We start from the raw sequence: 121,026 nt of genomic DNA, 5'->3' as shown, positions 1-121,026 counted from the left end.
TCAAAAACGTAAAAACAATATAAAACGCTATCCTAGACTCAAAGAATGCAAAACTAAAGTTTAAAACACTAAGACAAACCAAAAGACTCAAAATGCTTTAAAAACACAAACTAAATTGATTTCTAACTAAATTGAACATTAAAGCAAAAGGGGGATTGAGGTTTGACAAAAATTGAAATAACGAAACAAGTTAATAAACTAGACAGAATGTAAATATGAAATTGATGAAATGGAATGAATGGATGCTAGCCAAGGGGTTCATCTCCACACATGTTACACTTGCATAATAAAAAGATTTCCAATTGCATTTCAATAAATTATGAAACTCATCACCCCGGGTCAATTAGGTCCGCTTAAATTAACCGTCAAGTTTTCCTTAAGTTAATGAATTGGATGGGTTTGCGCAACGCAATTCACTACATTCTCCAAAAGTCCTTTACATGAACAACACAATAAAGATACAATCAAAGATCATTAAGCATTATGAAAACTATAAGTGTTGACGAGGCATTCGTTACTATGATGAGCATGAAACTCGTGCCAAGAATTCATTTAACGCGATTGTTTATAAGCAACCTCCACTACTTGTGAATATAAGTTCATAACGATTAGGTGAAACTCACTTATATTCTAGCGTCATATTCATGCATGAAAATTAAGCGTGCACTCTCAATAAACATACATAAATAAGTTATCAATCAAACGGTTAAACAAATTGAATCCACAACTTATGAAACGCAATTAGAAGTAATCAAATCAAAATGCAAGCATAAACATTTATTTCGAATCCCCCCCTAGCCAAGGGGGGTTTAGTTCCTCATGGTACAAAACAAAGAGAATTGAAATTAAACATTGTAATCGAGGAAAAGAAACACCTAAACATTCCAACAACTCAAACTTGAATTGTATGAACGTTTAGGCACTCTTCTCCTCCTCTTCGTTGTAGCATAAGGTCTAAGGGATGTTGTTGGTGTGTTGAATGGATTGGGGAATTATGGAAATGGATGAGGAGTGGTGTTTGGATTATAAGGGAATAGGAGCTCACGGCAAGGAAGAATGGATGTGTTTGTGGTGTGTTGTGTATGAAAATGAGATGTGGTATGGAGTGGGGATGCAAGGGTTTTTATAAGAGGAATGAAGGTGTATATGGCTGTTTGTTTAAGCATGCATGTGGCTGGAATGTGGTGGAAAAACAGCTAGGAAAGCTGGTGGAAAGCTGGAAAGCATGTGAAGGTCACGGCAAGGCTTCTTTGGTGCTGAAATGGGTGCTGTTTTGCATGCCAAGGGATGTGTGATGAATGATGAAGTTTTGCATGTGCTTAATGATTAAAGGGTGAGGGGATGCAGCTGCAATATGTAAAAGAATGACTAAATAATGTATGTAGGGTGCAGCTAGGTTGCTTGGTGATGAATGCATGTGAGTTAAGGAGTGAAATGTGGCTGCAATGATGAAAAGGGAATGCTGGAAATGCATGTGAAGGTGCTGGAAATGGGAATGAAGGCCACGGCAAAGGTGTTTTCTTGCTGGAAATGCATGTGAATGCATGGCATTTGAAGTGATTGTTGTTTGGAAATGAATGTGAAGGCATGTGAAAGCTGGAAATGCATGTGAAGATGCTGGAAATGGGAATGAAGACCACGGCAAAGGGGGAAGTTTTTGATTATTTAAAATGTGGATGCATGATGAAGAGTTAATAAATAATGCATGTAGGGTTAGGAAATAAAATCATAACTTAAAGGGGGATGATTAAAGGGTGTGGCTAGGTTGGAAAGGTGTGGAAGATGGATGGAATTAGGGGGAATGCACGGGTTAGGCTTTGTTTTCTGGTGGAAATGAATGTGAAAGCCACGGGTTGGATTGTGTGATGGTGTGTGAATGATAATGACAGCTAGGGGGAGGAATATATGCATGATGATGGCTGAATTATATAATGAAAAGTGAATGATTAATGCTCTAGTGCTTAGGACAACGGTGCGGCTAGGATATAGGAAAGGTCTAAATGTCCTAAAACTAAAGGGAACAAGGTTCCAACACTTTGGTCTTCAATTAGGTCTTCAATTTCGTCCAACACTTTGGCTCCAAGCATAAGCTATCCATCCTTAGCCCAAAAGTGCTCCAAAAGGCTCCAAAATGCACTTCTTTGCTCCTTTAGCCCCATGAACCTAGAAACACACGAAAATGGCATAAAGAACTAAAATAACTAAAGAAACACAACGTAAATGCACGAGAACAAGCCAATTAAGTCGCATAAATATGCTCCTATCAGTAGGTTTTTATGTTGATCTAACTACACTATGTAGCAGTGGTACATGGATGGTCCTGCTTGGTATATCCACAATAAGGGACCATCATATTTCAAGGGTGATCATGCTTGGTATATCTGCGATGGGTGATCGCCGCCTGCACAATTAGACTATGCTTATGGTTTTTCTTGGTTTTATCCTCAATGGGGATTATACACATTCTAAGGGTGATCATGCTTGGTATATCCGTGATGGGTAATCACTACCTAGAGCTATAAGATACAGTCCTGCTTGGTATATCCACGATAGGGGATTGTTAGGGTGATCATGCTTGGTATATTCGCGATGGGTGATCATTGCCTACGTTATTAGACTATGCATATGGTTCTGCTTGGTTTATCTGCAATGAGGGACCATACACATTCTAAGAGTAATCATACTTGGTATATCCACGAGGGGTGATCACTACCTAGAGTTAGGATGTGGTCCTGCTTGGTATATCTGCGATGGGTGATCACTGCTTGCACGATTAGATTATGCCTATGGTTTTGGTTGGTATATCCGCAATGGGGGACCATATGCACTTTAGGGGTGATGAGGATTAGTTGTACTTGGTACATATCGATAGGTGACCATATTTTAGTTAAATTTTATTGAGCGGTTCAAAATCCCTATTCTTGCTCACAGTAGACGTTGTGTTTATAAATTAGATTTATCATGTTATTACTTGGAATGCAGCTAGGGAATTATGTGGAATTCCTTTATTAAATTGATATGTGATCTTATTGATTGATTAACGTAGTTAAATGTTAATATTGTGCATCTTTGATTCTAGGGATTGATTAATTGGAGTGATTGTGGAATGATGTTGGATATGATTGTTATTATTATGATTAGATTAGTTGATCAATGTGGCTTGAAAATAATATTGTGCTTCGTTAACCGTTCTTTGAGATGTTGCATGTTGTGGATTGAGGTATCATGTTGAAAGCATAGTGATTTATATGATGGATGGAATGGAAATCTTGAATGTCTTGTGGGTTTGTTATGTAGCTCTAAACCTAGTAATTTCATGCTTGTCAAGTTCTAATAATTGATTGAGGAATGCTATGCTTTTTTGCTTGAATGTACTGTGATAAACGTCGAAGTGTAGTGAAAGCTAAACTACGAATGACTTGATCCATTTTTAGGGTATGTAGGCAGTCTAACGTAAGGTTAGATGTAGCCATGAAATAAAAGAAAATGACTACATGGTTAAATCATTGGTTGTGTTTTGGTCATGTCTCGGAGGTGAGACATGATAGATAAACAGGAATGTGGTGACGTCATGTGTCGATCTTGGACGTATGTCAGGATCAGGGCGTGGCAATCGTTATTTGGAATGATTCAAATAATGTGGTATTATTGTTTTCTTTGGAGTAAACTTGATATAATAAGTTCAATTTTGTAAGTCATTATTAGAAAAATTCCACTTTATCTGCTGTCATGGAAATAGGTCACCTCATTTTTATTGTTATATCAAATTTACCCCATTTTCACCTTTTTTTTTTCTTCCAAACATTAAAGAATAAAAATCTCCTAAATCATAGGATTAATTGTCTGCATCCTATCCTCTCTGTTATTAATTAAGTAATTAATTTGGTAATTAGTTCCAACAAAAACAAAAACAAAATTTGGCAACTTAATTACTTTTCGTTTCTTTGACCAAAAGAACCAACTTTTACTATTTACCTTTTTTAGAATAATTTTAGGAACATTAAATTTGAAGATAAATTTTGTAAATTAAATAATATGAATGAAAGTTTGTAATTTGGACTGGTTGGAGTCGGAGGTATTTAGCAATTCTTGTGGTTTGAAGATCCCCCTCATTTTCTTAGGGGTGTTTTACTTGATGAAAGTTTGTAATTTGGACTGGTTTTTCAGTATTGGCATGTGAGGATAGCTTTCTTGTCGTGCGAGACGTTCTTTTCCTTAGACCAGGTTAAAAGCTTCGACAAAGTTTTTATCGAGACTTTTTAATGCACACTATCCTTATTATGTATGTGAGCTTTGTTTCGTAATAAAGATCGTACTCTTTCAGAAGAAAAAAAATAATAATAATAAACCAATCATTAATTTATGTTCTTTAAATTTTTTTAATTTTGTCTACAAATATAATTTTTCTAACATTATTATTTTTTTATTAGGATTTAATCTCCGTATAGGCTTTTAATTTTCAAGACTTTTAAAATGATTTTACCGCCATCGTTGCCTGCGCTTTTTTATGAATGCACACAGTTGTTCGGGCCGGCGAAAGCTTCCCAAATACTTTCTGGAATTCAATAACCACCTCAAACTCCATAAATTCCAAATTCCACCCCTCATTTTAAGATCCATAATTTCCTTATTCGCCCAACTCTTTTTCACTTTTACCTTTTAGATCCCCGTCTCCCTTACCTGTGGCCGCCATCCGAGTCCTGCTCGTTTCTTCCTTTGACCTCTCTCCGTAAAACTCCTCAAATTGCATTCGACCGGATCGTCGTCTCTGCTATTCGATCTGAACCTCGCCCTAAAAACCTTAGCTTTCTCTCTCTTCATCGACGAAGTCAATCGGGTCCAGAGAGATTAGGGCTTTTTATGGAGAGGGTTGTGGCAGAGAAATACAAATTAGGTCGCAAAATTGGGAGCGGCTCGTTCGGCGAATTGTATCTTGGTTTGTGAATCATTCATTTAGCTATCTTGACCCCCCCTTTTCTCTTTAATTTTGATTATTTTCAATAGTCCTGATTAATTTTTGTAATTTTTTTTATTTGTTTTTTGGTTTGTCAGCAACGCATATAGAGACTGGCGAGAATTTGGCGGCCAAGATTGTACGTTTCGATTCGATCCTTTTCATTTTTGTAATTTGATCGAATGGTTTGAGTGTTTGTTTCGGGGGGAATACTTTCCGGGAAAAAAATTGAGCCTGCATTTTTTGTGAATTAATATCCTGCGTTTGAGCTGATCAAGTTATGGTTCTTTGGATTGAAAGTGGAATCTTGTGTCAGAATTAGGTTCTGTGTGTTAAGGATCTGTGTTATAGATCTCGAAAGTTTGAAGAATTTCATTTTCTGGTTTGAGTGCATTTTCGAGTCAGAAGTTCTATTGTGGCAATGAAAATTGGGATTAGAATGGATGTGGGTTTCAATTGGGGAACCATATTGTTCTGGTATTCCCTGTTCTCATTTCAGGTAGACGAATAGTATGATGTTCGAGTAATCGGTTGTAATTTTTGTGGCAGGAAAATAACAAGACAAAACATCCACAACTTTTGTACGAGGCAAAGCTTTATAAAATTCTGCAGGGAGGAAGTACGGATTCAATAATAGTGTTGCTCTTGAACAACGTGTTCTCCAAAACTATGACCTTGAATCTTTTTTTTTCACCATATATAATGACTTGAGTTTATGAACCTTCAGGTGGTATTGCAAGCATAAGATGGGCGGGATTTGATAAGGACGATAATGTTCTTGTCATCGACTTGCTGGGACCGAGTCTTGAAGACCTCTTTGTGTACTGTGGGAGGAGGTTTTCACTGAAGACAGTCTTAATGTTGGCAGATCAGATGGTAATCTTGAATATTTTCTTTGATTGCTTGTAATTTGTTAAGCTTATAGTTAGTTGTTGCTATTAAGGGATTTTGTTTTTGTCTTATGGATCGCTTACAGAAATTCTTGTCATATTATTTGGTCAGTTGCAATCAAAAGGGACTCACTTTTTAAGACCACACTTACTTTATGGTTTTTTACTGGATTATCAGATTACTAAGTGCTAAATTGTTTGCGTAGTGGTAAATATGATTCCTTTGTTCATTCAATTGCAGATTACCAGAATAGAATATGTACATTCTAAAGGGTTTCTTCATAGAGACATCAAACCAGACAACTTCCTCATGGGTCTTGGCAGGAAAGCAAATCAAGTAATGTTAATGCATTCCTCTTCAACAACTAAGTTGCAGGAACAATAAAGCCTTTATGATCTCTGTGTTGTTTATCAATTATTAACCATTGTTAAATACACATGAATTAGGTTTACGTTATTGATTTTGGACTTGCAAAAAGATTTCGGGACCAAAATACACACCGGCATATTCCGTACAGGTAAAGTGTCATAATTTTGTCCATGCTTAAATCTAGTAGGACATTTGTGTCTTGAATGAGCTCTTCCTGTTCAACAGTATTTTCGCATTTCAGTATGTGTTTATCTTTTCATTGTCAAACTCATACAGAGAGAACAGAAGCTTAACAGGAACTGCACGCTATGCTAGTTGCAATACCCATTTGGGAATAGGTAAGGACAGTTACTGTTTATTTAATTCTTTTCTAAATGCTTTGGCTATCTTTTTCCTCATTTGTTGGGTACATTGTTCTAGATCAGAGTCGCCGGGATGATTTGGAGTCACTTGGATATGTTCTTCTGTACTTCTTAAGAGGAAGGTGTGCCATAAAGTTGAACCACTTTTCTAAATGAGAATTTTATATCTTGAATTATTTACCACTCCAGTTAGGATTCTTATGCTGATATACTTTCATTGGTGAAACACATCGCAACTGTCACTTTGATGACAAGCACTCTTTGCACAATGTTTTGACCAGTTAACTGGGTACTCAACTATTTTTTGGCCTGGCAGACTAATTGATTTCTGCATTTAGCCTTCCTTGGCAGGGTCTAAAAGCTGCAACAAAGAAGCAAAAATATGATAAGATTTGTGAGAAGAAGTTATCAACTCCCATTGAGGTATGTGCCACTGTCCATTAGATGATACGTTTGCATCTTGTGAATAGGAGGATCATACTTAAAACTCAATCCAACATGGCTGACTTGTTGAATGCTGTTTCTGTAAGATCATGTCTCCTAAACTTTTGTATCAGGCATTTGTATTTGTTCTTCCCATTTTTTGTTACATGTAGAGTTTACTGAAATTGCCCCATATATCTAAATGAGTTCAGGTTTTAAGAATTCTCATCTAGAAGTATGCAATTATAAAAACAGCTTGCAATTTTTATTTTGTTTTCTTTTGGGAGGTGGGTTTCCTATTTTCTTTTGAAACCTTTTCAGAGATCCATTACAATTGAGCAAGAATTTATGATCCATCCTTTTTTTGTCTCTCTGGAAATTTCTGTTCTCTGTGTAAAAATGAACTGATGTCACATTTGTTTTCCAGGCCCTATGTAAGTCACATCCTGTGGAGTTTGCCTCGTACTTCCATTATTGCCACTCTTTAACATTTGATCAACGCCCGGATTATGCATTCTTGAAGCGCTTGTTTCGCGACTTGTTTAGCCGTGAAGGTATGATATTACACCATATTCTTTATCCTACAACATATAAATAGTTGTAAAAAATGCAGCCTGCATTATATGGAATGCCGATGCTTTGTACATATGAGCTTTTGCTTCATGGAAAACTGATTTTTCGGTTCCTCCCTGTTTAGAATTATTAAATGTGTTGCTCTAGGTTTATTTTTGAACTGGTGGTCTTTGTTTATTGATGTTTATAAATTGTTCCCATATCTCACAGGATACGAGTTTGACTATATATTTGACTGGACAATTCTAAAATATCAGCAGGCACAGCAGACAAGGACTCAGGGTCAATCATCTGTTAGTATTTTCATGAAACTTTTTTATTTTTTTATTTTATTTATTTATTTTTAACTTTCTTCTATTAACTGCTGCTAGAATTGTATGCACAGGACCATGTTCTGTTCCGTGTGTGTATCTAATTTTCCTTCAAGTATTGATGTATTCATTCTTACGTGTTTAACCTTGTTTCTTCTAAATTCATCTCAGAAACCGCAGCCACCTGTAGTAGTCCACGGTCGAGAAGTTCCTAGTGGTCAAGCAGTACCAATGAGGCTTAAAGGTAAAATTCCAGTACCCCAGTTTTCACTTGAGGGAAAGCTTTGGGTATACTAGAGCCTTGTTACTTACATTACTCGAGGAGTCTATTTATACACAAATTGTTGGTTTATCAAGTATTTCTCATGTCTAAGGTTTTATTTATGGGTTTCAGGCGATGTTTCTAGATCAGCTGAGCTCACAGAACGCGAGCGGCCAAGCAATCATGCGCATCCAGATGTTCATATGCAATATAGATCCTCAACAACCCAGAATTCGGGTGCTAATAATCCTGTTGAGAAACACGTATGTAACTTGTAATTAAACCATTAATGTTTGTTTTTGCATGTTTCTGCTCTGCTCCTTCAGTCGCATCACATATCTATTCCTGTTTGCATGGAAGATGTTCTCATGTATTTCATTTTATGCTGTACTGGGTTGTAATTGTTGCAGAATGTGAGTAATGCACCTATGCCACCTACTGCATTTACTCTCAGAAGACATTTTCAAAAACCAGAGGGGCCAGCTGAAAATGCAAACTTAGGCCGTAGAGTTGGGAATCAAAATGGTGCTTCAAGCAGTTGGATGCCGTCAGTAAACCAAATTTCTTCAGCAAAGTAATAGGTATGGAGTTTTCATCGTGCAAGATTATCTTTTGTTTGATTTGCATTTGTTCAGTGTATCAAATGGAGGATAATCGCTCCAAAACTGCATAAATAGTATTCAAGCTCTTCACCCTTGTTTTCTTTCTTCGGCTACAGACCTGAATGAGATTGCCCAGAGCATGCATCTTTATGTAGCAAATGCCGGGAAGTTTGGGTTGCTTGTTTTCTCCCATGTCAAATTTCATTACGCATGTGAAAACTTTGCCTGGCAAAATCTGGACACACAGGATGTGCTTGGACTTCTGACCTCTGAAGCTTGGAGTTTCCGCGTTTATAGGTGGAAAAAATGACTAAGCCCATATCGTGTTGTGTGGATATGTGTAAAGTGTATTTTCCATCATACAATCCTTTCCGGCATTATAAGGTTGTTTTGACTGTATTTCATTCGATTCAGGATTGAGTTGCTTTCTGTTCTTAATCTTTTTCGGATCAAAGCCCTGGATATGTTCTCCAGGTCCTTCGGAATCTGGAAAAAGAGTACACTATTCAGGTATCGACTACACTGACCTTTTCTCAACGGAAATGTCCCTTTTCGAGTTGCTATGTTTCATTTGCTACATAAAGTGCTCATTAATGATATTTTTCTTTGCTTCAGATCTTGAATGGGAGAACTTCATTGGGCGTCTTGATCTCAATTGAAGAGGGTATTAGAGATCCCTCTTTCTATCGCTTGTTAAATTCTTCGAGCTTTATATGTAGAAGCTTTAAGCAGTGCATAATTTGAAGCAGGCTGGACTTGATCAATGATTTGTTTTTGTTTCTATGTTATTGAAGGATTTATTTTTCCAGCCATTGTAGAATACTCCTTTCGGCGTCTTGAGTTCTTCTAGTATAAAACTTGTGATTTTGAGCTCCTTTGGTATCTTTGTAGGTTGGAAAGCTGAAAGGTTTTTTTTTTGGAGAAATTTTTCAATGTGACGGGAACATAAGTGGTACATCACGTGTTTTTATGTAAGTGGTGAGAAATTTTATTTTTTAAGTTGTTAACATTTTAACACACATATCCTATCATTTATATAGTGATACATGATGTATCACTTTGTGTGCCGATTATATTGAAAAATCTCTCTTTTTTTGGGATCTCCAAAGAAAATGTCAAATTACAAGACACAAATCACAATTGATGAATGATGTGGCAATCTGAAGTCTTATGTTAAATTTTGTACTTCTCTAATTGAATTGTTAAATATTATTTTATTATTGAAATAGAGCCTTAAATAGTTGTAATTATTAAAAAAATGTTAAAACAAAATTTTTATTGGTTTAAATGTTAATGGAATAAGGGACTAATCATTAAAACGAATTAAAAATAAATTTGACATTGATGTCAAATTTGACTTCAAAACACAAAGCCTTCAAATCCAATCAGTAAATAACACTTCAGTTAGTTTTGATGTCAAATATGCATAGTGGCATGCCACCTAGAATTTTGACATCTTCTTCGGAGTCTTGGAGATGCTCTAAGATTTTTGGATTATGATAATTAATCATGAATTTTAAGATATGATTAGGCTCCAAGCAACTCTGAAAGTTGTATCATAAATTGGAGAAATTTTTCCTTGTGCCCGTGACACAAGTAGTACGTCACATGTTATTATATAAATGGTGGGAAATTTTATTTTTTATGTTATTAAATTTTTAACACAAGAACCTCACAACTTGTATAGAGACACATCATGTACCACCATGTTTTGGATACATTGAAAAATAGGAAAACTAATGAAAATGGCTTGAAAACTTTGAGTTTTAACGATAAGGACAAAATAAAGGCTAAAGTGAATAGTACTAGGATTGACTTTTTAGTGTAAAAATATGGTTTTTCGTTAAAGTGAACAGTACCAGGAGCTTTTCGTTAAAGTTCTCTTGAAAAATCTCCGTAAACTGCTGATACCATTCCTCTTGGTGCGTGGGTCTTGAAACTATTAAGTTTTGCCATCACTACTACCATGCTGAAGTTATAGGGTTGTTGGAGTGGGAGAAAAAGAAAACACGGTGTGATTGTAACATTGTGACGTTACTAATTCATGCCTTATGATGCGGGTAAACATGTTTGTGTTTTGAAGTATCAAACTAGTAAATAGAATACATTATAACATGAGTAAATTGTAGCATTACCAAAGAATTTCTAGTAGAAAGAACCCATTACGCTACTTAGGCACGGTAAAACACTTTTTAGTGAATTAGCGATTGTTATATTTCATGCTTTATATAATTTTGGTCAAATATTCCATAGATTTCATGCTTTAATAAAACTAGGGAAATCAATTGACTTAGGTGACAAAAGAAGCCCTAGCAATCATGAACAAGGCCGATGAAAATATGGATCTTTACCTATTTATGCGTAATTAAGCACTGAGTAAGGAAAAAGGAAAAGGAACAATCAAAATGGAGACAAAAGATGAATATCGTTCAACTTTATTTGTGTCCCTTCGCTTTGTACATTGAATTTGTAGGGTAACGATTCTACACTATTATTTATTTTTGTCCCTCCTGTTACAAGTGTCATTTGAAGTGCTTGAGAATGTTAAAACCGCTACTAAATTAGTAACCTTTTTCGTAACAAATAAGAACATGATTTGGCTTCTTTCAAATGAAGAATCATCCACCCCTAACTACAAGTAAGAAGTTGACACATATATTAAAGCATTTTAGTAACACAAAAGGAAAAAAGTGTCAAACTGCTATTTGTCTGTACAGAATAAATGTCTATTCTCTTTACATGTAAGAAGTCATTTACCGTAACTGCAAATCTAACACAGAAAGAAAATTTTATATACTTATCAAATTCTAATTTGTCTGTTCGTACAAAAGAAATGCTTCTTCCTTATACGTGAGGAGTAAGAAAACAATAATATTCTTCCTCATCATCTCATTCAGTCACTCTTGCAACATACTTTTATAACCCATGTTAAATAGGTACTGCATATTACACCCTCCTCATCATCTCATTCAGTCACTCTTGGTTTCTTAGCTCAACCGAGATGCTCTCAATACCAGAGCTTTGCCAATGAGCCCTCCACTGAATGAAAGTATTTGGCTTCAAAAGTAAGAAAACAATTTTTATTTATTTATTTATTATTAATTTGAGGAAAAATTAGTATCTGGTCTCTAGTTACTAATGTTCATTAACTGAAATCTTATTAATTTTCAGATTTTGATCAAAGTCCCTAACATTAATGCAATAATAAATTTACATGTCAGTTACATAATTTTTAAAATAAAAATTAATAATTGATTTAGGATTTTAATCTCACATCTTTATTGAACTCCGAACTAATTTTCAATTCAAAACATTTCCAAAAGACTTTTTAGCCAAAATGGTTCCTGAAATTTGTATAACTCCTCACTTTGGTTCCTGAGATTTGAAATCGATAGAGTTGGTCCCTGAGTTTGTCTATAATCAATTATTTTGGTCATTCCGTGGAAAATCTCCGTAAAATAAGGATAAAATGAAAAAATTACCCTTATTTTTGTCAAATGATGTTGCCTTTTGTTTATTTAATTGAGGGTAATTTTGTCATGTTGATCCTTATTTAACAAAATTTTTCACCGAATGACCAAAATGATTGATGGTGGACAATCTCAGGGACCATTTCTATTGATTTCAAATTTTAGGGACCAAAATAAGGAGTTAAACATATTTCAGGGACTATTTTGACTAAAAAACCTTTCCAAAAAAAGAAAAATGAAAATTAGAATAAATTTGTATCCCTTAATTTTTATAAAAAGGTTTCCAATTTTTTAATCTTATACGTACCCATTCATGTAATTTTTTAATTTTTTTTAATTTTAAAATGAACCAATTCTTAAATATACCAATTTGTTGTATGTAAAATGTACCTTTTTTTTATTTTATTTTATTTTTTATATAAAATCTATTCAATTTTTTCCAATGCATTTTTAAACTTATATGGGTACATTATTTTTCTTGATTTGAGAATGTATCCATCTCAAGTTTAATTAATCAAGGAAATTTACTAATGTTATTAAGCCTAATATCTATTATTTTTTGTGTGGTTTTGAAGAATGTACCCATATTTTGGTACAATAAATTTTTTGTTAATTTTGATGAATGTACTCATGTTTATATAATTATATATAGACAAACACACACACACACACACACACAACATATTGGAGAGTATAATTTATATTTTAATAATTTTAATCCACAATTTATGGGTTTTTTATTTATTTAAAATCTCATTAATACAAACAACTATAAATTTCAATTTTTAATTTAAAAATATAGTAACCTACATAGAAATACATATCACATTAATTTCAGAGATTTTGATAAAAAAAATTAAAAACCAATATGGTTTCAGTCAAAGAATATTGATAGTTAAGGATCACATTCAAGTGTCCCTTAATTTTATCTAAATAATTATCAAAAGATGGGCCTTGTGCCTAATAATTAAATTAATTAAAAATAATTATTTTCGGATTTAAGTAATTATTTTTAATTAATTTCGAATTTAATTATTAATTATTAATATATAATTAATTATCAAAAGATGGACCTTGAGCCTAATAATTAAATTAATTAATTATTTTCGGATTTAAGTAATTATTTTTAATTAATTTCGAATTTAATTATTATTTATTTTTTTACCAACAAACTCATCATTTTAGATGAAGTCTGAAGTGTGAAAAAACATAGAAAGAAAACACCCCTCTGAGAAGATGTCTCTCAACAGATGCATCCCTTCCTCATACCTGTTGCGAACAAGTATAATAATATTATATATATACATCTATTTGCACGGCATTTAGAATACAACAAAAACAAATCTTCTTCTATAATCCAAAACATTCTTACTGAGAGAACCACATAGAAATTCGCTAGAAGTCAATTTTTCTAGTGCTGGAATTTTGACTTGATCGTTGAATCCTGGTGAAGCAGACGTCCGTAGAACTACAAGCACTGAGTTGGGACGGAATATCTGTTTCAAGGACATTGCGATATGCAATCCTCGATCTTCAATATTTATGTTCAATATTATTTCATCGTTCATACTATGTTAATTTTCTATTTGTATTTATTATTTATTAGCATACATAGATTGTTGACATATATCCAATAGAATCTGCATACCGAAAGAATACTTAGCTACCTCTGCAAACCACGCATTATGGAAGCAATATTTCTTTTACTAAATAGACACGTACTTTACAGTCTTGTCAAAGTCCCCAACACGATATACAACATGAAGCATTCTTCTTAAGTTATTTTTTACCCACTCCAATGCATTTCCTTGGCAATAGCGGTGCCTGCTTGTGCCAAATTCGCAACTAGGGCAGCCTCTAAAGGGTTTCCCTCTCCTCTTAGCAGCTCAGATGCTTTTGCACCTAACAGTTTTGGCTGAGGTAGAGCTGGAGAACCACCCCAATTCACAAGGGAAAGGCATGTTATAACGAATTGATATATTTTGTTATCAAAATCTTAAATTAGCTACACTGAGTGCTCAGAAACTTTGTTAAAATTTTCGTAAGGGTGAAGCATTATATATAGCTGTTTATGCTGAATTATGTAAAGTTTTATTTTTTATTAGTTTTTTTCTTTCTTCCATATAGGAACTCAAGTAACTAAAGCTTTCGTATAATTTAAATTTCTTAATCTTCACGAAAACCGCATTACGGAGTTTGATACAACTACATTGAGTTTGCTTAACAGACTCAGAGTAGTCCATAAAGATGATTTTTATTTTTTTTATTTTTTATCTTTGTGAAGATAAAGAGGATATTTTTGGTTATCTTTCTTCTGCACCACCTGCCCACTCTGAGTAGTTATGCACGTTGGAAAAGATTGTAACTGGGCCTTGCAGTGTTTTTCTATGACATGAATACTCATGATCTTTTCTTTTTGCTGTATAAATTGTCTACTGATGTTGTTCTAGCTTCTAATAGAAATGTTTCCTTCCAAGTTTTACCATGCAATTATTTGAGTCACATCTAGATTTCCGAACTTTTAGAATTTGCTTATAGTATTATGCTTCACTATTCATTTCCTGTTAAATCTTCCTTGTATTTGGATACTCCAATCATGCTGACAACTGAACATCTAACATATTTTAAGTGGCCACCTTTGAATAAACTTAATTCACCTCCCCTGAGGTTAAGAGTTGGGACCGCATACCTTTGCACTTCAACTCCAGGGAATTCATTATTTACCATTAATTCGTGTATCATTCAATAATGAATTTGACCAGTTCCCGTGAGGGAATTGGTTTCCCTTGTGATGTCGTGTGAGGCCATTTGTGAGGGGGTGTATTGGAGAATATGATGCCGCATCGAGTAAATAACAAAATAATATACAATTAATATATGAGATTTTCCACTCTTAATAAGACCGAGTCTTTTGTGATAAAACCCAACACGTGACAATATATGGTTAAGTTGGAACAATATCGATAATGTTAATGATGGACCATGTCATACTTAAAAAAGTTTATCATTTGACACATTGAAGAATATAGTGTGCATATATAGTTTGTTCTTTTTTTTCATAATACAAGATCACTATTGAGTTAATTTGTGGAAAATTAAGAAACATATTTAGTTTATGACTCGGATTTGCTGCAGCTAATTGGAGACAATTATGAATTCTGAAGATGTAAATACCTTTATAACATGGACGTCGTACTCTCACCAAAATCTAAATCTGACTCTAAAACTTTCATATATAATAGGATTGTATTATCCAAACACCTATTTTTATTTCTCACACCTTTTTTAATTTTTGGCTACCGAATCAAATATATTGAAGAAGTTCAATGACAAAAGATTAATAAGGGGGGTGTGAGAGGTAAAAATGAGTGTGTAAATAACATTATCTATATAATATAGCACATTTTAGTTCGTTCTCTATGAAGTTCCTTTTACCATATAATATAAGTAATGCTAGAGAGACTAAATGTGTAGACACAATTTTGTAAGCTAAATAAAATGGAAACTAATGATTAGATTATTACTTAAGTGTTAATTAATGTACTTATTTATGTCCGTTATTTCATGGTTCTAAAAATAATTAAAAACAAAAGTCAATATAACACTTGTATTTTGGTAGGCAAAACAAAAGGAACAATAATTCAAATCCAATTCTCAACCGCATTGGAAGCCGGCCGCATGCATTGCATGGCATGGACACATTGTTTCACATGATTGGCATATTCTTGTTGACTCTCGTTTTTTCATCAAGTTTTATGTATAAAGTATGTATAGTTGATCATCCCGCCACTGTAAATACATTATACAAAAGTTGGCATCGAAGTGACCTGAATAATTTAATGCATTATACAAAGGTTGGACATGCACATAAAGTTTGGTAAACGCTTTGCGTGTTTTTGGAACCTCAAACCTGTTAAAAATTGAAAATTTAGAAATCATTGATAATTTAAAATAATAATAATGTGATTAAATAATTACAAAATGAACGCTTGAAAAAATGCAAAATAAATACTTATTTAGGCCTGGTTTGTATTGCTTTTTTCTCTCAAATGTTTCACTTTAAAGTTAAACCATACAAATTGTTTGATAAAATTAAAATATCTTGTTTATTTAAAAAGCATTGGCCTCTAGACAACAGTTTTTAAAAGCAGCATTTGTGTTGCTTTTAAAAGTAGTTTTAATAAAAAAATAGAGTTGAGTTTTTGATAAATATTTTAAATTCCTATATAAAACCCTATTGGGGCTCAAAAATGTCACACACCAATCCAACCAAGTCTCAAGGTCCAATTGTCATGCAAAGCCTTCGTTCGAGCCCAAACACATGCCAAGGTGCGGGGTTGATAAGGAATATATTTACAAACATGCCACGTCATGATTATTAAGCCAGATATTTACACAAATCATGCCATGTTCATGCCTATTCATCACACCAAGCTTCCTCATGCTCATCACTGTTCATACTAAGCCCAAGTCACATATTCGAGCTTGTCAAGTAGATTGTGGTGTGGATGGTTACATAAGGTTATTGGGCTTACGCGGATCGAGGTTATGGAAGATTTTGGGTTGCTTAGGGGCCCAAGGATCCAAGCCCATACCCTTTGCATTTCACGCAGGCAACATTGAGAGAGAATTAGCCTAGTTTACCTCTTTCCCTAGCAAGTAAACCCTTTTAGTTAGGACTAAACTAGATTCTAGCATTAAATGTATGCTAAACCTAGCAAGTCAGGCATTTAATGCTGACTTTCCCTTCCTAGCTTGCACAGACAACCAACGCTCGAAAGCCATGAGGCACGTTACTAGAAGTAGCGCTTGCAGACGGCTGGCCTAGGAAAGCCACGCCTTGGGAAGAAGCAGAATGTAGGTCTCAACATTGCAACTACATTACACCAAAAAGGAAATAGTAGGAAAGCTAGGGAGAAAGGAAAGGGAAGACCAAGCCACAAAGGGAGATTCCTTTGAAGCCTAGAGGAGAACCCTTCACTTACAAAATGAGGGGGAAAAACCATTAGAGAGGGTAGAACACAGGGGAGAGAACCACCCTGGAAATAAGCCCAGAGAGTTCGATCTAGCCCAGAAACATACTCTAAGTTTCAAGAATCATCATCCATGCAATCTTAGTAATTTCCGTAGCCTTGCACTAAAGATCTTAGCCATTAGAAGCCTTGTTACCACCTTAGGAAAGCCCAAATCATCCAGCCAAGAATCTCATGCAACCATGCAAATCCCTTCTCTCATGTTAAACCAATAATCTTCTAGCTTTCACACCATGCTTCACTTGAGTTAGTCATTATCTTGATCAATCATGTTATCTTCGAGTCGTTGATGTTATCAGGGTATTTCCTAAGACAAACTAACTCTTTCGAGATATTCCGTGGCTTGGTACGAATCCGAACCAAGGAAGACAAGAGGATATTCTCATAGCCCAAGTCCACCTCAACCTAAGAGTCCCCAACATATCCTAATTAATTTTTAAACACGACATTATTTATCATTCTACACGCATTTTATCCCTTGAACTGCCACCACTGCCACCATAATCACAACCACCACTACCACTATCTCCGCCCTTACCACGATTGTTATTTATGCACCCTAATCACTACATTCCACTATTGACACCACTATGATTGTCGCTGCCATCATTACCCCTATCTCTATCGGCATCGACACCGCCGTCTTCACCACCACCACCTACAAGTGCAACCACTAGCCTTACACCACCACTATCGTTTCTATCGCCACCGCAAACGATGCCGCCATAATAAACACTACTGTTTTTGCCAGCATTGCTACCTCTATACATCAGCTACCACACCCTACTATTGACATCACCACCATAACCCTGCCATTGCGTTCTGCCATCACCACCACCACCACCACTGTTGCCGTCATCGTTGTCGTTGCCACAACCACTACCATGTCTAGTTTTGTCATTATATTAAAGGGGAAACTTGATATAAGTCGAATTTTTTGAGCCAATAGTAAGAATAGTCGAGTTTATTAAAATAAGTCCAATTTTTTATATTTAATTTTTTAGGGTAAAGTACAAAAAACTACCTCAAATATTGGGGTCACGACAGTTTCATACCTCATCTTTTAAAATTGACAATGTCATACCGTATCTTAAGAATTTGTGACAATGTCATACCTTCGTCAAATTTTCTATTAGTTTTTCTGTTAAATGCTGACGTGGCAAGAGATGGGGACCACTTTCTATTAAAAAATTAATAAAATATTATTAAAAACTAAAAAAAATATTTAATATTTTTTAAATATTAAAATAATAAAAAAAGAGTAAAATTAAAAAAAAAAGGGTAAAGTACAAAAAACTACCTCAACTATTGGGGTCACAACAGTTTCATACCTCATCTTTAAAATTGACAATGTCATACCGCATCTTACGAATTTGTGACAATGTCATACCTCCGTCAATTTTTCTGTTAAATGCTAACGTGGCTTGATTCGGGACCTACTTTCTATTAAAAAATTATTAAAAACTCATAAAATAATTATTTAATATTTTTTAAATATTAAAATAATAATAAAAAGCTGAAAAAAAAAATAAAACCCTCATTTCGTCCCTCCCCTCCCCCCTCCTCCCTCCTCCCTCCTCCCTCCTCTCCCCATCTTCATCTTCTTCCCCCACTTGCAAATCCCAACAAAAAAAAAAAAAATATTAAAAAATCCAATTTGTCTTCCCCCCACACCCACTCAATTTCCCCACACCCACACCCACACCCACACGCACACTCTTCTCCCTCCTGCAACCCAAGAAAAAAAAAAAAAAAAAAACCCAGATCCCGTGGTGAATTTGGGGTTTGATGGGTTTTCAAAATTATTTTTTTTTCCTTCTTTTTTTCCTCTTCTTCTTCTTCTTCTTCTTCTTCTTCTTCCACAAGGGAGTTGATGGTTTAAAAAAAAAAAAAAAAAAAATTTTCCTTCCTCCTTTTTTTCCTCTTCTCCTTCTCCTTCTCCTTCTCCTTCTTCCGCAGGGGGGTGCTGATGGGTTTTCAATTTTTTTTTATTTTTTCTTCCTCCTCCTTTTCTTCATCTTCTTCTTTTTTTTTTCTCTGCTTTTTTTATTATTTTAATATTTAAAAAATATTAAATAATTGTTTTATGAGTTTTTAATAATTTTTAATAGAAAGTAGGTCCCGAATCAAACCACGTTAGCATTTAACAGAAAAATTGACGGAGGTATGACATTGTCACAAATTCGTAAGATGCGGTATGACATTGTCAATTTTAAAAGATGATGTATGAAACTGTCGTGACCCCAATAGTTGAGGTAGTTTTTTGTACTTTACCCTTTTTTTTTTTTAATTTTACTCTTTTTTTATTATTTTAATATTTAAAAAATATTAAATTTTTTTTTAGTTTTTAATAATATTTTATTAATTTTTTAATAGAAAGTGGCCTTCATCTCTTGCCACGCCAGCATTTAACAGAAATCTCATAAAACAATTATTTAATATTTTTTAAATATTAAAATAATAATAAAAAGCAGAGGAAAAAAAAAAAAAAACCATCAGTTCATCCCTCCCCTCCCCCTCCCCCCTCATCTCTATTATCCCCATCTTCATTTTCTTCCCCCCACCTGCAAACCCAAAAAAATAAAAATAAAAAAAAAAAATTTTGAAAACCCAATAACCCCCTGCAGAAGAACAAGAAGGAGAAGGAGGAGGAGAAGGAGGAAGAAGAACAAGAAGAAGAGGAAAAAAAGGAGGAAGGAAAAAAAAAAAAAAAAAAAAAATTCCCCCCTGTCGACGCGAAAGAAGAAGAAGGGAGAAGGAGAAGGAAGAAGAAGAAGAAGAGGAAGAAAAGGAGGAGGAAGAAAAAATAAAAAAAAAAAAATTGAAAACCCATCAGCACCCCCCTGCGGAAGAAGAAGAAGGAGAAGGAGAAAGAGAAGGAGGAAGAAGAAGAAGGAGAGGAAAAAAAAGAGGAAGGAAATTTTTTTTTTTGTTTTTTTTTAAACCATCAACTCCCCTGTAGAAGAAAAAGAAGAAGAAGAAGAAGAAGAAGAAGAAGAAGAAGAAGAAGAAGAAGAAGAAGAAGAAGAAGAAGAAGAAGAAGAAGAAGAAGAAGAAGAAGAAGAAGAAGGAAAAAAAAAAAAATTTTTGAAAACCCATCAAACCCCAAATCCACCACTTTCATCCATTCTCCACATCCTCTTCCGCACCCATCCTCCACGTTCTCTGCTCACCCATCTTCCCGCCGACGGGATCTGGGTTTTTTTTTTTTCCTGGGTTGCAGGAGGGAGAAAAGTGTGCGTGTGCGTGTGGGTGTGGGGAAATTGAGTGTGGGTATGGGGGGAAGACAAATTGGATTTTTTTTTTTTTTTTTGGGATTTGCAAGTGGGGGAAGAAGATGAAGATGGGGAGAGGAGAGAGGAGGGAGGAGGGGGGGAGGGGAGGGACGAAATGAGGGTTTTTTTTTTTTTTTTTTTTTGCTTTTTATTATTATTTTAATATTTAAAAAATATTAAATAATTGTTTTATGAGTTTTTAATAATTTTTTAATAGAAAGTAGGTCCCGAATCAAGCCACGTTAGCATTTAACAGAAAAATTGACGGAGGTATGACATTGTCACAAATTCGTAAGATGCGGTATGACATTGTCAATTTTAAAGATGAGGTATGAAACTGTTGTCACCCCAATAGTTGAGGTAGTTTTTTGTACTTTACCTTTTTTTTTTTAATTTTACTTTTATTTATTATTTTAATAATTAAAAAATATTAAATATTTTTTTTAGTTTTTAATAATATTTTATTACTTTTTTAATAGAAAGTGGTCCCCATCTTTTGCCACGTCTGCATTTAACAGAAAAACTAACAGAAAATTTGACAGAGGTATGACATTGTCACAAATTCGTAAGATGTGGTATGACATTATCAATTTTAAAAGATGAGGTATGAAACTGTCGTGATCCCAATAGTTGAGGTAGTTTTTTGTACTTTACCCTTTTTATCTATTTTCTGTCTAACTAAGAGTCGAGAGCTAAGCGGGTGATTGCGGGGTCCAGGCTAGCTAGTGGGTGCCTAGGCAGGTCAGGGGTCATTTCTTAATTTTCAATTGCCTAGGAATTAATCGGGATGGTAGTCAGCTGAGTAGCACCTAGACGGAGATTTTTAGAATATTGAATGTGCCTAATATATGTAATAATACATCCAAACTAATTTACCTGCAAAATAGAAGAATGTTGTTTTACTGCACACACCATATAATAATAACAAAACGTGCCTAATATATGTAATAATATGTGCAAAATAATTTACTTAAAATATAGGTAAATTATTTACACACACATATACATAATAATATCAACACGTGCCTAATATATATAATAATGCATGTAAAATATTTTACCTACATAATAAAAGAATGTTGTTTGATTGTACACCATATAATAATAACAAAACATGCCTATTCTAAACGTGCCTAATGTAATAATGCATGTGAAATAATTTAATTACCTATAAAGTAGGTAATTAATATTAACTCCAAAAATTTCATTTTACATTCCTTACAAGTGTAGTTTTCTTACTAATTATAGAAATATTAGAGTACAAAATAAGATTTTTAAAATGCCAATAACAATTCTCATAAAATAAAGAATGCATTTTTGCTGGCCCACTTACCATACACCTCCTTTGCCATGTGTCTCATCTTCTAACTGTGGTTAACAACTTTATTTAATGTTCTTTTTATTTTTTAACAGTGATTTAAAACACAAATTAAACAAAAATAATTTAACTCCAGCGCTTCAAATTCCCCACCCAACGAACCCGATTAACACCTACCCATGTCGCCGCCGGTGAACAGATCTCCGTCCTTCCGCCGGAAAAACCATATGTTCACTCTCTCCCTCTCTCTTCTTCACCCTTCTCCCGTCTCTGTCATCTCTATTCTTCACCTGTTCTGCAAGTGAGCAACTCGTTTTCTCTAACCTGTGTGGTCCGGTGAGTTCGAGAACGAGTTATCCGAGTCGTACCCATCACTGAACACTGATGCAGTAATCTATGTTTTGAAGAAATTGGATAAAGAACCATGAAAGGCTTTGGATTTTTTCAATTGGGCATGTGAGAAGAAATGGATTTAGTTGAGCTCTTCGGTGGGTCTTTATCCATTGATGTGCAGTACTTATGTTTTGAAGAAATTGGATAAGCACCCATGAAAGGCTTTGGATCGATCTGAGGAAAATGACTGAGAAGGGCTTTTCCATTGATGTGCAAACTTCTACAGTAATTATAGAATAGTTGAAAAAGGGCTTTTCCATTTCAGGCATTTTTATGATAGGATGATCAAAGATAATGGGACGGATGATGTTGTGAAGAGCGTGGTAGATGTTGTTTCGGGGTAAGAGTGGAGTGATAGGTTGACAAGGAATTGGGTTGAAATTGGTCGCCGCCGGCAGTGGCAGCGCGGCTGCGTGTTTGTTTGGGTTGGCATGGCAGGGCAGAGAACTGTTTTGTTTGTATTTATTTTTGTTTTTATTTAGTCAATAAAAAGAACATTAAATTGAGATGTTGACCATAGTTTGGCAATAAACACGTGGCAAACATTGAGAGGTATGGTGAGCATACACCAAAATTAATGTGGATGGACAAAAAGGCATCCTAAAATAAAATAATGTTGTTTGATTGCAGACACTATATATGAATAACAAGGCACCTCTAATAACAAAACATACCTAAAATATATATAAATACGTGCAAAATAATTTATCTGTAAAATAAAAGAATATTTTTAGTTAATTAATTATGGGAACTGTTATTGGTACTTCATAAATTTCATTCTACATTTCTCACAAGCGTATTTTTCTTTTTAATTATAGAAAATTTTGAGTGCCAAATAAGATTTTTGAAGTCCAAATAACAATTATCTTGATTAAAAACTAATTAATTCCCTGCATTTTGCATAAAAATGATAATAAGAAATTGTGCCTAATACATATATACATGCAAACTAATTTACCTACAATGGTTGTCAACAAATCAAAGAAATGAAATAGTTGATGCTAAGAAATACTTTGTTTAAATTTTAGATTCTATTTGGATGTTTAAAACTACATGGGTTTTTGTGAAGAAAATAAGTGTTGCAAGGGCTTCTCTAAAAAACCCAAATGTTTATCAGATACACACACACATATGCATTTGAACTATTGAATGAGATCAAGTACACCAGTCACCATGAAAGCTGAGGAGAGGGTGCTCTTCAAGGGATAAAGATTTTCAGAGGCAGACGGCTTCGTCTTAAGTGAAGAGCAGTTCAGTTGAAATGGAATACATGAAGCCTTATCTCTATTTCTGCGTCCTTATCTCTAAGAGCCACGGTTTACCACTACATATACATACATACATATATAATATAGCGAATAGATTCCATAATGTCTTTGGTTTCGTCCTATTAGCAAGTACATACAAAGCAAACAAAGTACATACATAGCAAACAACCTTGAAATCTTAAATTCACATGATACACGACGTATGAGCCTCAAGATAATATACTACGATCTCAATATAATTTTACTGAACGTGATGTAACTGGACATGGTGTAACTGAAGAAGGTGTAACTGGAGGAATAAGAAATTAATAATCGTAAGGATAAGTATGAAGAAAGTATCTTATTGGACATTAATCTCTGTCATAGCATTGGATTAATTAATTGTTTAAGTAAAAAAACATGAAGATTCGTTTGAGCTTAAAAGCATCTTTCCATGTCTAATGCTTCTCGATTAGTGGTTGAAGGCTTTGGAATATGCTGTAGAATTAAATAAGCCCACTGGCCAACAAGGGTGGGCTTTCTTCACACAAAAATTTTGAGGGACCTTTAACGGTTTTCCACATTTTTTTCTTAACAATAAACAACCGAATAGCTTATTTAATGAAGATGACTATAAAATTAGTAAACAGAAAAAGAAAGTTTAATATGATAAGAAAAAAAACTGCAAGTGGCCCTTTACTACAATGATAGAAATGTGTTGAGTTCTTGCATGACAGCGTGAATTCGAATTCCGTCGGTGGCTAATTTAGACCTGGCATTTGTGTCATACCCAATATCTTAACGGGTCGTGTCGTGTAAAATGAACAAGTAATATGAGTTGACCTGAACTCGACCCATTAATATTTACGGGTAATATGAATCGACCCGTTACCCATTAAAAAATATATATATTTTAAACCAATAAATAATCAAATGAAAAACATAATACTAAATTATTATGTACATACTACTTTGTCATATAAATATTACTTCAAAAACACATATGTCTTTCAAGTATTAGGCCATCTCCAATCGAAAGGGGTCTAAGGGCCATGTTTAACCCTATTGCCTTGCAAGAAATTACTTTTTTCATGAACAGTATATACCATAATTTATACCATCTCCAATTGAGAGAGACATAGGCCAAAATATAGTCCATTTGACAAAAAACCCATATCCAACTGAAAGGGGCTATTTTTTAGCTCCCTCAATAATTTATTATTTTAATTGAATTAATATGGTTAATTGAATTAAACTATCATATTAAAATAAGGTTTTCGGACATATTTTGAGTGCCACTTGTCGCTAAATGAATAAACTTCCGGATTTCTTATATTTATATAATGAAAAGGATGTGAAAAATTGGTGACTAATTAAATAAAATGAGAAAGATAGTATGGAATGGTGAAAAGGATGTGAGAAATGGCTTAGGTATTTATAAAAAAAAAAATTAGAACTTTTTTTTTTTTTTTAATTCGTCTAAAAAAAAATTCAAATTCAACAGTAACCTGACGTCAGCTAGCATGGGTTTAGGTTAGTGCAAACGGGCTGGCTCCTTTTGGCCAATCCACTGGCCTGGTGGGGCCCATAAGCCCTTTGGCCTAACCCTCGGTTAGACACGGTTTTCGTGTCAAAACGGATTATATTTTGGCCTATGGTCCTTTGGCCAGGTCGGTTGGAGATGGTCTTACCTACCCCAAAATAAGAGCCTAATGAAAATAAAGGGAGTTATGTTTCAAGGTTGTGGAACCTTGCACGCTTTTTGTCAATAAAACCCTTCAATTTTCATCAATTACCAGAGAAAATGGTATTGAAATTTTTGCTTAATATATTATCTTTAAGAGTTATATCATGTTTTCGATAACGCTTTTCATAGTAGCACTCTCTTCCACATAAACTAAGAGGATAAAAAATTTACTTTTAATGTGTTTTGAATATCATTTTTAAGAGGACAAAACATTTATGAGTAGTAATGTATGAGAAAGAGTAAAAAAACTTTGTTAGGTCATTGACTCTAAAATTAAAAGTCTGTCTTTTTGTCTTATGTAGTATAGAACTTTACTAACGCGTAATGGAAATGAATTTAATTCATGGGACATCCACTAATCGTTTTCGCGAGAATTGTGAATCCCGAGCTTTGAAAAACAAATCAGTAGCCCGGTTTTTTCAGTTAACTTATTTAGCCTCCAAGGGAGGTCATAATCCCATCTACTTAGTGCCACAGAGAAAGAGAGTGATGTAGAACGAGTAACCAGAAACTGCAAGGATTGATGTTCTTAAAATCGTACATGTCAAACGTCGTGTTCCTAACGAATATGTCGTTTCATACGAACGAAGAACGATATTGGCAGCTAACCAGTCTAGTGTCACCTCCTTGAAGCAAGGCAGATCCTTTGGTTCGAAGGACAAGCTTCCCCAAAAAAGAAGAGCAACGGCACATGAAGAGACATCCCGAGTGTTGGTCTTTCTGTCGCTACCTCATCCGTTCCGCAACTTAGACATTGTTTTAGATAACGGAAGTGTCTTGGACGCAAGATCTAAGAATCCCGATTCCGAGAACTTGAGATCTATGTCAACTACACTTGTTTGGAAGACATGTGGAAACATAATGAGATCATTGTTGATGATGTATTTGCTTATGCAGTGGCCACCGAAATGGTAAAGAGCGATGACATTGGACCACGATCTGTTGAAGCACAACGCTAATCTGACAAGCCAAAATGGGAAGAGGCAATCCATGTTCAACTTGATTCCTTAGCGAAATGTTGCATGTTTAGACCAATCGTTCCAACGCTCTCAGACATAAAACCCGTAGGCTTCAAATGGGTATCCGTTAGGAATTGCAATGAGAATAATGAGGTTGTAAGGTATAAGGCCCGCCTCGTGGCAGAAGGTTTCTCACAATGCCCAAGGATTAATTATAAGAAGACGTATTTTCCCGTAATAGATGTTATTACGCGCCGTTACTTAATCAGTTTAGTAGTTTATGAAAGATCGAGTATGCAACTTATAGGCGTGGTCTCTATGTATCTTTATAGGGATCTAGATACCGAGATTTATATGAAAGTCCCAGTAGGACTAGTAATACCAGAATCAATGCATGCTCGACCATGGAACACATTTTCAATTAGGTTGAAGCGTTCGCTATATGGTTTGAAACAATATGGACGGATTTGGTACAAATGCCTAAGTGAGTACTTGATCGGAATAAGATATGTAAACAATGAAATTGTGCCCATGCGTGTTCATTAAGACCACCAATTCTTATTTTACACTAATTGCAATATATGTCGATGACAGGAACCTTATTGGAACTCCATAAGAGATCCAAATGATTGTTACACACCTGAAGATGAAATTTGAGATGAAGAATGTAGGTAGGACCTATTGTATCGACCTGCATATTGAGCACATAAACAACAAGATCTTAGTCGACCAATCAAACTACACTCATAAAGTGTTACGTAAATTTAACTTCCTAGAAGCAAAGTCATCTAGTAATTTGACGGTCATTCAATCTTTGAATCCTAAGAAAGACCATTTTTGTCCTAAGGAAGATGATGAAGAGATCTTGGGATCAAAAATCCCTATCTTAGTGTGATTGGAGCTTTCTTATGTTGGAGTTATGCCCTAAAAGCCAATTTATGTAATATTAGATATTATGTAATAAGAACTCCAAATTAAATAATTACTATTGGTAATTTTATTCATTCATGAGTTTGTCTTTATATTGTAGTGATAATATGTTGTGAATGAGTCCATGGGATTTAATCGAAATACACTAAAAGGGATCCCAAGCGATTTTTCAAAAAATTCAACTTCGGTAAACTAACGGTCAACAATTAATTTTAACGAAATATTCCATCAGTGATGGAATATTCTATTAATTTTGACTGAAAGTTAATGGAATATATCTTAAAATATTCCTTCCAAATTCTGAAGTGGATTTGGGTCGAATCCAAATGGATTCAGGTCGGGTCGATTTGGCTCTAGGTCGAGTCGATCTGGTTCGAGGTCACTAGTTTCTATGGATTTTGCCAGATTTTTGGGGAAAAATTCAAACGCTCTATTTTTTCAAATTCAAATTCAATTGTTTCCAAATTCCATCTTTGAGCAAACTAGGAGGAACTGAGGTTTATTACATTAATTATAATTAGCTTAATGGTTAGTGTAGTAATTTCCCATATAGGAGAGGATCACCCAGAATAATACTGTGGGCAGAATAGGTTGGGTAGCTACGGCCCTGCGACATATATATATATTTATGGTTTTCTCGTTAACTGCTTTTACATACCCTAATGAGATAGCCATGTTTAGTTTACAGTTAGATTTTCACATTTTACATTTATTATATTTATTGTGAGCATAAACCTGTGGCCTGACATCTTTATATCATATATGATCATTATTACATGATTGCACTAGTGCCATTTATTGTACTAGTCCGAGTGCAGGTCGAGCTCACGTGTAGTTCACATTCATTTTGGATACATAGTAGGTGTACACTAGCTTGTTCCCCCTTTGAAAGTGGTACAAATCCCTTAGGGTGTTGACATACATGTATGTGAGGGGACTAGCACAACTTCACGTGGTGTAGTACTAGAATGTGAAAACTTTACACTCAACTTGTTCACGTAGTTACTTTCTACATGACTTGTGTGCTTTCATTAGGTAATGAGCATGAATTTTTCTATGACAGTGATTTGAGATATTTCGTAGTAGCACCCTATATCCTTTAACTCATTTGTGTTGCAAGTTCCCTTCCATCTATTACTATACTATATACTTGTTTTACATCGAGGGGTTACATGTTTTGATAAGGTTTTCAGAAAACTTTATTTTATAGGCCACTTAGTCTTGTTTTTCTCCATTTCAAAACATACAAATTGAGCTCGTGGGAGTACGAGGATTCAGTGGAAGTAGCTCACAGTACTACGGTCAAAGTGGATTATCTCCATAAGAATAATCATCCTTTATGGTACCTTTATTTTCTGCACTATGCTCTAAACTTCATATTTTGTAATAAGGGTTTCCAACCAATCACGTTGTGCACCCTGTTTTATTTAATTAAAGTTTAAATTTATTCACACTTTTACACGTCAAGCATAATTAATGACTTCGTCACTCTCCAGGTGTTCACTATCATATCATGATTTGGATGGACATGTGTACATACCAGGTCAAGATGTGTCAGTTTGGTATGGAAGCAATGTTCTAAACGAATTTAGGGCAGGGAGACTTGTATTCCATAGTCAATTAGTTCTTAAATAAAGTTCCTAGTTGTTTGGAAAATCAATTGGACATTAACTATTTGGAAAGTCGGTGTATTCCACACTAAGGTTAGCATAGTCTTGTGCTACGTGTGTTGGACACGTGATGGATATACAGATGCTTGTCTGTTGGACAAGTTCATTCATCACTAACTGTCCAAGAAGGTTAAACGTATGGAAGCTTACCACATGTTAAATGTTACAAAGCTTATGGTTGTAGTATGCAAATGGTTCTTAGACTTGAGGCATCACAAGTATCTTATATTTGAAGATAAGAACTTAAATTTCACCTTAAGATCCTCCGTGAGATTGCGGAGCCCGATAGTGTGATACTTGGGTTCATATGTATGTGTGAAGGCCATTCATTCCTCAATTAACTGTTGTAACTGTTCGACAATTCATTCTTTAGTTGACTCTCCTTATTAAATTAGGAGTATTTGTGTAATTTGTCAAGATAGCCACAATATGCATCACAATATTGTGACATACCAAGAATTTCTCTAATAGAATTCTGTCATTCTCTATCAAATTATTTTCCTCTACAACAATAATATAATATTCACCATCATATGTATTTCAATCACTTCACACAACCACAACACTTTTATAAAAAAAAATAACTGAAACTCACACTGGTTTTTTTTTTTTTTTTTTTTTGTTACAAGCATTTTACAACTAGAGTTTACCAATCAAACAACTGCTTTATTTTACAACAGTTTATCATGAAAACACAATAAAAACACATTTTTAAAAAGCATAACAATACCAAACTAATCTAAGTGGGTGATGAGATTGGCATGAAGGCTCCATGAAATCCGTATGGAACTCTACAGGGCAATGTAATTTTGACAACAGGCTCATTGGAAAACTTCTTTGTCTCGATCACATAAACCTAAAAGGAAAATATATTAAATTATACTAACTAGTTAGCACTTCAACGCATATAAGTGTGAATCAATCTAAACAAAATAACAAATTTTCTCAAAACAAGAATTCAAATATTATTATAGACTGATCGACTTACTTGAGATATGTTGGTATCTTCATTGTGAACAAAAGTGATAAGCCATCCATCATCTTCTTCAAAACCCCCATGTTTTGGGACAAAAGAAGCTCCAGTGCAAAAGCTGTTCTCCTCAAACATGTGAGTTTCCACCTTTATTGCCTCTTCTAATTGGCCTTCACTTCTCTAGTAATCCATGAAATAAAATAATAAAGAATGTTAGTTACATATTCATGCATAAATTGCAGGAGAAAAATTATAATGAAAACATGTCAAGGCCTAATTGATTATACCAAGGAAACATCAGCTGGTTCTTCAAAGTGTAGCTTGGCTAGACCATTATATTTGAGCATGCCTGAGAGACATACCGCCATAGATAACCATTAATGGTCTGAGAAAGAGCAATTTAATTAAAGAGTGGAGTTAAGTTATTGTTTGGGAAAGATTAACCCTAATTACCTGAGGCAGAGCTTACGATGGAGTCAACCAGTTGGGCGTAGCCGTATCTATTTTTAACGCCGGAGAAAGCTACATTGATCATGGGAAAATCCATACAAAACCTTTTTCCAGTGAGATATCTCTCACTGACTTCCCCACTTTGCATGTTTAATCTCCATTCATAAGCATGAGAAAATAAGTTTCCATCGTCGACTGATGAGATAGTACCATGATCATTTTCTTTACTTGGACTTGTAGGCTTAAATTTTCTTGGCAACCATCCAAATTGAGTCGATGCCATGTCAGGTCCTGGTATAATTGAGGCCAGAGCTTTACAACCCCACACTACAACCTGCTCATCCAACAAACAAAAATTAGATACCAAATGCGGTTCGGCTTACAAGTTAATTAGAAGTCTACTGATTATTACGAGCAAAGCTTTAGATTCACAAAAATGACACATTTGCTGATATACACTCTAATATAAGTGGTCTCACATACAATGGAACGACCCACCTCTATTAAACAGCATGTCAAAAAATGCATATCAGTGTTATGTATACAAATAGTAATTACTGAATTATCATTCCTCCAAAATAGTAAAATTTCAAATAAAATTGCCAATTTGTTTAAGTTACCTCATCACCATCTTCAAAACAATTGATTATGTGAAATGTGCAATTGGGTTCAACTTTAAACCAGCGGATTGAATCTGCATCGCCGTAGCGCGGCATCACACCGATTCGTGCATATTCTTCATGATTGTAATCTAATAATCTGCATATCAAAACCAGCACATCAAGCAATATATATAAAACATTGCATGCATGTTTTCATGGGGATAAAATCAGAAGGTGTAGAGTGGAACTATGAAGGATGCATCACTTACGGGCCTCCGTTAACGAGTCTGTTCATGTCAAAAGTTAGAGGAAAATCCATGAGTACATTATACCTGCAAGCAAAGTATGCATGAATTTGAGTTAATTAAGTGGCAAAAGTTTGCTTAGAGATTAACCAAAAATTATTACTGCTTGCTTGAACACCTCTCTGTGATCCCTAATTCATGGAAAAAGCTGCTTCTGCTGAGTTTGAGATCTACTTTGTGAATTAGCTCCTTTCCATCAGCTGAGCAAGGGGAAAATATGTGACCCATCAAATTTTCTAATGTCTACTTTGTTATTTTGAAGTCCTAGATTATTTCTAAATGATATTTATGAAATGTGCAATGCTAACTGTACACACGTATTCACAATTTTAAATATGAGTGAGTCTTACATACAATGATAGATCTATGCCTGTTAGAGAGTGTTAAGCAAGACAATACCTGAAATTATTCCAATTTCCATATATGGTTTTACTGCGTCAAATCCGTGAATGACCAGCTCCTCTGAGCCTGGAGCTCTCTGGAACATTGAAAAGAAAACAAAAGAGAACCAAGCATGTGATGATACGTACCAATAATTAGTATATAATTTAAAGTGAAAATTAAGGGCTATATAGAGCACTAAATGTATATGTTTCTTCATTTTAATCCTTAACAAAAATTGAAATTCTATTAAGATCTTGTGTTGGATTATATATCGTTATAGTCCTTTGATTATATTTCTACAACTTCATAAATATTGAACTTCATATTTGTTTGTTTATAAATTCTTAATTGGTGCAAGTGGCCCTCTACCATAGTAGTGGAGAGGAGCGTTACCATTGCATCACAGTATGGGTTCGAACTATGTTTGCTTCCTAATCTAACATCTAATCTAACAAATCTATTTAAAAAAAAAAAAAATCTTAATTGGTTTATTCTGCTGCACAATTTTTGGCATTGATTATTGGTTGACTTTCTCAAACAATAAACATACCTTCCAAAAAAAATAGCAGTAATACATCAAAAAATAAAAAAATGTATAAATTCAAAATATTCAATATCATCATCCAAAACATGGAGAAAATAAAAATACCAAAATTAAATATTGTACATACTTAAATGCACTTAAATCATAGTACCTAGCCTAATGCACCTAAATTATAGTGCCTAAGAACTCGAGGGCCCATTTTCAGTGGCTCACCTTGAGCCCTTAAAATCTCAGAGTCGGCCCTGGCAAGAATGATTTTATGCGGAATGTATGACTCATGCTCCTTTAGGTTCTTTAAATTTCGTGGGTGGCGTAGCTACCGAGATCAGTGCAGTAAAAATTTTGCATAAATCGATTCATACCTTAGTTAGAGGTTTCAAAACTCCAAAACCACCTTTTATCGATAAAATAAAATATGTGTGATGGTAGGGGTTAATTATTGAGTGTGATTTTATTAACAAATTTTAGTTTTATTGTTACTTCCTTCTTGTGTTGGATATATGTCAACAATCTGTTATATAATTATATATGCTAATAAATAATAAATGCGAATAGAAAAATTAACAGAGTATGAACAAAACAAAAATATAAAACAGACAACTTGAAGATCAAGGCTTGCGTACCGCAATGTCCTTGAAACAGAAATTTTGTCCCTACTCAGTGCTTATAGTTCTATAGACGTCTCCTTCACCAGGATTCCACAATCAAGTTAGAATTCCAGGACCGGAAAACTTAACTTCTGGTGAATTTCTGTGTGGTTCTCTCAGTAAGAAGGTTTATGAATGTAGAAGAAGAATTTGATATTTTTTGTGTTCTAAATGCTATGCAGATGAATGTATATATAGTGGGATTATGCCCATTCGCAACAGGTATGAGAATGAGATGTGACTGTTGAAAGGCATCTCTTCAGAGGGGTGCTGTGCTCTCTGCGTTTTTTTTATTTCAGATTTCATCTAAAAAGATGAGTCTGTTCAAATAAAAATAATTTAATTAAATTCGAAATTAATTAAAAAATAATTAATTAAAGAATTTAATTTTCAAGGCCCATCTTTTGATAATTAATTATAGGGAATTGTTATTAGCACTCCAAAAATCTCATTTGGCATTCCAAACTTTCTATAATTAGAAAGAAAAATACACTTGGGAGAAATATAGAATGAGATTTTTGGAGTGCTAATAACAATTCCCTTAATTATATATATAAATTATTAATTAATTAGTACACCCCAACCCCAAGGGTGAGCCCAATTTTATTCCCCAAAGCCTATCACTAAAATCACTTTCTATAAGAGACAAAGCCTTATAAAGTGACGAAACCTTTTGAGAATGGCCAATGTGGGACAATGAAATTTTTACTCAAAATTTTCAACATCTTGTACTTGATGGTATATGCAATAGAAAAAAAGACAATTCATGCTTAAAGTTTAAATTAGATGTAGAAAGAGGTTATTATAGGTTCAATAAAATTGCACATAAGCTATAATGATGATGTCTATGATTGTTAACAGAAAAAAAAATAAAAAAATAAAAAATTCCGTTTTCAATACAAACATCCATAAAAGGGTATATAATTGGAAGAATAAAATAGAAACCAACAAATATATAAATATATATAATATTATATTTATATATATATATATGTGTGTGTGTGTGTGTGTGTGTGTGTGTGTGTGTGTATGTAGATATACCTTAGAGTGGCTGGTAAAAGGTCTGTTCCAAGCTCCAGAGAAATCCCAGTTGCCTAAAGTTTCTAATGTAATGATGTCAATCTCTTGAGGTATGTGATTTTCTGCTACGGAGTAGAACTTCCCCGAATGCTCGAAAACATTGGTGTTGCTATAATACTTGTTCACTTTGCCAAACCTCAACTGGAACAAGCATCACGAACTAATAAGAGGAAACTTATAATTATCGGGGTTATATATATGTACTTTAAATTTTTAGATGTGAAAAACCCTAATAATTTATATGAAAGAGATACATGAAGGTACTGGTTCCGAAATAAACTACATTAATAAGTTAACGTGCCTACCAAATTGAGGAGGTAAGCGGCCAAAATAGCCGGCGAGTCCCCGCCTATGGCGGGAAGAAAAGACGGCTTGTTTCGCTGTTTTTCAAGCTTGAACGTTTCCGTTTCAACGTGTCTGTTGTTGTACCGGACGGTCCAGCCTCCATCACTGACGTCGCCGTCCCTACTGAAATATAAAGCATGTAGCATACCTTCTCCTTCAACCCATATGTGACTTGACCTTCCAAACACAGATCTTGTCGATTTAAATCCTCCAAATAGAGGGTTTGGCCCTACATAATATGTATAACTTGAAAAATTGACCCAAAAACAAATATAAATTGAAAATATAACGCCATACATCCACATGCACAAAATAATTCAAACAATTGAGTGGTCACCAATTAGTTCCGAATCCCCAGTTGTTTTTAGTGCTGAAGTTGTAGGGAGCATCTATAGTAATATAATTCCTTTCTGATTTGTAAATCATATTGTTAGCAAAGTTTTTCTTCTAGCGAAAATACAATTTTGACAAGTATTGTGTTGAACTGATAATTAACACAATAAAGTATGGGAATTGTTATTGGCACTCCAAAAATCTCATTCTACACTCCAAACTTTCTATATTTGGAAAGAAAAATACACTTATAAGGAGTGTAGAATGAGATTTTTGGAGTATCAATAACACTTCCCTAAAGTATAAGTCCAAATAAAGAAACGTTACAAAAGAAACTCCTATTTGAAAACTTAGTTTTTATTTCTCCAAATGAAAACTTAGTTGGATTGGTATAAATATAATTCCATAAATATAATACCAAACTTAACTAGTCAGCCGAGTTCATTCGTTAGACTTTGTTTGAGAAGTTCATGAGTTCAAATCTCATAAACACCGTGATAAAAAATCTTCCAAACTTAGCTTTATGTGCATGTATATTAACCTTAGTCCTACTCTTCTAAGGTCCTTATTTTGAGGATAAGTGAGGACTAAATGCATATTAGCCAAAAGATTATATTAGTTTATATCCAATGGCTTCAAATATTTAACAACTTAATTAATAAAGCAAAATAAAAAAATGGGTTTTTAATGAATCATGGATCTTAAGTTGGTTTTTCTTTATTAAGTTGTGAAATATTTTAAGCATTTGAACCTAAGCTAATATAATCTTGTGGTCAATATACATTTAGTCCTCACAGGTTCTCAAAATAAGAACCTTAAGAGAGCAGGACAGGTATTAACCTTCGCTACATTGTGTACACATAATTAAATGTATAAAACCAGAAAAAAATCTAAGCAAGCGTTAAATATTAAGTTGACGTACGGCAGAATTTTGTTATAGGTTAATGTTTTCCTTGAGAACAGGATGGGTACTGACCATTTCTTATGTAGATACCCTCTGGAAAATCATCTGGGATTTTCCCTCTGATGCTGCTGGTGACAGCAACTACTCCTCCCAACTCATCAACCGGCCTGAAGTTGCTCTACATTAATCAACAAAGAAAGTTACAAACTAATTAAATTGAAATTTTGGACAGCATTAATTTGTGAGAAACTAGTTATTGTAGTGCCTGAAAGTGAGTAAGCTACCTGAGATGGAAGATACTCTTGATCGACGAATTCGAACATTGAATCTACCAAGAAGTCCAATACTTTGTCAGAAGTATTCTTGAAAGTTTTGGAGACATCTATTTGCATGGGAATGACTTGTTCCATTTTTCCCATCATAAATGGCTGAATCTTGTTCTACATATAGTTGATCAAGTCGGGTATAAGAACCGTTTACTGAAAATTATACCCTTGAAATTTAATTTTCTTTCACTAGCTAAACCCCCATGATAAATTGTTCTAACAAAAACTCAAGGACTAAGCTATAACTAAAGTAATATTCATAATTAAGCTTGACTTAACAAAAACTCAATTACTAGGCTACAACTAAAGCAATATCCATAATTAAGTTTGACTTTGCAGTCTTTTTTTATATGAAATCTTAATCATATGTTTTTCACAAATTTAATTCAGTTCCAATAACACACATATGAAACAAAATTCTCATTTGTTAAATATTACTGAGTTTACAATATGAAATATGAAAAAAAAAAAAAATTGGATGTCTAAAAGACCCCTAATATCAAAATGTTTCTGAGGTTCTAATATGCGCTAGATGCCTAGGCGTCTTGGCTGGGAGGCAGGTAGGGTCATGCGCCTATGCGTCTAGGCATGGGCTTATGCAGTTTTTTCTTTAATTTTAATTAAATTTATTATATAACATATAAATAAATGTCTACTTATGCTTAAAAATTACATAATTATATTGGAGTTTATAAATTGCAATATGACATATACATTATAAAGCATTAGAACATGAAAACATGGGAAACAAGCATATTATGAGTGCTTTCCCAAGTATTCAACAAGTCTTTATAGTTTATTGAAAAAATAATATGGAAAATGAAAATTATCTATTTTCTGTCTAACTAAGAGTCGATAGCTAAGCGGGGGATTGCGGGGTCCAGGCTGGCTAGTGGGTGCCTAGGCAATCCAAGGGTCATTTCTTAATTTTCAATTGCCAAGGAATTAATCGAGATGGTGGCCAATTGACTAGCACCTAGGCAGGACCTAGGTGGCATTAGGCGGAGATTTTTAGAAGTGAATGTGCCTAATATATGTAATAATACATGCAAACTAATTTACCTACAAAATAGAAGAATGTTGTTTGACTGCACACACCATATAATAATAACAAAACGTACCTAATATATGTAATAATACATGCGAAATAATGAGTGCTTTTAAACCTTACGTAGCAGTCAACACTACTATTTTTGTAACAGCCACGATTGAGTGGATTTGATCGTACGACTGGCGAAATAAGAAGGGGAGGGGGGAAAGAGAAAACGGGGTGACCTGCCACTAACAAGTAATCACCTCCCATCATCCTCAGTGACACCGATATGCAAAAGTGAATATTGGTAAGGCTTGAATTTGAGGCAGGTGTGAGGGGTTTGCGTGTCAATTGGGGCTGGATTCGACAAGATGCACTCAAGCTTAAGAAAGACAGCATCAAAGCACCAGCTCATGATTTTCCCTAAAATGCTTCCATCTTTCCAACACCAAGAAGCTCACAACCTCATTGAAAGTACTTGGTGGGTTGTTTTGAATCCAATGTTTCAGAGAACCAACAACCTGCATAGAAATGGCAAACCACCAACTAGACCACAATAGCCGGACCCTGACCCACCACCCAAATCCAAAGTTTCATTGTAAGTCATGTGTTGGTGTGGCTAGAGTATAATGAAGGTGCGGCGTGTGAATAAGGATGGAGATCAAGGTTTTTTTTTTGTTTAAATATATTAAAGGTTATTTTAGGAATAATAGTGGGTGGGAAAATAAGATAATGGGTGGGTCTAGTAGCATTCAAAATAATTTACTTAAAATATAGGTACACTAATCTTTTCATAAAAAAAAAAAAAAAAAAAGGAGGTACATTGATATTCGAAAAATAAAACAAAGCATACTAGATACATATTTTAAAGAATACAAAAACATGGTTTTTTTATTAAATCAATAGGGTACATTAATCTGAAATTTTATTGTTGAATAAAAAACGTTTTGAATTTCCATTCCTACATCAATTAAAATTTCAAAGCAATTACACACGTTACAAGCAAATAAACAAGTTTTCCATTTTAATTTTGATATCAACATAAAATGCTATAATGACTTAACTTAGAGTAATTCGGGGAATTTGAAAAATATTAAATATTATACACAATCTCGAATAGGTAATTCGCTTAGGTGGAGCCTAATAGTCGGGTTTTTGTAATAAAAATTTATTATTGTGGGTTTTATGTAAAAAAAAAATAAAAAAAAATTGAATTTAAAGGGGTAAAATCATATTTTCAATATAAATACCAAGACACCTCTAATAACAAAACATGCCTAATTTAAGTAAATACGTGCAAAATAATTTATCTGCAAAATAAAAAATGTTTTTAGTTAATTAATTATGGGAACTGTTATTAGCATTCCAAAAATCTCATTCTACATTCCTCACAAGTGTATTTTTCTTTCTAATTATAGAAAGTGTGACATCCCACATCACCCAGGGAAGTGATCCTTAAATGTATATTCTCATCCCTACCTAGCACGAGGCCTTTTGGGCTCGTGCTAGGTAGGGATGAGAATATATATTTAAGGATCACTCCCCTGGGTGATGTGGGATGTCACAGAAAGTTTATTGCCAAATGAGATTTTTGGAGTCTAAATAACAATTTTCTTGATTAAAAACTAATTAATTACCTACATTTTGCATAAAAATAATAATAAGAAAATGTGCCTAATACATATACACAAGCAAAATAATTTACCTACAATGGTTGTCAACAAATAAAAGAAATGTAATAGCTGATCCTAAAAAATACTTTGTTTAAATTTTGGGTTCTATTTGGATATTTAAAATGACATGAGTTTTTGTGAAGGAAATAAGTGTTGTAAGGGTTTCTCTAAAGAACCCAAATGTTTATAAGACACACACACATATGCATTTGAACAATTGAACGAGATCAAGTACACTAGTCACCATGAAAGCTGAGGAGAGGGTGCTCTTCAAGTGATAAAGATTTTCAGAGGCAGAAGGCTTCTTCTTAAGTGAACAGCAGTTCAGTTGAAATGGAATACATGAAGCCATATCTCTCTTTCTGCGTCCTTATCTCTAAGAGCCACCGCTTACAACTATATACACACATACATATATAATATATCGAATAGATTCCATGGTGTCTTTGGTTTGGTCCTATTAGCAAATACATACAAAGCAAACAAGTACATACATAGCAAACAACCTTGAAATCTTAAATTCACATGATACACAACGTCTTAGCCTCAAGACAAAATAAATTAATTATCGTAAGGATAAGTATGAAGAAAGTATCTTATTGGACATTAATCTCTGTCATAGCATTGGATTAATTAATTGTTTAAGTAAAAAAAAAACATGAAGATTCGTTTGAGCTTAAAAGTATTTTTCCGTGTCTAATGCTTCTCGGTTAGTGGTTGAAAGCTTTGGAGTGTGCTGTAGAATTAAGGGCTGGTTTGGTATTGTTGTGCTTTGAAAAAAAGCTGCTTCTGCTGTGTTGTGAGAATAAGCAGCTGTGAAATAAAGCAGCAGAATGTTTGGTAAACTTTTTTGTAAAAGTGCTTTTGAAAAAAAAAAAACAGTATTATAGTGTTTGATAAACTTTTATGTAAAACAGATGTGAAAAAAAGCCAGTTTTTTCAAAGCTGGGTTTTGCAGCTTCTTGTTTTTGGCTTTTTTTCACCCAAAACTATGAAGCTGGATGTTTACCAAACACAAAAACAGCTCCTAGCTTTTTTTGATACCAGCTTTTTTCATAATCACCTCAATACCAAACCAAGTTTGGCTTTCTTCACACACAAATTATGAGGGACCTTTAACGGTTTTCCAAATTTTTTCTTAACAATAAACAACGTAATAGCTTATATAATGAAGATGCCCATAACATTAATAAACAGAATAAAAAGTTTAATATGATAAGAAAAAAAATCTGCAAGTGGCCTTTACTACAATGGTGGAACGGTGTTGAGCCTTTGCATGATAGCGTGAGTTCGAATCCCGTCGGTAGCTAATCTAATATCTAATCTAACAAAATCTATTATTTGTCAAAGACATAAAAAATTAAACAAGAAAAAAAACTAAAAAACTCTGATGCGAGGACCCACTAGACCTGGCATTTGTGTCATACCCGATATCTTAATAAGTCGTGTTGTGTAACACCTTTTAAAATGAATAGGTAATATCAACCGATCCGTTACCTATTAAAAAAAAAATATTTAAAATCAACAAATAATAAAATGAAAAACATAATACTAAATTATTATTTACATACTCTATTATCACATAAATATTACTTCAAAAACACATTTGTCTTTCAAGTATTAGGTCATCTCCAACAGAAAGGGGCCAAAGGGCCATGTTTATCGCTATAGCCTTGCAAAAAATTATTTTTTCATAAACAATGCCAGGCCATATTTTATACCATCTCCAACCGAGAGGGCCAAAGGGCTATCAGTTAAAACATAGCCCGTTTGACAAAAAACTCATCTCCAACCGAATGGGGCTATTTTTTAGCCCTCTCAATAATTTATTATTTTAATTGAATTAATATGGTTAATTGAATTAAACTGCCATATTAAAATAAGGTTTTCGAACATATTTTGAGTGCCACTTGTCGCTAAATGAATAAACTTTCAGATTTCTTATCTTTATATAATAAAAAGGATGTGAAACATTGGTGAAGAATTGATATAAAATGAGAAATATAGTATGGAATGGTGAAAATGAGGTGAGAAATGGTGTACAAATGACTTAGGTATTTATTTTTTTAAATTTCATCTAAAAAAAAAATTCAAATCCAACAATAACCTGACGTTAGCTAGCATGGGTTTGGGCTGGTGCAAACAGGCTGGCTGGTTGGCCTGGTGGATGAATTATGGCCCGATGGGGCCCACAACCCTTTGGCCTAGCCTTCGATTGGAGACGGCTTTCATGTTAGAATGGGTTATATTTTGTCCTATGGCCTTTTGCCCGTGTCAGTTGGAGATGACCTTACTTACCCCAAAATAAGAGCCTAATGAAAAATAAAGGGAGTTATGTTTCAAGGTTGTAGAACCTTGCACGTTTTTTAACAATAAAACCCTTCAATTTTCATCAACTACCAAAGAAAATGGCATTGGAATTTGGCTTGATATATTGTCTTCAAGAGTCAGATCATGTTTTCGGTAACGCTTTTCACATTAACACTCTCTTCCACATAAACTAAGAGGATAAAACATTTATTTTTCATGTGTTTTTAATCTCACTTTTAAGATGATAGAACATTTATGAGTGAATGTATGAGAAAGAATGAAAAACTTTGTCAGGTCATTGACTCTAAAATTAAAGGTCTGTCTTTTTATCTTGTGCAGTATAGAACTTTACTAACACGTAAAGGAAATGAATTTAATCCACGGAACATCCACTAATCGTTTTCGCGAGAATTGTGCATCTTGAGCTTTGAAAAAGAAATCAGTAGCCCCTTTTTTTCTTTTAACTTATTTAGCCTCCAAGGGGGGGGTCATAATCCCATCTATTTAGTACCACGGAGAAAGAGAGTGATGTAGAACGAGTAACCAGAAATTAGGATTTTGAGCTAGATGACATAAAAGAGATAGGCCTAAGAGAATTTAGATGAATCAGACAGAGAAGAAAAGAAGATACGTAGGGAGAAAATCCTGCATCATGAAGGCACACACACAGAGAAAGTATAAACTTGCAAAACAAAAGTTCAACAAATGTCAAAATGGAACTCCAACATACCTATTAAAACTGTTAAAATTCTAATGTAACATAAATGTAAACCCTTTAAGGATGCAGCACTATTATCATTGACAACTTGCCGTAGAAACTGACTTAGTTACCAGGGACATAAGGTCAATTTACATACGTGAAGATATACAAGAAAAGGGAGCCTACATTACTCAGTTGACACAATTTCAAACAAAATCAGCATTTAGTATAGGTATTCAACACTATATGTACTTGATCGTGCCTACCAGGGTAACGTACATTCAATTACTTATTTTTCCTTCCTTAAAATTAGCATAACTATTCATCTTATCGGTTGGAGAAACTACATATATAAATGGTCTACATAACTTAGAAATCGGCAGATGCTTTTCCAAGCACAGGCTTAAAAAGCGAAAGCAGAGGTGCACTACTTATACTCTTTGTTGCACACTTATTCCTGTAGCAAATGTCTGCAAGGATTGATGTTCTTAAAATCGTCCATGTCGAACATCATTTTCCTAACGAATATGTCATTTCAGACGAACGAAGAACGATATTGGCAGCTAACCAGTCTCGTGTCACCTCCTTGAAGCAAGGCAGATCCTTTGGTTCGAAGGATAAGCTTCCTAAAAAAAAAAGAAGAGCAACGGCACATGAAGAGACATCAGGAGTGTTGGTCTTTCTGTCGCTGCCTCATCCGTTCCACAACTTGACATTGTCTTAGATCACGGAAGTGTCTTGGACGCAAGACCTAAGAATACCGATTCCGAGAACTTTAAGATCTATGTCAACTACACTTGTTTGGAAGACATGTGGAAACATAACGAGATCATCGTTGATGATGTATTTGCTTATGCGGTGGCCACCGAAATAGTAAAAAGCGATGACATTGGACCACGATCTGTTGAAGCATAACTCTAATCCGACTAGCCAAAATGGGAAGAGGCAATCCATGTTCAACTTGATTCATTAGCAAAACGTTGCATGTTCAGACCAGTCGTTCCAACACACTTAGACGTAAAACCCATAGCCTTCAAATTGGTATCCGTTAGGAATCGTAATGAGAATAATGAGGTTGTAAGGTATAAGGCCTACCTCGTGGCGTAAGGTTTCTCACAACGCCCTAGGATTGATTATGAGAAGACGTATTTTCTCGTAATACATGTTATTAAATGCCGTTACTTAATCAGTTTAGTAGTTTCCGAAAGACCAAGTATATAACCTATGGACGTGGTCTCTATATATCTATATAGGGATCTAGATACCGAGATTTATATGAAAGTCCCAGTAGGACTAGTAATACCAGAATCAGTGCATATGCTCGACCATGGAACACATTTTCAATTAGGTTGAAGTGTTCGCTATATGGTTTGAAACAATATGACAAATTTGGTACAAACGCCTAAGTGAGTACTTGATCGGAATAAGATATGTAAACAACGAAACTGTGCCCATGCGTGTTCATTAAGACCACCAATTCTGATTTTGCGATAATTGCAATATATGTCGATGACATGAACCTTATTGGAACTCTAGAAGAGATACCAATGATTGTTACGCACTTGAAGATGGAATTTGAGATGAAGAATGTAGGTTGGACCTATTGTACCAATCTGCATATTGAGCACCGTGACAACAAGATCTTAGTCCTCCAATCAAACTACACTCATAAAGTGTTACGTCAATTTAACTTCCTAGAAGCAAAGTCATCTAGTAATATGATGGTCGTTCAATCTTTGAATCCTAAGAAAGACCATTTTTGTCCTAAGGAAGATGACAAAGAGATTTTGGGATTAAAAAAATCCTTATCTTAGTGTGACTGGAGTGTTCTTATGTTGGAGTTATGCCCTAAAAATTATTGGATATTATGTAAGTACTCCAAATTAAATAATTACTATTGGTAATTTTATTCATTCATATGTTTGTCTTTATATTGTAGTGATAATATGTTATGAATGAGTCCATGAGATTTAATTGAAATACACTAAGTAGGATCTCGAGCGATTTTTTGAAAAATTCAACTTCGATAAACTAACAGTGACTATTCTGTTAAATTTAATTGAAAGTTAAGGGAATATACCTTAAAATAGTCCTTCCAAATTCTGAAGTGGATTCGGGTCGGATCCAAATGGATTCAGGTCGGGTCGATTTGGTTCAAGGTTGTTGGTTTGAATAGATTTCGCCAGATTTTTGGAGAAAATTTCAAACGCTCCGCTTTTTTCAAATTCAATTTCAATTGTTTCTAAATTCCATATTTGAGCAAATTAGGAGGAACTGAGGTTTATTACATAATTATAATTAGCTTAATATATATATATATATATAAATAAATAAACATATATATATATATATATTTATGGTTTTCTTGCTAACTACTTTTACATACCATGATGAGATAGCCATGTTTAGCTTACAGTTAGATTTTCATACACTTTACATTTATTATATTTATTGTGAGCATAAACCCGTGGCCTAACATCTTTATATTATATATGCTCATTATTACATGATTGCACTGGTGCCTTTTATTGTACTAGTCCGAGTGCAGGACGAGCTCACGTGTAGTTCACATTCATTTTGGATACAGAGTAGGTGCCAACTTGTTCCCCCTTAGGAAGTGGTACAAATCCCCTTAGGGTGTTGACATACATGTATGTGAGGGGACTAGCACAACTTCACGTGGTGTAGTACTAGAATGTGAAACCTTTACACCCAGCCTATTCACATTATTACTTTCTACATGACTTGTGTGCCTTCATTAAGTAATGAGCATGGATTTTTCTATGACAGTGATTTGAGATATTTCGTAGTAGCACCCTATATCCTTTAACTCATTTGTGTTGTAAGGTTCCCTATTATATATTATTATATTATTACTTTAAGAAACTATATACTTGTTTTACATCGAGGGTTACATGTTTTCGATAAGGTTTTTAGAAAACTTTATTTTATAGGCCCACTCAGTCTTTTTTTTTTTTGGTCCCTTTTAGGACATAGAAATTGAGCTCGTGGGACTATGAGGATTCAGTGGAAGTAGCTGACAGTACTATGGTCAAAGTGGATTATCTCTGTAAGAATAATCATCCTTTATGGTACCTTTATTTTCTATGCTATGCTTTGAACTTCATATTTTGTAATAAGGGTTTCCACCCAATCACATTGTACACTCTACTTTATTTAATCAAAGTTTAAATTTATTCACACTTTTGCACGTCAAGCAGAATTAATGGCTTCGTTACTCTCCAGGTGTCAGCTAGCACATCATGATTCGGATGGACACGTGGACATACTGGGTTGAGATGTGTCAGTTTGGTATGGAAGCAATGTTGTAAATGAATTTAGAGCAGGGAGACTTGTATTCCATAGTCACTTAGTTCTTAAAGTTCCTAGCCGTTTGGAAATCTACTGGACATTAATTATCCGAAAAGTCGGTGTATTCCGCATCAAGGTTAGCATAGTCTTGTGCTATACGTGTTGGAAGAGCTAGTTCGGTATGGGATACCGAACCGAAACTAGTATCCCAAATCCCAAATCAAAATTTTTCTGGATGGAAATTTGAAGACCAATCCCAAACCAAAATTTCAGGAATCCCAAAATATTTTCAATATTTCGGGATAAATCAGGATTAAATTTTTATTTTGGGCTTTTGGGCTATTGGTTTGAAACTTAACATATTGGCCTTTTGTGCTAAATTTAGCCTTTTAGATTGAAATTGTCAACCCAATTTCATAAATACTAATTTGTCATACATACAAATATGTCATATGTGTGTTTGTGCAAACTATTTTGAGCCACCAATGCAATCTATTTTGAGCATTTTACTTCATACATACCAATCTGTGTAGTCATAGAGCCCTAATTGAAATATGAAATTATGAATTGTTCTTCAAATATATTCTACCATCAAACTATTTAAATTCAACATTCCACATGCATGCAACAAAAATAAATTAAGTAACAAACCCAAAAGCAAAAAAAATTAGTTACAAGCCAAAGTTTCAAAATAAATTAAGTTACAAACCAAAAGCAAAAAGAAAAGCTTAAAGTTCATGAAGATTGTTGGCGCTTTCGGCCCCTTGATCTTGTTGATGGTTGTAGTCGCTCCCTTACCATGCTTATTGTTGTTGATTGCTGACCCCTTCCCCTTCTTGTTGGTGCTCTTCATAAAAAGAAAACAATTAAAGAGAATTCATATCTATTCATAAAGATAATTCATATTTATTCATATCTAACTAATGTCCATACGACATAAACAACACAAGCATGTAACTGTAAAATGAAACACGTGCTATATCCTTGCAAGAAGCACAAATTTCTCAACAATGAAGATAGAGTACTAACCTTAAAAAGCCTCAATTCAACCCGAGGACCTATCTCGTTAAGCTCAATTCAAGGCCAACTTCACTTTATACAAAGACCTCCTAGTGTCAATTGGAGCAAACCGAATACACTAGTCAATTACAGCGGGTAACGGAATGGTACAATTGGTGCTATAAATCTCAGGATTGAAGAAAACCTATTAAAATATTCAAGACAAATAAGCAGAGAAAAATTGAAGAAAACCTATTAAAGCATTAAAGACAACTTAGAAAGTTGAAAAGTATATATGAATAAGCAAAAAATTGTGGAGAAAACATGACTTAAAATCTACACCTTTATAATTCCTATTGTTGCTACTGCATTCCATTGTGTGATGAAGTTTCTGAGTTTTGGAAAAGAAGAGTAACCTACAAATGGAGAAAACAATGATACATACGTGATTAAATCTCTCAAATCTGTGTAAATTAAAGCACATAATTCAACCACGGTGCTCCTAAAGAGAGGACCACACAAACTTTAAAATCATACTGATAATATACAACTTAATTGTGACTTCTCCGTGGAATGGAAGTAAACAAAAATGGAGAAACACAACACATTCTCTCTTTCTTCCTCTCTATCTCTTCTCATCTTCTTCTTCGTTTCTGGTATCCTTCGTTGTTTACAGCTTCTCTGTGTTAATATGGTATCATCGCCGGTTTAGGCTCGTCGCCACTTTCGGTTCTGGTGAAGACTTCCGCTGGTTTGGGTGCTATCTTGAAGATTGGGTGCTCGAAGATTAGGTGTTTGGTGGTTATCTGGAACGGCGTTCTTAGGAGATTTGGTCAGCGAATCAGGTGTATTTGTTTCTTTCTTGGGGCTGTGATTCAATTTGTTGGAATTCGATTAAAGCGAAGATTTGGGGTTTTTTGGTAGAATCTTGATGTGTTGATTTATGTTCTTGTTATTCTATGTGTTTGTTCCTTGGAGTATCATTCTCTAGGACTTGTCGTTTTAAAGAAGAAAGTGTCATTCTTTCTATGAATCTTGGAGTTTCAATCTCCTGAGCTGTGTTTGTTCCTTGGAGTATCATTCTCTGGGACTTGTCGATTAAAACAAGAAAGTGCCATTCTTTCTATGAATCTTGGAGTTTCAATCTCCTGTGCTGTGTTATATTGGAGTATCAATCTCTTGGTTTGGTGTCTTTAGTCGCAGTGTGCAATTTGGGTTGTGATTTGGAGTGTCATTCTCCTTACTTGGGTATTGTTTTGTGAATTTTTCGAAGTCAGTTGTGTGTTCCTTGTTTGGTAATTTTTTGGTTTGCTCAGAGTTGTGGTTGATTGAATTCTTTTCAATGGCGTCTTCTTCATTCAAGATTGAGAATTTGTTGGGTATGCTGACTATAAAACTTCGAGATGATAATTTTGCCAAATGGGCCTTTCAGTTTCAGTCGGTTCTTAAAGGGTACAAATTGTTTGGTCATTTTGATGGTACGATTGGTTGTCCATCAAAGTATGCCGTGAGTCCAGAGGCTGGTGTTACAAGGGAGATTACCACAGCGTTTCTTGATTGGGAGTCTACTGATATGGCTCTTATTAGTCTGCTACTTGCTACACTAACAGATGAGGCAATGGAGTATGTCTTGGGGTGCAGGACTGCTTTTGAAGCATGGTCAAATCTTGTTGAAAGATATGCTTCTGTTTCGAAGTCTCGGGTTAACCATTTGAAAACAGAGTTGCATACGATTCAGAAGGGGGCAGATAACATTGATAAATACTTGTTGCGTTTGAAGAATATCAGAGATCAGTTAATGGCTGCAGGGGAGACAGTTTCTGACAATGATATTATCATTGCTGGGCTGGCAGGTTTACCTAAGGAATATGGTGTTATTCGCACAGTTATCTTGGCACGGGAATCTTCCATTACCTTAAGGGAATTTCGTGCTCAACTACTTGGAACTGAAAAGGAGATTAAAGGGGAAATGAATCTGCTGCCTCAGAATATGGCTGCTCTTTTTGTTCAGGGTTCTCAGTCTGGGCAGAATACTAGTTTGGGTTCTGTCATGTATGGAGGTGGATCTTCGAGTGGTGCATCTTCGTCAAATTCTCAACACCATGCTCATATACCTGCTACTACAGCAGGCACTATTGTTCAGCAATCACAGGGTTCATTTAATAATGCTCCTCAACATGGTGTGGAGTCCCAGATGTTTGGTTCAAATACTTTTCCTCCAGGGCATCATGATCAATCTTGTGGATATGGTTTTGTAGCTCACTCTCATTCTGGTCAGCAGCATGGGTTCAAATCTCAGACTTACAATGGGGGTTACAGGGCTGGAAATGGTGGTCAATTCAGGAATAATAGCAGCAACTATAGAACTGGTAATAATTTCAGAGGACGAGGGTTTTATGGTGGAAATAGTCCTTACTCTTCAGGGACAAGACAAGTTCAGAATGTTACTGGGTCGTGGTCTGGTACAGAAGCTAGAACAAATGTTGTAGTTGAGTGTCAAATCTGCAATAAAAGAGGTCATACTGCAGTGAACTGTTTTCACAGAAATACAGGGAATACACCAGCTGGTTTCATTATGGAGTGTCAGATATGTGGGAAAAGAGGACATTCTGCGCTTGACTGTTTTCATCGGGCCAACTACACATATCAAGGTCAGCCACCTCCAGCCTCACTATCTGCCATGAATGCACAACAAACATCTCAGGCTCCTCCTCAGGATTTGTGGATTGTGGATTCAGGTGCTTCACACCATATGACTGCAGATATAAATGCATTAAATCAAGTGGCTCCTTATCAAGGGTCTGATAATATAACCATTGGTAATGGTTCAAGTCTACCAATTAAGCATATCGGTTCCTCTGCAATTCATACTCTTGATCATTCTCTTGTTCTCAGTAAAGTTCTTCATGTTCCGAATATTGCCAGAAATCTTCTTTCAGTTAAACAATTGTGTGCAGATAATAATAGTTGGTTTATATGTGATGAGTGTGAGTTTTTTGTGCAGGACAAGAAGACAAGGGAGGTGGTGTATCACGGAAAGAGTAAACCAGAAGAGTTGTTTCAGATTCCAGTGGTTAAAGCTTCTAGAGGGCACAAGTTTGTTACCAGAGATCCAGTGGCTTACTTGGGGAAACTGGTGAAATCAGATATTTGGCATCAAAGGTTGGGACACCCTGCACATGATATTGTGGCTGCAATGTTAAGGCAATCTAAGGTTTTACACAAGTTAGATGAGACTTATACTACTTGTATTTCTTGTATTAGGGGTAAAATGTCTAGGATACCTTTTCCTGTTAGAAATGACAGTTGTAGGGTTCCTTTTGAGAAAGTTCATACCGATGTTTGGGGTCCAACACCTGTAAAATCTGTGGAAGGTTTTCGATACTATGTACTTTTTGTAGATGAATATACCAGATTTACTTGGATATTTCCCATGTGCAACAAATCTGATGTGTTTGCAATTTTTCTCAAGTTCTATGCTTTCATTCATACTCAGTTTGGGTTAACAATTAGAGGTTTGCAAACAGATGGTGGAGGTGAATACACTAGCAAGCGGTTTACGTCCTTTTTGGCTGCCAAAGGCATTCTGCAGTTTATTTCTTGTCCTTACACACCTCAACAGAATGGGATTTCTGAGAGGAAACACAGACATGTGGTGGACACTGCTCTCACTTTGTTAAATGCTTCTGGTTTAAGTAGTGAGTTTTGGTACTTTGCTTGTGCTCATGCAGTTTTTCTGATTAATAAAATGCTGTGTAAAACCGTGTCTTTTAGTTCTCCCTATCAGCTACTATACAACAAAGTGCCTGAGGTACAGTCCTTAAGAATTTTTGGAACTGCTGTGTTTCCATGGATCAAGCCGTATAACAATCATAAATTGCAGTTTAAGTCTAAAATGTGTATCTTCTTAGGCTATGCAATGGGGTATAAGGGAGTAATATGTTATGATCAACAGTCTAAGAAATGCATTATATCACGGCATGTTATTTTTGAAGAGTCAATATTTCCAGCAAGGTTGGGGCCTTCTCACAGTGGTATGGCATCTGCTGAGACAGTCAATCAAACTAACTCTGTGGTTATACCATTTCCTATTCCCATGAGGTCTACAAGGGGTCAATTTGAGCACGGTCAGCTGTCACAGAATCACATTTGTGAAGACTCTTTAGCATCAACATCTCATGGTTCCTACTCTACAACAAGTGATACACCAACTCCACCTCATTTGCTTCCTGTCCTCGATCCTACTCAACTTCAGGTATTATTACCTTTGTCTGAGCATTCATCTAGCACTGATTCACATGTCTTACCTGTACATCAACCACTTCATCCTCGGATTCAAACTCGGTTACAAACAGGTGCTATTTCAAGAAAGAATTATGCAGCTCATTTGGCCACTTTCCCTGAGTTAAATTCATTACAAATACTAGAGTCTTGCTCTGATATGTCCTGCTCTGGTTCGATTACTAGTGCATGTCCTGGAGTGTTTTCATTCCTAGTTGATATCACAGAACCTGAAGAACCTAAAACGTTTAGGGCAGCATCGTGTAAGTCTGAATGGCAACATGCTATGCAAGAAGAATATGATGCATTAAAGGCTCAAGGTACATGGGTTCTAGTTCCACCTCCATCTCACAGAACAATTGTAGGTAGCAAATGGGTGTATAAAATAAAGAAACATCCAGATGGAACAATATCAAGGTATAAGGCTCGGTTAGTTGCTCAGGGGTACACTCAAGAACACGGGCTGGATTACTCAGAGACCTTCAGTCCTGTGGTCAGACACACTACTGTTCAATTAATTCTTGTTTTAGCTGCACAGCTTGGTTGGAATCTGCGACAACTAGACATTAAAAATGCTTTTTTGCATGGTGATCTCGAGGAAGAGGTCTACATGCAGCAACCTCAAGGATTTGTGGATCCTTCCTGTCCAAGTTATGTGTGTAAACTCATTAAATCTCTATATGGCTTGAAACAAGCCCCGAGAGCCTGGAACTCGAAGTTCACGAATTATCTTCCATCCCTTGGTTTCACAACTTCCTTATCTGATACAAGCTTATTTGTTAAAGTAGATAAAGGGGATATTGTTATCTTATTGCTCTATGTAGACGATATTATACTCACTGGTTCCAACCCTACAACAGTTCAAGCAGTGATCAGTGACCTTGCAGAAGTCTTTGATCTCAAAGACATGGGCAGATTGTCTTATTTCTTGGGGTTGCAGATTCAGTATAAAGAAGATGGTTCATTGTTTATCAGTCAATCGAAATATGCTCAAGATCTCCTCAAGAAGGCAGCAATGGAGACATGTAAACCTACATCCACACCGTCTAAACCACATGCCCAATTACTTGAACAAGAAGGTGCTCTTCTCTCTGACCCACGTCATTATCGAAGTTTGGTCGGGGCTCTCCAATATTTGACATTTACTCGGCCAGATCTTGCTCAGGCTGTTAACATGGTCTGTCAGTTTATGACTTCTCCGACTGATCTTCATATGACTCTTGTCAAACGCATTTTACGGTACCTGAAAGGAACACTTGAGTATGGTTTGCATTACAAAAAGAGCTTGGATTTCAATTTGCTGGCCTATTCTGATTCGGACTGGGCAGCCGACATAAATACCCGACGTTCAATAACTGGTTTTGTGATTTACTTGGGCGATAATCCCATTTCATGGCAGTCTAAGAAGCAATCCACAGTATCTCGCAGCTCTACTGAGGCTGAATACAAAGCTTTAGCACATTCTGCAGCTGATTTGTTTTGGATTCGATCTCTTCTCAAAGACATGCATCAGCAAATTTTGGTGCCTCCAGTACTTTACTGTGACAATCTGAGTGCTTTAGCTCTAAGCTCCAATCCTGTCTTTCATTCGAAGATCAAACATCTTGATACCGACTATCATTTTGTTCGTGAAAAGGTCCAACGGGGTGATTTACTTGTCCAATATATACCTACTGAAGAACAGGTTGCAGATGTATTCACCAAAGGCCTGCATGGTCCTGTGTTTGTAAAGCACTGCCGACACCTTGCTCTTGCTGTTTCAGGTCCAGTTTTAGATCCCGTTTTAGGTGTTTAGCTATTTCAAACTTCACCTGGCAGATCCATGTTCAGTTTGAGGGGGGAGTAATAACCAATATAACAGAATTGCCACATGGCATTATCTAGAAGATGGGTTAGTTAATACAGGTAGAAGGGTACTGTTGTAATTAGTCCTTATGGGTATATAAGGAGTAATAGGGTTCTCATTTGAGGTAAGAAAGCATTGTAAGAATTTCTGAAAGTATTAATACATTCTCTCTTTCTTCCTCTCTATCTCTTCTCATCTTCTTCTTCGTTTCTGGTATCCTTCGTTGTTTATAGCTTCTCTGTGTTAATAGGTTTGTCTGCACAACATATATAACTATCGGGAACCTACGGGCAAGAAAATTCTTCACATCTCTGCATTTACTTCAGTTTAACATCAAAAAATTCCAGAACAACCAGAAATTATAGTTGCCAATTGAAAATTTTAAAAGTCTTTAACCTGTGTGGTGAAAGAAGGCTCCACAGTCGGAGATGATAGTAATAGTATGGTGTGGTGGTGGGCCCGTGACTGACCGGAGTTGAGCTTCAAATTTGAGATAGAGAGGAGAGGGCTTGGTGGCTGAGGGAGGGAGGTTGGCTTTAATTGAATTGAAAGTTATGAACGAACAATGGAGAGAGAACACTGGAGAACCCTAACAATGAATGGATGGCACAGATCAATTTGAATCAATCCAATGGTTAAAATTAACTCTAACTATAATTAAAAAAAAAAAACATATATATATATATATATATATATATATACAGTATATATGTATATAAAAAAAAATATATGTATATATATAAATAATATATATTTTCGGTTGGTATGGTATTCCCGAAATATTGAGGAGACAATCCCAAATCCCATACCAAAATTTCGGGATCGGTTCGGGATAGCATCCCGAAAATTTTGAGAATTTCGGTTTGGGACATTTTTTATTTTGGATCGGGATTTTTTTTCCACCCTACGTGCTGGACACATGATGGATATACAGGTGCTTGTCTGTTGGACAAGTTCACTGAACACTGACTGTCCAAGAAGGTTAAACGTATGGAAGCTTACCACATGTTAAGTGTCACAAAGCTTATGGTTGTAGTATGCAAATAGTTCTTAGACGTGAGGCATCACAGATATCTTATATATGCAGATAAGGACTTAAATTTCACCTTAAGACCCTCAGTGAGATTGCTGAGCCCACAATGTGACAGTCGGGTTCATATGTATAAGTGTGAAGGCCATTCATTCCTCAATTATCTATTGTAACCGTTAGACAATTCATTCTTCATTGACTCTCCATATTAAATTAGGAGTATTTGTGTAATTTGCCAAGATAGTCACAATATGCATCACATTGTAACATACCAAGAATTTCTCTAATAGAATTATGTCATTCTCTATCAAATTATTTTCCTCAGCAACAATAATCCAAAATTCACGATCATATTTATTTCAATCACTTCACACAACCACAACACTTTTATAAAAGATTTACCAAACCTCACACTGGTTTTCTTTTTTCAATTTTTTTTTATTTTTATTTTTTGTTGTTGTTGTTGTTACAAGCACTTTACAACTAGAGTTTACTAATCAAACAACTGCTTTATTTTGCAACAGTTTATTATGACAACACAATAAGAGCATATTTTTAAAAAGCATAATAATACCAAACTAATCCTAAGTAGGTGATGAGATTGGCATGAAGGCTCCATGAAATTCGTATGGACTACAGGGCAATGTAATTTTGGCAACAGGCTCATTGGAAAACATCTTTGTCTCGATCACATAAACGTAAAAGGAAAATATATTACGTTATACTAACTAGTTAGCACTTCAACGGATACAAATGTGAATCGATCTAAACAAAATAACAAAATTTCTCAAAACAAGACTTCAAATATTATTATAGACTGATCGACTTACTTGAGATATGTTGGTATCTTCATTGTGAACAAAAGTGATCAGCCATCCATCATCTTCTTCAAAACCCCCTTGTTTTGGGACAAAAGAAGCTCCAGTGCAAAAGCTGTTCTCCTCAAACATATATGTGAGTTTCCACCTTTATTGCCTCTTCTAATTGGCCTTCACTTCTCTAGTAATCCATGAAATAAAATAATAAAGAATGTTAGTCACATATTCATGCATAAAATTGCAGGAGAAAAATTATAATGAAAACATGTCCAGGCCTAATTGATTATACCAAAGAAACATCAGCTGGTTCTTCAAAGTGTAGCTTGGCTAGACCATTATATTTGAGCATGCCTGAGAGACATACCGCCATAGATAACCATTAATGGTCTGAGAAAGAGCAATTTAATTAGAGAGTGCAGTTAAGTTATTGTTTGGGAAAGATTAACCCTAATTACCTGAGGCAGAGCTTGCGACGGAATCAGCCACTTGGGCATAGCCATATCTATTTTTAACGCCGGAGAAAGCTCCATTGATCATGGAAAAATCCATACAAAACCATTTTCCAGTGAGATATCTCTCACTGACTTCCCCACTTTGCATGTTTAATCTCCATGCATAAGCACGAGAAAATAAGTTTCCATCGTCAACTGATGAGATAGTATCATGATCCTTTTCTTTACTTGGACTTGTAGGCTTAAATTTTCTTGGCAACAATCCAAATTGAGTCGATGCCATGTCAGGTCCTGGTATAATTGAGTCCAGAGCTTTACAACCCCACACTACAGCCTGCTCATCCAACAAACAAAAATTAGATACCAAATGCGGTTTGGCTTACAAGTTAATTAGAAGTCTACTGCTTATTACGAGCAAAGCTTTAGACTCACAAAAATGACTCATTTGCTGATATACACTCTAATATTAGTGGTCTCACATACAACGGAACGACCCACCTCTATTAAACAGCATGTCAAAAAATGCATCTCAGTTTTATGTATACAAATAGTAATTACTGGATTATTATTCCTCCAAAATAGTGGAAATTCAAATAAAATTGCCAATTTATTTAGGTTACCTCATCACCATCTTCAAAACTACTGATTATGTGAAATGTGCAATTGGGTTCAACTTTAAACCAGTGTATTGAATCTGCATTGCCGTAGCGTGGCATCGCACCGATTCGTGCATATCCTTCATGATTGTACTCTAATAATCTGCATATCAAAACCATCACATCAAGCAATATATTTAAGAACATTGCATGCATGTTTTCATGGGGATATAATCAGAAGTTGTAGAGTGGAACTATGAAGGATGCATCACTTACAGGCCTCCGTTAACGAGTCTGTTTATGTCAAAAGTTAGAGGAAAATCCATGAGTACATTATACCTGCAAGCAAAGTATGCATGATTTTGAGTTCATTAAGTGGCAAAAGCTGCTCCTGCTGAGTTTGAGATCTACTTTGTGAATTAGCTCCTTTCCATCAGCTGAGCAAGGGGAAAATATGTGACACATCAAATTTTCTAGTGTCTATTTTGTTATTTTGATGTCCTAGATTATTTCTAAATGATATTTATGAAATGTGCAATGCTAACTGTACACACTGTATTCACAATTTCTAATACAGGTGAGTCTTACATACAGTGATAGATCTATGCCTGTTAGAGAGTGTAAGCAACACAATACCTAAAAATATTCCAATTTCCATATATGGTTTACTGCGTCAAATCCGTGAATGGCCAGCTCCTCTGAGCCGGGAGCTCTCTGGAACATTGAAAAGAAAACAAAAGAGAACTAAGTATGTGACGATACGTGCCAATAATTAGTATACAATTTAAAGTGAAAATTAAGGGCTATATAGAGCACTAAATATATATATATGTTTCTTCATTTTAATCCTTAACAAAGATTGAAATTCTATTAAAATCATGTGTTGGATTATATATCAATTATAATCCTTTGATTATATTTCTACGTCATCATAAATATTGAACTTCATATTTGTTTGTTTTTAAATTCTTAATTGGTGCAAGTGGCCCTCTACCACAATGGTGGAGATGAGTGTTACCCTTGCACCATGGTGTGGGTTCGAACTAGGTTGGCTTTCTAATCTAACAAATCTATTGTAAAAAATAATAATTCTTAATTGGTTTATATACCAAGTCAAATGCATCTAAACCATGATATATACCTACTAGAATGCACTTAATTCACAGTATCTAGTCAAATGCACCTAAATATGTAATCATATCTAGCCGAATGTAACTAAATATGTGATTATAGTATCTATTTGAAAGCAGCTAAATCTTAGTACCTACTTGAATGCACCTAAATTATATACCTATTTGAATAAACCTAAATCATAACATATGCATCTAAATATTCATATCTAATTAATGCAATTTTTTAGTTTATAAAAAGTTCTCATGATCGAAAAAAGTGATCGCATGAAAATTTTATACATGACCCTCTTAACTTTAGAAAATGAATTACAAATTGCTAGTGAGAATATGGAATAAAATCAGTTTGAAATTTGAATGAGAATAAAAAAACTACAATAGAATATCATATACAACCTAAAAATAAGCTATAGCAAATTTTATATGATGGATAACCTTTTTTCTGCATAACTTACTATGTACACTTATATTATTTTTTATTAAAAAAATTAATATCCCTTTAAACCTGAATTTACTACCTACACTATCAACACAAATCCAATTGAAAATGTAAAAAAAATTCAGAGATAGAAGGCTTCTTCTTAAAAGCAGAGCATTTCAGTTGAAATCTCATACATGAAGATGCCATATCTCTTCTGCGTCCTTCTCTCTCGGAGCCACGGCTTACCACTATATATATGCATACATACATATAATATAGAGTTTTTTAGATATAGACCCTTGCAACTCTTATTTCCTGCATAAAAATTCACCTAAATCTAAACATCAAAATAAAATCCAAATTTGCAAAAGACTGCCAAATAGAAAAGTAATTGACCTATTATTACAAAATATTTACAACTTGTGCCACAATATTCAAATCAAATCAATAATTCTTATTACTTACCTTAATTATAATGAACAAATAATTATTGCACATACTATTACCCCTAACATATATAAATATATATATATACACACGCACACACACATAAATACATTCAAAAGTATATCATACTACTAAAAGTTCAATATACATATAATTTACCTATATGTATATAGTACTACTATACGTTCAAATATATATATACACACACACACACACACACATATATGTGCAATACTAACATATATGTTAAAAAATTACTATATGTAATTAGTTTACCTATTTGTAAATTTATGATTAGTATTGTAGGTAAATTAATAATATTTTGTAGGTAAATTAGTATTAAATAAAATAGTATTGCTTTATTACGTAGGTAAATTATTTTGCATGTATTTTGCATATATTGGGTTTGTTTATTATGTAGGTAAATTATTTTTCATGTATTTTACATAGTTAGGGTAAATTATTTTGAGCAATCTAACATTTTAAAATTTTAATAGTAGGTGCCCTATTTGAATCAAATAACATTTTTTTTAGGTAAATTATTTTGCATGAAGTTTTACATATATTAGTCATTTTTTTATATATGCGTGTGAAATAATTTACCTACATTAATATGTAAAATATAATTTTAGTGACTTAAATAAGCATGTCAATATATTAGACATTTTTATTGTTATTATATATTAGGCACTGAATTTATAACAAATGTTTTTTATTTTTATTTTTTGTAAAATTATTAATTCTCCCTTATAATTCTCATGGCATTAATTGTGTACATCAAACATTCAAATAGGGGTATTTTAGGCATTCAGAAAATTTTAAATGTGTTAAGTCAAACATAATTAGATGTGGAATCTAGTAAATGGGTTTTATTCGAGTAAAAAACTTATGTCGGGTTTTATGTGGAGAAAATTAAGTTTTAGGGGTTAAAGTTATATTTTTAGTATAAGGGTATCTAATATATTCCCTAATGTTATTCGTTTGGTCTTATTAGCAAGTACATACAAAGCAAACAACCTTGAAACCCTAAATTCACATGATACACGGCGTCAGAGCCTCAAGACAAATGCCACATGATCCATACGATTTTACCAGATAGGAAAAATAGAGGGAAGATCAAGGCAGAAGCTAAAAACAACACTAGTACTCTTAATCGACAGCACACCAATCTTAATTAATAATGTTAAGGATTAAGTATAAAGAAAATATCTAGCGATTACTTAATGGACATTAATCTCTGTCATAGCATTAAGGGCGATCTCAAGCAAATAAGGCTCCTCATTTTGCGAGGGTCGGAAGGAGGGAATGTGTATCGTATGCAGTCTTATCCTTACTTTGCAAAAAGACTATTTCTACAACTCGAACCGTAATATTTAGGTTATAAATGAGCCACATTTTCATTGTACCAAATAAAAAAGATGAAGATTCGTTTGAGCTTAAAAGAATCTTTCCTTGTCTAATGCTTTTCGTTTAGTGTTGCTTATTGGACATTTATCTCTATCATAGTTGGATTAATTAATTGATTTAGGGTAAGGATCCTTGTCAGATTATCTATCCGGATCCGGGGGTTAACCGATCCTACCCTTTCATAATAAATTGTGCGATGAGGATTATCATTTTGTTTTTTGTTTTTTTTTCCACGCGAAACGAAGCTCAGCCCCTTCTGTTCAGGCGAAGATTTCTCTGGAGATGGCTCATCGGCTCTCAGCACAGCTCCCCAAGGGATTGGCACATTGGGTGTGTAGTCGGGTTCTTACTTGCTGATGTGCTGGAAGAAGAGGACAAAGTTAGTTTTGAAAGGTGCTTTTGTGGGGCCTTAGGTGTAGGCCTTGAGGCTCGCAATCAAAACTAACAAAGTGTTAGGTGTGCCACTACTATTTCAGTATAGCAAATGTAGAACAAGATTGTGTTTAGTTGATTACTTGCACCCTAAGTTACTCGGACTTCTTGTTATTAAAGGATTGTCGTGGATGGGTTAAGTCAACATTAAGTTCTTTTTCTTGCCTTGTGACCAAGGACTTTTAGTTCATAGTCTTGTATATTTGAATGAGGGAGTCCAGATTCCTGAAGTCATTTGTTTGGTTCTTGATTGGTTTTAAATGAAAGCATATCCATTAAATTGACCAAATCTAGATACAAATAAAATTTTTAAAGTAGGAAAACAGGTAGATATGACTTGAATACATACTGAAGAATGCATTAAGTAATAGATTTACAAATTCAGAAAGCAAACAAAGAGTTTCGGGCAAGATTTCACCTTGTCTGGTAAGGTTGAACCTCTTGCAATCACTTCTCTTTGAGTTTACAGAGGTTTCTGTGCTACAAAGGGAGGGATGGTAAACCAGTTTACATAAGGGAATTGATACTACGCCACTAGGGTGATAGCAGAGCTTCTAAACAAGACAAAAGATAGCTTTTGTGAGGGAGATATCCTGAAAATGATTGAGATCTGAGTTGATTACAGCTTTTAGATGCAAATTTGGCTTGAGAGTAGAGCTTGTATGTTTGTTTGTTTGATTGGTTGAGTATCCTTGTCTCTGGGGCCTCTTCATCATTTTATAGGCAAATTAGCCCAACTGCAGTGACTTTGCTCTTGCCTGAAAGCACTTGAAGGGTAGCGAGTCATCAGCTTTTACTTGTATTGCCACTGAAAAGTGTTTTTTGGCTGATTGTGAGTTAGTCCCCATCACTTGACATTTAAATCATAGGCACATGGCCTATGCATTAATGGGAAGGTGCCAATTTGTCTCTGGGCTTGATGCTTGGGCGTCGGGCAAATCTCTCTTTAGTTGGTATCTTTGGACTTCCACACACTTACAGCCCAATATTCAAATATTAACTCAAACACCTTCTTTTTGGACTTCACCTGATCATCTTCTTTCTCTCTTTTCTTAATCTTTGTATATTCCACCTGCTTCTTTTCTCCATCATTCTCTCTTTCACAATTTTTCTCGTTTCATTGATGATTAATTTGAAATGAAAAGGTTAAAAAAAAAAAGTTGGAAATGAATTGATATAATATTTTTTAATGAATCCAGATTCGTAGGAACTGATGCAGCTTCCGGCCAATCCATATTTTCATGGTTTCCATGGCCGACTGGTAAACCCCATCTCCGCCATCTGATCTGGTTCTCTTCCTTGTTGTCTTTGTTGGGTACCTTTTAGTAGGGGATTGGAGGAACGAGCTAGGTTTCAGTGTTTTAGAATCGGCTGATTCCAAGGAGCTGTGGAACGGAAGGAGACGGGAAGAGAAAGACAAATGGAACTGTGGAACGGGAGAGAGAATACTCTAGTGCAAAGTTGAAGAAAAAATTGAAACTTGATTCTGGCCTCATGATCTATTACAAATGGCCAGACATCCTAATCCCTTGATTAGTGGTTAGAAAGCTTTGGAATATGCTGTAGACATAAGCCAACTGGCTGACAACGGTGGGAAGTCAAAGATGATGTGCCAGTTATACGAAAATTACAAAGATGATGAAGCTCTTAATTATGTAATCTTCAGTAAGTCAAACACGGACACTTTGAAAAGTAGACATGTTAAAACTTTGGGCTTCTACCATATTTTTAATAAAAAATTATTTTTTCAAAAAATACTTGTGTTTCTAATTATCTTAAAATACTTTCAAACAACTTTTTCTTATTTTTTAGACTTCTGAAAATTAAACCACTTGAGCAGAACTCGAGTATACTCGAGAGTGTGCAGTCCTTGAGAGGGCCACCAGTAGATAAAAATTATAATTTTAAATCTTGAAAAAGAGAAGGTTATTCTCAACAGTTATTTTTTATGATCACAAAATTTATTCGGGGGGCTATATTGAAAGTTACTGTATTACATTGATCTTGAGGTGTTCTAAAATCTAGTGGAGGGATCACTTTTTCAAGATATTACAAGAACCCTTCCACACAAAGGTTTCATTATTATCAAGTATAGCTGTGAAATCTAGCTACAGAGACTTTACGTTGTTTACTGTCAGTAGATGTGAAATCACCCAGCTTTAGATTAATCAATCGGAGGTTGTGGTTGCGAGCTTCATGTGGAGAGTTGCAGCGGCAGCACGCTCTTGTTCTAAACAGTGAAGATAGCCGTCCACTAGAAAAATATAGACAAGTCCTCGATTAGATCAAGTATCAGAAATGTTACGAGCACAACTAACGTATGAAATGAATGCCGAGTATCAGTAACAAGCCTGACGAAGCTGTAGAGACTTCTAAATGAAAGACTGTTTAAAGAGCCGTATATTGAGCAGGAGTAGACATATCAAGTTACAGAAGTGGGAAACTAGCTCCACTTGAACATGGAGTTACATATACAACAGTCCAGAACTAGTTAAATGATTATAGGTTCTGAAGGAGGCAAGGGAATATATGCATTCACATGCAGTTTTGAATATGACTGATAATGAAAGGGAAACGTAGGGCGAAAAGTGGAAGAAACTATTAATGGATCTTAAAGCCAAAGTGAAACCTGCTATCATTTAGAGTATGGACCTCGTTTGGTAGATGATTGAATTGGGATGGATAAACCACTAATTTAAGGGTACGTTGAACAAAGAACTAAAAAAATGTGTGCAATTTAGAGTTAGAAGTCACTCGTGAAGAAACTCCCACCCCCTCCCTCCAACCCACTAAAGGGAGTTATTGTTCACTTTGGGGATTGAATTTCTTATAGCATAGGGGGCTTTTTAGAGGTGGAATTGCTCTCAACAGGGCAGCACATGCTGCATTGATGGCTCATGGAAGAAGTTATACAAGTAGTTGTCAAGATACTTCTACTTAGATCATGTAATTGTAAACCTGGATGGATCGATGTTAAAATGCAATATGCAGGATTGATATGTGATTCAATCCTGGTTCTTCACAACAAAAATCAAAACACAACAAACTAAGAAAAATAAACGAAGACAGAGTATTTGTACAAAATCTCGCATGAGGGAAAAACCCTCCAAACAGGAGGAAAAAACCTCAAGGCACACAACCAATTTCACTAAAACTTAAGGACTTATACAAGACTCACTTGATACTGTCTTACACCACAAAAGAGCTTGATCAAATATTCTTGTCTTGTAGAACGCACCCTCTTCACCTTCTCTTGGATGAATACCGATTCACGCAGGTTGATGATCTTTCTCATAGGCAAAGCTTACACAATGTTCCATGATGAATGAATGAAGTGTTATGCTCTCATACTATCACCTAGATAAATCTAAGAACCTAACAGTCTTTTGGCTTTCCCCCTTGACCTTATAAAACAATCTCACGATTTTGATTAGAGTGCAAAAGGTGTCGTGTAAAACTCCCAGCACAACCCTTTATATACTAGGTTAACTTTTTTACCTAATAAACAAATAGATTTTCCTTATTTAAACCTCTTCCTTATTTAAGACTCTACGCAGATTTGTATAGACTTCTAGAATCCCACACCAAATCAATCTTTAATAGGGAAAACAAATCATTTATGAATGCAAATGATTCTTACCATAAAAGAGCTTTGCCGTGTAACATTAGTCAATCATGCTCCTCATTTAACGCAAGCTCCAACCTTTGCATGTTACAATTAATCCTAAAACTAGGAATAACCAACTTACAGACTCTTTACATTTGCTAGGAAATAGCCAACTTAATTACACTTTCATATCAACACGCAAAGAAGATAAGAGAAGAAAGCGAGAAGCTAACCTATTCATTTGGATATGTGCAACGTCAAACAATATACTTATATGCCTCGAGGTTATTCACCACAAACAATTACTTGTCCCTTGTGCAGTATGGAACTTTATTAACACATAAAGGAAATGAATTTAATCCATGAGACACAACTTAGTTGAAATTGGCACGACTATTCTAAGCACAGGCTTAAAAGGCAAAACCAGAGCTACACTTCTTAGAAACTCTTACCTGTCTTTGTAACACTTGCAAACTACACATTCATAACATATTTACCACCACTAGCCCATTGAAAATCATCAGCTTCAAAAATAACATCAACATATTCTTAATGTGATCCTCTACATGATTCTGCGAAGTTATATGCGTCGAAAGACAAAACAAATGTTTGTACATTGTAAGGTTTGATTCCAATTAAACAAATACGTCTCTAACGCAAAAGGCATCCAGATTACATGTATTGCATTACAATTATCTCAAGCGGCCTACACCATTTCAAACATAATTTTTTTTTCATATAAATAAAACATCCCATCTGAACAATAATCGAGATTGTGATATTTGGATCAAGAATGCAGATGCTTAGCAAGGTCCTCTTCAATATCATCTCATATTCCCTTTCCCTTTTTCCTATATCATACAACAAAATTTTCAAATTTAGACGGAAATAACAAAATCCGCCACACTCTACTAACACAGTATCCAGTCCCAAATAATAATGCAAGTTTAGTAGCAAAATGTCACCACTCTGGCCTGTTTCTAGCCAACTCTCATAATCTGTGGCAATTCATGCTGCATTCAAATGTGATAACTGTTAGAGTAAGCTGAAAATGGTTCACTGTGAGCTATGACTTCATAGATTCACACAGAATTTAGATGAAATACTAGTACAGGAATAAAGGATGATGATAGAGAGAAGAGAGAGAGAGAGGGAGAGAGAGAGAGAGCAACAAAGAATATGACTATGAGATTTTCATTCACCATGACATTTGCTAGAGATAGAGTGAAGGAATACCACTCTACTTCTAACGGTTATACACTTTTGGCAGTATTTAAAATATATCAAGACAATCTCAGCCTTCCATCATACACCCTATGAGATGTAGACACTTGGCACCTTACTTACTTAAGACAAATGAGACTCAAATAAGAAAGATACAACCAAATCAGCACTTAGCTAATTATTCTAGCAATATGAGCTAGAATTACAACTGCCACATTAGATCACAATTTACACACTAACAACCCCCTTTAAATTGTGAACTGATTTCACTCCAAGAAGTTCTCTGAGATAGGTGAATTACTCTCTTGCTAATGCCTTTGCAAAGATATCAGCAACTTGCTCCTTTATAGGACAGTGAACCAAAACAATCACTCCTTGATGCAATGCCTCCTTTATGAAATGATACCTCTTGTTTATACGCTTGGTTTTCTGATGAAAAATATGATTCTTAGTGATAGCTATGGCTGAAGTATTGTCACAATTCATTGGTGTTGCAATAGATAACACCTCACCAAAGTCTTCCAGAACAAACCTTAGCCAAGTAGCATGTGATGTTGCCTCAGATGCACTAATATACTCTGCTTTAGACAGTGTTTAAAAAATTGGCCTAAGCATTACACAGCTCAAATCGGGAGGCAAATTGGGGAAGAGATAAGACAGGCACCTAAGAGTGCTAGGCGGCGACTGGGGTGCCTAGGCGAGCGCCAGAGACTTAGGCGGTTTGGGCATGGGTGAGAAAGAAGCAACGCTATGCCTCTGTTTTAACTCTACAACTCCATGAAGAAAGCTATTTTTCCAAGGAAGCAGAATACACTGAGCCACACCCACGTGACAAAGCCTCATTTTTTTACAATTTTGTTTTTAATTGTTGCCCAATAAGGAAGCGCCACCTAACATCCTAATTAGTAAAAGCCTAACAAATATGGTTCTGATAGAAGAAAAAGCAAATATGGTTTCACAAGAAAAAAAGCCCAGCCTTCCTTTATTTATTTGAAAATGAGGCCCACCAATTATTTATAACATCTATGGGTTTAAAAAATATTACAAAACCAACATTTACCCTAAAATTTTATACATAAATCCATATATTCATACTTATAATTATTTAATTAATAATTGTGTTCTTTCTCTTTCTATTTTTTAAGTGTACATAAGCACTTATATATATATATATATATATATATATATATATATATATATATGTACAAATGGGGGCGGAGCTAATGAAAATAATAACGATGATGACAATTATACCATGAACTGTTAAATGAGTATTCACAGAATTATGTGAAATTTGATGAAGAGGATATCCTAGGTTAAATATGCCAGAAATCAACTGTTATAAACAAATAGAAAGAATTGAATAAATGATTGATCGGTGTTTACCTTGAATTTGAGATACTTGATGAATTGACAATGAGTAAGAATTTTTTGCCATTTAAAATCAATTGTTATGAAAATATTCTTCATAATGAAAATAATGAATTCAAAATAATGATGCAGATATAATTTGAAAATAAGTTTTATTGCAAAATTTACGTTGGAACTTACAAATGATTTACTGACGATTGAGTTAGTAAATGAGAAAGTAACTGATGAAAAGGATATTGGTGCACACAAGCATCCTTGATATTTGAAAATTAAAAGTGTTTACAAATTTTGAACTGGGATATTGATAGAGGCTTAAGCTTTGATTAAATAGACTGCTGATAATTGAAGCGGAAAATCCGGCTGTGCTGTGAGCTGGAAAGATGATAAAAGCAGATGACTATTAAATCATGCGGCCATAATTGGGAAACAGAATGATGGATGAATAGTAAAAAGTGATTTTACTATTCATGAATAGTGTTTTGTCTAAAATCTGGAATGCTGGCTACTGCTTTCGGCGCTGGAAATGACATGTTTCCTATTGGGGTCACATACTTGATTATTGTGTCTTCACATGGTTGAATTATTCAAATTTCAAATGGGTCTTGGGAATCCTGATAATATGTTGTCTGAGTTTTTTGACTTGCTGAGTTGGCTAGATGGTGTGAGCATGCGTCTGAAGCATCAAAATCTGAGTCTTTGTTATGGAGCAAAGCTACTTTTTCCATTACCTGTTGAGCTAGATCCTTGAGTTGAGATGATTTTTCTTTCTTCCATGAACTTGTTGATTTGGATGACTTGGTTGTTCCATTGAGGGATGATGAATGACTAATGTCTGGTAGAGATTGTTCTGGAATGATTGGCAACGCCATTGTTGATGGAGCTAGAATAGCTGGAACTGGATCGATGGGAAACTCAAAGAGGACCAGATTGATGATCTTCTGATTGTTGAATTTATCCCACCACTTGACTGATCTTGATCTGTAGACTTCACCGGTTTCAACTTCATAATTCCACTTTAAAATCCATGAGACTTTGTACTTGGCCATAAATAATAAGAGAAGTATAATCCTGTAGTTAAATCGGCTTCTGTCAAATTTCTTTTGAAAGCTGGCTGATAGGGCTTGCATGAGTTCTTCTGGTAAAAGGCTGGTTGTTGGGTCGTGGACTGACCACCATTTTGGGAACCATGCAGGGAAATTTAATCTGAAACTTTTATCAAAATTGATAAACCATGAATGACTAAAGTCTTTAGTTTGATGGAGAAAAATGTTAGTCCATGCTTGAATATAATCAAAATAATTGTAATGGTTATTAGGAATGAGAACATGTTGTGTATGAAAGGGTTTGGTTTGGTAGAGGGGAGTCCTCATTCTGATTCAGTTAGAAATTTTTCGATGTAAAGAGAATGATAAAGGATTTTGTTTTCATGGGTTTTACTGTAAAGTGGTTTTACTGAAATATATTCGATCTCATTGAGGATGGCTTGATAATATTTAAGGGTTTTATGTGATTCAGTAGGCTAAAAATGGAAATTGGGAGGAAAAACTGTTTTGGCTATTTTTTTCTGGTGCTTGTTCTTCATGGATGTCGAAAGGAATGCTGGAAAGGTATTCATTAGGGTTTTTCTTGACATATGGTGATGTTTTGGTATAACTGGCTGATTGAGATGATGAGAATTGATATGAAGAGATTGAATATGGATCATATTGGCTGACTAATGCAGTCTGGTAATTTGGACGAGGTGTTTGGTAATTTGGCCTGAGGTTTCCTATTGTGGAACCTAGAGGGGTGAAATGGTTGGTAATGGCTAAAGCCGATAAGGAATCTGGGTTTGATTCTTGTTTGACTGGTGGTGGTGGTACAGTGTTGGAAGCTTTATCTGATCAGTTCTTTTCTCTATCATTCTCCCCCTGCAAAAATTCTCTGGTTAGGAAATCAGGGATGCAATTTTGGCTGCCTTTAATATATTCAATTTCAAAATAAAAAATACTTAATATGACCTGTCATCATGCAAAAATCTGTTTAGATGCAATATTTGAACATCTTTTTATAAAACATGTTTTGCAAATTTGCAATCCACTCTGATTAAAAACTTTTGATTTACTAAATCATCTTGAAATTTGCTAATGTATAATACTATAGATAATATTTCTTTCTTAATAGTATTATAATTACTTTGTGCTGGATTTCATATTCCTGAATGGAAACGAACAATTTGTTCAGGAGATTCGGAAGAAATTGACTGTTTGAGAATACCTTCGTAACCAATTTCAGATGCATCAGTTTCAACAATTTTGAATGAATTGGGAGTTGGAATGCCAAGACAGGGCAAAGTCTTAACATGTGATTTGATTTGTTTGACAATGTGTTGTTTTCTATGCCAAAATGCGTTGGGGATATCCGAATAAATTTCATTAACAAGTTACTTTTGAAAATTGTCAATGCTTTGTAACAAAGATTTGTTTGTTAATTGTTCTTCAATTCTTTTGTAATTAATTTCTTCTTTTAAGAAATTAATCTGTTGTGGTTTTTTGGTAACTAAATTGATGGTTTTTTAGAAGCTATCTTTCTGTAATTGTCTTAATTTTTTGAGATCTGTTTCCATGCAGAACTCAAATGTGATTTTTTGTCCTAACATTCTGGTGTACCTTAAAAGGATATAGGAGAGTTATGAAGGGAAGACCTAGAATGCCTGGGTTTGAAATATTTTTTATTAAAACAAATGAGGTTTTAAAAGAAACATTGTTTTGACAGACATGGGCTTTTGGAATTTCATATTTTAATTGCATTGGTGACTGGTTTGCAACATTAAGTATTTATGTTGATTTGTGAAAGTACTTAGTAGGAATTAATCCTTCTTGAATACAATTCAAGTCTGCTCCTGAATCAATCAAAGCAATTGTTTTGATCGATTCAGAAGCAAACTTGAATTGTTTCTAAGTAAATAATAATTGAAGATTTTCACTTAGAAACAATTACTTTGATTTATTCAGGAGAAGACTTGAATTGTATTCAAGAATGATTAATTCCTACTAAATACTTTCACAAAACAACATAAATACTTAGTGCTACAAACCAGTCGCCAATGCAATTAACATATGAAATTCCAAAAGCCCATTTCTGCCAAAACAATGTTTGTTTTAAAACCCCATTTGTTTTAATCAAAAATATTTCAGACCCAGTCATTCTAGGTCTTCCCTTCATAGCTCTCCTATATCCTTTTAAGATACACCATAATCGTATTACCACCAGAATGTTGGGACAAAAAATCACATTTGAGTTCTACACGGAAACAGATCTCGAAAAATTATGACAATTACAGAAAGATAACATCTCAAAAACAATCAATTTAGTTACCAAAAAATCACAACAGATTAATTTCTTAAAAGAAGAAATTAATTACAAAAGAATAGAAGAACAATTAACAAACAAATCTTTGTTACAAAGCATTGACAATTTTCAAAAGAAACTTGTTAATGAAATTTGTTCGGATGTCCCCAACGCCTTTTGGCATAGAAAACAACACATTATCAAACTTCCTTACAATAAGGATTTTGATGAAAAGAAAATACCTACCAAAGCCAGACCAATTCAAATGAGTCAAGAAATCATGGAATTCTACAAAACAGAAATTCAAGAACTTCTCAATAAAGGGATAATTAGAAAAAGTAAATCACCATGGTCATGTCTTGCTTTCTATGTTCAAAGGAATGCAGAATTAGAACAAGGAACCCCTAGGTTAGTCATCAATTACAAACCTCGTAATGAAGTCTTGGAATGGATACGATATCCAATTCCTAACAAAAAAAAAAAAGATTTAATCAAGAGACTCAGTCAGGCAATAATTTTCTCAAAATTCGACTTAAAGTCTGGATTTTGGCAAATTCAAATTCATGAGGAAGATAAATACAAAACAGCATTTGTCACTCCTTTTGGTCATTATGAATGGAATGCAATGTCATTCAGTCTTAAGAATGCACCCAATGAATTTCAGAATATCATGAATGAAATATTTAATCAATACAGTCATTTCTCAATTGTTTACATTGATGATGTCCTCATTTATCCCAAATCGATAGATGAACATTGGAAACACTTAAACATGTTTGCTATAATAATTAAGTCAAATGGATTAGTTGTCTCAGCAACCAAGATTAAGTTATTTCAAACCAAAATCAGGTTCCTAGGATACAATATCCACCAGTCAACTATTCAACCAATAAATAGAGTAATCCAATTTGCAGATAAGTTTCCAGATGAAATCATTGACAAAACCCAGTTATAGAGATTTCTAGGATCCTTAAATTATATTGTAGAATTTTAACTCCATCTTCGACAGCAATACAAACCCTTGTTTGATCATCTAAAAGAAAATCCTTCACCATGGTCCAATACTCATGCTTCCATAGTCAAACAAATCAAATCACATGGTAAGACTTTGCCTTGTCTTGGCATTCTAACTCCCAATTCATTCAAAATTATTGAAACTGATGCCTCTGAAATTGGTTACAGAAGTATTCTCAAATAGTCAATTTCTTCCAGATCTCCTGAACAAATTGTTCGTTTCCATTCAGGAGTATGGAATCTAGCACAAAGTAATTATAGTACTATTAAAAAAGAAATATTATCTATAGTACTATGCATTAGCAAATTTCAAGATGATTTATTGAATCAAAAGTTTTTAATCAAAGTTGATTGCAAATCTGCAAAACATGTTTTATAGAAAGATGTTCAAAATATTGCATCCATACAGATGTTTGCATGATGGCAAGCCATATTAAGTATTTTTTATTTTGAAATTGAATATATTAAAGGCAACAAAATTTGCATCCCTGATTTCCTAACCAGAGAATTTTTGCAGGGGAAGAATGACAGACAAAAGAACTAATCAGAGAAGGCTTACAGCCACTCTACCACCACCACCAATAAAACAAGAATCAAACCCAGATTCCTCATCGGCCTTAGCCATTACCAACCGTTTCACCCCCTAGGTTCCACAAAAGGAAACCTCAGGCCAAACTACTAGACACCCTGTCCAAATTACCAAACGGCATTAGTTAGCCAATATGATCCATATTTAATTTCATGATACCAATCTTCACCATCTCAATCAACCAATTACACTAAAACATCACCATATGTCAATAAAAACCCCGATGAGTACCTTTTCAACATCCATTATCATCCTCCCAACCTCCATTATCAACCTACTGAATCACATAAAACCCTCAAATATTATCAAGCCATTCTTAATGAGACCGAATCCATTTCAATCAAACCTCTCTACAACAAAACCCATGAAAACAAAATCCTTTACCAGTCCCTTTACATCAGAAAATTTCTAACTGAATCAAAATGAGGACTCCCCATCTACCAAACCAAACCCCTTCATACACAGCATGTTCTCATTCCTAATAACCATTACAATTATTTTGATTATATTCAAGTATAGACTAACATTTTTCTCCATTAAACAGAAGACTTTAGTCATTCATGGTTTATCAATTTTGACAAAAGTTTCAGATTAATATTTCCCTGCATGGTTCCCAAAATGATGGTTAGTCTACGACCCAACAACCAACCTCTTACCAGAAGAACTTATGCAAGCCCTATCAGCCAGCTTTCAAAAGAAATTTGACAGAAGCCAATTCAACTACAGGATTACACTTCTCCCATTATTTATGGCCAAGTACAAAGTCCTATGAATTTTAAAGTAGAATTATAAAGTTGAAACCGGTGAAGTCTACAGATCAAGATTAGTCAAGTGGTGAGATAAATTCAACCATCAGAAGATCATTAATCTCATCCTCTTTGAGCTTCCCATCGATCCAGTTCCAACTATTCCAACTCCATCAACAATGGCGTTGCCAATAATTCCAAAACAATCTCTATCAGACATTAGTCCTTCATCATCTCTCAAAGGGACAACCTAGTCATCCAAGTCAACAAGCTCAAAGAAGAAAGGAAAATCATCTCAACTCAAAGATTTAGCTCAACAGTTAATGGCAGAAACAGCTTTGCTTCATGACGAAGACTCAGACTCTGATGTTTCGGACGCATCCTCACAGCATCTAGCCAACTCAGCAAGTCAGACAACATATTATCAAGATTCCCAAAACCCATTTGAAATTTGAATAATTCAATCATGTGAAGACACAGTAATCAGGCATGTGACCCCAATAGGAAACATGTCATTTCTAGCACCAAAAGCAATATCCATCATTCCAGATTCCAGACAAAATACTATTCATGAATAGTAAAATTATTTTTTTATTATTCATCCATCATGATGTTCCCCAATTATGACCGCATGATTCAACAGTCATCAATAGCCATATGTTTTTAGCATCTTTCCAACTCACAATACAACAGGATTTCCGTTTCAATCATCAGTAATCTATTTAATCAAAGCTCAAGCCTCATTCATAGAAGGCTAAAACTTCAGCGCATTCTCATTTCAGAACAGAAGCAATATTCAACTATCAATATCCCAGTTCAAAATTTGTAAACACTTTTAATTTTCAAATATTAAGGATGCCTGCGTGCACCAATATCCATTTCATCAGTTATTTTCTCATTTACTGACTCAATCGTCAGTAAATCAATTGTAAGTTACAACGTAAGTTTTGCAATAAAACTTATTTTCAAATTATATCTGCATCATTATTTTGAATTCATTATTTTCATTATGAAGAATATTTTCATAACAACTGATTTTGAATGGCATAAAATTCTTACTCATAGTTAATTCCTCGAGTATCTCAAATTCAAGGTAAACACTGATCAATCATTTATTCAATTCTTTCTATTTGTTTATAACAGTTGGTTTCATGGTATCTTCAACCTAGGTTATCCTCCACATCAAATTTCACATAATTCCATGAATACTTCATTTAACAGTTCATTCAATCCTAGTCATCATAGGCCCCTTCCCAATAGGGATCCTTATTTTTTTTTTTTAATGGGGATACCCCCTTGACCGTTAGATTTGACTTTAATGAAATTCTATGGTTGAGATTAAATCACAGACCACAGAATTTCGTTAAAGCCAAATCTAATGGTCAAGAGGGGGTCCCCATTTTTTTTTTTTTGAAAAATGGGGATCCCTCTTGGGAAGGGATTCCTATATATAGTAAATTTATTTAATTGAAATCAAGGAGGGTTGCAACAAAACCTCTTAATTGAAATCTAGGATGCTAAAGATATGTATCTTACATTACTATATTTTCTTATTTTCCTCCTATTTTGCATTTTATGTGGTTTTAAATTGTGAACTCGTTGTACATGTATTATCCTACAATACTCTTCGCTATGGTTTTATGACATATATGCTTAATATGTTTTGGACTTGTTAGATACTCTTTTTGCATTTTATCATTCTTTTATTATCTTATCCATGGATTTCATACAATTATAATTTTTTGTAAGTGTCAATATGCACTTATTTACAAGATATACAAGAATTTTACCTAAATCTATCTTGGCGTCAACCTAAACCCCTCCTAGCCGCCTAGGCGCTAGGTCGTTGCCCGACTAGCGCCTAGCGTTTTTTAGAACCTTGGCTTTAGATAAAGCAACACATTGTTTCTTAACTGAAGCCCAAGAGAAAACTCCACTCCCAAAGGTAAAAGCATACCCATATGTGTTTTTCATGTTTTCTTCTGAACCACTCCAATCATTGTCACAAAATCCTATCAGAATTGCTCATTTGCCTTTCTTGTACTCCAAGCCAAAATCAAGAGTCCCCTGAACATATCTTATAACCATCTTTGTTGTCCCATAGTCCTTGTTAGAGGGACAATGCATAAACGTTACCAACAAACATGCAACATACATTATGTCAGGTCTAGTTGTTGTGAGATATAGTAAACTACCAACAATTTTTCTATATTGAGCTTCATCTGCAGATCCATTTCATCTTCCTTTCTCAATTTATCACTTGGTACCAGAGGTTTTCTCACAAGTTTACAATCTTGAGTCCAAATTTCTTCAACAAAGATGAAGCATACTTTCTCTAGTGTATGAAAATGCATTCTTCAATTTGCATTACTTTTATACCAAGAAAATGATGTAGAAGTCCCAGATCAGTCATCTCATATTTATGCATCATATTAGCTTTGAATTTATCCATTAAATCTTGACAGCTTCCAGTGTAGATTATATCATCAACATAGATAGGCACTAAAATCATATATGAGTCTCCTCTACACTTGGTATACAATGTTGCCTCACTACTACTCCTTTTGAAACCACACTATGCAAAGTATGAATCAATCTTTCCATACCAGGCCCTAAGTGCCTACTTCAAACCATACAAAGCTTTGTGTAGTTTGTAAACCTTATCCGCATCTCCTTGCACAATGAACCCATATGGTTGATCTACATACACCTTATCTTCATGTACACCATTTAACAAAAGTTGATTTCACATCCATCTGAAATAACTTCCACTTGTTCTTTACAGCCAGTGCAATCAGAACCCTTATTGTGTCTAACCTTACAACAGGTGCAAAGGTTTACACCCATTTTACCCCAATCATAGGTTTATCAAATGGTCTCTTTACCAATTCCTATGTCTGATTCTTCTCAATTATACATATTTCATCCTCCATTGCTTTCTTCCATGCTTCATCCTATGTAGTTTTATCATAGCATTCTGGTTTAATGATACACAAATGGCATCTTTCATAAAGCTCATTGAAGTTTCTATATCTCAGTGGAGTATCATCATACTGAGGTATAGAAACAGAACTAGTTGATTCACCAAAGACAGTAGCTGGAGAACCTTCAATTTGGATTTAAGAACATTCAGATATAACATGTTCCATAGAGTCTGAACCTTCATCAACTTCATTCATTTCTAGAGATTCATTTGCAGAAAATGCGATGCACACTTCCTTGACTTTATGTTTCTCCCAGTCCTATTTGTCATGCTCATCAAAGATCACATCCCTTGAGAATATCACCTTCTGTGTTTCAAGATTAAACACTATATATCCTTTTTCACAAGTACCATGTCCAATAAGGATACCAGTGACACTAGTTTCTTCTAGTTTATGCTTTAAATTTCTTAGAATGAGGGAATAAGACACTGACCCAAACATTCTCAGGTGTTTAATTCCACGTTTTCTTCTACTGAACTTCTCAAATAGTGTAATATTCTCTAATGCTTTTGTGGGACACCTGTTTAGTAAATACACATGTGTTCACTGATTCACCCCAAAGATTATATGGAAGGTCGTTCTCATGAAGCATGCATTTAGCCATCTCCACTCTAGTTCTGTTTTTCCTTTTTGCAACTCTATTCTGTTGTAGAGAATGTGCAACAGTGAGTTGCCTCTCTAACCTAAAAGATTCACATAACTTTTCAAACTTATTTGAAGTGAATTCTCATCCCCTATCAGTTCTCAATTTCTTCATAGAATAACCATTTGAAGCTCTACCATAGCCTTAAACTACTTGAACACATGGAAGACTTCTGACTTGTGTCTCAAGAAATAGATCCAGCACATCCTTGAGTAGTCATCAATGAATGTAATGAAGTACTTATTTTCACTCATTGATGGTGTTTGCATAGGGCCACATAAATCTGAGTGTATTAGCTTAAGTGGCATCTTTGCTTTCCATGTTGATTCTTTTGAAAAACACTCCCTGTGATTCTTTCCCAATGCACATCCTTGATGCACACCTTCATTGTTATGCATCCAGATTTCTTCACTTTGTTTGCAAAAATTCCTTTGCTAAACATTCTTATTAAGATTACAAACCCTGGAAATATGACTTAAGCTTGCCACACTTGTGACATTTAATCTTCCCTTTCATCTAACACTCTCCATAGTGGAGTCTATCACAGTATTTACAAGCACCACCAGTGTTGCTAGTTTCATTTCTTACACCCGGAGTGGACTTGTTATTCAACTATTTCCCCTTGAACTTGAAATTCTTTTGAAATTTTGTTCCACCAGTATTGTTATTTTGATTACCAAATTTACCATTCTTAGGTGAGATATTCAAACTAGCAAATGCACGCTCAGTACTACTTTCTCTGTCTCAGTTCATACCTTTTCAAGGATTCGGATCCTCTCCTGAGCCCAAAGAGAGGATCATCATGACCAAGTATTAATCCAACAACTATAAACAGGGGGTCCCTTTAAAGTTATATTAATTATAGTCGTTGGATGAAAATCCAACAGCCCACACTACTTGTTCAGGAGGATCTTCTCCTTGGGCTCAGGAAAGGATCCAAATCCCTCTTTCAATATAGCAACCACATCTTAAGCATCAATTACTTCAATATCTTTAGTATTCTATATAACATAAGCTATACTATCATATGTTTTAGGTAAACTGGTCAATAACTTTTGCACAATTCTCTGATTACTAAAGTATTCTCCATAACTCTTTATCTGATTTATCAAATCAAACAACCTAGCCAAATAGGTAACTAGAGACTTACCTTCACTCATAAAAGTATACTTAAAATCATGACGAATACCATGTAATTTCATAAATCGTATGTGTTTGCCTCCTACGAATTCTTGCTTCAGAATATCCCATGCTACTTTTGCAGTTTCTAGAGTTACAATGTGTGGAAAAATCTGATTCGATACAGGTCCTTGAATGATTCCAAGAGCCCTTGCATCCTTGACCAAATTTTCACGATGCAGCTTCATCTCCGCCTTTGTTATCTCTTCCTCCGCCTTCGCTGGAGAAGTAAAACCCGTCTCAACAATACTTCATAACTTGTGACATCGAAAAATTGTCTTCATTTGAACTTGCTAGAAATCGAAGTTCTCTCCGTTAAATATCGGAGCTCTCCGCCAGACCCAGCCATGTCAAACTAAGATCACACCTCTTTCTCACTAGTTTCTTTGCAACGAGATGTTGCCAGAATGAACTCACTACCACTCACATAATCGACGCCCAAAAAATTCAGATCCAACCTAGCTCTGAGGCCATGTTAGAGTACCAAGCAGCCACTAAATAGGTGTACATGTCTTATAGACAAGTCTCTATTGTAACAATGGCTACCCTTAATAGATCGATGCCACCTAAAACAATGCCACCCTAATTCATTGGTGTCAAAGTTGAAAATTGTATTTTTTTTAAAATGATGCCCTGTGTGGGCACCCAAATTGAAGTATCATGTTTCTTTTTGCTGTTTTTGGTGAGAAAACAAACTGTAATATCATTAAATATAAGAATACAACTATAAATTCCCATAACTGATATTTTATACGATTCTGTACAAATGTTGGAAACAAACTTTAAAGTCTTTGAACCCTTTGTTTCCAAGAGTTTAATCATCTCAATAACTTGAATCTGATCATTAGCTGCAGCCTACAGCCAAAATCAAACCCACAAATTTCGTAAGAATAACGTTAACTCAAGTTCAACTGTTAAAGTGATTAGAGTTGAGGACAACATTGAGATATGATCATATAAATACCTGGGAAAAGTAGATTTTCAAAGGGTTTGCTGTCATAATTTACCATACAAAAATCTCAACAAATTCACTGCAACCATTCTGCAACTTCAACTAAGAACATATCTGCTATCAACTTCTCTGTGATCTGTAAGCATCAAATATAATTACCGAATTGCTTCAAAGAAAAATGGACCATAGGAACCCATATAAGTGGTGACAAATACACTGAAAAGTTAGAATCAACGAAGGGCTAATGGACGAAAGCTTCCCTTGCTGAAATCGTAATTCTATTACAACATTAACCTACTTAAGACTTACATTTTCTCCTTACATGATGATATCAACTTTCTATAAATGCATAGCACACTGTGGAATCAACTTTGAACTTTAAACTCTACATCAATCTCACCAAAAGCATTACCTAGGGAATTCGCAGTGGGTTCTTCAAAGCATATTCACAAGTTTTCCAATTTTTCTATCATTTGGTTCTCCTTACATGATGATAATAACTTTCTATAAATGCATAGTATACTATGGAATCAACTTTGAACTTTAAACTCTACATCAAGCTCACCAAAAGCATTACCTAGGGAATTCGCAATGGGTTCTTCAAAGCATATTCAAAAGTTTCCCAATTTTTCTGTCATTTGGTTCAGCATCCTGCCAAGCAAAGTTTTGAGAATAAGCAATTTACTAGGCGTATTACGAAAGCTTCAAACTATTCAAAATCTCAAGACTCTCAACTAAGACCTACAAAAATAACTTATTAAAATCAGTCACAAATGCAGTAGTAGCAGTAGAAATGAAACTTATAGTAGTTATACTTGCAAGATTAGATTGAATGTAAAACATATATATAAAGACACTTTATACACAAGTAGCTGTACAACTAGTAAGTAGACCCATACTTCTTCAACATCCATATTTTTAAATACTAGATCACAGGACATAAGCTAATAATTAACCTGATTACGAGGGGCAGTGAAACCCAAAGGTTAAAACCGAAATAGAATAAGGATTTTCTCGAATTTCACCTTAATTTCACCCATAACCTTCCATTCTTCTCAGCCCAGGTCGCAAACAACCTTGATTCACCTTCCTCGTCCCTAATCTTCGACATGCATACAGAAAATAGAATTAAGATTTGAAATCTAGAATCGATCCAAAAACTAGACATTTTTATTTTGGAAAAGAACTTACACTGAAAGACAGCCCACGAGGAGAGGATCATCTTTACCTGGGTCGAGGTCCAATTCCAGCAAGCTTGGCCATAAATTGGCCGAAAAATCATCGGTTACCGTTTCTTAGATTTGAAATTGAGGAAATTTGGCTTTGAATTTGATGAAACTAAGGGGGGTGTAGTCAACCTAGGATTTGAGAGGATCTTAAAAGACTTTAAAATCCTAATGTAGTCAATTAAAAGATTTTAAAGGATTTTAAAATTCATCCAAATCTAAGGGTATTCAAAAAATTAAGATTTTGGAGGATTTCAATAAGTTGTGGATTTCATGGGATTTAAGAGTAAGAAGTATATATAGCCAAGACTAAAAAGAATCAAACCTCACCCCCTAGGATTTCAAATCTTTTTCCATCTAGGCAGTCCTCAAATCTCTACCAACCCCAACCACACACAAGTAACCACCATATACTTTGGTGGAATCTCTTTTTGTAAGCATTTCACAGTATTGCACATAGTTTGAGCTATATTTTTGGACGAGTTCTCGAATTCTCGAGTCAGAGGGGAATCGCATTGATGCTCAACGGTTAGAACTTAATCCAATGTTCAACTCTAATAGTTGATCCCTACTATACAGAATATTAGTTTGAAACATTCAAGGATATATCATACATAGGATTAGGATCACAGTGCTACAAACGAAAAATATTAGTAGTGCATGTAAAATACGAATCTGTACATCATCTGTTATGCTTCTTTATTTTGACATTGAGTAATTCTATTATTTCTTTCAACATTTTGCCACTTCAATCACTGAGACTTGCAACCGATAAGTGGTACGAAATGTGTAGTCCGCAACAATGGAAAAATGAAGCTACAGACAGGCTTGGTTGACTATAAGGTGTGCAAGGGTGCAAGTAACAGTTTCTTATACTAGTTTCATGTATTATTATGACCCTTATACCTTAATTAGGCATGTATGATCATCGAATGACATGATTGATCTAGGATTTTGGTTAATACCACTCTCTCGCCATTATTCTGATATTTTAATGCATGTGGTACTACAAGCACTACTGAAGTACCACAACATACGTCTGTGGCAAAAGGGCAATCAGTGGTGATGGTTATTGGTGGTGTAGTGCTCAAAAGCTCACCAAAGTTATGTTGATCTATCAATTGAGAAAGAGATGAAGACGTGGTTGTGTGGAAGGGGACCCGAAAAAGGAGGGGATAAAGTGGTTATCGAGTGCAGTAGGGCAAGGGAAAGATTTTTCCTTTTTTTTTTTTTAATAAAAATATTATAAGAAAATCCACCACAATCCACCAAAATCTACAAACTAAATCCATTCAAATTCCTTAAAACCTATATGAATTTTGTAGGAGTCTTAAATCCTCCTAAATCCTATCAAATCTATCACTTCTAAAATCCTTTAAAATCTTAGTTTGACTACACACCCCCCCTTAACTGTTGGAATTAAATGAAATTTGGTTTTGATCTAATGGTTGAAAAGGAAGGAACCAACAGTTAAGTGAATGTTTAGTCTCATAGGACAAGTGTATGCTTAGATTTCTGTTTTATGAATCAAGGGCTGATATAGCTTGTAAGAAAAAGTGTTGTGTTGATATTTAATGAAAATATCTGTGCTTGCTCTCAGTAGGGTGCTCTGCACATTTCTCTGAAATCTTTTCTTCTCCTCTTTGACAATTCCCCGAAAATACCAACTTCAAATTAAACACAGAATTTATCATGGCCTCAGAGCTTAGGTTCTGATCAATTTCAGGACTGGGCGTTTTGTATGCTTTGTACTTCTGAAAAGAAAAAAAGAGGGAAACTCAATCCCAGATTTTTGAAAACCTCATCTGTTCTTACAAGGTCTCACATGGCTACTTCGAGCAGTGAAGGAGATCTGAGGGCTCCTATATTTAACGGGTCCAACTATGATTTTTGGTCCATCAAGATGAAGACCATGTTCAAATCATATGATCTCTGGAATTTGGTAGACAAGGGTATTGAAATCGCAGAATCTGGAGATGAGTCTAGTGATGAAGATCAAAAGTCGGTGAAGAGCTCAATGAAGATTAATGAAACCAGAGATGCAAAAGCTCTTGGTATCATTCAAGGGGCAGTGTCTGACGAGATATTTCCTCGAATCTCAAACTTTGAAACCTCCAAGACTGCGTGGGATGTTCTTCAACAAGAATTTCGTGGTGACAAAAAGGTTAGATCTGTCAAACTACAATGTTTAAGGAGAGATTTTGAATATACTATGATGAATGATGGTGAAGCTCTATCTGCTTATTTAACAAGAATGATTGACATTGTGAATCAAATGAAAACTCTTGGTGAAGAACTATCAAACCAAAGATTAGTGCAGAAGATATTTATTAGCTTGCCTAAATTCTATGATTTCATCACATCTATCATAGAAGAAACTAAGGACCTTGACTCTATTGAGGTTCAGGATGTGATTGGCACATTGAAAGGCTATGAGCAGAGGTTAAACATGCAATCTGAAAGCTTAGATGAAAAAGCTTTTTCTAGCCTAAGTATGACTGAGAGAGATTGCAGTTACAAGGCTCAGGGGAACAACTCAAATCAAAAGAAATTCTGGAAAGGAAAATGGAAGAAATGGGACAACAAGCATACTCCACAATCAAAATCAGAAACTAGCTGTGATTCTACTAAAACCAAGTGTAAAATCTGTGACAAATTACACTATGGTGTTTGCTGATTCAAGGGAAAACCGAAATGCACCAAGTGTGATAGGTTTGGCCATCTAGCAAAAGATTGTAATCCAAGAAGGAACCAAGCTGTCAACTATGCACATAGAGCAGAAGAAGATGAAGTAAATGTCTTTTATGCTTGTAGTGTTGCAAGAACTGAAAATAAAAGAGGAATCTGGTACATTGACAGTGGATGCAGTAATCAGATGACTGCATATGAATCCCTGTTAATCAACATTGATAGAAGCTTCAATTGCAGAGTTAAAATGGGGAATGGACAACTTGTGGAAGCCACTGGAAAAGGAACTCTTGTTCTAGAGACAAAGGGTGGAAGAAGATTCATTAAGGATGTGATACTTGTACATGTCCTTGATGAAAATCTCCTTAGTGTGGGACAAATGATTGCTCATGGCTATTTCCTACTCTTTGGAGACGATATGGTGGAGATATTTGACGACAGAAGTCTCTAAAACTTGGTAACACAAGTTGGCATGACTGAAAACAAAAGTTTTCCACTTATGCTAGATTACAATGACTCAATTGCTTTAAAAGCAAGCGTTGCAGAAAACTCTTGGTTATGGCATAAGAGGTTTAAACATCTCAACTTTCACAGTTTAAAGAGATTAGAGAGATTACAAATGGTGACTGGTCTTCCTGAGTTACAAGAAACTAAAGAACCCTGTGAAGGTTGCATATTGGGGAAGCATCACAGGGACTCTTTCGAAACTGGAAATGCATGAAAAGCAAGCCAACCTCTAGAACTCATTCACACAGATGTGTGTGGTCCAATGAAAACACCTACACTCAGTGGGAACAAATATTTTCTGTTATTCATTGATGACTGCACCAGGATGGTTTGGGTGTACTTTATGAGAAGCAAGAGTGAAGTTTTTACAATCTTCAAGAAATTCAAAGTGATGGTTGAACTTCAGAGTGGTCTCAAGATCAAAAGACTAAGAAGTGACAGAAGTGGTGAGTTCACTTCAATTGAATTCCAAGAATTCTGTGAAGGGGCAGGATTACAGAAGCAACTGACAGTGGCCTACACACCACAACAGAATGGTGTAGCTGAGAGGAAGAACAGGACTGTGGTTGAAATGACCAAGTCAATGCTGCATGATAAGAAAATGCCACTTTCCTTTTGGGGTGAGGCAGTCAATACATCTGTGTATCTTCTAAACAGGTGTCCAACTAAAGCACTTGAGAAGAAAACACCATTTGAGGCATTTAGTGGCAGAAAACCAAGTGTGAAGCACTTGAAGGTGTTCGGATCAATCTGTTATGCACAGATACCATCTCAATTAAGACACAAGCTTGAAATCAACCGTATCAAGTGTGTTCTTGTAGGCTATGGAAGCTGTGAAAAGGGCTATAGGCTCTACAATATTGAGTCACATAAAGTAATTATCTCAAGAGATGTGGTGTTCAAAGAAAATGAAGCATGGAATTGGGAAACCAAGAACATTGACACCATCTCATTTCCATTAACAATGGAAAAAGCACAAGTTGATGTGCAAATTGAGAATGAACCTGTTATACAAGATGGAAGTCAAAATGATTTTTCAACACCAACACAAGGATCTCAGTCCACTACTTCAAATGCAGAAGGACAAGAATTGCAGGTTTCCTCCCCAGGAACAACTCCATTAAGAATGAGGAGTTTAGATGAGATCTATGCAGTCTGTAACTATTGTATTGCTGAACCAGAGAGTTTTGAAGAAGCTGAAATGGATCAATCTTGGCAGAAAGCAATGAGTGAAGAAATTGCTATGATTGAGAAAAACTCTACTTGGAAATTAGTAAATAGACCGAGTGATAAACCTGTGATAGGTGTGAAATGGATCTACAAGACCAAACTGAATTTGGATGGATCTATAAAGAAGAACAAAGCAAGATTGGTTGCCAAAGGCTACTCACAACAACCGGGGGTAGATTTCAATGAAACCTTTGCCCCAGTGGCAAGGTTAGACACCATTAGAATCTTGGTTGCTCTTGCTGCTCAAAAGGGATGGAAACTTCATCAATTAGATGTTAAATCAGCCTTTCTAAATAGCATCTGGAGGAAGAAGTGTACGTGGATCAACCACAAGGTTTTGAAGTTCCAAATGAAGAAGAGAGTGTGTATAAGTTAAACAAGGCTCTGTATGGACTCAAACAAGCCCCCAGGGCTTGGTACAGTGAGATAGACTCCTATTTCAGCAAAAGTGGATTTAACAAAAGTCTTAGTGAAGCTACCTTGTATACAAAAACTGGTGAGAATTCTGATATGCTTATTGTGTCTATATATGTTGATGATGTGGTCTTTACTGGTAATTGTGAATAAATGATTGAAGAATTCAGAAAAGACATGATAAGACAATATGAGATGACGGATCTTGGCTTGTTGCATCACTTCTTGGGAATTGGAGTAATACAAGATGTTACCGGAATCTTCATACATCAACAGAAGTATGCACAATCATTGCTTGGAAGATTTAATCTGGAAGGATGCAAATCTGTGGCAACACCATTGATCACAAATGAGAAACTTTGTAAAATTGATGGTTTTGAACCTGCTGATGAAAGCCTATACAGAAAAATGGTTGGGAGTCTACTTTACTTAACTGCCACAAGGCCTGACATTATGTATGCAGCCAGTCTCTTATCAAGGTTCATGCATAATCCCACAAGAATTCACATGGGAACTGCTAATAGAGTACTCAGGTATGAGAAGGGAGAAGAAGCAATCCTAGTAGGCTTCTGTGACAGTGATTGGGGTGGCAGTGAAGATGACATGAGAAGTACTTCAGGATATGCATTTGCATTTGGTTCTGGAATATTTTCTTGGGCCTCTGTCAAGCAACAAAGTGTTGCACTGTCTACGGCTGAGGCAAAGTATGTGAGTGCTGCAATGGCTACCTCTCAAGCTATATGGTTGAGGTTTGTGTTAAAGGATTTTGGTGAAATGCAAGTGGATGCTACACCACTTATGTGTGACAACACATCAGCAATAGCTATGACCAATAATCCTATTTTTCACCAGAAAGTTAAGCATATCAAAAGGAAGTTTCACTTCATAAGGGAGGCATTGCAGGAGAATACCATTGAACTGTTCTACTACAAATCTCAGGATCAAATGGCAGACATCTTCACCAAAGCTCTACCAAAAGAAAGATTTGTCTATCTCAGAGAAATGCTTGAGATCAAAACCAGAATTCATTTAAAGGGGAGTGTTGGAATTAAATGAAATTTGGTTTTGATCTAATGGTTGAGAAGGAAGGAACCAACAGTTAAGTGAATGCTTAGTCTCATAGGACAAGTGTATGCTTAGATTTCTGTTTTATGAATCAAGGGCTGATATAGCTTGTAAGAAAAAGTGTTGTGTTGATATTTAATGAAAATATATGTGCTTGCTCTCAGTAGGGAGCTCTGCACATTTCTCTGAAATCTTTTCTTCTCCTCTTTGACAATTCCCCGAAAATACCAACTTCAAATTAAACACAGAATTTATCATTAACTTGGGAGTTGCAAAGAGGATGGGAAAAGGATTTTGGAGGTACAAGTTGACGGGCATTGGTGTTCTCATTGCCGTCGTTTGTCTTTGACTCCCGTTGTCGGTGATGTTGCATAAAGAGAAGAGGGAGAGGAGAGAGAATGAAGCGAATGAGGTGTTGGACATTTGTGAATGGGAGAGAGAGGATTTAGCTTTTTACACAAAAGCAAGACACCAATCTTAGCTTAAAAGACACCAAAAATAAAAGGACACCAATCTCAAATTTGAAGGTCACAGGTATTAGTGGCATTAACAAAAAAGACACCAAAAAAAGCCATGAGTGTTATCTCTATGTCTATAGTCACCAATTGCAAATAGTGTGCAAATAGTGGTGTCCTATAGCTATAATTCTAGTAGTGATATGACTGTGAGAGTGAAGGAATATCACTTTACTTCTAACAGTTATACACTTTTGGCAGTATTCAAAATACATCAAGGCAATCTTAGCCTTCCATCTTACAACCTATGAGATGTAGACACTTGGCACCTTACTTACTTAAGACCAATGAGACTCAAATAAGAAAGATACAACTAAATCAGCACTTAGCTCATTATTCTAGCAATATGAGTTAGAATTACAACTGCCACATCAGATCACAATTTACATACTAACAATAACGTGACTTGACTTCTATGTCGTTGCACTCTTTCTGTCTGTATTTTGAAGGTTAAAATGTAGTGGTGGCGTCCACGTAAAACGTAATTGGACCACAATCCGTTATAGATAAGGAGTAGTCTTTGGCAAACTGGCCGAAGTCCCATAAAAATCACACAGCTTCCCACGTTTCTCTCGGAAAGGCCAAAACCAGTAACGGTAGAAGAACGTTGAAGCTAATTAAGAAGATTTTCTCTCAAACCAACGCACTTTAATTTCCTTAAACCCAGCAAGGTATTTTCTTTCTTTCCCTGTCCTTGCCTAGAAAAGAACTGTTTGGTTGCTGAGAAACTGTGGGAAAATGATGAAATGAAAGGAAAAGGAAACAAAGCTTGGCATACAAGGTTAGAATTCAAACTTACAAGCCAAACCCAGTTTTAATATCTTTCTTCCTTCCGTTTTAATCTCTCTCTCTCTCTCTCTCTCTCTCTCTCTCTCTCTCTCTCTCTCCCCCCATTTATTCAGCTGGTGCAATGGAATTAAGAAGCTGTATTTATAGTACTACTGAAGTTTAAATTGTTGAATTCTTTTCCTATTTTAATATTTACATCTGAATTAATATTTTTATTAATTTTAAAATACTTGTTACATTATCATAGTTTGGAATTGTTCCTTTGCCTGCATGCACAGCTATTCATGGAAACTGAATTTAATTTTTTCTCTTTATTTTCATAGATATCTGGTGCATTTGAATTTCTTGATTGGTTAATTTGGATGTCATTTTTTCAACAATTAGTTTCTCCTATATATCAAGTGCATTTGAGGTCTGAGTGAAGTAAACCAACGTATAATTAATTATACAACAGAAAATCGCCCTCTCCATCTCAGTAATCGCGTTTTGTAGTTGTTGAATTTGTATAGGGAGGATTTGAATAACCAAGAACAGAAGATAAATTTTGAGTTGCAAAAGCTGTTCCTGGAAAGGGAAGCAGCTGAAACCGAAAACTGTTCAGAATTACATAACAAACTTATCAGCTCAGACTATAATCTATCGGTTGCGACAGTTATTTGAGTTCGAATGTAACTGATTTGGCAGTTGCCTTGTTTTATCACTCGGTCTAACAGGTTAAGGCTGTCGAGATTTTGTCCAGGAATCACTGGAGTGGTGTCACAAATGGGGATGGAGCTTTTATCTGTATCTCAAGTTGAACCGAGGAGAGTGATGTGGATTGTGGGAATGATATTTGCTTTGGTTATAGTTGTCCAGCGTCTTGAACTTCCGTACGGTAATCTTTTATCATCTATCCTCTCTGCTGCAAAGGTTCCCTTAACTTCACTGTCTACTTCTCAGATGGTCGGTAATGTGTCACTTTTGAATGATCTGAGCTTTGTAGAAAAGAAAAACACTACAGATAATGCATTTTTAGATAGCAAGACTAGGAATGAAAGGGATACTACAGATGAAGTTGTGATCAATTCAACTGCTGGTTTTCTAACTGCGTCACCTGTGTCCCCAACGGTAAATTCATCGCCTAAGGTTGGAGCTCCCACAATAGTTGTTGACTCAAATGTGACTTTGGTCGAGAAAGATGGAACAGCGTCTTCCGAGAAAACCAAAAATTCTGAGCAATTGCACAATGACCTCAAGCATACACAACATAATTCTTCATTGATCAAAGCCCCTGAAGTGAACAAAGAGCCAGAGGTCCCCGTCTTGGATGTCTATTCGATGTCTGATATGAAGAATCTGTTACTTCAGAGTCGTGCATCGGATCATTCAGTGGTACGCTTGAAAGTTCTGGTTTTATTTTATGTTACATGGAATGTCATTAAATTATTAAAATGCTTCAACTCCTCATTCTTATTATCCACCTCTCTTTTGTTTGGGTACTAGATACCACAATGGTCTTCGACTGTTGACGAAGAGCTGCAATATGCAGCCTCCCAGATTGAAAATGCACCCATTATTAAGAATGATCCAACTCTGTATGCTCCACTTTATCGGAATCTTTCCATGTTTAAAAGGTATGTTTAAGGCTCCTATGTATTTTAAATAATTTCATAAGCCTTGTGTTACAACCGTACAATTTACTAGTACTGCTCAAGTGAAAATCTCATCTAATCTGCAGGAGCTATGAATTAATGGAGGACACTGTTAAGGTATACGTTTACCGTGAAGGAGAAAGACCGATATTACACAAGCCAGTATTAACCGGGATATATGCTTCCGAGGGATGGTTCATGAAGCAGATGGAGGCTGACAAAAAATTTGTTACTACAGACCCTCGGAAAGCCCACCTGTACTACTTGCCTTTTAGCTCTCTAATGTTAGAGGAAACTTTATATGTTCGCGATTCACACAGTTATACGAATCTTGTGCAATACTTGAAGAACTATGTGGACACAATTGCTGTTAAATATCCTTTCTGGAATCGAACTGGAGGAGCTGATCATTTTCTTGTTGCTTGCCATGATTGGGTATGCTTTTCATACTTCCTCTATAGTTAGTATCCGAATTACTTTAAGGCGTTTCATTTGGCAAGAAAATAAAACAGATTTCCATTTTTCTGACATTATCATGACATTGTTGAGAGAATATCCTCAATATCCTCCCTGCAGTGTTTAACGTAGAATATCGCTTGCATAAAAAATATATACAAACCCGAGATAATTTAGATTATGTAATAGTATATTATCTAATAAAAGCTACTTCCACAGGCCCCAACAGAAACAAAGAAATACATGGCTAGGTCTATCAGAGCCCTCTGCAATGCTGATGTCAAAGAAGGTTTTGTATTTGGCAAAGATGTGTCTCTTCCTGAAACCTACGTCCACACAGCGAAGAATCCCCTCAGAAATATTGGAGGCAATCGTCCTTCCAAGAGGCCAATACTTGCTTTCTTTGCCGGGAATCTCCATGGTTACGTTAGGCCAATTCTGTTGCAGCATTGGGAAAACAAAGACCCCGACATGAAGATCTTTGGCCGGTTGCCTAAGGGGAAGGGTAATAAGAACTACGCGCATCATATGCAGAGCAGCAAGTACTGCATTTGCGCAAAAGGTTACGAAGTGAACAGTCCGCGAGTGGTTGAAGCCATTTTCTATGAGTGTGTTCCGGTGATTATATCAGATAACTTTGTGCCTCCGTTTTTCGAAGTTCTGAATTGGGAGTCGTTTGCGGTATTTGTTTTGGAGAAAGATATTCCGAATTTGAAGAACATACTCCTTTCGATCCCGGAGAATAGATATCTTCTGATGCAAATGAGGGTGAGAAAGGTGCAACAACATTTTCTGTGGCATGCTAAGCCTGAAAAGTATGATATTTTTCATATGATACTGCACTCTATTTGGCACAATAGACTCCATCAAATAAAACCCAGATGACATGTAAACATTCAACTTGTAAAATATTCTTTACATTTTCTTACTTGAGCCTAAAGGAAGGGATTTGATACACTTTCTTTGAACCAATTGGGCCAAGAGGAAGCCCAAAGTCCAAGGCCCATTTGTTTGTCCATACGAAGGAACCTCCGTCGCATTGCAATTGCTGGCATATTACTTGCTGGGAATTAGGAAAGTGTTGTGTTATCCAAGGCTCTTTTTACTTTTCATATATTATTCGTTAATTTGTTTTTTAATTTTCTTAATTCAGTCGATTGACGGTCGTAAATTAAGAGGATGTATATGAAATAAAAAAGAATGTGTAGATAACACACCTCCACACACCCAAGTGAAAGAATGAATGGGTCTATGATCTTAGTTGATGTGATTTCATGTATTGATAAACATATATGAAGCCAAGAATCGAAACACTAATGTTTAAATACGAAAAATATATCTGACTGCTAGATGATATTGTATTAAATTTTTTTTTTTAACAAATGATATTGTCTATAGTAAAGGGAATGGGGTGAGCTTAGCCTCACAATAAGCTAACAATAATGTAGTTCAAATTCCCTTTTAGAGAGAGTCGAACCATACTATTAAGTGACGATATTAAATACATTTAAATATTGTAGTTAGTTCCTTAAATATTTTGTAACATCATATCATAGTTAAATTTTACTTCTTACACATTTTTATTAAATTTTTTTCATTAGTTTTTTCAATTCATTCGATTCACGGTTAGAAATTAAAAAAAGTATATGAAAAGTAAAAATGAATTTAAACTTAGATTTCCATCGGTCATGGAATTTTATTTTTATTTTTATTTGTCAAACGATAGATTTTTAAAAAATTAAAGTTTAGAGTAGCCATTAACAGAGTTTGAACTCACGCTCTTATGTAAAAACTTAACACCTATTGATCGCTGTGATAAAGGATTACTTGTCGTACAATTGAAAGTGTGATTCTGCAATCCAATGAGAATTACTATTACCAGCTGACCTGAAACGCTTCAGTTGCATGCATCATGTGCACGTTGCACGTGTCATGAAACTGCCACATCACGTGAATGTCATTGTAAATGATCGTAATCAAACGGCCCAAAAAGGTTTAATCAAATGCTCAATCAAGCCTAAGTAACAGGTGACAGGTCCCACCGCAAGGGACCAAATCAAATTATTACTTCACTGCCAAACAAAGAATATTTATCTTTTCTTTTTAGGTAAAGTAGGCTGGAATTTTTTGTCTAGGACTTCAAAACGATGCTTCCACCTTGCTCGTCACGAAAGAATCTGTTAAATTTTACTCGTAATAATTTCAAGTGTGAGCTAAATTCACTGATTATGTTGGCTATAGTAATATATTTATTTTCTACATTTGAGTTCAAATCTCGTGATTTAAGTATTTAGACAAAGTGAAATTACAAGCTTTTTTTATTTATTTATAAATTTACGCCTAGTCTTGTTTACAATCAGTTTGCCTCTTGTCGTAAAATATAAAAATTTGTATGTAACGGTTAGAACTTTTTCTTTAATTCATTGCATTATGAATTTAGATTTTTTTTTTCTTTGTCTAAATATAACGGTTAAGGACAACATAAAAATTTGAAAATTGAAAGCTTACCTACATCTACATGCGTGTATTGATTTAGTAGAAACTCAATTAAAATATGCAATAAAATATGCCTTTAAACTTTTAGACATTCTGTTTTGGTGTGCTAACTATTTATATATAATGCATAATGGCATAAGTTGACAAAAGATGTAGCCCTGCATTTATCTAAATACTCATTTAAGAATGAAAAATCTTACGTTTGATTCTCATTAAAAATATATTTAAATTACGTTATTATTAATTCATTGTAAGGCTACATATATTTTCCTTCCTTTTATGGATATAAAAATCAAAGGGGATGCCCAAGGGGTCAGGCTTTACCAAACGATTGCAATGCAACGTTGCAAGCAACCAATCAATCAGACAATAGTAGCCGTCTTGTCGGTCTAATCTCTCATTTTCCTGTCAGCAAAGGCGATTAGGAGGTGCCATTTTTGTAAATATTTAGACAAGAAAATGTGTAGCTTTGGCAAATTGGAAATACAAGTCAATGAAAATCTCACAGCTTCCCCCGTCTCGGTAAGGCCATTGCAGAAGGGGAGCGAAGAAGCTCGGCAGCTTTTCTCTGAAAGCGAAGGTATTTCCTTGAACCCATTAAGCTAGTCCGTTTCTTTTTTCTGTTCACAGCGAGAAAATAGCTGTTTGGTTGCTGAAAAAGTGTGGGAAATGGAAGGAAAGTACCAGGTTGGGAATGTAATGTTAGAACCGAAATTTGAGTACGAGCAAAACCCAGTTTGTAGAATTCCGGATAAATTTGGAATCTTTATTTCTCTCTCTCTCTCTCTCTCTCTCTCTCTCTCTCTCTCTCACAATCAGCTGTGATTATAGTTTAAAGTTTGATTCTTGAATGTTTTCCTGTTTTAGTCAAGTTGCAAAATGATCATAGTTTAATGGGTTTGTTCTTGCATGCTGAGATTTTTGATTGAAAATTCAACCTTATTGTTTTTTTGGTAGTAGATGGGTTCTTTGTGGTTTGCTTGGAGGGAAATGGTAGATGTCAGCTGTAATTCATAATTCAAATTTCTTGAATGTAATTTGATTCACTTGGAAATTAAGAAATGCAAGGATTGTTGTTTAATTGCTGATGAGCAGCTTAAATCTCATCTGTTTCCCGATGGTGCACTTAAATTTCTTGATTGGTTTAGATATAATTTGCCAACAACTAGTTGCATATGTTTGTTTTTAAGGTATCTTATTAAGTGCATTTGAGGACTGATTGAAGAATGCATTCAATTTTTTCGGTAATTAGGAAAATAGCTCCCTCTTTAATAATTACAGTTCGTGATTGTGGCACTGGAAAATGTGCAGGGTGGATTATGTTTTTATATAATTTTGTCAAAAACTGCCCAATAATCACTAGAGCGGTCTGTCAAAATGGGTCAGGAGCTTTTGTCTCTGTGTCAAGTCGAAACGAGGAGATTGCTGTGGATTGTGGGAATGTTGTTTGCTGTGATTTTAGTTGTCCAGCATCTTGAGCTTCCATATGGTACTGTCTTATCATCTATCCTCTCCGCTGCAAAGGTTCCGGTAGAGGGGAAAAGTCACTTCCAAGCTGTGCATTCGCCATCTGATTCTGAGGCTGTTGGTAACATGTCACTTTCTAATGATTTGAACTACACTGGTACATATGGAATTCACGAGATGGCAAACGATACTAGGACCTCTGGTTTTGTATTAGAAAGAAATGAAGTCTCAAACAGAACTTTAGAAATCGATGAGGATACAGGTAATGATCAGGAGGAGCCATCTGATATTTTTGTAAAGCAAAATAGAACTTTCATTGTGGAAAATGTCAACCCCTTGGAGACTGACATTGAACAAGAGCAGCGACATAGCTCTTTTGAAAAGCAAAATACCACTGATACTACTTTTTCAGAAGGTGGGACTAGGAATGAAAGTAATACAACGGATGAGGTTGTAAATTCTACTGCTGGTTTTCCAACCACTTCACCTGCATCCCCAATGATAAATTCATCATCGATCGCAGCTCCAGCAATTATTGAAACAAACGTCGGAGCACCCCCTATAGCTGTTGGCTCAAATGTGACTTTGGTTCAGAAAGATCAAACAACTTTGTCCCAGAAACCCGAAAGCTCTGAGCAATTGCATAGTAACCTCAGCCGAACAGAACAAAGTTCTTCACTGACCAGGGTCCCAGAAATGAACAAAGAGCCAGAGGTTCCAGCCTTGGATGTATATTCAATATCTGATATGAACAAGCTGTTGCATAAGAGTCGTTCCTCATACCATTCAGTGGTACGTTTTAAAGATTTGATTTATGTTATTTGAATCTGGTTACGTTTTTCTTAAAATGCTTCAACTCCTTGTTCTTATTTTTGACTTTTCATGTTTTGTATTGTTTTTGGTCAGAAACCACGATGGTCTTCAACAGTTGACCAAGAGTTGCAATATGCAGCATCACAGATTGAAAACGCACCCCTTCTAAAGAGTGATCAAACTCTTTATGCTCCACTATACAGGAATCTTTCCATGTTTAAAAGGTCAGTTGATGAAACCGTTATATGTATGAACTCTTACAGTACAGTCACTTTTAGAAGTTATTGCAAACACGAACCTGTTCTTACTGAAAAAAACAGTTGATGATATCTGTCACAAGCTGGTAACCTATGTGGATAGAGTCAAATGAAAATGTTGGCATATGCATTATCTTGCAATGTTGGTCGTTACTTTTCCAGTTTAAAATCATCATAATTCATTCTAGAAATTTCATAAGCTGCATGTTGTGACTATTCAAGTAGTTACTCCTGCTCAAGTAAATTCTCATCTAATTTGCAGGAGCTATGAACTAATGGAGAACACTTTTAAAGTATACGTATACCGGGAAGGAGAAAGACCTATATTACACTCCCCATTTCTCAGGGGAATATATGCTTCCGAGGGTTGGTTCATGAAGCAGATGGAAGCTGACAAGAGATTTGTTACCAAAAACCCTCGGAAAGCCCACCTGTATTACTTGCCTTTTAGCTCTCGAAGGTTAGAGGAAAGTTTGTATGTACCCAATTCACACAATCGTAAAAATCTTGTACAATATTTGAAGGACTATGTGGACATGATTGCCGGGAAGTATCCTTTCTGGAACAGAACTGGAGGAGCCGATCATTTTCTTGTTGCTTGCCATGACTGGGTATGCTTTCCATGCTTCCTGTATAGTTTGCTTTGCGATTTACGTAAGGGAATTTATTTTTAATTAATTGCTAAGTAGCCTTCAAATTCAAACTGTAGATAGTTTTAAGTACATTATATTTTTCTAATAAAAGCCACTTCTTCAGGCCCCGTCAGAAACAAAGAAAATTATGGCTAAGTGCATAAGAGCCCTCTGCAATGCTGATGTCAAAGAAGGTTTTGTAGTTGGCAAGGATGTGTCTCTTCCCGAAACATACATCAAGAATGATAAGAAGCCTCTCAGGGATCTCGGAGGCACTCGTCCTTCCAAGAGGTCAATACTCGCTTTCTTTGCTGGAAGCATGCATGGCTATGTCAGGCCAATTCTGTTGCAGCATTGGGAAAACAAAGATCCTGACATGCAGATCTTCGGTCGATTGCCTGAGGGAAAGGGCAATAAGAACTACGTCCGTCATATGCAGAGCAGCAAGTACTGTATTTGCGCAAAAGGTTACGAAGTGAACAGTCCGCGAGTGGTAGAGGCCATTTTCTACGAGTGTGTTCCGGTGATCATTTCAGACAATTTCGTGCCTCCATTTTTCGAAGTTCTGAAGTGGGAGTCGTTTGCTGTTTTCGTGTTGGAGAAGGATATCCCGAATTTGAAGAACATACTCCTTTCGATCCCGAAGAAGAGATATCTACAGATGCAAATGAGGGTGAGAAGGGTGCAACAGCATTTTCTGTGGCATGCTAAGCCTGAGAAGTATGATATTTTTCATATGATACTGCACAATATTTGGTACAATAGACTCCAGCAGATAAAACCCAATTGACACAGGAACATTCTAGTCATGTAAATTCTGCTTTTGTATATTTTTTTTTAATTGTTTATTTTTGGAAGAAAGTGAAATAACAAGAAAATGTAGTGGCAGGTTGCATTTGAAATTTCAGAAACTTTTGGTACAAGAATTGTTATTAAAGTATATTGTATATATCAAGGCAGAGAGCTGGTTTTTATTCTCTCATATATATTGGGATATAGCGCTCAATCACTATTCAGTTGGTAAATGATTCCTATTGGGATATTATGCCAAATCTATATTGGATCACCAAATTTTAAAAGACTCTAATTCGTCTGAATTGAATATCACTAGACTTTGAAGAGCTTTATAAAATCTGAATTGAGTGTCAGTAGAGTTTGGCGAATTCCTTTAAAATTCTTTAGAGCATGTTTAGTATTCAATTTGAATTCAATTATTTAAACTCAAAAACAGTTTTTTAGTCTCAACTTAAGCCTAAAATTCTTGTTTAGGTGGACTATTTTGAGAAACTGAACTCTTGTTTAGGTGGACTATTTTGAGAAACTGAACTCAAAACTAACTTGAAAATATAACTTAAGTCATGAAAACATAAAAAGCCCATTCTTATCCTGCTCCCCTCTCTGTCTCTCTTTCTCCCCTTCAGCCCTAGCAGCGAGTTGTTGATAAGAGAATTATTTTTAATTGTTAAGACTTAAAAACAATTATGTGTCATACTAAACAAGTTTTTGGATTTTATAAAAAAAACTATTCTCTTAAGAGATGGTCCCAAAAAGTATTTTTAAAACTAATGAAACTTTTCTAGTAGAATACCAAATTCAAAACCCTTAAATTTCTTTAGAATCTCAAATGAATACACCACTCAATCCTATTTTGGGTTGAAAATCTTAGAAACAAATCCGCCCGATATTGGAAACAAATGTTGGTTAGGAGCAAGTATGCGTATCTAGGGAACAATATCAAACTACATAGTTTTGATAGTTTCAATATTGTTACGATCATATTTTGGATATTGTTGTTGTTGCTGCTTAAAAATGTTCATCATGCACACTTTCTTATACAATTTTTTTTTTTATGTTTATAATTAAAGTGTAGATAATTTTTCTAGAATGTCAATAACATGTGTTATATTTAAACAATTTAATTATGGAATTAACTCAACCTCTTATAGTTTGATCTCTTTGGAGTTTTGGACAACCTAAATCAACCGGTAAAAGTTACAAAGCAAGCTCGGTTATCATTCCAACACGTTGCCCGATCATCGTTAATGTGAAAGTTAGTGCATTGCCTCGACAGTCTAAAATCCTCAAGTTTTATATCATGACCGTTCGATCATAAGATTCTCCAACGTCCACAGATAAACGTTCAAGATGCACGAATGAGGTGAACAAGCAAAAATAAATAAATAAAAGAGGACAGAAGCTGTTGTTCACCTGTTTGCAAAACCTGAAAAAAGCAGTTAAAAGATACGCATTAACCTGCAAATCTGATATATCCAAATCCAAATATCCATATTTTTTTTCCTTGATTTTTCAATTAGTTTTCCCTTTATTTTATTTGATATTTTAATAAGATTAAATCCTTTGAATTTATCAAAGTTTATTACATTGATGAATTTTCAATGAAAAGAGTAGGTGGAAACAAAAAGCAGATAAAGTCTCATATTATCCGATCAAAACCAAACAGCAAGAGATTAAATTAAATTAATTTACAGAGATTTGTGGTGGGAATCCATGGCTACTTCGTTGAAGGTGAAGAGCGGCGGCAACCTGCACGATGGTTCTTCAAAGGGAAAGATTGGATATTCTGTTACCAAGAAGAAGATTGAGAGCTCTTCAAGCAAGCAGGCAGCTGATTCCAAGCAGAAATCTGTGCAAACTGTTACAAAAACTGAGGTAAAACCCAGGCCAAATTTCATTGATATTTTAACATTTTGACCTTAAAGTTGTGATCTTTGGATTGGTTTTTCAATTGGGTAAATTGGGTTTGTGGGGTTGTGAATTGATTTAGCTTTTTCTAATGAATTAGGGGATGTTCTAATTTGGCATGTTAATTAATTTGGATAATTGACAATGACATAGTGGAATTTGTGGTTCTGATTTGCTTGTTCTTAGTTTTTTGACCTTAAAGTTGTGGTCTTATGATTGGTTTTTCTATTTGGTGAATTGGATTTGTGGGGTTTTGAATTGGTTTATCTATTTCTAATGGATTAGGTGATATTAGTTTGTGGGGTTTCTTAATTAATTTGGACAAGCAAAGTGATCTCCGCACTCCTATTTTCTCCTTCTGCACCCTGCCCCTTGTTAATAGTTTTAGGATTGAATAAATCTTCGGAGAATTAAGAGGCGGAAACAAGGGAGGAGTGCAGAAGGAGAAACTAGGCGAGTGAAAATCCTACCCTTTGGATAATTGGCAATGACATAGTTGATTTGCCGTGCAACCTATATGCCTCTCTGAGGGGTTCCCGTTCCCGGTATCAGACTTGATTGTGTTGATTTCATGGTGGATGTGATGGATTCAGTATTATTTGTTCAAATGTGAAGGTAAAATCAAAACCAAATTCGGCATCAAAGACGATAACAAAGAAAACCACCACAAAAGTGAGAGAGAAGAAAGTGTACACTTTGGCTGGCCAGAAATTTGATCCTCCTGAAGAGGTACTTCTTCCCCCATGACATTTATTTGATTATTCCTATGATTGTTTGAGACAATAATGGCTATATGGATAAAGTGTCACTCATCCTTGAGTTTCTTATGCTTCCAATTTCCAGAGAGAACCTCTGCGGATCTTCTACGAGTCATTGTCCAAACAAATACCAACAAGTGAAATGGCAGAATTCTGGTAACTTTTTCCTTATGTTACGAAAGCCTCTCTCCTTCTATCTGATTATATGGTGAATGCGTAAGATGCTTAAATTTGATTTCAAGGTTGATATTATTGGAACTTGGAATTGGAAGTAAACTGTGTATCGCAAGGCCCCCTTCCACTCAAAAGTTCCTAATGATGATAGCAATTCTTCAAAGACAATTTAAACTTAGTTGACTTCGACTGTCCAACGACGGTGCCTGTTCACTGTCTTGGATATGCCTAAGCCAAATATCCATTTGGAAGAATTGCATATACACATTGTTGTGTGGACAACAACTTTACCAATTAAGCCACATGTTCACTAACAGAACAAGTCTATATGTGTGTATTTGATGGCCTCCAATTCTATATGTAGTGGGGATTGATTATATGAGTTTCAATGAAGAGTGAAGAATCTAAACTTTATAGGAAGTGAGGAAAAGTCAGAGAAGCAGCCTGCTATGTCCTTTTGGTTGCATTTTCGGAGGTCTTTAGCCAAGTAGCATAATCTTTTTCTTATTGAACCAACAAAACAGCTAGTGACTCGTGATTTTGAACAGGCCCTGCTTTTCCCCAGTCTGCACTCTGGTAGGTTGGCTAGCTTAAGATGATCTTGTTGAAATTGCCTTACGTTCTAAATTTTTCTTGAAAACATGTTTGATCGGTTAGGGCCATGAAAAACAATAGCAATTTGTAGAAGAACAAGTAGACCAATCTTACATAGTGTGGAACCAGCCAACTTTGTATTTGGCTGCTGAAGAATGTGCTCAGTCCCTTACACTGTGCACTTCAACATGACGCCACGCATTTGCAGTTCTTCAATACAGTAATTCATATTCTCGTCAATCTCCATTGCTTCTCCTGTGAATGTTTTGGGGCTAGTGGATCAAGCGTTTCTGAGCAATGTGCGTTATCACAGTTCTGAATCTCTCATCAAAACATGCTCTCAAGTTTTTTTATACATGAGGAATCCTTCTTGGATGTTATCCTCAAATGTTTGTTTTGAACTTTGGAAGCCATTTACTTCTGATGATGTTTCTTATGTTTTGGATTTTTTTTGTTTCTTTGCTGCACTGGTCAACTATGTGGTTAATGAACTTCTTATTTACACTTGTACCCTACACAAATTTGAAAACTAACCGACCAACTTGTAAGAACCGTCTATTTTAAGGGGAAATATACAGCAGTCTTGTTGATATCTATGATGCGAGCTAGTAAATGATTGATGTGCATCGGTAGTCTTTTAATTTCTGGTGCCGTGAATTAGATGCTATGTGGATTTTCTTTTAAATATTGGTATGCCCTTTTCGTTTGCAGGATGATGGAACATGGCCTATTGTCCCCTGAAAGATCCAGAAAGGCATATGAGAAGAAGCAGAGAAAGCAAAAGCAACTTCGTTTGGGAACTCCTATTAAGTCTACACCAAAACCAGCAAGTAAACCTGAGAGTTCACAGAGGCCACAACAGCAGGCATCTAAGAACGGCGATGTAAAAGCCAAGAAGAGAGTTATCAAAGAGAGTGACGACGACGATGATTTCATTTTAAGTTCCAGGAGGAGGAAAGCATAAGCGAAAATATTAAAAGAACCCCTTATCTGTGTACTTTTAGGAATTGCTTGTTTAGATTTCTTCTTATTTGATCGGGAAAAAAAGCCGGGAACTGTTAGATATCAGACAAGGTGAGAGTGAGACATTCTTTATTATTGTCAAACTTATGAAAACAATAAGCAAAGACTCTCAGGTTACTTCTGTTTCATTTCTTCGACTTGTCAGTAGTTCATCAACTGTGTTACATAAACGCTGATTAGCCGAAGAATTAATGTTATTGTTAAGCTCTCTTATGATACTTATCTCAAGCTTCCATTCCAACACTCAAAAGATAACCGGATTCGCAGTTTTTTCGATCCGTGTACCTTGCTGATGTATACATTCATTGTTTCTGTTCCATGTATCCAATAGGGCTACCTCCTCTTGTTCTTGCCTGTTGGAGAAAGCCAACTAGCCAAGGGGTTAGGGTTGTTCATAAACTTAGCTATGGGGCATTTTTCAATTTAATTTCAGCCCACAGAGATGAAGATTAAACAAACTGGAGTGGAAATTAATTGAGGTTTTAATGGATGTTGACTTCCAAATATTTTTCACTCTGTAGTTATAAGAATGATTAGCACTTAAAATTTATCCTTTCCAATCCTACCATCTTTTAGGGATTGGAAGGAATCAATTTTATTCATGACTAATCACATGATGACAGATAAACACAAAGGAGTATACACCTAAGAATAGTTGATTGAGAATCTCAAAACTGATATTACACGCATCAACAACTAAGATAAGAGGTCTGTAATGCATGTGCTGTGTGACATATGAAAAAGATAACAATGAGATATACAACCGAGAATAGGTAAGAATTAATCTTCAACTTAGATGCCATTTACAAAGACGAGAGAGGGTCTGTAATGTTATCTGTCATCTGTCACTGTGTCCATGCTTTGATGACCATGGCCCATGGGGAGTCTCACCCATTGCCATCGGCTGTCTTTAATTCACAAATTAAGTCAGTGCTATATATATATATCAAACAAGAATAGAATATAAAAAATTTAGAGCAAGGGGACTCACATATAGTTATTGATGCAGGACAAGCCAAGGGTTCTCGGGGAGGCGGGGGATGATAACTTGGGAATCACTCAACCAGGAACAACGGAGCTCGTTCACGTCGTTAATCGTGAATTCGCTCACACGACCAAGCCAAATGCTTGATTAGGGAAGGAGAAATCACTCACTTCAATTGCACAAAGAAACATATGTTTTAATTCATTTAAGTATGTCCTTCAAGGCTTTCTAGTACAATATTTATAAGCGTTTACAAATTAATAGACTTCAAGTTTCCATGACACCCTTACAACTCCCAAAATAACTTAACAAATTACAAAACCTTTGTTATTCCAAAGCATATTAATAGTTTCAAATTGGTTTCTCCAAGTCTTCCTCCCGCATCATTCTCCCCTTCTCGAAGAAAATTCGTCCTCCAATTTTTTTTTTTTATCAACCAATTAGAAATCTGAATATATATATATATATATATATATAGATAATAACTATGATCAACCAATTAGAAATCTTTATATATGATATATGTGTGTATACATAGGTCATCAGGCCCTATTTATAAAAAATAAAAAAAATCATCAGGCTCCACACACAAAGTTTGAGATTAATGTTTAGTCTGATGTGTTTAGATTCATTATCACGCTTTCACATCAATTTGCATGTGAATAGAGCGTAAAAGTAACAGATTATTTAGTGTAGAGATTGACGATGATGATGATTAATAATAATAATCTCTACTAATTAATAAAATACTTATTGTCAATTAAAATCTTATAAAATTACCAGTTTAATCCTCTAATTAAAACAGAATATAAATAAGAAATATGGGGTAGAAATGTAATTTCACACAACCAAATTTTACTGTTTTTTTTTTCAAAGTCTCACCTACATTTAAATCATAACATATCTCTAATTAAAATGAATAAAATAAATAAAAACTTCCCACTTCCACATTTTCTATCACTCTCTTCCTCTTTCCTTCTATTTCAAAAGCAAAAATAAAAAATTTTCTCACACACTTTGTGTGTGCCCATATGTTAGTTATAATAATAATAATTTAATATTGAAGAATACAATCCTAGTCGGAAACTTGACAAAACAAAGTAGAACTTTATATTGGATGGTTTTTCTCTTAATGCATACCGACCTTTTGTGATAAAACTGATCAATAGTTGTGTAGATGGTAAGTTGGAATAATATTTATATAATTAATTGTGGGTCACCGATCCAATTCTATAATTTTGACAAATAATATTTCTCAATAATAATAATAAAAAAAAACATAATAGTAAGAAATTAAAAGATTTCTTGAAGTAATTAATGAATAATGTCTAGAAATGAATTGAACCAAGTTATAAAATGCCATCCAAGTTATGGGAGGTGTGTGAAGGATTCGTATAACTGATGAAAATTAAAGCCACATGATTTCAAAGATGCAGAAAACCCCCATTTCCCACTTCAGTCCCATCCCATATCCACATTTAAATCCAACAGACCATACAGGTCAGTGGAATGAGAGTTGGCCAACAGATATAAAATTGCAGTCATTAGCTAGCTAGGATTTTTTGCACCACACCCCCCCCCCCCCCCCCCCCCAACAACAACAAAAACAAAAAAAAAAAAAAAAAAAAAAAAAAAAACAACTAGGTGGGGATTTTTTATTTTTCCTTTTTCTTTGAAAAAAAAGGAATTTTAACGAAAATGTCTCGGTACTGTTCATTTTAACGAAAAATCATATTTTGATACTAAAAAATCAATTTTGATACTATTTATTTTACCTTTTATTTTATCGTTATTGTTAAAATTTAAAATTTTCAAACCGTTTTCATTAGCTATTTTTTTGAAAAAATTATGAGCTAAAAAGTCCTCAACAGCAGAAACCATGCGGATACAGTGTTGGGATTTTTGTTCATACTAGTATGTGTTTCGACACCAAAAGAATTAAGGACACATTAACTTCTTACCTGCATGCAGAAACTGGTCAATTCTTTGCCAAGGTACATTAGTCCTTTCGAGAGTACCTGACAGTTCTGTTTTGATGATATGATGTTCTAATACGAAACGTTAATTTGATTTGATTTCTCACAAGGGTTTATTATTGCTTGTGCCTGAAATATGAAGGAGACAGATTGTCTGCCATTTTGTTTGGATGTAATTTTCATCTTTTCCTATTTTATGCGGTCACGGTTAAACTACGTTAATATTTTATATTAATTTTTTAATAGAGATAATAAGATAAAAAAATAATAAGAATTTCAAATGCTAACGTGTCTTAACCATAACCGTATAAATAGAAAAAGATAAAAAGAGCATCCAAACAGAAGGACAAACAATCTGCCTTCAAATATGAATCCGCTATTCTCTGATCATTCACCATCGTCAAGTCGGCTGTGGACTTTCCCAGATTCTAATTAAATTCCCACAAAGAATTATGTTTAAACAGTACAATTGTACGTTATGTTCTTACTAAACAATCAATGACAGTGCTGCATATGATACACACACACACACACAACCTCATAGCAGGTAAGCGAAGTATAACCGCTCAATGTTGTGAGAATGTAAGGTAAGAGAATTCCACATCGGTGAAAGAATAAACTTTGTAAGGATTTATAAAATGTTGGGTTACTTCCTATATTACCAATTAGTTTTATAGTGGAACCTCAACTTCTTCATAGTATCAGAGCAGGTTGTCTCATATGTAGTCTAACAGCTACACATGTTCCACCTCATTTGAGGAAGCTTGGGGGTCGCAGGTGTGAGTGAGGCTACTACTACAAAAAACACTTTGCATCACCAAAGCAAAAATTTTTGGTTATTTATTTATTTAAATTAATTTAATATTTTGTGCGACAAAATATTTGGGTGGCGCAAGATTTTGCGTGACAAAAGTTTTTGGTTTTTATTTTTTTATTTAATTAAATTGACCTTTTATTTTATTATTTCTATTATTTAATTTAATTATAGTAATTGTTTGTGCGACGAAATATTTGGTAGCGCAAGATTTTTTGAATTTTTACTTTAATTTAATTGTATGGCTTTGTATTTTTTAATTACTTTAATTTAAATTGACATATTCAAAATAAAATTACATATGAAAAATAGTGATCAAATTAAACATAATATACATTTGATTAAATATGTACATATAAATTAACAAATTACAATAAAAAATCCTAATACAAGTCTATTGTGTTGGTGGGGGTTGGGCGGGGGGGGGGGGGGGGGGAGATATGGTCCGATAGCATCATAATCATCAACTCCTCAACTTTCACCGTCAAAGTCCCAACGATTCCCTACAAAAAAAAAAAAAAAAACAACAACATACCCCAAACCCAAAATTAACTCCAGAAACACATATTAATGAAAAATAAATTAAATTTAGAGAGAAAATACATTTTGGCAAGATTGAGAGCGAGTAAGAGACAGGGAGAGATGAGTAAGTGAGAGATAGGGAGATAGGAGAGAGTGAGAAGAGATAGTGAGAGAATGAGTGAGAGTGAGAGATAGAGAAAGAGGGGGGGGGGAGATTGAGTGTGAGAGAGGGGGTTAGATTTGGGGAGAGGGAAAGAGAGGAGAGGTAAGAGAATTAGAGAGATACATTGAGAAAATTGTGGAGGAGTTCTTTTGGTTTTAAAAACCGTATCACTTTGCGCCACGAATGATATGATTTTGCGCAACGAAAGATTGGTCGCACAAAGTCTTAAAAAATTAAATAAAAAAAAATCCCACGCCCCATTTTTGGCGCCCACCCAAATTTTTAGGGTTTTGCACGATTGGTCGGCAAAGTTTTAAAAAAAATTATAAATTAAATTTCCCGCGTCCAATTTTTGGCACCCGCCCAAATTTAACGATTTTGCGCAATGAAACATTAGTTTGTCATGTAAATTTTATAGAAATAAATTTTATTAGAAAATTTAAAATATAAATTAAACAAAATAAATAAAGAGGGTTTATGCGGTGAAATATTAGTATTCATTGTGCAAAATTTTAAAAAAAATAATAAAAAAGAAATAATTTTATTTTACAATTTAAAATATAAATAAAATAAAATAAATAGGGTTTAGGTGACGAAATGTTGATTCATCATGCAAAGAAAATAATTTAGGTTAACAATATAAAATATAAAATAACATAAATAGGGTTTAGACGACAAAATATTAATATTCGTCGCGCAAAGTTTTAAAAAAATAATAAAAACTATGAAAATAATTTATTTTAAAACTTAAAATATAAAATTAAATAAAAAAGAAAATAAATTGGGTTTAGGTGACGAAATATTTGGATTTTGTCATGCAAAGGTTTTAAATTTTTTTTTTATTTTTTCATTTTTTTTAAACATATTGCGTGACGAAGTCTAAAATTTCATCGCGCAAGGAGTTTTTTTTACTAATGCTAGCCGCTAGGTGAGCTTGAGCAGACTCTGAATGTGAGACAGCGCAAGGTGAAAAATACGAAGAAGGAAAGGAATGAATGAAAAGGCTTCCTTATTAGGGTTACAGGGGTAAAATGACGTCACTCAATCCTTAGGGGTAAAAACGATATTTTATATACTTATTGTTCGATTCGGTTTTCTAGTTTTAGTTCAGTTTTTTTAGTTTTAGTTTGGTCTTCAATTCCTTTTTTTTCCGGCTTTCAGTTCTTCAAACCCACCTTCTGATAAAAGATTGCTTTACCATGCAACATTTCTTTAGCAAAAAATAAGAGAAATGAACTCCACACCTACTGCTAATGCTAGTATGCTAAAAGATTTTTTTTTTTTCTTTTTTCTGAACAAAACTAAAAGATTGTTTTAAAGCCACACAATGCCAATTTAGAACTAGCTAATTAAAGAATGAGCACGGTAATTAAGGTCACTCGCGTGAAGAATGAATTGATCTTGATAGCTTATGCACTTAAGGTTCACAAAATACCATCAGCAATACGCATGGGTAACTACGTATTTTCCTATAAGATTACGAAATGAAATGAGAACCTACTCCTAATACTAGCAGGGGTGGATCTATTAAGCGACCTGGGTGGTCTTGGGACCACCAAGAAGCCTGCATAAGTGGCAGTGAGGACCTTCAATGATCACTCAAGTTTGGCCATGTAGTAAAAGAGAAGAACGGTGATGACTGCACTACAGATTCTGTAGAAGGAGAAGAAGAAGATTATTTTTTTTAATGACTTAGCCAAAACGTAGTCGTTTTAAGCAAGCTATTTAAAAAAAAAAAAAAAAAAAAAAAAAAAAAAAAGAGAGGTTCAAACATTGTTTCCTCTATCCCAGGAGAAATTTTTCATCGTGACAAGAATAAGGAGGTACACCACATGTTTTTATGCAAGTGGTGGGAAATTTTATTTTTAAGTTATTAACTTTTTAACACACATATCACATCATTAGTACAGTAGCACATGATGTACCACCCCGTGTTTCGGTCACATTGAAAAATCTCTCCTACCCCAGACCTCCCAAACTTCACTTAATCCAATCCAATTTCATTCACTTTCCCAATTCCAATTTCCTAATAGGCTACTTGGCTATCCCCACCCAACTGATCCCCAGGCCAGCACTCGTCTTCTCTCGACGACCACCACTTGGTTCACTTCTCTCCACCACCACTTAATCCCCTAATTTCTAAATCTAATTAGGTCTTCTATTTTAGTCTAAATTAATCATATAGGATGTTAAATTAATAATAGATTATAGTTATAATTTATTTGTTATGATTTTTTTATACTGTTGGATCATGTGTTGGTTAGTTCATATGTATTTTTTTTAGCTTCATTAGTTGATATTGTTTTGTGTTTTGATTAACTTGATATTTATATTCATTTTATGCATTCGAGAAGTGACTTTTCTCAATTGCGAAAGATTTGTGATCTTGCTAAAAATGGTGGGAAAAGGGTTGCATCGAGTGTTCCAATATGTGTATTTACTTATTGAATTGGCTTTGGTTATACTAGTTGCAACTATTTCAATGGGAAGAGAGCAGTTTTCACCATGAATATCATTAAGTATTCACTCCACAACAAAATAGGGGATCGCTTAGTTGTTTACATTAATAAATATGATTTGTCTTGTATTGGCAATGAATCATGACATATTTCAAAGTTGTAACTTCGTTATGGAAAAATTTAATCTTCATCTAGTTTTTTTTAGAACTTTTATATTAGAATCACCCAATGTTAAACTTCTGGAATCACTACTGACTACTAATATGCTAAGATATACCATGGGGGTGAAAGTGACCCCAACGTGACAACCTTCATCTAAGTAATCATCTAAACAACTTTATATAGAGTCTATACCTCTAAATCGATTACTTATGCGCATGCGCTCAAAAGTCCAGTCCCTTGAAATGGCATGCTATGCAAAATATAGAAACAAATCAAAATCTTGATTCTGCAACTTTTAAATCCACACGAGACTTGATACGACTGATCAACAGCTAAGTAAAGCCACATGGACCTCCCAACCCCACCAATATAAATTGCTCGTACGGTAGTTGGGTCGAGTCAAGTTTCCTCAACCAAAAGCTTAAATTATCGAGAAAATAACAATAATGTAAATTTTACATCAACGTTCTTTTATCTGATTGTATATGTCGTAATGTTAGAAATAAAAATTTAGATAAAAAAATTATCAAATTTGTATATATCGCAATGGAAGAAATAAACATTTAGATAAAAAAAGAATCGACATGATTGATGATTCAAATTTACAATCTCTTATCAGACTTGTGCGTCCACCAAATTGTTATTTTATCAATATATTGGAGATCATCAATTGGAAATCACAGATCAAGTCAATTCTTATGGGAATATATAATCCCCATAGTTTTGCTTAAACATTTTTGGTACATAATTCTGTTATTTTATTATTCGGTCAGGCTGTCAATCCATGCATGTAATCACTGATCAAGTCGACCCTTATATGTATATATAATACATAAAGAAGTTTGACCACCTACCCTAAAATGTGATAAACCAAAATGTCCCTTTTAACATGTGATACTATATGGACCTCGAAATTATATTGTTTTGATAAAAAAAATTCATCCCTTGAAATGATCGAGAAATGAGTGATATGTTGGGTTTCTTAGCTAATAAAACACTGAACATTGGTGACAGCTTTGACTTGGAGGTGCGTTTGCCGGTTGATTTGGGTAAAATGGTTGTATATGAGTACTAATTATTCACTATGATGATATGATGATATGGTGGTTTGATGATTTGTTTATTTTCTATTGGTAGTTCTTGCATGATATGACATATAGCTATACGTGTGTCGTGGCATTACGGCCAGATACTCAATACTTAGTACTTTTTTTTAAAATTTATTATTGTTAAGGAAATGATGAATAATTTAAAACTATTACAATAATTTAAGAAATGATAGAGTTTTGAATCCGAAAAGTATAGATAGAAACCTAATACTTGATCCATTAGAATATTAAATCACATGATCAATGCTTAATATCAAAATTGCATGGCTATGGATTTAAGTTGTAGTACTGCCTATGGAAACACATATAGATAGGACTTCTAAGTACTCTCTCACGACAAGAACTTCAAGCTTATATATGGGTCCAAGTTTATGCGTAAATCAACAGCTCATTTACGACGTACATTTTTAATTTGTTATGAAAGTACCATGTACCCTATTGGAACAGTAAGGAATATTGTAGGGTATACATCTAGGGCAATCAATCATGGTGATATATAGTAGTTTTGATTTCAACATAACATAACTAAGATAAAATCATGATATGAGGATGACGACCTTTGATCAATATAGAGTAATATATATTGTCACATATAAATGCGATGTAATTCATAATAATAATGCTAGAGAGACGCAGATTTAGATGTAGACAGGTAGGCTATCTAGAGTAGTGTGCTCTCATTCTGCATTTAAGTTCAAATTTCTACTAATAAGTTAGACTATAGATTAATATTGTTCATATAAAGAAATGCTGTAAAGGCACTAGATTGTGTAGCAAATTGAGTCTTCAATGATTTATCGTTATACATGTTATTACGTAACAAATAAAGTTTAAAGTGAGCCAAGAATGTTATAATAAAATCAAACATTATAACATTATTTAAGGCACATAATTTAATGTTCCTAACAATATTCATTCGAAAAATTTGAAGAGGACATTCTAAGAGAGAGCCTAGGGAAAAGGGACTCTTAATTTATAGTTGCACACAAATGACAACTTTAACATGCAATGTTGCAGGGTAAAGTCACATTTATTAGAATATCAAGAAACCGTATAATCATGGACCAAGCACAATAGGGACCGTTGCCATGGATGGGCCAAGATCGATCCATCATGTAATAGTTGGGACCCCATGATGAGGTGTGACTCAAGATTAGTGGTTCTAATACAGGTTCGTGTTCAATGCAACATTGCAACCACTACCTGATCAAATGAATTGGAGAATCACTCATCTAACTCTATGTCAAGTTTTGGACCCCTACCATTTTGAACATGACCTTCTTCATTGGTAACAAATTTGGAGACCTTCATCTATGTAATTTTGAACAATAATGCTAGGACTACACCTAGTATGTAACCTTTTTATGCTCACTATCTTTGATACATTTGAATGATAAAACAATCTTTAATTTGAATGATTGTTTGTAAAAATGATCTTCAAATAAGACATTGAACAGTTTCGGTTATGAAATTTTTGTGATAAAGATACGTTATTTGCCAAGTGGAGGAATGAACTCATGCGTCTTAATTTATTTTACATAAAATTAATGCTAGTTGTCTTCTATCTACCATCCCTTTCTATACCATCCCTTTTTTGGTTCAACCTTTTGCTCGTACTTTTCTGATATGTAATGTTATAGGGGAATCAATACCGTTCATTTTTAAGTCATAATATCAAGATTATTTATGCAAAAACTTAATCAAATTAAAAATTTTGTTTTCTGTTTGATTAACAATATAATAATTGTGACATCCCACATCGTCCAGGGGAGTGATCCATATATGTATATTCTCATCCCTACCTAGCACCAGGCCTTTTGGGAGCTCACTGGCTTCGGGTTCCATGGGAACTCCGAAGTTAAGCGAGTAGAGCGCGAGAGCATTCTCAGGATGGGTGACCCATCGGGAAGTTCTCGTGTGAGTTCCCAGAAACAAAACCGTGAGGGCGTGGTCGGAGCCTAAAGAGGACAATATCGTGCTACGGTGGTGGAGCGGGCCCGGGAAGTGGATCCGCCCTGGGCCGGGATGTGACAATTTGGTATCAGAGCTTAACCCTGGTCGTGGTGTGCCGACGAGGACGTCGGGCCCCTAAAAGGGGTGAATTGTTACAACCCACATCGCCCAGGGGAGTGATCCTTATATGTATATTCCCATCCCTACCTAGCACGAGGCCTTTTGGGAGCTCACTAGCTTCGGGTTCCATGGGAACTCCGAAGTTAAGCGAGTAACGCGCGAGAACATTCCCAGGATGGGTGACCCATCGGGAAGTTCTCGTGTGAGTTCCCAGAAACAAAACCGTAAGGGCGTGGTCGGAGCCCAAAGCTGACAATATCGTGCTACGATGGTGAAACGGGCCCGAAAGTGGTCCCCCCGGGCAAGGATGTGATAATTTTGTGACATCCCACATCGCCCAGAGGAGTGATCCTTATATGTATATTCTCATCCCTACCTAGCACAAGGCCTTTTGGGAGCTCACTGGCTTCGGGTTCCATGGGAACTCCGAAGTTAAGCGAGTAGCGTGCGAGAGCATTCCCAGGATAGGTGACCCATCGGGAAGTTCTCATGTGAATTCCCAAAAACAAAACTGTGAGGATGTGGTCGGAGCCCAAAACGGACAATATCGTGCTACGATGGTGAAGCGGGCCCAAGAAGTAGTCCCCCCCGGGCGAAGATGTGACAATTTTGTGACATCCCACATCGCCCAGGGGAGTGATCCTTATATGTATATTCTCATCCCTACCTAGCACGAGGCCTTTTGGGAGCTCACTGGCTTCAGGTTCCATTGGAACTCCGAAGGTAAGCGAGTAGCGTGCGAGAGCATTCCCAAGATGGGTGACCCATCGGGAAGTTCTCGTGTGAGTTCCCAGAAACAAAACCGTGAGGGTGCGGTCGGAGCCCAAAGCAAACAATATCGTGCTACGAAGGTGAAGTGGGCCAGAGAAGTGGTCCCCTACGGGCGGGGATGTGACAATTTTGTGACATCCCACATCGCCCAGAGGAGTGATCCTTATATGTATATTCTCATCCCTACCTAGCATGAGGCCTTTTGGGAGCGCACTGGCTTCGGGTTCCATGGGAACTCCGAAGTTAAGCGAGTAGCGTGCGAGAGCATTCCCAGGATGGGTGACCCATCGGGAAGTTCTCGTGTGAGTTCCCAGAAACAAAACCGTGAGGACGTGGTGAGGGCCCAAAGCAAACAATATCGTGCTACGGTGGTGGAATGGGCTGGGGAAATGATTCGTCCCGGGCTGGGATGTGACAATTTGCCGACCAGGGTTAGGCTCTGATACCAAATTGTCATATCCCGGCCGGGGCAGATCACTTCCCGAGCCCGCTCCACCACCGTAGCACAATATTGTCCGCTTTAGGCCCCAACCACGCTCTCACGATTTTGTTTTTGGGAACTCACACGAGAACTTCCTGATGGGTCACCCATCCTGGGAATGCTCTCGCGCGCTACTTACTTAACTTTGGAGTTCCCATGGAACCCGAAGCCAATGAGCTCCCAAAAGGCCTCGTGCTAGGTAGGGATGAGAATATACATATAAGGATCACTCCCCAAAGCGATGTGGGATGTCACAATAATTCAGTATTGAATCAAAATGCTGAGTTAATTTATTTATCTTAAAATAATTATATGACTGAAAAAAAAAATCGTTTTGTTGATTGTATATGTGAACGATATTCAAAAAATGTCCTAGAAGTTATCATAGACGACCCACTTGTATGATGAAATCACAAAGTACAAAAGGAAGGTACAAAATGGAAGGAACCTTGCACTCACCATTATTTAACTAAAATTGTTTTGAACTAATGATTCATACCCAATTGATTAACTAAACCGAGAGGAGGCTCTAGATCCCATATTCAGGATAACAACTTATATGCTACAAGTATATCATCAAATATTTTTCGTCCATAATATATTATGTATAAATTTCTCTCAACATGACATATATTATTATTAGCACGAAATGCCAATAATTATGTAACTTGTGTTATAAAAGTCATTCTCCTTATGTTATAAATGTTATAGTGGTAGACTGGTAGTGTTGGAACTTGTGAGGGACAATTGTCCCACATCGTTCATTCACCCTTTCTAATTCCCCTTTGTAAGTGAGTTCACTCATTATTTGTTTGAAAGGAATTGGGCCAAAGCCATAGACTTTGGGCCTTGGACTTAAAAGGTTTGGGTGTATATGTTAAATGTCAAAGATGGGTCTTTGATGGACGAAAAACAGAAGTATGATTTTTTTTTTTTTTTTTATCGTTTTGATTTTAGGAGTCAATTTTTTTTTCCAAAAGGATAAGACTATTTACAAAATAGTTGCATTTTTTCGAAAGGATAAGAATGAACAGCCATAAGTGTTCAAAAAAATGCCATTATATATATGGCTATAAGATCAGAAGCGAAGTAGAAAAAATCCATCGCTCTCTCTTTAATCCTTCACAGAGAAACCATAGTAAATTCGCCAAGAATCCAAGTTCAAGTGCAAGAACTTAGGTTAGATAGTTGTATCTTACAAGATAGACATCCGTTGAACTACTGCATTGGTGTAAGGGTGAATTTATGTCTTAGGAGATTGCTACTGCAAGCCTCTATCTTCCACAAACAAGTCAGTGATTATTGTTGTGATTTTATATGCAATTTTATTAATTGTTCATATTTTGGTATATTGTGTATATAGTGAAATTGTAATTCGAAATAAATTGTGCAATTATCATATATTTTATAATTGATATTTTATTGATTTTAACAGGTAGTACATATCTTTGTAAGCTATATTCTAAAATCACACTAACGTGCCATTAGGATCATAGATTCAATAAACCAATAATTCAACAAACGGATTACAATTAACTTATCTGTAAAGAGAAAGACATGGCTCTTGCTGCTAACAATGAATTGGCTATGCATAAAAATGTCTTTTACCATCTCCAAATAGGTTTAGTACGTAATAGACGTTTATTGTGAGAGCAGGGACAATCCTTATATAGTTGCCAGGATATCTCTCAATCAAGCCTATTGTTAAATGAGAGATACTCATAATCACATTATATATTTTATACCCACCATAATAAGTCTCACCAAATATGTAGGACTTATGTAATTAGTCAATCAACTCTCTATTATTCTAATCATGTTGATGCACAAAATCAGTGAAGACTTTGGAACAACGTAAAGTGTCAAGTTTGTGACCTTCGGTCGGTTGCTTCGGTCACTAGTGAGGATAAATATGTAAAGAGATAGAGATAGGGAAGCAAACACAAGATGTATGTGGTTCACCCTAAGTTTGGCTACGTCCACGAAGTAGAGGAGTTCTCATTAATAGTGAAAGGTTTATACAAATACGTACATAGGTTCAAGCATAATCATCATTAGTGAGTTCTAATGACTAGATTAAGTACAATAATGACATTTGCGATTCATTGTAGGAGAATGGTCTTCTTTTATAGTTGAGGAGAGTCTCCAGCTTTTGTTCGCAATCGATGTGGGACTCTATGAGCTTTATTCTGACATTGGCATGTGTCGTGTTGTGATTGGCCTCCTGGTTGAAGGGAAACTCTTGTGCTTCGGCAGGAGTGCCTCAATATGAACTCCTCAGTGGATTTTTAAAGGTATGACGTTGACTGATACTTAGTAGTTTTGGGATTGATCAAATATAGTACAAACAAATCAAATTAGAGCTTCAAGATCACTCGAATCAAGTGATGTAATTGACAAAGTTATTGATACTCACCATAATTTTTACAATCTTCTCACTCCACAGTAAAGTCACTGAAATTGTGATTTTTGTCTTGTATTTTTTATTTTTTTGTGTATATATATATATTGCTTACTTGTCTTACAATGTGATGCAAGATGATAATTAAATATTTGTACATGGATGCAACAGCATGAAGTCATGGACCACACGACGACGACGCTGTAAACCCTTACTGATTGCCACCTCACACAAACCCCTCTTGATTATACCACACGTACTAATTCATCAAAACCATCCTTATCTCCTCTTCTTTTTCCTCTGTTTTTTTCTCTCCTTTAGCTGACTAATTTTTCTCTCTACCAAACACTAATTAAAATGACAATTTGATCAACAAAAGAAATCACAAGAATGTCGCTTTATGTACACACATTCAGAAATTTGTTTCGAAGACATAACATATTACGTTGTTAGATTGTTGAGATTAGTAGTGCATCCTGATGCTAGAGTTTACTCACATTTTTTGACATCTGATTAGAGAACGTAATCTTATATCTATAACTACATGGATTACCAGGTAAAGAGGTCGAAAAGGAGGAAGAAGATAATGCAAGCTCTCCAACAATCCCCAGCTAAATACTAATTAAAAATTCAATTTGATCAAGAAAATAAATGCAAGACTTTGACTTTTTATACAAATACATTCAGAGATATTTTTCCAAATATGATATGTTATGTTGCTAGACTATTGAAATTAGTAGCGCATACTAGTTTTAGAGTTTCGTAACTGTAATCTATCAACCAACTACACAAGTGGTATTAATTGCCCATGTGGTTACGGATTTTCTGTTAAATTATACCATTCCTCCTCCCCTTAAGATAGTTTAGACAAGGGAGGAGCCAAGTACAAGGCTTCCCTAGGCTACAGCATAGCGAGAGTTTGGTTCTTCAAGCTTAAAAATATTAATTTTTAGGTTAGTTTCTGATTTTTAATAGTCATATTTCACATAAGAAATGAAATTTTTTTATTAGTAAGCCTATTTTCAAGAATAATAAGAGCTAATAGATGTTAAATAAACTCATCACTTTAACCAATATAATATTTAATAGTAATAAATTAAAATTTCCATATCACAAATGGTTCCTTATTTTATTCACTTGAAAGCTTTGAAGGCTAGAAACCTAGAAAACATAACATAAAATTCTTGCTTCAAATTACTACATTCAAGTTTTTACTATTATATAACTTTATAACTTTATGTAGGCAATATAGGATTAAAAACTTAATTTCGTAATAATAATTTTAGCTTAGCCCACCCATCGAATAAAATCTGGCTACGCCATTGAATTTAGAGTAAGAATATCGCTTGTATTAAAAAAAAAAAAAAAAAAAACAAAACAAAACCCTAATCTAAGAGGATTAACTTGGTAAGGAGGTCGACAAAGAGGAAGTTAAAGAGGGATAAATGAACAGGGAAACATGGGTGAAAAACTAGGAATAAATGGCTTGCGTGGTGCTGCTAGAGGAAGGCGCCCACAGCGTACCATTGCCCTAAAGGAGTCTCTCTCTCTCTCCCCCCTTATTTCTTGTTTGTCACTTTCTTTCTCTGTCTCTCTCTCTCTTTCATTCTCTATAAGTGTTGGATGACTCGTTGGGAAAAGATATCAAATACAAAAAAAGAGAAAAATAATTAAAACCTCTCCTCCATAACTTTGCATGCTCCGATTTCCATTTCCATTCCCCTGCTAAAGAAAAGCAGTGCTACTCTCTTTCACCACAAAATACAGAGTGTTTTCATTGAGGCATTCCACAAACGCGTACAAGGCACCGTTAGCAATGAGCGCTGATCAACCCCAAAGTTCAGAAACTGAGAGCACCTCCAACTCATCCACTTCCGCATCGCCTCCTTCCTCGCCTTCCTCACTCCAAAACCAAAACCCACAAAAACCCAGCTCGCCAATTCACCAAGAAACCGACTTACCCAGCAAAAACAATGCCAAACGGGTCAGAGACTCCAGCAAGCACCCGGTTTATCGTGGGGTCCGAATGAGGAACTGGGGCAAATGGGTATCCGAAATCCGCGAGCCCCGCAAGAAATCGCGCATTTGGCTCGGCACCTTCCCGACTCCTGAAATGGCCGCCCGGGCCCACGACGTCGCCGCCTTGAGCATCAAGGGCAACTCGGCGATTCTCAACTTCCCGGAGCTCTCCAACTCGCTGCCTCGCCCGGTTTCTCTCGCCCCCCGCGACGTCCAGGCCGCAGCCACCAAAGCCGCCCAAATGCATCAGTTCGACTCCATCCGGTCAATGTCGCCGTCCATACTCTCCTCTTCCTCCTCCTCGTCGCTGTCCTCGCTCGTCTCGGCTATAGACAACCTGTCGACCGAGTCGGAGGAGCTGAGCGAGATCGTCGAGTTGCCGAGTCTGAGTTACGAGTCGACCGAGTTGAGAAGCGAGTTCGTGTTTGTGGAGTCGGAGGACCAATGGGTTTATCCGCCGCCGTGGCTGCAGCGCGTTGAGGAGTTCGAATGCGGTGAGTTGGGGGCGGCGAGTTCAGTTGGGCTTGAGGGTTTGTTATGGGACTATAATAATTAGCAGTTTCTAACTGCTAATTAGATGTTAATTAATTAATAGTTTTGTGTAAATCATCTTAATCTCTCTCTCTTTTTTCTTGTTTTGCTTTTCAGTTTTTTTGGCTCTTTTGGCTTTTAAATGTGAAGGGCTTAAATTCTGATAATCTCTCTTCTACTTTTTACTTTGTCCTCTGTTTTGTGTCATTGTACAGTTTAGTACTCTCCTCTGTTTTTAGGATGGAAAGCAAGTGCCATGAGACATTTTCTTTCCCTTTGGTTGGCGACTTTGATGCAAATGGAATAAAGCCTCTGTCTTTCTCTTCCTTTTTCTGATCAAATTTTAACATCAAACTAATTGCACCCAAAAGTACTTTCATTCCGTACTCATTTCTTGGAATTCTTGTCCTAATTTGCAAATTCATCGAGTTTCAGGTCTATTAATAGTGAAATGCCACTAGTTCCTTACACATTTTGATCCATTATTGACAGAATTTGTCCTGTAATTGCGAAAATATATCTCGTCTCTTTCCTTAACACTCGTCACGAGACCCTATGACTGTAGTGTCATAGGACCAGGATGATCCATCCATTTCCTTTCAATTGCACTCGCCACGAGACCCTGTGACTTGAGTGACATAGGAAGTGCTGGATTATTCAGTATGTTTCTACAACATTCATCACGAGACCCTGTAATCCAAGCGTTGGATTAAGACATGATGTATCTTCGACTAAATACAAAATTAATACAACATGATATATCTTCGACTAAATACAAAATCTCCTGTTTATTGGAGTGTCGTATGAAAAACAGAATATACCTCCAGCTGTATGCAAGAATCCTTTAGTTGGGTCCTTAAATTAAACACCACCGTGCAAGAATAAGTCCAGAAGAGAGAAAATGGGACTGGTGATGTAACTCTAACTACCCGCTAAATAAAGGTCCTCCTCTTCATTTATTCATCCAAATGAATAATACAATAATACGAACAACAACAGGGACACTACAAGAAAAGGAAGAGTCCTCTCTTTAACTTTTTTTTTTTTTTTTTTTTTTTTTTAGAGACTCCAGTTCCTGAAAGAGAGATTTTTTGGCTGATGCATGCTACATGGTGAAACATGATGAGCTGTGAATGGGACAGTGACAGTGACAGTTAATTATTTTTTTACCATAAATGGAGTAAAAGCAAATTGGTCTGCTTTCAGCTTATTTCGCTGCTTTCTCCTTTTAAACTTATCTGCATCCGTTCCCTTTGCAATTCATGACGGTTTAGCTCTATCGGTCCACTGATTTTTCGACCTCTCTTCTGTTTTTGTGGTGCGGAAAATGACAGCTTTGCCAGAAAAGCCAGAGTCCATGATATTTGCCCTCTTTCTCCTTTGCTGCGGAAGAAAAAACCATTTTTTGATTATGAATCTGCAAAATTCTACTAATCTCCGTTGTGATATGCACTGGAAGTCTGGAAGAGTGAATCGTTGGATATGCAGTTAACGACTAAGGATCTCAGTGTTTACTAACTGACAGCCAACGTCCCAGATGTTTCAAACATTATCACCTATTATGAAGTGTGAGATTTTATCATAAAAATTTTGGATCTCGGGGATATTGAAGATACAATCTCCTGTATATAAGTTATATATTATTTTGTTATACTAGGACTATAGTCTCCCGCAGATAAAACCACTGCCCTCTTTTTGATTTCCATCAGCAAATAATTGTGTTGCTGAAAGTTAGCTCAACTATTTGGCCACAAAACAATAACCGAGCTAGATATTTAATGAACCAATTAGTGATAAATTGCATGGTTGGATGGCATTATTACCTCCTCTATTTCTAAAGTTCCACGCTTTCGATTTTCAGCCATTTTGGTCCCACTCCATGGTTTGTGACATGGGAAGACAAATGACACACGTACGCTTACCATAGGGACTCTCCCGGGCCAGAGGGTAACGAAGGGAGTCCATGCTAGTGAACCAAAAGCCATATTTTTCAATTAATCCAGACATTGACCACTTTCAATCCCATGCATTGCAGGATCTTGTTTCTGAGATGGCATATCCCTTCGTGTGTGGTAATCATTCTTGTTAATTACATCAAAGGATAATGTAGGGTTAGAAACGCATGCATTATGATATAATTAAGTAAACGATATAATTGATTGTTAAACAAGTTAGCAATTTGATTTAGTTTTATATTTGTATTTTCTGTATTAGGGTGTTGCATTAAGACAAGGATTAAGATTACTTTTCTATGTGTTATCAGGGTTTATGATTGCTTTCTTGTTTGTTTCAAGATTACTTATTTATAAATACATCTCTTGTAATTCTTTTCGAATAAAATCTTAGCAAGACGTAGTCATTTCACTACATTTGCAAATATTATTATTTTCTTCTTTTTTTTCATCATTTGAAACCCTACATGGTGTCACATGTAAGATTTCTGGCCCTGCAGCACTGCAGGGTTTCTAATTAAGTAAAACGGTACCACAATAATGCAATAGAAAATGAAATTACAGGATCTTCAACGCATATCACAACACCATCAGGGTAGTGGATAAATACCAAAAAAAAAAAAAAAAAAAAAAAAAAAATGAAGTTAGATATATAGATTAGGAAAATGTTAATCACATACTTATTATCACAACACCATCAGGGTAGTGGATAAACACAAAAAAAAAAAAGAAAAAAAAAGAAAAAAAAAAAAAGGAAGTTAGATATATAGATTAGGAAAATGTTAATCACATACTTATTTTTACTACTCACACTTTTTAATTAAATTTTTTATCATTTATCTTTTTCAATTCATTCGATACAGATAAAAATTGAAACGAATTTGTGAAATGTAAAAATAAGTATTTGGATAACAATATCCTATAAATTGTTAGGTCAAGGACTGAAGGGTGTAAACTGCAATAAGTACCTAACAACATTTCTTAATTATTAATTTTCTTTTTTTCAATGATTACTTCATGCTTTGGCATGTTCGATTTCTGATCCAATATATGATTAAAGCGGAATAGGAACTTTTTGTGAACATGATCGTTAATCGTACATTATGCAGTTAAAAATTATTTAAAAATTTAAAATTTAAAATTAAATATATATAGTATGAAACGAAAACTAATCACACGATGTATGATAAACAATCACAATAACTAGATTCTTAGAATTCTCAAGAAAAAAATTCAGCGAGGATTCTTTTCCGATTAAAGCTGTCTATATCAAATCAAGTAGTGGGAGAGGATGAGACAAGTTAATAAAATTAAAGAATAAAACTATTTACAATCAGAATTATGCAAAAGCATTACGGTGACGTTATAACCGCTATTGCTGGTTTCATTTTTCTTCGTGTCCGCAATAATCTGCATGGCTAGCAGACGTTCAAACACCATCGTTAATTAGGGTTTAGTCAGCTGAGTTAAATTGTGATGTATTCTAACCAGTCCACCGCTTTTGACAAAAAAAAAGTAAAAAAAATAAAAAACCAGTCCACTTCTTAATTAATAATTGGAAATCGGATTTTATAGTTAAAACTTAATTATTCTATGTCATGTCGGATATGACGGTTGGAACTCCACTCGATAAAGAGATGAGACCTTCACAAGGATACAGATATATCAAACATGCATATTATGGCTAGTGGATTATTATATTACTCTAATTAGAATGGATATTGATTGTTATTATGATTTAACAGCATTCAAGTGCTGAATTAATCAATTCATTATCTATACTAAGGGAATGAGGTACGCTTAATGTGACATCCCACATCGTCCAGGGGAGTGATCTTTATATGTATATTCTCATCCCTACCTAGCACGAGGCTTTTTAGGAGCTCACTGACTTCGGGTTCTGTAGGAACTCCAAAGTTAAGTGAAAAGAGGGCTAGAGCAATCCCATGATGGGTGACCCACTGGGAAGTTGCTCATGAGTTCCCAAAAACAAAACCGTGAGGAATGGTAAGCCCAAAGTGGATAATATCGTGCTACGGTGGTGGAGCGGGCCCGGGAAGTGATCCGGGCCGGGATGTGACAATTTGGCATCAGAGCCTAACCCTGGCACTGGTGTGCAGACGAGGGCGTCGGGCCCCTAAGGGGGGTGGATTATGACATCCCACATCGCCTAGGGGAATGATCCTTATATGTATATTCTCATCCCTACCTAGCATGAGGCATTTTGGGAGCTCACTGGCTTCAGATTCCGTAGGAACTCCGAAGTTAAGCGATAAGGGGGCTAGAGCAATCCCATGATGGGTGACCCACTGGGAAGTTGCTTGTGAGTTCCCAAAAACAAAACTGTGAGGGAATGGTAAGCCCAAAGTGGACAATATCGTGCTACAATGGTGAAGCGGGGCCGGGAAGTGATCCGCCCCGGGCCGAGATATAACAATATGGTATCAGAGCCTAACCCTAGCCGTGGTGTGCCGACGAGGACGTCGGGCCCTTAAGGGGGTGGATTGTGACATCTCACATCGCTTAAGGGAGTGATCCTTATATGTCTATTCTCATTCCTACCTAGCACGAGGCCTTTTGGGAGCTCACTGGCTTCGGGTTCCGTAGGAACTCCAAAGTTAAGCGAGAAGGGGGCTAGAGCAATCCCATGATGGGTGACCCACTGGGAAGTTGCTCGTGAGTTCCCAAAAACAAAACCGTGAGGGAATGGTAAGCCCAAAGCAGACAATATCGTGCTACGGTGGTGGAGCGGGCCTGAGAAGTGATCTGCCCCGGGCCGGGATGTGACAATTAGCTTCATGCCAGGTAGGGATGAGAATATACATATAAGGATCACTCCCCTGGGCGATGTGGGATGTCACAATTAAGCGAGAAGGGGCGTGGTCGGGGCCCAAAGCAGACAATATCGTGCTACGGTGGTAGAGCGGGGCCGGGAAGTGGTCCCGCCCGAGCCGGGATGTGACAATTGGTATCAGAGCCTAACCCTGGCCGTGGTGTGCCGACGAGGACGTCGGGCCCCTAAGGGGGTGGATTGTAAGATCCCACATCGCCCAGGGGAGTGATCCTTAAATGTATATTCCCATCCCTACCTAGCACGAGGCCTTTTGGGAGCTCACTAGCTTTGGGTTCCGTAGGAACTCTGAAGTTAAGCGAGTAGCGTGCGAGAGCATTCCCAGGATGGGTGACCCATCGGGAAGTTCTCGTGTGAGTTCCCAGAAACAAAACCGTGAGGGTGTGGTCGGGGCCCAAAGCAGACAATATCGTGCTATGGTGGTGGAGCGGGCCCGAGAAGTGGTCCCGCTCGGACCGGGATGTGACACTTAACCTCATAATAAAATTAGCAATAATGTGGTTGAAATTCTCTTTTGGTGAAAATCGAACCTAAGACCTCTCATTTACAAGTGAAGAGGAATACTACTAGACCGTAATACTGAGTAGCATAATGTGCCTATTTATATATATGACTATAAAGGCAATATGATGGCTCTATAAGGGTGTATAATCAGTTTAGCATTTAAAATTTAGTTTTTGATTATTTAAGTTAATTGCCTAATTAAAATAGGCTATTAGATTTTTTTTATTTTTTTATAAACATGCGATATTTGTATTAGTCTTCTTTTTTCTTTTGAGTAAACTATTGTATGTCTTATTTAAGAAGATATATAATACTATAATAGCAGTCATTGGTACTAATTTTACAAGATTGACTAATTGCTTGGTTCATTACTATAATTACAATTTGAACACAAAGCCTTATGATTTGTCATGTGCAATCTCGGAAAAACCATTATAACTTTTTAATGGCAATTTCAAAAAAGCGAACCTCTATTTAAAACAATGGATTTGTAAAAATATATATAGTCGTATGTACTGATTTTCACAAAATTTTATATATATCTGTGAGATCGAGTATGGAATTTTGTTTACTCATATTAAATTGAATATCTGTTTCCCCCGTTTTCCTTCTAGGATTAGAATGTGCCTATTCAATATTAAACTGACTGGCAAAACGTGAAGAAGCTGATGATCACTTGAACCACAACGCAAGCGTAAGCGCTTTTCAAAAGAATAATAGTACACCTTCGATAGTAACTATTTATTTATTTCTTTAAAATCTCAACAATAGGAGGGTGAATTTTATTTATTAAAAAAAAGTTATAAGAGAGGAGCATGAACTGGACCAGTCTTAAATAAGCAAGAAACCAAAAAAGAAGAGAAGGCTGCTAAAATGAATCCAAAAAAAATGCGATGTCTGTGCTTTTGACCAACAAAAATGAAGAGTTTCCCTCCTTTTCATTCAAAACTTAAAAGTTCTTACAAGTATTGCATATATGAATTTTCCAATGGCCTGACTTGTATCGATCCGACATTAGTTATCAAAAATCCCTTAAATCCCTCCATGCAAATTGCTAGGCTCCGGCAGATACGAGTTTTGTACACATTACATATATGCTTCTCAATTATATTCCACGTTTCTTGCAATATCTAGGCCATCATTTCCAATAATAATGTTTGTTCATTTCGACTCGACAAGCCATATATATAGAGATCAGAGAAAGAATCTTCCGCCTTTTTTACAAATAAATATATCCAAATGCACTCTTATGTGACATGAAATGATGAAATCTCCAATATTTTCAGGACCCCCTCAAAACCGTCCTCTGTTTATTGAACGCCTTTTGCAGTTTGCACACCTGTATTATGAAGATTTTCTGTACGAGAACTCAACATCAACCTCCGTGACCCCATTTCCTAGCTATGTATATCTAGCCTTTTAAATTTTGGTCCCCTAACTTCAAAGCCAAGTTGCAGAAGTAAAAGACCCACCCACATTTTGATGGTTTTAACATATTTTTGTCATTTTATACAAGATTTTCTCTATTTTGTATTTCTTCTTCTTATTTATTATTTAAGTGGTAGGTCTTATTTACTTTATTCTTTTTATTTTTCCTCTTTTCTATG

General features: G+C 35.3%; 8 protein-coding genes and 1 pseudogene across 9 annotated transcripts; 6 read left to right on the top strand and 3 right to left on the bottom strand.

Annotated features, from left to right (window-relative positions):
• The first annotated feature begins 4,614 nt into the window (after window positions 1–4,614).
• On the top strand, window positions 4,615–9,587 carry LOC137717510 (casein kinase 1-like protein 3). Its single transcript, XM_068456894.1, has 17 exons — window positions 4,615–4,936; window positions 5,053–5,093; window positions 5,504–5,573; window positions 5,682–5,830; window positions 6,086–6,181; window positions 6,292–6,362; window positions 6,491–6,552; window positions 6,635–6,698; window positions 6,915–6,999; window positions 7,427–7,553; window positions 7,783–7,865; window positions 8,055–8,127; window positions 8,278–8,408; window positions 8,556–8,726; window positions 8,864–9,044; window positions 9,162–9,257; window positions 9,363–9,587. Exons 1-14 carry the CDS (start codon window positions 4,861–4,863, stop codon window positions 8,721–8,723), a joined length of 1,296 nt encoding a protein of 431 aa, XP_068312995.1. The 5' UTR covers window positions 4,615–4,860; the 3' UTR covers window positions 8,724–8,726; window positions 8,864–9,044; window positions 9,162–9,257; window positions 9,363–9,587.
• Window positions 9,588–29,528: 19,941 nt separating this feature from the next.
• On the bottom strand, window positions 29,529–35,766 carry LOC137717001 (carotenoid 9,10(9',10')-cleavage dioxygenase 1-like). The gene is made up of 12 exons (XM_068456326.1): window positions 35,641–35,766; window positions 35,429–35,534; window positions 34,080–34,348; window positions 33,736–33,915; window positions 31,519–31,597; window positions 31,238–31,319; window positions 31,084–31,146; window positions 30,833–30,971; window positions 30,216–30,546; window positions 30,059–30,111; window positions 29,778–29,942; window positions 29,529–29,645 (listed from the first exon to the last, which is right to left on the bottom strand). Exons 1-12 carry the CDS (start codon window positions 35,764–35,766, stop codon window positions 29,529–29,531), a joined length of 1,710 nt encoding a protein of 569 aa, XP_068312427.1.
• A 17,684-nt stretch (window positions 35,767–53,450) lies between these two features.
• On the bottom strand, window positions 53,451–65,817 carry LOC137717000 (carotenoid 9,10(9',10')-cleavage dioxygenase-like; annotated as a pseudogene).
• A 13,442-nt stretch (window positions 65,818–79,259) lies between these two features.
• LOC137716999 (uncharacterized) lies at window positions 79,260–80,573 on the top strand. The gene is made up of 2 exons (XM_068456324.1): window positions 79,260–80,073; window positions 80,161–80,573. The coding sequence occupies exons 1-2, from the start codon at window positions 79,260–79,262 to the stop codon at window positions 80,571–80,573; spliced, it is 1,227 nt and encodes a 408-aa protein (XP_068312425.1).
• Window positions 80,574–85,404: 4,831 nt separating this feature from the next.
• LOC137716997 (probable glycosyltransferase At5g25310) lies at window positions 85,405–87,322 on the top strand. Its single transcript, XM_068456323.1, has 5 exons — window positions 85,405–86,013; window positions 86,125–86,255; window positions 86,360–86,708; window positions 86,949–87,150; window positions 87,264–87,322. The coding sequence occupies exons 1-5, from the start codon at window positions 85,405–85,407 to the stop codon at window positions 87,320–87,322; spliced, it is 1,350 nt and encodes a 449-aa protein (XP_068312424.1).
• On the bottom strand, window positions 87,201–87,657 carry LOC137718560 (uncharacterized). Its single transcript, XM_068458112.1, is given in 2 exon segments — window positions 87,201–87,472; window positions 87,474–87,657. Coding segments are annotated over 2 exon segments (285 nt in total). The 5' UTR covers window positions 87,618–87,657; the 3' UTR covers window positions 87,201–87,331.
• A 2,014-nt stretch (window positions 87,658–89,671) lies between these two features.
• LOC137717853 (probable glycosyltransferase At5g03795) lies at window positions 89,672–93,393 on the top strand. Of its 2 annotated transcripts, none has more exons than XM_068457346.1 (5): window positions 89,672–89,805; window positions 90,537–91,484; window positions 91,599–91,729; window positions 92,025–92,373; window positions 92,519–93,393. In XM_068457346.1, the coding sequence occupies exons 2-5, from the start codon at window positions 90,603–90,605 to the stop codon at window positions 93,182–93,184; spliced, it is 2,028 nt and encodes a 675-aa protein (XP_068313447.1). In that variant the 5' UTR covers window positions 89,672–89,805; window positions 90,537–90,602; the 3' UTR covers window positions 93,185–93,393. The 2 variants fall into 2 exon arrangements, with proteins under 2 accessions (XP_068313447.1, XP_068313448.1); XM_068457347.1 differs by having other exon boundaries at window positions 89,698–89,805; window positions 90,612–91,484.
• Window positions 93,394–94,655: 1,262 nt separating this feature from the next.
• LOC137717880 (uncharacterized) lies at window positions 94,656–97,868 on the top strand. The gene is made up of 4 exons (XM_068457377.1): window positions 94,656–95,064; window positions 95,713–95,826; window positions 95,941–96,011; window positions 97,335–97,868. The coding sequence occupies exons 1-4, from the start codon at window positions 94,903–94,905 to the stop codon at window positions 97,585–97,587; spliced, it is 600 nt and encodes a 199-aa protein (XP_068313478.1). The 5' UTR covers window positions 94,656–94,902; the 3' UTR covers window positions 97,588–97,868.
• Window positions 97,869–113,102: 15,234 nt separating this feature from the next.
• Window positions 113,103–114,470, top strand: LOC137718539 (ethylene-responsive transcription factor TINY-like). The gene has a single exon (XM_068458090.1). The coding sequence runs from the start codon at window positions 113,379–113,381 to the stop codon at window positions 114,135–114,137; it is 759 nt and encodes a 252-aa protein (XP_068314191.1). The 5' UTR covers window positions 113,103–113,378; the 3' UTR covers window positions 114,138–114,470.
• Window positions 114,471–121,026: the final 6,556 nt, after the last annotated feature.

Source organism: Pyrus communis, chromosome 15, assembly GCF_963583255.1.
Source record: "Pyrus communis chromosome 15, drPyrComm1.1, whole genome shotgun sequence".
Classification (NCBI taxonomy): Eukaryota; Viridiplantae; Streptophyta; class Magnoliopsida; order Rosales; family Rosaceae; genus Pyrus; species Pyrus communis.
This window is presented reverse-complemented; position numbering and strand designations above follow the sequence as displayed.

Bases quoted from the DNA above. Each gene is read 5' to 3' on its own strand.
- LOC137716999 (XM_068456324.1), top strand. From the start codon at position 79,260: ATGGCTACTTCGAGCAGTGAAGGAGATCTGAGGGCTCCTATATTTAAC. The intron at 80,074-80,160 runs GTAAAATCTGTG...TTGGCCATCTAG, and splicing joins TGATTCTACTAAAACCAAGT to CAAAAGATTGTAATCCAAGA.
- LOC137717853 (XM_068457346.1), top strand. From the start codon at position 90,603: ATGGGTCAGGAGCTTTTGTCTCTGTGTCAAGTCGAAACGAGGAGATTG. The intron at 91,485-91,598 runs GTACGTTTTAAA...GTTTTTGGTCAG, and splicing joins GTTCCTCATACCATTCAGTG to AAACCACGATGGTCTTCAAC. The intron at 91,730-92,024 runs GTCAGTTGATGA...TCTAATTTGCAG, and splicing joins AATCTTTCCATGTTTAAAAG to GAGCTATGAACTAATGGAGA.
- LOC137717001 (XM_068456326.1), bottom strand. From the start codon at position 35,766: ATGGAACAAGTCATTCCCATGCAAATAGATGTCTCCAAAACTTTCAAG. The intron at 34,349-35,428 runs GTCAGTACCCAT...CATATTATGTAG, and splicing joins GGGTATCTACATAAGAAATG to GGCCAAACCCTCTATTTGGA. The intron at 31,147-31,237 runs GTGTTCAAGCAA...CTTTGCTTGCAG, and splicing joins GAATTAGGGATCACAGAGAG to GTATAATGTACTCATGGATT.
- LOC137718539 (XM_068458090.1), top strand. From the start codon at position 113,379: ATGAGCGCTGATCAACCCCAAAGTTCAGAAACTGAGAGCACCTCCAAC.
- LOC137716997 (XM_068456323.1), top strand. From the start codon at position 85,405: ATGGGGATGGAGCTTTTATCTGTATCTCAAGTTGAACCGAGGAGAGTG. The intron at 86,014-86,124 runs GTACGCTTGAAA...TTTGGGTACTAG, and splicing joins GTGCATCGGATCATTCAGTG to ATACCACAATGGTCTTCGAC. The intron at 87,151-87,263 runs GTTACGTTAGGC...CATCATATGCAG, and splicing joins CTTTGCCGGGAATCTCCATG to AGCAGCAAGTACTGCATTTG.
- LOC137717880 (XM_068457377.1), top strand. From the start codon at position 94,903: ATGGCTACTTCGTTGAAGGTGAAGAGCGGCGGCAACCTGCACGATGGT. The intron at 95,827-95,940 runs GTACTTCTTCCC...TCCAATTTCCAG, and splicing joins AATTTGATCCTCCTGAAGAG to AGAGAACCTCTGCGGATCTT. The intron at 96,012-97,334 runs GTAACTTTTTCC...TTTCGTTTGCAG, and splicing joins AGTGAAATGGCAGAATTCTG to GATGATGGAACATGGCCTAT.
- LOC137717510 (XM_068456894.1), top strand. From the start codon at position 4,861: ATGGAGAGGGTTGTGGCAGAGAAATACAAATTAGGTCGCAAAATTGGG. The intron at 5,094-5,503 runs GTACGTTTCGAT...TTTTTGTGGCAG, and splicing joins AGAATTTGGCGGCCAAGATT to GAAAATAACAAGACAAAACA. The intron at 5,831-6,085 runs GTAATCTTGAAT...ATTCAATTGCAG, and splicing joins TAATGTTGGCAGATCAGATG to ATTACCAGAATAGAATATGT.